We start from the raw sequence: 134,877 nt of genomic DNA, 5'->3' as shown, positions 1-134,877 counted from the left end.
GAAGGCAAGAAGTGAGGGGAACCTTACCTGAATACAAGACTGAAGATGGGGGCGTAAAGTTGGAGTATCGTCGTTTCTGCAGAACAGAAGGGAAAGTCCCGATTATAAGGACTGGATACTGGAGTGACCCCAACATCTTCAGAGATTCTGTGCCATTCTCAGCCACCACCTTGGACAGCAGGGGGCTAACGAGCTATCGCCAGTTCCCAGTCACTCCATATAGCCCTGCCCTGCTGGATCCATCCCTTTCCCTCTTTTCAGAGCTTTTCAGGAAGCATCTGAGCTGCCAGTCTCAGGTCAGCTGGATGATGCCACAAGGGTGCGCATGAGGCAGCCACGTTGTGGCCTAGAGGACCCCTTCAACCAGAGGACCCTTAAATACCTGCTGCTGGGTAAGGACTGAGCCCGGGAAAGGGAGGGAGACAAAAGGGTGGCATGGCTCTGGCGTAGGGGTGGCGTCGGGACAGTGTCAGCTCAGTGTTGATGGATGCTCGCCTGGTAGTTACCTGATCATCACTTGCCTGGAGGGGTTGTTACATAGCTTTGTTGAGTGAGTCCCCAGACTCAGGGGAGTCCGCTGGGGTTGGCAGAAGGATCTGTGTTTCTAATCTCTTTTCTGGTCTGATAACTAGGTCGCTGGAGAAAGAAGCACCTGAAATTCCGCATCTTGAACCTGCCCTCCACCCTCCCAGCCCACACAGCCCGGGAAGCCCTGCTTCAAGCCTTCCAATACTGGAGCGATGTGACCCCCCTGACCTTCCAGGAGGTGCATGCTGGCTGGGCTGACATCCGCCTCTCCTTCCATGGTCGCCAAAGCCTGTACTGCTCCAAAGACTTTGATGGGCCTGGTAGGCACCAGCTGTGGGCTCCCACCTTACGGACCTAAGATTACCTCTGTCCCCTTGAGCCAGTGACTCTGGAATCTTAATGTTCAGTCTGTGCCCTATGCCTGACTGTACCTACACTCTCTAACCACCTGCTAACATTCCCTTGGGGAGCAGTTGGTCACCTCCTGGGCCTTACCAAGCCTCCCCTTTGAAGTTCATGCCTTCTTCCTTGGTTTACATCCCCTCCTGAAGGCACACCTCAAAGAGGACTGGACCAGAGAGGAGAGAGTGGCTGCGAGGTAAAGGGACAGAGTGATGGGCACCCCTGAGAGAACTTGGATGATGATAGAGGAATCTGAAAGGAGAGAGAGAGGCATCCAAGAGACAGTGAATATAGATGGGGGAATTTTAAGGGAATGGAGTAATTGGAGTTTATAACAGGCAGGGGATGTTCCAGCCTAGGAGACTCTGACCTCCCTCCTGTCACTTTGCCTTTGTCCAGGGAGGGTCCTGGCCCATGCTGACATCCCAGAGCTGGGCAGCGTCCACTTTGACGAAGACGAGCTCTGGACTGAGAGGACCTACCGGGGGGTGAACCTGCGCATCATTGCAGCACATGAACTGGGCCACGCCCTGGGGCTTGGGCACTCCCGATATACCCAGGCCCTCATGGCCCCTGTCTACGCTGGCTACCGGCCCCACTTCAAGCTGCACCCAGATGATGTGGCAGGGATCCAGGCTCTCTATGGTCAGTTCTTTCCCCTAGTGATCATGAGGGTCATTCTGACAAGCATCTCTTCAGGCTTGAAGAGACAAGTCTGATCTCCGTGGAGAGAAATGGCTTGGTTTCTTTCTCTTCCTCCTGCCCAGCTATTCAGGCTTCTTCATTTTCAGGAGCTGTTTTCCTGACACTTCCATATCTAATCTTCCTTCCAGTCCTCTCTCCCCACACACCCACTCTTGGGGATGAAGAATGAACATTCCAGCAAACCTCCTTCCCCCTTTCAAAACTAAAACACGTCTCCTGCTGGTGTCAATATGATCGCGCCTCCCATGAAGGGACACTCTCCAGAATTCCCTTCTCCTCTCTCTCTATGGGGCCTCTGAGCAGAATTTACAGAAGAGTGGGGAGGCCAGGCGCTCCGAGTTCTCTTCCTGAGCAGCATTACGTTACCTTACAGGCAAGAAGAGCCCAGGGATAGGGGATGAGGAAGAAGAGATGGAGACCTCCACTGTACCCCAAGTGCCCACAGAACCCAGTCCCATGCCAGACCCCTGCAGTGGAGAAGTGGATGCCATGATGCTGGGTGAGGCTTTCCTCTCCAGGCTGTAGGCAGGCAGTGCAGGCAGCCTGCTGACCTTGAGACCTGGACAAATAGGAGTGACATGGGACCTTAGAATGATCAATAGAAGTTAGACATCAGGCATCGGTTAGTGGCCATGGAGGAAGGCATGTGGCATGGGGAGGGAGGGTTCACAGCCAAATTAAAGGTGGGCCAGGCAGGCATTTATCTCGGTTGCCACCTTATAAGGGCCACTAAAACACATCTGGAAATAAAGATGGACAAAAGAAATATTAACTTGAATGTCTATTACAGAAGGTCTTATATACCTGCATCGAAGGACAACTTGGAAGCCACTTGGGTTGGAAGCTGGGGTCCCCAAAGGGGAGCAGATATCTGCAGGGCCTTTGTTTTGTTGAGTGGACCAGAGCTGAATTGCTCTGAACAATAAAGGGGAACACTGGGTCCTCCTTCTCTGCCCTAAATCTTCTCCTTGAATTAAAGTTGAATGAAGCTTTGAGGAATCAGCCTGCCTGAGATAGCCACAAGTCTTTATTTGATCCCTGTCTTTTTGACTTGTTGACACCCCTTTGCTCTCAGGGCCCCGTGGGAAGACCTATGCCTTCAAGGGGAATTATGTGTGGACTGTGACGGATTCAGGGCTGGGTCCCTTGTTCCAAGTGTCTGCCCTTTGGGAGGGGCTCCCAGGAAACCTGGATGCTGCTGTCTACTCTCCTCGAACACAATGGATTCACTTCTTTAAGGGTAAGGGGACTAGTTTACGGTGTGTTACCTGAGGAGGGCCTGCCATCAAAGAAGCCATAAAAGAGAGGGAGAGATGAGAAGTTTCTGACAGGGTGGAATGGAGGAACCGAAAGCTATCACCTGAGGACAGAGGTGACTTGTTCTTTCCTTACATGCTCTCAGGAAACAAGGTATGGCGCTACATTAATTTCAGGATGTCTCCTGGCTTCCCCAAGATTCTGAGTGGAGTAGAACCCAACCTGGATGCAGCTCTTTACTGGCCTCGCAACAAAAAGGTGTTCCTCTTTAAGGTATAAAGCTCAAAGCAAGGGCAAATCCCGTCTTATTAGGGGCGGGTCACCTTGCACCGAGAAGCAGACTTGCTCTTGAAGGGAGACCTTCCTCGGCTGCTGCAGCCTGGGGGGTGGACCTCTGGGGGTCCCTAAGCTTTCTTCTCATCCTCCTCTTCTCCCTATCTACCCCACACTCAGGGTTCCGGGTACTGGCAGTGGGACGAGCTGGCCCGAAATGACTTGAGCCGCTACCCCAAACCAATCAAGGGGTTATTTACGGGAGTGCCAGACCAGCCCTCAGCTGCTATTAGTTGGCGAGATGGCCGTGTCTACTTCTTCAAGGACAAACAGTACTGGGGCCTCAACTGGCAGCTTCGAGTAGAGAAAGGCTATCCTAGAGATATTGCCTACAACTGGATGCACTGTCGTCCCCACACCCCAGACACGACTCCATCAGGTGGGGATACCAGTCCCTCAGCCAGAGGCACTGACCATTGAGCCACAGGAACAACTTTGGATACCACTTCCTTGACCATAGATACCTTCTTGAACACTGACCCCTCACCCGGAGACACAATCTTGGACATCACCCCCTCAGCCCCAGGCTCTACCACCCTTTCATTTCCTGGTAATGTCACCCTCCAGAGGCCCTAGACCTGAATCACAGGCCTGCTCACTAGACTGCAGGCAGTGTGGCAGGGGCGTGAACCATAGACCTCAGGCCTAGAAATGTCCTAGCTCTAGCCACCACTCCTCTGTGCTCTTCCCACTCCTGGGCAGTGACTCCCTAGCTCTGGGTCAGCCCCCAACTCCATTTACTTCTTCCCCGTCCTCGAGACACTTCTGACTGAGTTATCTACTCTCTGGAGGACAGAGGGAAGGCATCAACCAGGCCATTAGCTCACAGCAGGCAACAGCTGGGAAGCCGGATGCCTGGGTCCTGTTCTCCCTAGATAAAGTGCAAGAAAATAGCATGGCCAGTAAAACGAGCAGGGGCTTTGGAATCCTTGAGAATCACATTTACTTGCTTATGACTTTGGGCAAGTTAATTAACCTCGTTGAGGCTCAGATTTCTCATTTGCAAAATGTTAATAGCAATTCTGCACAGTTGTTGCATTAAATGAAATACTACATGTGAGGTGCCTGGCACATTTGTGCTTAATAAAGCTAATTCCATGTTCAAAAGAGAGGACTGAACAGCTCTTCCTCTGGCTGTGTGTGTGTAGTTGTGTGTACAGTAGTCCAATGTGACAGAGGTACCCTTATCAGGGCTTTAGGGGACAGAGGACTTGTCAGTCTGGCTAACTTTGTTTTGAGGTGCAAAGAAAGTAACAAGCAGCAACAGTAGAGACCAGACTCCCTGGTTCAGTGTTCAACGCCATTTTATTCACATGCTCCCACATTCTTCCTCCCTCCCATCATAGCCTTGCTGCCCAGAGGAGGGATAGAGCTTCTTTCCTGCTGTCTAGGGAATCAGGGAACAGACTTTGGGCAGGAGAATCAGAGTGGGGAGAGTTAGAATGGTTAGTGGCTGGGGCAAAGTTCTGGTTGAGGAGGAGATATGTATCACTCCCAATGCGAAGCAGAGAAGGCACTTGTCTCTCACACAGCCCCAAAGACCAGGCTCCTTTGGGCAAAAGGGCTAGACTCTGGCATGCAGGTCAATGCTCTCTCCTTGGAGGAAGAAGCCAGTTTTTGGGGGAGGCGGGTGCTGAGCCAGGCACTGCCCCATGGTCTTCTTCATGTTAAGGAAAGAGAAGCACCATGGAGGACAGGACCCCCAACTGAGGTAGGAGAAGGGGCCTTGGGCCTATAAGGTCCGGGCGAAAGGCTGGCCAGGAACCCAACTACCCCCTAATGAGGGGCCTGGGGATTAAAAGGGTCCTGGCGCTCCTCTGTGCCCTTCTCCCCCCAAAAAAGCTATTAAGTGCTTTAGGAGGCTTCCCGATTTTCTATAGGTCCTACAAAAAACAAAACCCCTTATTTTACCATTATGAGGCACACTGAGGTGGGCATATAAAAGGCTATTTGGGTAAGGGCCTCCTAGGTTTGGAGGAAATTAGAGAGAGTGCTACTTTGGGACCAGGGCACCTCTGTTATTGGCCAGAGGTAGGTATTCATACTTCCATTCTTCTCCTTTCCCCACAGGATTCCTCTCTGTCTGTCCCTGAAACATATCCCTACAGGGCTGGTCTGGGTTAGAGCACAGATTCTAACCCCGATCCAAGAGGTGGGGAAGTTTGTGTGTGGGTCCTGTGGGCTCAGGCCCTGCCCACCTAGTATTCCCAGGCCCTTGCTAGGGGTGGGGGCATCAGTGGAGGTTTAGGCTCAGGTCTGGGTGGAACCAGAAGGTGTGGTGAGGGGTACAGTGGAACCACAGTCAGAATCCAGGTCCAGGACAGTGTAGGGGGCTGTTGCCTGGGTGCCTGGTCCTAGTTGGCGCTCTCGAAGGCTCTGGAGATAACTCTGGAGGGGCACGGGGCAGAGAGGGCAGAGGAAAGGGCCTGGGTCAGAGCCCCCTCCCACCCTGACCATCCCCATGTGCCCTCTACCCCATCCCCCAGACTACCCTTCCCCTCTTACTCACTGGAGCCAGACTGTCAGCAGGGCTCCGGGCATTGTGGGGGAGCTGGCGCCGGTAGCTGCCCTCACAGAGCCCCACCCCAGGGGAGGTTCGGTGCCACTTGGCCTCTTGTTGACGGATCCGAAGGAGTTGGAGATGCCTTCGCTGGTGGCTCAAGACCACTGCTTGGGAGGGGGCGAGAGAGACTTAGGGAGGCCTCTTTAGATCTGCATCCTACCCCCCAAACACACTCACACTCTGGAGAAACCCACTTGATCTCTCTGTTCCGGCTCTCTCAAGGCTCAGAGCCCCACCAGTTATTCTAAAAGAAACTCTTCTTTGGAATCCTTCTACTCTTTCCTCCCGGACTTCTCTGAGATCTTCCTTTCCTTCGATAACAGTTCCTGATAACTCTTCCCTGCTCCCTCTGACAATTTCTCTTCTCATTCTTACTCAGACCTTGGGCTCCTCCAACTCTAACTTTCTTTCAATGCCCTGCCCCATCCACCGTAGACACCTCCGCCCTCCTCCCTCAAGTGTATTTTCTCCCTTCTCCTCCTCAAGTCTGGGAACTGGGGACATCACAAGGCACAGGTTAGCTGCTTCTGTCCCATGGCACTAACTCACCATTGGCGTGGGCTCCATGTTCCTCATCCATGAGCTTCCACTGGGCCAGGGCCCCAAGGGCCCCGAGGGCTGGCCAGGTCCCCAGCAAGACCCAGCTATACCAGCAGAGAGGAGGCAAGGCTGGAAGTGCCTGCAAGCGTTGGCCTAGCCGACGGCCCAGTGCCAGCCCCTCCAGGAAGTAGTCAGCACAGGCCACCAGCACTGCAGCACCCAGCAGGGCTGTGCCCAGAACTGTGAATGGACGTGGCCATCGAAGCGTGAGCAGGGCTCCCAGCAATGCCAGCCCCACCAGCCCCCCGGCCGGCACCCAGGCTGAAGGTGGCTGGTAGATGGGCTCAGTGCCTAGAAGGACCCCGGCACCCAGGGTTAGGCCTAGCAGGAGACCAGTCAGGAAGAGCCCAACACTGCGAACCAGCATGGTGACCAGGCCGCAGAGGAGTCCGATGCCTAGCGCAATGCCCGCGCTCACCTCCAGGCTCAGCTGTGTCTCTAGCACTCGTTCCTTGTGGCACAGCAGGAAGATCACCAGAGCTCCTGACAGCAGGCCCGAGAGAAACATCACTGCCTTGAAGCAGCGGTAGCCTGGGAAGGGAGGCAGGAGGCACTGAGAGACGGAAGGGGGTGTCTATTGGGATAGCTCTGATGAATTAGAAGGGAGAGGAATGGCTAACCAGAGGAGCAGAAGACAGGAGCAGCACACCCAGGGACCTCAAGGCAAGGGCAGAAAGGAATCATCTCAGGGAAGGCAGAGACTTTTCAGGAACTGTGAGGGGACGGGAGGGAAACTCAGGAGGTAAGATGGATGCATTGAGGGGAGCAAGTATAGAAAGAAGGTTTAGTCCTTCCAGAGACGGTAGATGGGAAGAAATCAGCATGGGCTGATTCAGGGTTATTGGGGAAGGGTAAAGAAACCATAAGCATAGAGGATACTTTGGGAATGGAGTTTTGAGGTAGGAGGGAGGGGGAAGGCAAGTTGATAGTTGTTGGGGTATGGGGTGTGGTGGTGGTGGAGAGGGGTGGGGGGGGTGTCAGAGATGGAGGGCATGGGTGTGGGAGACGGACAAGAAGAGCTGGCAAGAGCAGCATGGCTCACACTGAAGGTAGACATTCCCTGATAGAGGAGCAGAGGTGGCCCAGGAGCAATGGAGAAAGTTGGCATCATCCTTGAGGGTGACAGTCTTGGGCAGCTGCCCCCTGGAACCCTGGCCCTGCTCTCACCGAAGCAGCAGTAGATGATTCCAAAGCAGCAGCAAAGAGCACACACCAGGGCAGGTGCCAACTCAGGATTGTCCTGGGGTTCCAAGACACATCTTGGGTCTGGAGGCTCTGGGAGTTGTTGATTAAAGGACCTGGGGTCAGAGGTCATGGCCAGGGGCAGCAAGCCTTCCTCCATGGCAGAAGAGAAGATGGTCACAGAGTGGGAGGTCAGTGTCAGCTCCTCTCACCCATCCATGAATGTCTTGAGGGGGTTGGAAACCTGCAAGAGGGTAGGGAGCCGGAACTCAGGTGCCCATGTATCCGAAGGACTCTGTACCGCTATTCCTTTTGAAGAAGGGCCAATTTCAGGAGGGAGCATGGCCCTGGCAGGGTAACTGAAGAAATCTACAGGATTGGATTGAGGGGAGCCAGCTGTCTCTTTATCATCCTCTGAAACAAGGACACTAAGTAACAGTTAAACGAAAATCTAAGGTAATGAGCTTTTGTCTGCCTCCCAGCTTTCCAGGGAGGAGTTGGAAAGTCCTAGGTCTGTGGAGGGAGGGGCCCAGGGGAACTAGTGGAACTAGGGGCTAAAGGCCCAGCAGGCTATTCCAGCTGAAAAGAAAGCTTGCCCCATCTGCTGCTGGGACTCAATACTGCTCCACTGGACTGGGAAGGGTGGGGTCAATGGAGAGGGGAGAAGGAGGAGAAAGAGGAGGGAATGAGTCACAGTGGGGTCTCTCAACAACTGCTCCAACCCCAGGGAAGGCGGAGAGGAAAAAAACCAGACACCAAAAGAGTTTGGGACAAAGACTCAAGTAGAGACAGTCACCCACACTTTGTCAGGGTTTTGAAGCTTCGGCTTCATGCAGAGATGGAGTTGCTGGGGGAAGGGGCATACAGCCACAGTCCAGCTCCCATGGCCCCTCACGAACTAAGCGGGCACCTTGCCCACAGACATCTCACATCCTGGTAGCCTTTTGCTCCTCCCCTCAGGACACTGGTGGGATTTTTCCACCCCTCCCTTTCCCCAGGGGTGTCAGGGCTCCCAGTGGGATTTGAATTCAGTTCCTGAAAGGAGGAGAAGACCAAGGAGGGGCTGGCATTGGGGCACTGTGGGAGTCGGGTATGGTGGATGCAGGCACCTTCCTTCAGCTGTCTTCTTTTGGACATCAAGGTCCTAACAGGCTGGAGGGTTGGCTTGGGAAATCCCTGGGGCTCCTCTCCTCAATCCGCTTGGAAGTCTGGGGACCCTAAACAAGGAGAGGTTGGGGTGGGGGTGTTAACTACTCACCACCCTGCCAGGGCTGAGGAGAGGACGGGGTAGAAGTGTTTCCCTAGACCCCCAGCTGCATCCCTGCCCGGAGGTCCTAGACGATGGGGCGGCTGTCGGGCGTGGGCACCCCCAGGGCCACTCTGTTCGTGGCCCACTAAACTCCTGCAACTTGTAGCCCAAGCCCCGTGAGCTAAATGCAACCAGATTGGGGGGTGGAGGAAGGGGACAGGGTGTGTGTGTGTGTGTGGGGGGGGGGGTGACATCACGGGGCGGGCCCCTCCAACTCTTTCCCCTGTGTGTGGGGGGGACCCAGTTTGCCTACAGTTCTAGCCTGGGACGAGAGACTCCTCCAACCATAGCAGGGAAGGGTCTTGGGGGCACTGCAAGAGGTTTCGGGGAAAGATCTCTGAATACTTGGGCGATGACTCGACAATCGAAGCTCTCAAAGCCCCAACTGGGGTCCCTGCGCACCCCTAGCTCCGGCTTGGTTTCTTCCACTTCCCAGAGAATTGGAGTATTGTCTTCTGGAGAATCTGGTGGTCGGGATCGGGGACCCGGGGAAGGGGCTCTTGCTGGTGTAGGGGCGCCGGCGAGGGGTTCATGGGTGGAAAAATTTGCTGAGCAAGACGGGGTCTGGAGGGGGGACTAACAAAAGAGGGGTGTGTCGAGGAGGGGACCGACAGAGAAGGAACCCAAGCCTGGTCCGCGTGGGGGCGGGGGCGCGTGTAGACGTCGACTGAGCAGCTCGGTATGCAAATGAGATGCAAAGCAGCATGCAGATAAGTGCAGTGTTTTTTGGCATTTCTCTCCGGTCTTGAGCCCAGCGGAACTAGGCTCCCAGTCCCCAAGCCCTGCTCCGTGACGGGGCCTGGTAGCTGCGTCCAGAGGGGCAGATCTAGGCCGTGGGAGCTGCAGTTATACGGGGCAGTTCGCCAGCTGGGTCAGGCGTGGGAAGGCAGAGGGTTGCTAGGAAAGGAGGCGCAGCGCAGAAGGGCCAGGGCGGGGGCTGGCCCGAGGCGTCCTCCCCTCCGCCCCACCTCCGCATGATACAAAAGGACCTCTGTCTTCGCTACAGCCAGCCGGGAAGGGATCAGGGCAGTGGCTCCTCTACGCTCCCTGGTTCTGTCTGCAAGGGAAACAACACTGTGGCTCGGTGGCTGTCCTCTATCTTCCAGTGTCGGCAAAACCCAAGAATACAGCCAGAGGAAGCCTGAGAATCTGCCCCTAGTCCGCAGGCGCTGCTGCAGCACCCACTTGCTTCGCTTCCAGCGGTGCAGCTCGCGGTGCACCTCGCACGAGCGGAGGCCTGCGGCAGAGGGCCCTTTAAGGGGCGGGGCCAGTGCTTCTCCAGGACCGCCTCCTCTGATTTGACTCAGCGCCGGCTGATCGGGCTCGCGCCTCCGCCAACCGCTTTTTCTTTTTCTTCCCGTCTCTTCCCTGGTGACCCCGGAAGTGGAAGTATGCGTAGCTCGGCGGCCGCGGCGGGGACGGAAGACGGAAGCAGAGCGTGAGCGGGAGGCGGAGCCGGGGGAGCTGCTCTCGTAGCTCCCCCTGGCCCTAGGCCCAGCTGCTCGAGGGGGAGGAGTTACCGCCGCTTTTCGGTAAGTTACCTTCACCCCCTCTACCCAGCCCGAGGGTTCCCGGGTTGTCTCTCTCGGGCAACCCCCCCCAAGCTCCGCCCCCAGGTTTTCTTAAAGGGCCGCACGGTCCCCACCCTTTTCTGGCAGCGTGCGGCCCCCCTTTCCGGCCGTCTTTGCCTTTTTCCCAAGAGTGACCCCAGGACCACACCCTTTGCGGTACCTCTCTCTTGCCCTGATTCAGGATTATAGCTTTCTGGGGAAAGAAGAGTAAGGGGGTTTGGGGTGGGGGAGGGAAGGATCGGGGTTGTGGTTAATGTAGTATTGTCTCATTGCTAGCGGTAATGAATGCCCCAAAAGAACTTGGGAAAACAAGGGAGATGGGTGCATTAAATATATTCTCAATCTAAGATTATTTATTCCTTCTCTTGATCATCCCCACCTTGCTACCTTTGTTACAGGCATCAGAACTTACCATGATGGCTGTGACCTAAAATCCTCAGGAAGCCCCGGGGTTATGGCCCAGAAGTACCCCGGAGAAAGAGGGTTGTGTGGAGCCCACCACAGTGGTGGTGCCTCCCTCAGGACTTTAGGACCCTCTGTGGACCCTGAAATACTTTCATTCTCAGGACTCAGGGACTCAGCGGAGCCTGCTCCTAATGGTACCCGCTGCCTCACAGAGCACTCTAGTCCTAAGTACACACAGCCCCCAAACCCAGCCCACTGGTCGGATCCAAGCCATGGCCCCCCAAGGGGTCCAGGACCCCCTAAGGATGGTGAAGACCCTGATCAGAGTGAGGCATCTTCAGAAGAAGAGTCAGGAGTGGACCAGGAACTCTCAAGAGAGAATGAGGCTGGGTACCAGGCAGATGGGAACCCTTCTTTTCTTTCCATTCCATCTGCTTGCAACTGCCAGGGAACCCCTGGAATCTCTGAAGGGCCTTACTCTGAGGGAGGAGAGAGTTCTTCTAGCAACTTTTGCCACCAGTGTACCTCTCCAGCTTTGGGGGAAGATGAAGAGTTGGAAGAGGAATACGATGATGAAGAACCTCTTAAGTTCCCCAGTGATTTTTCACGTGTGTCCAGTGGAAAGAAACCTCCACCCCGGAGACAGCGGCACCGTGTTCAGGCCAAGGAGGATACTCGGGAGGGTGGTCGCAGAGATCCCAGGTCCCCTGGTCGACATCGGCTGGGCCGGAAACGAAGTCAGGCAGATAAGCGCAGAGGCTTGGGATTGTGGGGAGCAGAGGAACTGTGTCAGCTTGGGCAGGCAGGCTTCTGGTGGCTGATTGAACTGCTGGTATTGGTGGGAGAGTATGTAGAAAGTTGTGGCCATCTCATCTATGCATGCAGGCAGCTGAAAGGCAGTGATCTGGACCTTTTTCGAGTCTGGGTGGGAGTCTGGGCAAGGCGGCTGGGGGGCTGGGCCCAGGTGATGTTCCAATTTCTGAGCCAGGGGTTTTGCTGTGGGGCAGGGCTGCTCACCCGTTTTCTTAGGCTACTGGGTGCTTTGCTGCTCCTGGCTCTGGCCCTCTTGTTGGGCTGTCTACAGTTGGGCTGGCGGTTTCTGGTGGGATTGGGTGACCGGTTAGGCTGGAGGGGTAAAGCCACCTGGCTCTTCTCTTGGCTGGATTCTCCCACCTTGCAACATTGCCTGGTTCTGCTGAGAGACAGCAGGCCATGGCAGCAGCTGGTGAGAATAGTTCAATGGGGTTGGCTGGAGTTGCCTTGGGTCAAGCAGAGGACTAACAGGCAGGGGAATGCACCTGTAGCTAGTGGGCGCTACTGCCAGCCTGAAGAGGAAGTGGCTCGACTCTTGACTATGGCTGGGGTTCCTGAGGATGAGCTAAACCCTTTCCATGTGTTGGGGGTTGAAACCACAGCATCAGATGTTGAACTGAAGAAGGCCTATAGGCAGCTGGCAGTAATGGTGAGTACCTTTCCTCTCTGTTTCCTGTTCATCTTTTGTTCCCATATTTTATTTTCTCTTGCAGTTTTAGAGAGAGAATAATACAGGGAAGGCAGAGTAGAAAGTCAACCTGAGGCTGAAGAGTAACTTTAATTCTTAAGAGTCATAAAGACTTTCCCCCATGTACTATGGAATCTGACTTTCCCTTCATTTTAAGTTTAGTCATGAAATTCTTTTTCTTAATGAAAAGAAATGAACCTGGTATGTCAGGTGGTGTTGGACTCACTCACCCTGGAATATCCAGGTGAAGTCCCTCTGACTAGGGTGGAGAAGAGGCCTAGTCAGAAAGCCTGTCACTTCCTCCCCTCTGAATAAATGAGGGTGTTTTGAACACGGGGAAATCCATCTATCTGTCCCGGGGAGGCAAGTGTGGACCTAGTGTGGGAAGGTTCAGGGAGCGTATGTGATTATTCCAGGATCAGGTGAAAGAAAACAAGCTGTCTCAAGACCAGCAACCCAGAGTGGGAAAGGGAAGGAAAGTGGAACAGAGATTATAGAGAGGCATATCCATGTGTATGTCACATGGTTGCTTTTATTGATAAGAGGGGTACAGGTGGGAGTTGTGACACACCATATGATTGAGGGAAATGGTTTAATACAAGCATGCAATCACATTGCTACTAGAAGTAGATATTAGGTTGCTATTTTTATATATGATTGTTACTGCTATTCCTGTACAAGTAAAACTATATTACGAATATAAGTTCTGTGTATAAATTACATTGGAGGCCTATTTGACTGAGTGTTTGGAACTGGAATGGTAAAATATCACAGTGTGCAAATTACCTGAACGGTAATTTACCAAATGGTATCATTTGGTAATGATACCAAAGAGGAATGAGCAACCAAAGTTTCCATTAACCATTCAAGGCACACTAAAGTACCAGGCCTGTAACTTATCAGAGGACTAATTAATGAATTTGGTGGGAAATGCATGCCCCTTGGTGGGTAGCATGGGATATTCTTAGAGTGGGGAACAACTGCTTACACTCAAATGGTTACTAATAGTAGAGCTTTTCTCACTTTCATGTCTTTTAGCACACATCCTCTCGTAGGGAATATCATTCTTACAAGAATTCTCATTTTCAACTTACTTTCTTGGAGTAGAGATGTATTTAAGTTCCCCATTCCTCAACACACCTGCCCCACACCCCAAAGTTCTCCCTTGTTCTGGGCCAGAGTATCCGTGGGCTGCTTCTTTTTTTTTTGTGAGGAAGATTAGCCCTGAGCTAACTGCTGCCAATCCTCCTCTTTTTGCTGAGGAAGACTGGCCCTGAGCTAACATCCGTGCCCATCTTCCTCTACTTTATATGTGGGACACCTACCGCAGCATGGCTTGCCAAGCGGTGCCATGTCCACAACCTGGGATGCGAACTGGCGAACCCCGGGCCGCCGGAGCGGAACCTGTGCACTTAACTGCTGTGCCACCAGGCTGGCCCCTGTGGGCTTCTTTTGTAGAACTTCTCACTGCCCTTATTAGGCGCTACAGTGACCATGACTAAAAGGCTGTTCTATAAGCTTGGGAATGTGGGAGATTTAACAGCATTTTGTTTATCTGGCATCGGTCAGGAGACTAGCTTTATCTTTGCATTTTTGGGGAATGAGGATATTATTTGTCTTGGAGACAGGCTGAAAACTGGATAAAAAGCATGTGAGGATCATAATATGCTATTTCATTTATTTCTGGGACAGAAAGGCCAACTATTGTGGGAAGTTTTGAGTAGATATGAGAATTTTCTAGTTAGAAAAGATTGAGTTTGAGGATGTAATATCTTTGGAACTCTTACTTCATGGCTGACAAAGTTAACATCTGAGGGCTTAGGATGCATGTGCCAGGTAGGGCGACCAACCATCCGCATTTGCCTGGGATTGAGGGGTTTCCTGAGACGTGAACTTTCAGTGCTAAAACTGGGACAATCCGAGGTACACTGGAATGGTGGATCACCTTAGTGCCAGATTCTGTGCTATATACTTCACATATATTCTCATTTAATACTCCCAACAATCCATGATATATAAAATATTTTAGGTCATACAGCTAATAAGTAACAGACCTGGGACTTGAACCCAGAGCAATTAATCATTAAGCTATACTGACTCTCTAAAAGGATGGTCAAAGAGAAACCTTTGATATGAGGTTATTTTGACCCAAGATGGGGAGAGGGTTAGAATGGATTTGTCATGAAATCTTTCTCTTGGTAGGTTCATCCTGACAAAAATCGTCATCCCCGGGCTGAGGAGGCCTTCAAGGTTTTGCGGGCAGCTTGGGACATTGTCAGTAACCCTGAAAGGCGGAAGGAATATGAAATGTAAGTTGGAGATGTGAAATTGTCAGGTGGGGTAAATGAAGAAGCTTCAATAGCAGATTCCCTCGAATTGAGGATGGAGGCTCTCTGACGTGGAGAGAACTGAGGTTGCTTGTCTTTCTAGCTGACCAGGGGCCTCAGGAGGCCAATAGCTCTGTCTCCCTTTGTCCCTCGCTCAATACCCTTTGACTTACAAAGCCTTTCTTCTCTCAGGAAACGAATGGCAGAGAATGAGCTGAGCCGGTCAGTGAATGAGTTTCTGTCCAAGCTGCAAGATGACCTCAAAGAGGCAATGAATACTATGATGTGCAGCCGATGCCAGGGAAAGCATAGGTATGACACAGGACAGGAATGGTATAGCCACAGCTTAGAGATTGGGTAGCCAAACACCTTCCTTGTGAGTATTATTGGTAGTTATGGGATACACATGGTGAATAAAAAGACCCTGAGGTTTCTACTTTTGCTATATTGTCAGTAGATTTGGGATTTGAATTAGCAGTAAAAAAAAAAAAAAAAAAAGATATTTTTAGCTTTAAGATAGAAGGTTGAGGGCAGAGTGTACATAGGCATATGTAACAATTGAGTGGAGATAATTTTAGATGTTTCATCCATATTTGTCAGTAATGATGAGACTCTGGTAATGCCCTGGGCTTGACAATTAAGAACTGTCCTTTTTTTGGGTTGCAGGAGGTTTGAAATGGACCGGGAACCTAAGAGTGCCAGATACTGTGCTGAGTGTAATAAGCTGCATCCTGCTGAGGAAGGAGACTTTTGGGCAGAGTCAAGCATGTTGGGCCTCAAGATCACCTACTTTGCGCTGATGGATGGAAAAGTGTATGACATCACAGGTAAGCTTCTGTCCTCTAGAAATATGGACTCATAAATGCTCAAAACTGTGATGTTTTGGCTGATTATTTCTCATGCTTGCAGAGTGGGCTGGATGCCAGCGTGTGGGAATCTCCCCAGATACTCACAAAGTTCCCTATCACATCTCCTTTGGTTCTCGGATTCCAGGCACCAGTGGGCGGCAGAGGTAGGTGGTATTTCTTTCAATAATCTATCTACTATTCTAGCTCTGAATATGGTTTCAGGTGACATGCTGTTTAGGACACCTAGGTGTCTTACTCTCTAAGAATTTTGGCAACTAACTCAGTAGATCTTTAACTTAGGTATAAATAGGTAACATAGGTAACCAAGTGACCCTTAATATCTCTTGCCTCATTGTTCTTTCTGTTTTCCTCTCAGAGCCACCCCAGATGCCCCTCCTGCTGACCTTCAGGATTTCTTAAGCCGGATCTTTCAAGTACCCCCCGGCCAGATGTCTAATGGGAACTTCTTTGCAGCTCCTCAGCCTGGCCCTGGGGCCACTGCAGCCGCCAAGCCCAACAGCACAGTACCCAAGGGAGAAGCCAAACCGAAGCGGCGGAAGAAAGTGAGGAGGCCCTTCCAACGTTGACACCCCTTCTCTTCTTTCCTCAAATCAATGTCAGGGAGTCAAAAGGGCTGTGTACAGCACAGGATGGAGTTTGATTTGTTTATTTTTAAATATTTAAAAAAGGGAAAATTGTAAGCTCAAATTGTTCACTCAGTACTTGTAGGAAGCCCCGGAACCACTCTCCCTCCTCCACCAGCACCCAGGAACTGAATCTTGTCTTCTGACAATACCAAAGAAATAGGGGGTGGCCAGAGCAAAGAACCGAGGGCCTGGACCTGGGCTGGACAGTATCCCCCATAGTAGTGTGGGAAATTTCCCTGGGGTCTGTATGCCTTTGTCTTGTCTTTTGCTTCTAGAGCAGATGACACTTTCCCCCTCTTTTTAAACTATCTTATTTCTTGACCCATTTCAGAAGGGAGTCCCTTCCTTTACCCCAGTATACTAGTTAAAAGACAGAACAAGAAAGCACGTAGCCCTAATTTTAGGAGATATTTAGAGTTCAGGGAGTGGGAACTCTGAATTTTTCCTCTGACTTTCACCATTGTGGGTAATCACCCAACTTCATGCTTGTTGCTGCAGGGATGGCCAAACTAGTAATTTTTAAAAAGCGACTCATGCCCTCTGCCCTTGGGTGAGGGGGATGGATAAAGGGGCTCCCAGCAGCACCCTTATGATCCAAGGGTTTGTATTTTTTTAAGTTTGTTCATATTTGTATGTACATATATATTTAAAGCCAGGGGATTATCTTTCTATAAATATATAACTGGCAACCTGTATCTTCCCTCTCTTCTTTGCCCATATAGCTTGAGCCCTTTTTCTCATTTGAGTATCCTTTCCCTACTAAGTGTTAGCTGAGAGTGAAGGCCACCTCCTACTGGACCAAGGGAGAGGGGGTAAAAAAAAAAATACCTTAAACAAGTTTTGTACAGTAAGTCACTGTTCCATCTTTCTTCCCCAGTCTTATGAGGACATCTTCCTACCCTTCTGCTGACCAAATTGTAGCCATATCTGAAAAAAAATGATCTTTATTATAAGGAAAATACACAGCAAAATAGAGCTGGAAGGTGGTGGGGGTGGAAGCTATGGAAAAACTTAATCACCAAACAAGCTGCCCAAACATGGCTTCCTGCTGCAGATGAGAATGATTTGGCTCTTACCTCACCTGTCTTTCCTGATTCAAAGAAACCTGTTCCTAGCAGGGCTGGGCCCAGGGAGCTGCTTTATTCTAATCTTTTCTCTTCCTGGGAGTTTGTGAAAGGTTGTATAGTTCTCAGGCTTTCGAGATAGAGAAGACAGCATGGAGAAGGGAAGGATGTTGTAGCCCTTTGTTCCCAACGTCGTCCCCAGCCCCATCCCTCAGTATTTGTTGATGCCAAAGAGACGAACCCCGTGGAACTGGGGCAACTTAGGCAGCAGTACGCTGAGCAATGAGGCTGTGTTGATGAGGAAGTGAACAGCATCATACTTGGTGTAGAAGCTGGCCAGGAGGTAGCTGTGGAGAGAAGAAATATGTTGAGTGAAGTTGGCCTTCCCTATCCATATTCATGCCTTTCCAGTGACTTTTTCTATTTTAAATGACCAGTTTTACTGCGTGTAGTCCTAGGATATCTGAAATATTCCAGCTCCAGTAACAGTATTTACTTTGGGGTTGGGGAGATGATCAGATAGCACCTTTAACTGGAGATTTATAAGTTAGTTTGTGTGTTTTTTAACTGTTAATGACATGGGCAAATGACAGCTGAAGCAGTTTCAGCCTGTATGAGCGTGCTCTTTGCTTCCACTCCCCACAGTCAGTTTTCACAGATTTACATCAGTTCTACCTTTATTCACTTCTTTTGGAAGTGTAAAATTACTTGGTTTTACTTGGCATTTTATCTTTTCTTAGGCCCTTCTGCATTCCCCTACCACCACGGAAGCAGCAAGGAATGCATACCACAGTATCTTCAAAGGGTCTGAGTAGTCTGCTTTTCTAAAGCTTCCCTGTGGGCCTTTATACCTGGCTCTTGGAGCATCTCCCATATCTCCCCCTGGACTCACAGTATAATAGGAGAGATGCTGAGGAATTTGCGGGAAGAGGTAAACTGGAGCCCGTAGTCCATCTGTTCCCAGTATGTCAGTAGCCGAGCCTTTCCTTGGTCAGGGGTTTCAAAGGGTGTCCCTTTCACCGTATGTAGGAAGACATACATAGCCTGGGAGGAGGGAAGGGGGCAGAAGGTAGTCCTTCAGCCAAAGAATTATGCTAAGATCCCAAAAGGAAGACATAAATCCCCAAGTAATTGACAGTTTTATTGTTTTTGGTTGGGAAAGGCCTAGGGTGGGTATAAGGGCATGGTTTAGTGCTCACCAAGTTATGGATGACGTTGGTCAGGGTCCAGACAACAGGAATGCTGAAGAAAGGGATGCTGAGTAGAACCACATGCAGCAGTCCTACCAAGATGGTGTACGCCAGCCAGATGCCCCGGCTATTCATCACTCGAGTGTTGGGGTTTACTTCGCTGTGTGCCACCCCCACATTCATCCTACCACAGTGGGGGTTCAGGCAGGAGTCCAACTCAGTTTCCTCTCACCCCCTCTTTGAGTTTGTTCCCGAAACTGTCTTCTGAATGACCAAAATCCCTTGAACTCTATTGGAATGAAAGAACTCCCCCATCATGCACAAAGGAAAAACTGAAGACTTGGGGAAAAAACTTAAACGGCAAGAGTCCTCTCTGCATTTTAGAGAGACAATGGTAACTTTTACTCTGATCTTTACACTTCAACTGTAACTTGAAGGAAAAGCCTAAGCTTGGGGCACCTGCTTCAAGGAGCAAAAGAAACAGAAGTATCTCACTTTACTTTCCTGAAAAAGTTAATAAGGAATCATGAGAGGTTACATACACCCAGAATTGCAGAAGAGGGTCATAGGACACAATCAAGGAACCACTGAGGAGGGGCGCAGGGATAAAGCTACTTCTAATCCCCACCTTTTCCTCTGGGGCTTGCCCCTCCTGTGTCATCCCCTTGGCATGTAAGCAAGCAGCCAGCGTCCCAATTCCTTCTGTCGAGAAAGCCTGGGCGCTGCAAGAATTTGACCAAGGCTTTTGGATAGGAAGGGACCTGAGCTCAGTGTCGCGAGAGATGGAGCCCTAGCCCCGACTCCAGCGGCGGCTCTGGTCGTCCGAACTTGGCCCTTTAAAATCGTGCTAGCTCTAAAGTTGATGATGCCTAGTTAGGAAGCCGCTCTCGCCCGCCCCTCTCTACCTAAAATTCCCTAAACCCTAGTGCTGAACCCGCCCCGTACACCTCCCAGCTTCCCTCTCTCGTTCGTCGGCTCCCCTCAGGGGTCTCTTCAGCGCCTCTCTCGGTATTTAGTTCGCCGCCGCTCCTCGCCCCCGCCCCCTGTGCCTCCCATCGTTTTTCTCGGCGCCCCTTTCCAGCCTCCCGGCAGCCCCTACCTGCCAGGTACAGAAGCCCTTCCAGCCTGGGGCGCGGCGCTCGCTTTCACACCTGTGGTCTCCAGGAAGCAGCCGCCCTTGTCTATCTGCGCTGTCCCGATTGGTGGAGCAGAATCAGCGCTGCCGCCACCCATTGGCTGGCGGTCTCCGATGGAGACGCACAATTGGCCGCCACTTCCGTCGTTCGGAAGGTGCAGAACCCGCCCTTCTCTCTGTCCCACCTTCTGAGAGAGGTGGGGAGAGCTGCTTAGAGGAGTGAGAGCGACGCCAGCTGTTGGCTAATGGGGAGAGTTGATGGCCTGAGGTGGGAGTAAGAGTGGCAGCGATTGGTCGGCCGTGGCTGGCCGCGCCCCGGCGGGAGCTCCTGGAGGCGGAGGCAGCGGTGGGGGCCCGGCGGAGTGGAGGGGTAACAAGATGGCGGCGGAGACGGTGGAGCTCCACAAGCTGAAGGTAGCGGGAAGGGGGAAGGGCTGGGCTGGGCTCTCCGGGGACGGAATTCCGCCGGTGGCTTGCGCCTTTTCCTCCGTGTTCTCTTTCCGGGCTTTCTCACTGCGTTTTCCGGCTCCCGCCGTAGTTCTTTTATTTTGTGCCTCCCATTTTTCCCATCCGCCTTCCCTAATTCCCCATTTCTCCTCACGGCAGTGTCTTGTTATTCCGGCTCCTTTCTTCGTGTCGTCCGTCACCTTTCCCCACCGGGTGGTGCAAGTGCCTTCAACCTGTTATCCTCCGTCCTCGTTTCTCGTCGGAGCTGCATTACGTCAGTGGTCCCCTCCTCTTTGCCCCACGCCGGACCCAGCGCCCCATTTTCTTCCCCGGCTTGATGCTTTCCTGTCTGCTGTCCGAAGCTGGGATTCCCGTTAGCACACGATGGCACCTTTGTGTTTTCTATCTCTGTGAGTCTCAAACGTGATCCAGAAAATGCTTCCGCTCCTTTTTTCAGGCGGGGTTGCGCCCCCGGGGCGAACTTTGAAACCTGAGGAGAGGCCTCGGAAGATAGGCCTCCGCGTGGAAGCCTGGGTTTCGGAGCCCTTAGAGTTAGGAGAGGCACGCATCCCGCCGACGGCAGAGTTTTTCTCTCACGCGGTTCTCCGTCCGCCGGCCTCCCCCGCCGCGCCCCCTGCCAGACAGACAACTCGCCCAGAGCTGGGATAGTTTGGAAAAACATTGCCAAGGTTAGGGTTCTCTCTGTCCCGTTTCATTTCGCGCACGGACCCTGCATCTGTTGGTGTCTCCACTGGGTGACACTCTTAACCACAGAAGCCGTTGTAAGTTGTGTCTTTTGAGAATCTTGGTAGCTTTCTCACATTTAGATACTTATTCTCCTGGAAGAGAAAACTAGTTTCTTTTAGGGTGAATTAAGAGAATATCTTGATTAGTTGTTTATTTGTGGTTTCACAAGTAGTTTTCCCATCGCATGTTTTGGTCATGTTTTGGTCACATCGTTCTGGCGACCTTGGACAAACCAGGCTGTTTTAGCCTAATCCGAAAACTGATCCTTTGGAGCTTGATGAGCTTAAAAAAAAACGTGTAGGGAGAGATCCTTTTAGTCACTTATTGGTTGACACCAATTAGCCTTTCTGTGAAAGCTGATAGATTTCTTACTCTTGGATTCTAAATTATGCTAGTGGGTTTTTGTGTTATCTTGGAGTTCCTGTTAAGTTAGTTGTACTGAAATGTGTAGATTACATCAGTAGTCTCTTAATATCACAATAAGTAAAAAAACCTGAGCAGTCACCTCCATTATATGTATGGTACTTACATAAATTATGTACTGCCATCTTGTTGTCTATTTTATAAAAGATATACATAAAAGGAATTTTTGAATGAATAAGGAAATATGAGTAGAAGATCTAATGTTTTCTTCCAATTAATCCCATTTTTGAAACTCCTGAGGTAAGTCACCAGTCTTGTGACTTACATTTATGGATTTTGTGTTGGTTTGTGGAGTTCCTCCTTCCATGAAATCTGCATTTGTCAGGTCTGTATTTGTTTTTATGTGTGTGTGTGTGAGGAAGATTGGCCCTGAGCTAACATTGGTTGCCAATCTTCCTCTTTTTTTTTCCCTCCTCAAAGTCCCCCAGTACACAGTTCCATATCCTAGTTGTAAGTCCTTCTAGTTCTATATGGGAGGCCCCCACAGCATGGCTTGATGAGCAGTGCTAGGTCTGTGCCCAGGATTGGAACTGGCCAACACCCCTGGCCGCCACAGTGCAGCGTGCAAGCTTAACCACTTAGCCATGGGGCCGGCCCCTTAAATTTGATTTTGATTGGATAATGTCCCTTGACCTGATTTCAGGTGTTATAGACTGAGAGAGCATGAGGCACTCCTGACAGCCTGAAGAGGATTCACTCTTTTAATCACTTTTGCTTGTCTTTGCTTTTTCTCTAGAGCACTTCTTAACCTTTTGGAGGTCACAGATATCTTTGAAACTCTCATGAAAGGTATGGACCCTCTCCCCAGAAAAAGGCCTTTACACATACTTTGCATGTGATTTGAGGGGCTTCATAAAACTACCTTGTAACTCTGAGGCGTCCGTAGACCTCTGGTTAAGAACCCATGCCTTTAATTTTGACTTTTAGGACAGTTAACGTTTAGTTCCACTGTTGATCTTGATGGAGTGATCCTGAGTTTGGGGTTGACTTAGGGTTTTATCTTTTTTTAAAAAAAGTCTTTCCATTCTTACAAAGAGAATTGGCATTAGTAGGGTTCTCAGAGGAAAGGAACAAACTTTGAAGTAGGAAGGAAAAATATCGTCTATTTGAATTGATACATAAGTCCACATCAACTGCAAATTTCTGATGATTCTGTAGAAATGCAGTTATTCTAACACAGTTGGAAAGAGACTGAATTGTGGGTGAAGATGCCTTGAACTGTAATAGTGCCAGATCTCCAGTCAATGGTGCCAAAAGGGACTACTGCAGAGGAGAGAGCCACAGGGGTGTACTAGTGTCACACTGTTGAGAACAGTGAGACATTTGTAATATCGAAGCATAAAGTGCGTATATGTAAGTGGTTGAAGATCAGAAAGGAAAGTGGGCGAACTGTGTGACTATAAAGAGAGATTGGAGTGATATTGAAAAGGGGCTTCTAAGTTGTGTAAGGCATTCAGTGTTTGTCATGTAGGCAGGAGGTGGGGCGCCTTTGGAAATCTGAAAGGGGGAGCTGACATGATCAGTTTTTGTTCTTCTGGCCGTGCAGAGGATGGGGTCTGGAGAGGGAGAGATTTCACCAGTTAGATTTTTATTGTAGTGGTCACTCCCCTGCTTAAAACCTTTTAGTTATATCCCTGCCAATCTCTTCAGCTTAGTTTCTCACAGTCCAACCACAGTGGCTTTATTTTATTTCGTTCCTTAGAATGGCTGTGTTCATTAATTGCTGACACTTAGATAGCATTTACTATGTGGCAAGCACTGGTCAAAGCTATTTACATACATTAACTGATTTAATTCTCACAGTAACCCTATAAGATGGCTCTATTATCCCCATTTCAAAATGAGAAAAACAGAATCTCAGAGAGATTAACTGAGTAACTTGCTCTAAGTAGCACAGCTAAGGGGTGGCTCGGATCTGGGCAGTCTGTCTCCAGAATTCATTTTCTTAATTGCTATGTACTACTGCCTCTCCTTACTTCAGAATCCAGAACTTTTAACACGTGCTTTTAGCTACAGTGCTCCTCCTACCTCCATCTTCCACACCTTTGTCTACCTAACTACTAGTTGCCCTTCAGGTATCAGTCAAACATCACGTACCCAAGAAACCCTTCAGTGGGATAGGTTCTCCCTATCTACGCACATGGTCAGAGCACTTTTATAGGACTCTGTATTTTTTTAGTCAGTTAAACATTATGTATATAATTAGTGATTACCTTGTTTCCCTACTAGATTGTAAGTTTCATGTGGTCAGGAACTCTTTGTTTTGCTTATGATTGTTTCCCTGTATGTAAGATAATGCTTGACACGCAATGAGTACTTAATAGTTATTTGTCAAGTGAATAAACTTAGTAAGACCTGAAATAATATAGTGGTTGTTAGAATGAGAATGAATTTGAAAGAAATTTGGGATATAGAATTGTAAGTATTTATAGATCAGTTGGATGTGGGAGGAATAAAAGATGACTGCAAGATTTAAGTAGTGATACCTTTGGTCTAGGTTGGGAGGAAGAGGAGAAGCCAGTTTTGTGCAGGAGAGAAGATTAAGTTCAGTTTTGGGCTTAAGTGTCTTTGAGACAGGCTCTTGGAGATATGTAGTAGTCAGTTGGAAATGTGGGTTTCCTGCTCAAGAGCTGAGAGCTAATAATAAAGGTTTGAGACTTTTTAAAAAAATATTTATGGAATGCTTACCATGTGCCAGCTACCATAGGTGCTGGGGATACAGCAGTGAACAAAGCAGACAAAATTCTTACTGTCATGGAGCTTATACTTTACTGGGGGAAGGCACAATAAGTAAATAAGCTTTATAGTATGTCAAATAGTGGTAAGGTCTATGGCGAAAAAGAGGAAGGGGGATAGGGAGTACAGTGGGAAGAAGGACATTGTAATTTTAAATAGAGTGACTAGGGAAAGCCTCATCGAGAAGGTGATGTTTAAGCAAAGACGTTAAGGAGGTGAAGGAGTGAGCCTTGTGCAAAGTGTTATAGGAGGACTTTATAGGTGATCATTAGGACTCCGGCTTTTACCCTTGATGAGAGAGGAAACCAGTGATGGATTTTTGAATAGAAGAATGACATGTTCTGACTTAAATTTTCACACTTGACTACTTTGTGGGGGGGGGGGGTGGCGCATGAGAGCAGTGTCAGCACCTTGGTATTTAAGATTGGGCTTAGAGAGACCTGAGCTGGCATATTGGCTCTACTATTTTCTAGCTGTGGATTTTTTTAAGCAAATTATTGAATCTCTTTAGCCCTCATCTTCTTAATTTATAAAATGGTGGTATAATACCAACCACATAAGCTTGTTGTAAGGATTAAATGAGTTGTAAGGAAAGTACTTCCAAGTACTTAGCCCTTTGCCTGGCATGTATTAGTACATGAAAATGAATTTGAGTTCCTATTGTATGAAATGTTATAAAGAGTTAAAACGTCTCTGCTCTCAAATGAGTTTACTGACCAGATCGAGAGATAACAGATGAATCAAAATTCAAGATTAGTAAACTAGAAGAAATCATAAGGCAATGACTGATTAATGTCAAATGTATTCTGTGGTCAACTGATCTGTCTTTTCTCTGTAGGTTGGATGGGTAGAATAGAAAATGCCTTATTGATACTGAAAAATAAGATTTTTAGAATTAATTTTTGAATAGGTAATTCATGCACAAGTTCACAGTTCTAAAGGTACCAAAGGGTGTATGGTAAAAAGTTTCCCTCCTACACTTCTCCTCAACAAGCTGCTGCTTCCCAGATTCAACCAGTAACAGATAAGTATCAATTTATCTATTTCTTGTCTAGGCATCTTGTGTATATACATCATATGAGGTGGAGTATATGTGTGCATGTGCGTATTATTTTTTACATTAATGTTAGTATTCTGTATACAATGTTCTATAATTTAGTTTTTTTAAATAGCCTTATGGAGATATAATTCACACAATGTACCTTGCTTTTTTTAAATATGTTCTTTTAGGGGGCTGGCCCCGTGGCTGAGTGGTAAAGTTTGTGCATTCCGCTTTGGCGGCCCGGGGTTTCGCCAGTTCAGATCCTGGGTGCAGACCTAGCACTGCTCATCAAGCCATGCTGAGGCGGCGTCCCACACAGCACAACCAGAAGGATCTACAACTAGACTATACAACTATGTACTGGGTGGCTTTGGGGAGAAGAAGAAGAAGGAAAAAAAAAATTAAAAAACAGACTTTAAAATCAATCAATCACTTAATCAATATGTTCTTTTAAAATATTTTAAAGTCAAATGCATATAAAAAGGGGTAAAATTTGATATTATAAGTTAGTTCTTATTTCAGGCTTTGAAAGGTTTTTGTTCTATTAACGTAATTGTACCGAAATGAAATGTGGGAAAAGAAATGACTTCATTTTCAGCTATTTTTTGTTTTTACTCATCTATTTCCCTTTTGAAGTAATGTTCAAGTATATGAGCAGAACCCACAATATAATACCTGAAGTAGTACAACAATATATAAAAACTGTGTGTGACATTCTCATTTGACCAGAGAGGGGATGTGTAGGTACTGAGAAGACTGCTGAATGAGCCAGAGCCCTGAGGTTAGGGACTGGAGCCTGTGGGGGCTGAGATTTCAGTGACCAGAGGCAATGGCTAGGTCAGTGGTCAGCAGTGATGGGTGCTCTCCACACTAAACAACCAATTGTACCAGTCAGTCAGCTCCAAGTCTAGATCAGACCATACTAGATCAGCATCCTATGCAAAAACTGTCACTGGCTGTCCATTTTCCTGTTATCTGGAAATTTTTGTAAACTTTTGCCTATATCTAGGCACAATTTTGGAGAAGGGAGGAACAACTCTATTAGAGTTGAACTTTGAATTGCCTGAATATTTACCAAAAGATGTTGCTTAAACCCAAGGGATCGGGGCGGGGGGGGGGGGGGTGGAGGAATGGAAGCTTCTGAGGGAAGATTAGGAATTACAGGAAATAAAGCAGCTATAGTGCTTTGTAAAGAAACAACCAACACCCTCCAAACCCCCCCCCCCCCACATATATACATATACACATACTACAAATGATATGTTTAAAATGTTAGGTGATCTCTAAGTACTGGGGTTAGAAAAGACTTATTTTCCTCTATATTTTTCAGAATTTTTAAACTATTCTACAGTGAACATAATACTTTTATAACAAACCAAGAGAAGTTTTTAAAGTGTAACTGAAATCAAAAGACTTGTTCTCCAGGAAGCTGAAAGAAAATAAAGTGCCAACGTGGGAAAGATTGAGATTCTTACTTAAGAAATAGACCTTAGGATCACTTAGAGTCTAGATTCTAGATTACTACTATTCAAGGTATGGTCTGCAGGCATGTGCTGGTCCATGAACCATCTGTTTGTTACTGGTTAGCGATGAGATAAGTAAAAAAAATTGAGTAAGCTTTTAGAAACCTATAGCAGTTTGACATCACTGCTTCATCCAAGTGCATCATCATTTTTCTAGTGACTGGTTTTTATTTTTTTTTTTTACAAAAGCATCAGTCCATGACCTGGTTGGAATATTGTAAAAAGTCAGCAACCCTGTCAGCCTACCTCTTTAAAGTTTATTGATTTGTGAAATTCAGAAATATGAGAAGAAATGATTCTGTCTAATCTTGTGTCTAATCCTTGATGCAGTGTCAGTATCTAACACTTATAAAGTGCTGACTAGCTGCCAAGTACTATTCTAAATGCTTTACAAATATTTGCTGGCTTAATCTTCATAACAATGCTATGCTATAGGTGCTGTTGCATTATCCCCATTTCAAGGGAAACTGAGGCACAGAGAGGTTAAGTTACTCACCCAAAGTTACACAGCTGTAAATGGTTAAGCTGGAATTTGAACCCAGGTAGTCTGACTTAAGAGGCCATGTTATGCTGTGCAGCCACTCCATACTTTTAGTGGGTTTACTTAGCATGTTTCTCAGTAGAGGGTGCTGTTGGCTTGTTGAGCAGGACACTTCTCCACACAGTATCCCTTCCTGCCTGCCCCACTCACTCAATGCCCCATCTGCCCAATCATTGTGGAGGAAGAAAAGCTCTCCTCTCCATTTCCAAATCCTCCCTTGATTGAAAACCTTCTAGAGATGCCCAGCATATTCCCTTAAAAGTTGTAAAGTTCTTTCTTCTATAGGAATATGCTTTCTAACTTCTACTGGGTGGTCTTAGATCTGTACTTCAAAACTGGTATTCTTTCAGGCCAAACATCTACTTGTGTATTGGTCTGCATATAGGATTTCTGGAGCATTTTTTTCCCTGCCTCTTTTCCTTGGATCAGCATGTCGTTATGCTTCTTAAAATAAGAATCTAATAGAGCCCAGTAAGACTATTACATCATTTAATATAGATTCTATTTTTCAGTTACCCATAAACTAGAATTACTTTGGTGGCAAATCATACTGTTAGCCCTCTTTGTACTTGTAATCATCAAAAACCCTGAGGTCTTTATCCTTTGAGTTACTCTTGAGCCACATCTTCTCATCTGGTTTTTGAATAATTTGTTTTGAATATAAGTGTAGAACTTTATACATACACTTTATTCTTTCTGAATTGAATCTTCATTTTGGCTCATTGTTCTCCCTGAAGAGCATCGCTGCCCCCCTCCCCATTAGTTCTGTCAGTAATCTATCAATTCTTCCTCCTTGTATTATCTGCAAAGTTGATAAACATCTCTGTTATATCTTTAGTCAAATTGCTGGTTTAAAAGTCTTCAATAGGGAGCCAGCCCAGTGGTGTAGTGGTTAAGTGCGCAATAAGTGTGCATGTTGCGCTGCGGCAGCCCCGGGGTTCACCAGTTCAGATCATGAGTGCACACCTTTGCACTGCTTGTCAAGCCATGCTGTAGCGGGTGTCCCACATATAAAGTAGAGGAAGATGGGCACAGACGTTAGCTCAGGGCCAGTCTTCCTTAGCAAAAGGAGGAGGATTGGCAGCAGATGTTAGCTCAGGGCTAATCTTCCTCAAAAAAAGAAAGAAAGAAAATCTTCAAGAGAACTCTCTGGCATGCCATTAGATGTTTTTTTTTCCATTTTGACATAGATCCTTTCATTGATTCACTGTTGACATTAAGCTAGCCAACACATCACCTGATTCTAGGTCAGACTTGTTTGCACGTATATGGTAGATTGTAGTAAAGGATCTGGGAAAATAGATATTAAGAAGAATCTTCTTTTAGATAATTGGAATTTCTACTTAAAGATTCATTCTTTGCTTATACCAGCTGGTAAAGTAATTTTTCAGGAGAAGAAAAAAACCCTTTTTTCCCCTCAGAAATATCTAAAGAATTGTAATAATAAATAGTTGCATGAATAAATCAGAATTTTACTAAAATAGGATGTTTGTTTTTCACTATCTGTTAGAACAGTCCTCTTGCATATTGAATATCGTTAGGGGGCAGTGGACCATCTTTGAGGACCTAGAGGTTTGGTGGGATTAAGAGTAGTTTGGGATTGAACTTTCTTTTCTTTTTCTTCCTTGGGAGAACTATCTCTTATTTTCCCCCACAAGGTTCATTCTGTTAACTGAAGAAAAGCTTTATTCTTTTTTCTCAGCTTGCCGAACTAAAGCAGGAGTGTCTTGCTCGTGGTTTGGAGACCAAGGGAATAAAACAAGATCTCATCAACAGGCTCCAGGCATATCTTGAAGAGCATGGTGAGTGCTTTGTGGAGGCAAAGAGCGATGTGAGTGAGGGGATTAATTTTTAGGCTCTGCCAGATGAAATATTCTTTTCCTTTAGGTTGTTGGTGATGTAAGCTCCTAATTAACTGTACCAAGAAAACTCTTGGTCATCCGAAACAGTGGTTATAATGCAAAGAAATACTCTGTCCCCTTTACTTTAAGACACAATTTCATTTCAAGAAATTAGTTAAAAGGAAGTATGATAAAACAGCTATCATTAAACTGAAAATTGGAAGATTTGAATTCTAATTCTTCCTCTTATGCCAGAAATTTACTAGGTAACTTTCGACAGTCACTGTTTACATGGCTAAGTGTCTGTTCTGATCTATGAAATGAGACAAGTGTCTCCACCCTTGAAATCCATAAACCTGGGTAATCTCTGGTCTCTCCTAGCTTAGACAGTCTTTAATTTTGCCTTTTTAAAAAGAAAACAAGCACAACTTCATTTGAGGCATACTATCATCCCAGGTTGTACAGGTCCCCTCTCTAAATTTTTATTTGTTTATTCCCTATTATTCCCATTCTTTCCACCCCGACTCCCTCAGGCAACCATTGTAATGTGATATACATTTTTTGTCTTTGTCCTTGTAAACCATATAGTGTTGTTTCATGTACAGTATTTTTATATACTTGTCAATGAGGCAATAGCCTTATTTTATTTCTCACTTTTTTCTCTAAGTACTATGTTGGGTTTTTTGTTTTGGGTTTTTTGTTTTGGGTTTTTGAGGAAGATTAGCCCTGAGCTAACATCGACTGCTAATCCTCCTCTTTTTGCTGAGGAAGATTGGCCCTGAGCCAACATTTGTGCCCATCTTCCTCTCTTTTATATATGGGATGTCTACCACAGCGTGACTTGATAAGCAGTGCGTAGGTCCACACTTGGGATCCGACCCAGCGAACCCAGGGCAGCCGAAGCCGAACGTGCGAATAACTGCTGTGCCACCGTGCTGGCCCACAATCTGTTTTTAAAGATGTATTCGTGTGGCCTGTGGCTGTGTGGTTATCTAGTTTATTGATTCCAATTTCTGCATAATATTTTATGATACATGGACTCTACCACATTTAATTAATTCACTCAGTGACAGACACCTATATTGCCTCCTGAATTACTTTTTTCATGTTCCCTTCTATTCCTATGTGAGTCTTTCTGGGGTATATGCCCAGGAATGGGATTTCTAATTAACATCTATTCATAAATGTATACTTACTGTGACTAAGCATTGCCAAATTGTTTTCCAGAATTGCCCTATAACTTATACATTCGTCATCAGTATGTGAGGGTTCTTGTATCTCCTCCACAAACCTGAACTTGGCATTATCCTATCAAGTGGCTTAATTTTTGCCAATCTGTTAGTTTCAGTTTACATTCCTCTAATTATTAAAAAGTTTAAACATTTCTTATATTCATGGTTCTTTGGGTTTCTCCTTTGCCCATTTTTCTCTTGGGGTTCCCATCATTTGCTTGTTAGATTGCAGGCATTTCTTTTATATTCTATGTTATGTTCTTTTATATTCTAGTAACTATTCCCTTATTGGTTTCAGACACAGGTATCATCTTTGTCATTTTTCTCTTTTTCCATGTTGTCCTTCCTTAGTTTTGAAAAATCTGCAATACTTTGCATATTTCTTTGGCTTCTGGGTTTTTTTAGAAATCCTTAACCACCACTAAATCTTAAAGATACTCTCCCACATTGCTTTTTTTAATGTTATAGTTCGACCTCATCACATTCAGTTCTTCAGTCCAACTGGAGTTCAACTTTGCATTCATGTTAGGTAGAGAATATGCTTTTATCTTCTCCATATGGAGCAAATTTTATGAACATCAGTTCTCCCTTCATGATTGAATTTTACTTTGGGAAAGCACACTGATGATAATTTTAGCCTAAGTACAGTGATCACGATGGTGTTGTAGCAGGGCTTGACCTGAATATTTTAATATTCTTTAGCTGAAGAGGAGGCAAATGAAGAAGATGTACTGGGAGATGAAACAGAGGTGAGTTGGAGAGAGTAAGATTTGTCATTGGCCTGGCAATGTGCCGCTACCTTGGCCACATTACTTAACATCAGTCGTTAGAGGGCTAAATGCTAACTTGTTAGGGGAGTATAGAGGGGGAATGAAGGTTCTGAAAGACCCGATTCATTTTGGAGTTCTCAAATAATTCTTGATGGGTGTTTACTCTTGATTTATGTTAACCATCTTGTTTCATTGGTTTTAGGAAGAAGAACCAAAGCCCATAGAACTGCCTGTCAAAGAGGAAGAACCCCCTGAAAAAACTGTTGATGTGTAACTATCCCTTTTTTAAAAAATTTTTTTATTGAGGTTATGATAGTTTACAACCTTGAGAAATTTCAGTTGTACGTTATTGTTTGTCAGTCGTGTTGTAGGTATACCACTTCACCCTTTGTGCCCTCCCCTACGCCCCCTTTCCCCTGGTAGCCACTCATCTGTTCTCTTTGTCTACATGTTTAGCTTCCACATATGAGTGGAGTCATACAGAGACTGTCTTTCTCTATCTGGCTTATTTCACTTAACATAATACCCTCAAGCTCCATCCATGTTGTTGTTAATGGGATGATTTTATCCTTTTTTATGGCTGAGTAGTATTCCATTGTATATATATACCACATCTTCTTTATCCAGTCATCAGTTGATGGGCACTTAGGTTGCTTCCACGTCTTGGCTATTGTAAATAATGCTGCAGTGAACATAGGGGTGCATGAGACTTTTGGAATTGCTGATTTCAAGTTCTTTGGATAGATACCCAGTAGTGGGATGGCTGGGTCATATGGTATTTCTTTTTTTAATTTTTTGAGAAATCTCCATACTGTTTTCCATAGTGGCTGCACCAGTTTGCATTCCTACCAGCAGTGTATGAGGCTTCCTTTTTCTCCACAACCTCTCCAACATTTGTGTAACTATCCCTTTTTAAAATTTTTTATTTTTTCTGCTTTTTCTCCCCAAATCCCTGCCAGTACGTAGTTGTATATTTTAGTTGTGGGTCCTTCTAGTTGTGGTAACAACTATTCCTTTTTTATAATCTGAATAGAGAGCAGACAGTTCTAGGCTTTTGGGGGGTTTAATGTTTCACTCCGTTTACCTCTTAATACATTCCCATTGGGTTTTTCATTTCCCATTAGATCATACATTTTCAAAAGTGTCTACTTCATTCCAAGTACATGGTTGTAGTGAAGCAAAGTAGTTTGTCTCTGGGTTAGTAATAGATAATTAGGACCAGGAGACTTCAAGCACAAAGTTTCATTCTTCTAGCCTTGGTTGTGCCACCATAAGTAGATGAGTGTCTGTCTGTATAGAGAATCATACAGATTCTCAGGAGGAGGGTGCTAGCAAAGGTTATGTCTCTCTCGGGTATCACTGTATTCTCTATTCCTTTTTGATTTACAGTGGAGGAGGAGAGGACAAAGTACAAGAGTGGAAACTAGATCTTGATTTATTTAAACCGTCCTGCAAGGTTGATCATAAACATCTTTTATTTGGGGTTTTTCCACAAATGTCTGGCTGTCTTGTACTTCAGCACATTAAGAACAGTGTAGTCCTTTTTAGCATTTTTGTTCCTCATAGCTGTATTAATGTACTTAGTTATAAAAGACAATATATGTACTGGTAAAAAGTGAAACAGTACATACAGGAGTATATAAATTGAGAATTTAATTCCCCTTTGTCCACCCCCATCTGATTTCCCAGAGGTTTTCAATATACTCTTTTGGACTATTTTATATGATGTGTGTGTTTATGTGTATATAGATATATACGTCCACGCACTATTCATATTGTTGGTTTCTTGTGTTTTTTCATATCTGGAGATCTTTCTATATCATCATATAATAATGTCCTTATTTAACTGTTACTTATGTACTAGGCAAAGTTCTAAGTGTTTTGCGTGTATTCTCATTTAATCCTCACCTCACCCCTATGAAATAAGAAGAATTATCCCAGTAAGTGGTGGGTCTCTTTTTAGATTGTTATCATGGGAAATCGCATGTATATACAGAAGTTATGAGATGATAGACCTCCATCTACCCATCACCCAGATTTGATAGTTATCAAATTAGAACCTCACTCTTTCTAGCAGCTAATAGTACTTTATTCTATGGATGAACAATAATTTCACCAGTCTCCTGTTGATGGACATTTAGATTCTTCATAATAGCAAAAACTACAGTGCTGTATGTCCTTATGCAAATGTTTTTATACTTATGCGGGTTTGTCCATAAGATAAATTCCTAGTAATGGATTTGATACATTACAGGGGATATGCATGTAATGTTTCATTAGATTTTGTCAAATATTGCTGCTTTCTAAAGCTCTTTAGTTATCTTCGTCATAGGAGGTTTACATGCTTTGAGAAAATGGCTTATGGGATAACTTTAAAATAAAGATGTTTTGGGGAATTCTGGGGCAAGAAGGAAGATCAGATAAATACAGTGATAATTGGCTTGTGTGGGTTAAAATTAATGAAGTTTGAAAATGTGTAGAAGTTCATTATCCTTAGAATTTATAAAATCTGTAATTCTCTTGGTTAAAGGACTTTAATTTTATTAATGAATTTCTAAACAAGGAAATTGAAAGTGTGTGGGGGTGGTGATTCTGCTTTTTAGAGGGATAGTTAGTAGTTAGACTCAAGTATATACAGAGATTCTGGGTCCTTATAGTTTGGAGAATGTTTTGCATGTGACTATGGATAGGAGAGAAATTTCTCATTACTCCCAGAATGTGTTACTTATTAGTTGAGCTTAATTGTGCCTGAGGGAGTTGGAACATAACAGAAGGAAACTTCCTCTCTGGGGTTCCGTTTCTGCCCTGAGGTTTACTGCAATGATGGTGCTTCAGGATGGGAATGTGGAGGAAATTATTAACCTGAGGTTGGTAGAGAGGACTGCTTTCTTAATGGCATTGGACTTCAGTTAAAACATTGGACTTCAGTTAAAACATTAAACTTCAGTGACCCTTTCTGCTAGAACAAGACAAGAGAGGGTTGGGGAAGGAAGGATGACCTGGAAGTGGGAAGAATTCAGAAATTTCTTTAAAAGTCAGAATATTCGGGGCTAGTTTAGGTCCTTTGAATATTCAAAAGGAGATCCTCTTGCTTAATCTTTGGCTTGATGTTCTCCAAAAATATACCTCTGTTTAGAGTTTGATTTTTTTTTTTTTTTTTTCAAATTTTCCCCAGCCAAGGCAGTTAAATATTGTAAGTCTTAGTTACGGTCAGCAGGGGGCACCCATTGCTTATCTGTCAGTCCAAGGACCTCCAACAAAAGGATGGAGGAGAGAAGTAAGTTCCTGTTCCAGAATTGCTTCCTCTGAAAATGCCATTAAACCATTACTACCTTTCAGGGCATCAAATGGGAAAAGTGTCCGGGATATTGGAACAAAAGCCGCCCATGTCTCTAAATGAGGGACCTTAATGAGACTGGTTATGACCCACAGTTTTATGGGAGCTGTTTGGTGGAGGGTTAATGCCCTTCCATTTATTCTGGGTACTTCCGAACTTTGCCTCCCGCCACTATGGTCCCCCCTCTTTTGTTTTCCCTTAAACCTTTTGACTAGTAACTTACCATGTTTTCCTAATTCAAACTTTCCTTAGCCTTTTTTCTTCCTATGCCCTTCGGCATTTTTATTTGTCCCACTTTGACTATTCCAGCTGGAGCTACAGTCCCCATGGGAGAAGTAAGAGATTTGTAAAAGAAGAAAACCAGAGCTGTAGAGCACTCATTAGTTGTTGTTGTGATGAAAGTTGAGAGCTGGTATTTAAATGAGGGTTGGAGGAATAGTCATTAGTCCAGAAATAAATTTAAAGTTCCTAAAAGTAAATGAAATGGTTTCTGGTGTCCTTTGAGTATTTCCCTTCAGCCCCAATATATTTAACCAGACGTCTTTCCTGATTACTTTCTTATGCTTTGGCAAAGTAAGTTAGTCTATTTGAACTTTTATCAATAGATGACACTTCAGGGAACTGAAGTTCTAATGGGCTTCATGTGTTTTTGGACTAAGGGGTGAGACAGGGAGATGGGACAGAGGACATGATTCAGGTGAATTCTTATAGAATTTGAAGCTTTTAGTTCAGAATATTAGTTTTCTGATTTTTAAAATCTCTTTTCTAGGGCAGCAGAGAAGAAAGTGGTAAAAATTACATCTGAAATACCGCAGACTGAGGTAGGTATTCTACTCCACAGTAGAAGAGCAATCTCTACATGTATCTCTCTGTTTCTTGCTCTTTATTTCTGTCTGTACCATCACTTTAAAAATTAACTCATAGGCAGAAAATTAGTATTGACAGATTTTGGTCACAAAAATCTTTTGACACTTTTTTTTTTGTTTAGCATTTTTTTTTTAATTAAGATTATGATAGTTTACAACCTGGTGAAATTTCAGTTGTACATTATTATTAGTCATGCTGTGGGTACACCACTTCACCCTTTGTGCCCTTTTTGACATATTTTTCCACCAGTTATATTTGGGAAAATGTTTGGGCTGGCATAGTCACCTTTGAAGCCCTAGTCTTTTTGTGTATAGTATTATGTCTTCATGGTAACTTTCTAAGATGCTTACAAACTAAAGTTAAGAGTTTGGGAGGATTGTACCTTGAAAGAGATGAAAAGTAACAAGGGGGGATGTCACTCTTAAGTTACTTCTCAGTAGCTGGTGAAATTAAAATTTCACTGGATTTTGTCTCGTGATCTCAGAAACTAGGTTCCAGTTGAGATCTGTGTTCTTTTCAAGTAGAGATGGTATAGGACAATGCTGCCTCATTTCTGACTAAAAGAGTACCACTAGTGTTGGAACCAAGCTGTTCCTTTGATCCCTTTTCAAAGGTCAACCAAACACAGCTTTTGTCTTCTTGGCTTCGTGCAGAATGTGGGTTTTATTTTATTCCTTTCCTTTTGTTTTTGAGGACATGAATGTAATAATAGTCTTTTTGTGTTTGCTTTCTGGAAAGGGTTGTTGAGTTAAGCCCTAGGATGGATACAAACTGATATCCTCTAGGATTGTCAGTATTCTCAATTTAGACCTTAAGAAATTACTCCTGATGTTCTAAAGATACACACCTCAAACAAATTTTCCTTTAAAAGAAGGAAACCAGAAATTGAATTTTTCTCTTCCCCTTCTTTTGTCCGTTATCACTTAGAGAATGCAGAAGAGAGCTGAACGATTCAATGTACCTGTGAGCTTGGAGAGTAAGAAAGCTGCCCGGGCAGCTAGGTGAGTGTCCCCAGCCTTTTAGACCTGAGATAGTGATAGTATGAGGGTATGGGGATGTGATCCTAGATTTTAACTATAATTGTTGATTTTAAATAGAATAGAGGCCTTGCTGAAAAGAAACACTCCGTTGGCTCTATTCAGAATGTCTCTGCTAATTTAGATGTCGTAGCTATGGATTGGGTTTTATTATGAAGCAGGGTTTTTGTAATAGGTAAAAGTCAGGAATTAACTGCTACTCCCAGTTCTGATAAGGCTTCCTTTTAGCTTATTCTCTGGACTCTTGGTGAGAAAAAGAGTAAACTCAACCTCTTTCATGGAGTTGTTAGAATTAGCTAATGATTGCAAGGCCTGAGATCACAAGCAAGAAGTGCCATATGTACACTTGACACGGAGACAGACAACCAGGAGTGTGAACAACTTCCTAAAATTTAGCTTGTTTTTCTTTCTACAGATTTGGGATTTCTTCAGTTCCATCAAAAGGTAAGAATACAGATTCTTCAGAGAAAGTTATCTTTATATTCTTACTTTTCTGTCACAACAGTTTTCATTTCTCCAAATTAAGGTAAACTTGTTAGCTCTAGAAGCCTTTTAGAGGTTATAACATTCACCTCTTTGCTTTACGTAAAATGATACTTAAGCCTTCCTGGGCAATTTAGAGAAGGTACTGAAGTTAATGAGAATAAGAGGAAGTGCCCACGTTTGTTTTCCTTTTCTTGGATGTCTTCAGAGAATTTTCTAGTGCCTTGCTTACTTATTCTGGTGTCTCAAATTAGCATGTAATTGTTCTGTACCTGTTCAGTGTTATACTGCCTAGTGTGAGTGGTAAAAGAGAAGCCAGAGAATCTTTTACCTCAACAATCTTACTTTTAGGAATTTACAAGGAAATAATCTTGGATATGCTTAAAGACTTAGCCACAAGGATTATCACAGGGTTATTTATAATCAATAACTGGAAACAATGTAATATACAATAGAGATTTGGTTAAATAAATGTGTACCAGAGTATAGTAGAAGACCATGCAGATGTTAAAAATGATTTTGAAGAATATTTGTGAGAAAGATATTAAGTGGGAAAAACATAAAATTATATTAGCAGTATGGTCCTATTTTAGTAACAAAAATGTATGGATGGGGAAAAAAGATTAGAAGGATATATACTAAATTGTTGATACTCATTTTCTCTGGTTGGTGGAATTTTAAGCGACTTTTTGCTTGTCTAAGTTTTTTAAATTTCTACAGTAAATATGCATTTTTGTAATAAATTAGGGAAAAAGGTGATTATTTATAAAAAGAACATAGATACTCCATATTCTCAGAGACTTAAAATTTAAATGTAGTCTCTTAATCCAGTCTAGTCTTCCTAGTGACCTATCAGTAGTTTCAAGTGTGTTAAGAAAATGTCCTCCAAAGATCTTGTAGTGTTTTGCTGTGCTTTTTAAAAGACCAGCAAAATTCTGGCCACTAACACTACGTGTTTTAGAGACAAGATATTTTCTGACTTTTACTTATATCAAGAGAGATATATTAGGATTGATGATGATACAAAATTAATTAAAGATTAGATGGTGCTGTTTGAGGAAAGACAAAATTTAAAATTAATACTTTGAAAAGGAAACCTGGTCAGTAGAATATTGTATAGATAACATTTGCTGTATTCATATAATTCTGAGATCCTAGAACTTCAGAGTAGCTCTAGAAAGTATAGAATTTGACGACATTTAAAAGGGAGAAGAGTCATCCCTCAGTTTCCTGGGGGATTGGTTCCAGGAACCCCTGTGAATACCAAAATTCCTGGATGCTCAAGTCCCTTATGTAAAATGGCATAGTCTGAACAATGAATATATGTGGCCCTCCGTGGCCCTCCATATCTGTGAATAGGAAACTCATGGATATGGAGGGCCAATTGTATTGTTTTATGAGTGAGAACATAAAAACTCCTAACAGTTCTAGCACATAGGTTGTGATAACTCATTTTGATAGTAGCTCTGCTCTTTTGCCTAGATGTGATGTCTGTCTGTCGCTCCTTTTTTTTTTTTTTTTTTTTTTGAAGGAAGATTAGCCCTGAGCTAACTACTGCCAATTGTCCTCTTTTTGCTGAGGAAGGCTGGCCCTGGGCTAACATCCATGCCCATCTTCCTCTACTTTATACGTGGAACACCTACCACAGCATGGCTTGCCAAGCAGTGCTACGTTGGTGCCCAGGATTCGAATCAGCGAAACCCTGGGCTGCTACAGTGGAGCGTGCAAACTTAACCACTTGGCCATGGGGCCAGCCCGCTCCCTTTCTTTTTTTCAACAGCTTTATTGAGATATAATTCATATACTGTACAATTCATCCATTTAAAGTATAAAATTCAGTGGTTTTTGTTTTAATATATTCATGGGGGTGTGCAACCATCATCACAGTCTAAATTTAGGACCTATTCGTTACCCCAAAAAGAAACCCTATACCCATTAGCAGTTATTTTCCATTCCCTTCCCCTTCCCCCGCAAGCAACCACTAATTTTTTTCTCTATATATAAATTTGCCTTCATATAAATGAAATCATACACTATGTGGTCTTTTGTGACTGGCTTCGTTTACTTAGCATACTATATTCAGGGTTCATCCATGTTGTAGCATGTATTTTCATTTCTTTTTACTGTTGGATGATACAATATTCTATTGTGTAGATGTACCACATGTTATCTGTCCCTTTGTCAGTTGGTGGACATTTGGGGTTTTTTCACTTTTTGGCTATTATGGATAATGCTACTGTGAACATTCATACACAATATTTTTGTGTGGATGTATGTTTTCATTTCTCTTGGATATATACCTAGGAGTGGAGTGAAATTGCTATAGTAATTATATGACTACCATTATATGGTAACTCTCTGTTTAACTTTTTTCTTTTTCTTTTTTTTTAAGTTTTTTTAGAGGGTATTCCTTAACAGATTTAAAAGGCACAGCTCATATATACCAAAGACAGCTGTTAAATAAAGTACTCTTTAAATCTTGTTCAAAGGAAGACTTTACTCTGTGTTTAACTTTTTGAGGAACTGCCAAACTATTTTCCAAAGTGGCTGCACCATTTTATGTTCCATCAGCAGTGAATGCAGACATGATCTCTAGATGCAGTCTCTGCCTTTTCTTTCTCATCATCTGAGAAAGGACATTTGTCCTATATACTATTTCTGTGCTGTCTAATTTGATTTGAAGACTGTCAACTTCCTCTGTTACTTTTAAAAATATTAAATAAAACTTTTTTTATTTGCTTCTTTAGGCCTGTCATCTGACACCAAGCCTATGGTAAGAAATATTTTTTTATATCCTTGAGAGCCAAATCTTAACTCTGTATGGTTAGTTTTAAAGTTAGAGACTCCTCCTCCCCAGATCAGAGGAAACTCTGAGATCATATGAGTTTGGTCACTGTCTTCAGTACACTGTTTTATGTCCTGAATAAAAAGAATTATTCGAGGTACTGAGAAGTCAGGAAAATTGCTGCATATTCAAAGTCGCTATAGACATCTTCCTACCACTCCTCTTGAAAAAATGCATAGACTTTGTTAGCTGCAGGACAATCCATATAACTCTTTGTTTTATGGTATTAGAGGCCTTGTCCACTGGCTTTGGATAATGTCTAATTCCTAATTATCACAAAAGAATTTGTGGGAGCAACTTACGAGCTCTATTTGTGGATATGGGTCTTTTTCAACACTACCTGTTAAATATAATATCAAGAGAATAAAGACTAGTAGAATAAGACACCTTCTGGACCATTGTGACTAATTGGCATGTTCAGAAAATGGAAACAAATGTGGTGAAATATGGTCAGCTTTATGAAATCCTGCCCTTCAAGTTACAGTTCATATTGTAAGTGAAGGTGAAATATTAGTAGTAGTGGTAGTAACAATGAAAGTGTCCCAAATAATTGTATGATAATAAGTCTTATATATCAAGGCTTCCTAGAAAAAGGAAGGGAGAAAATTGAGTTGGGTACTGCTGGTACATATGTCTTGTGAAGAAAGGAGAGCGGCAGTGATAGTTTCTCTTTGGTAGGAGATAGAGTTAAGAACTATTTAGACTATATATAGGAATTAATGATTTTGAGCTGTGAATGATGGACTTGTTTGGAGGTGATGATTTAGACATTTGTTTGCTTTTTCAAGTGGTGTTTGGCCTACTTTGATCTTAAGCCCTCGTGATGCTCTTGCCACCTTTGATGAATGAAGGAGGCAGGGCTGAATCTTTCACTGCATTCCAGAAGAGGCCTTTAATAATTAGCGGCATGGATGGATGCTGCCTAGTTTCCTAATTTGGCACATAGGGTATCTTTGATGTTATAGGCTTATTTGAACTCTTAGCTTTGGACCATAGTTTCTATCTCGACCATATTATCTGTTTTGGTTTTTTCTAATATGAGTCTTTTTTTCCGCTTGTGTTTTTATAGGTTAACCTGGATAAGCTAAAGGAAAGAGCTCAAAGATTTGGTTTGAATGTCTCTTCAATCTCCAGAAAGGTAAGATACTGTTTTTGCAACATTAGAGCAGCTTGGGGGCTACATAGGCTGGAACTGACTGTCCTGAGTATATAGCTGGCTACTCAGCACTTCATTTCACACAGTCCTTTGACTATCACCTCCTCTCACTGACTATTGATTATACTACAGGAATTGTTTCACAAAGCTAATTGTTTTTTTCTGCAGATTGTTTTCATAGCTTCCACCCAGGCTGTTAGAGCATGATCTTTTTTTTTTTTTGAGGAAGATTAGCCCTGAGCCAACATCCATGCCCATCTTCCTCTACTTTATATGTGGGACGCCTACCACAGCATGGCATGCCAAGCGGTGCCATGTCTGCACCCGGGATCTGAACCTATGAACCCCGGGCTGCCGAAGCAGAACGTGTGCACTTAACCGCTGCACCACTGGGCCAGCCCAAGAGCATGATCTGTATTTCTCTTGCTTAAGATGTTGAATTCAGTGACGTTAAAACTTGTTACATCTGCTTTAACTTCTGATATAGGCATAATAGAAATTAAATAATCAGGAGAAGACGGTCCTGTCTTTAGGTCAAGGGTACCTGGAAACAAAGTTTGGAAGAACAAAAATGAGAAAGTTATTTCATTCTTTCTGTGTCTCTCCTAACTGATACTGTTTAGTTTATTAAGCAAGATGGCTTTGGTGACACCATACTCTGTGGGCTGATCAGCTCTACAGGGCATTGTTATGTTTGGAGTTTTGCTATGCATGTTGGAGAAAATGCTAAGGATTCTCCTGTTTGCCTAGAGCAGATAGTTTCATAATTTTTCTTCTGTGAGATTGAGATCATGTTTCTGGGTTGTTGAAGTGGTGGCAGGGTTAAGGGAAGACTATTTCAAACTGGAAAAACTGATCATTTAAAAAAAATCATTTCCCACTTGAATATGGAAACATTTAGCTTTCTGGAAATCCATTGGAAAAAACTGAACTGACTGGTTGTTTTTGCTCAGGAAAGAAACCTGAGCTCTAAAAAGTAACCACTTGTTGTGCCCCTATGGGACTGATAACCTTGCACACAACTATGCTCCACCTTCTTTCCCTTTAGGTTCCTTTTTTTTTCCCTGAGAAAGATTTGCCCTGAGCTAACATCTGTTGCCAATCCTCCTCTTTTTATTTTATTTTTTGCTTTAGGAGGATTAGCCCTGAGCTAACATCTGTGCCAATCTTCCTCTATTTTTTTTTTTTTTTGTATGTGGGACACCCCCACAGCGTAGTTGGTGAGTGGAGTAAGTCCATGGCGGGGATCCAAGCCTGCTAACCCTTGCCACTGAAGCGGAGCACGTGGAACTTTATTTTATTTTATTTTTTTTTGAGGAAGTTGAGCCCTGAGCTAACTACTGCCAATCCTCCTCTTTTTGCTGAGGCAGACTGGCCCTGAGCTAACATATGTGCCCATCTTCCTCCACTTTATACGTGGGACGCCTACCACAGCATGGCGTGCCAAGTGGTGCCATGTCTGCAGTCTGGGATCCGAACTGGCGAACCCCCAGCCGCTGAGAAGTGGAACTTGCGAACTTAACTGCTGTACCACGGGGCTGGCCCGCACGTGAAACTTTAAACACCCGGCCACAGGACAGGGCCCTAGGTTACCTTTTTTTTTTTTAAGATTGGCACCTGAGCTAACAACTTGCCAATCTTTTTTTTCGCTCTCCCCAAAGCCCCTCAGTACATAGTTGTATATTCTAGTTGTGAGTTCCTCTGGTTGTGCTGTGTGGGATGCCATCTCAGCATGGTCTGATGAGCAGTGCCAGGTCCCCGCCCAGGATCCGAATCGATGAAACCCTGGGCCGCTGAAGTGGAGTGCGCGAACTTAACCACTCTGCCACGGCGCCAGACCCTATGTTAGCATTTTTGATGTTTACCAGAAATATAACATCAAGTCTGTGTCCCAGCTTGATGCTGAGACCATAGTTGTTCAATAGGAGTATTTACTGGTTTATGTGAAATTTTAGAAAAATTAGGAGTTGAGAGGTAGGCAGAGTGTGTGATTCTTAAACCGTATTTCACATAATTGGGAAGAATTATTATAAACCAAAAGTCATTTGTGTTTTGCTAGATGGCCAAGGGGAAGGGTGCCTTGGATCTGTGGCCTTGGTTCTCATCTATCTCCTTTTGTATATGAGGACTAGGTGTCTGAGAATGTCAGCTATAATAACTTCACTCCTCTAGGGAATTGTATGTATTTGTTTGTTCCATCAAAATTAACAAAATTGAACACCATAATCTCCTCCCTAGCTCGTATGGACACATTCCTGAGGAGAATTTGTCCCTCACTATGTACTGTCCACCTGAGTTTTTTTGAGAGCATTTCATTACAGGGATATCAGCCTTTTCTCTCCCTGCTCTCGAATCTTTCTCCATATTTGACTTGTTTTCATTTTTAATCCACAGGAGGCTGAGTAAAACGTGAAGAGATACATTTATTAACTTTGTGACTGAGCAAATTACTAAACTTCTTTGGTCCCCATCTATAAAACAACACCATGTTTGTGAAGAATAAATAATTGTATATTTGAAATTACCTAACAGGGACACTTTGACCCTCAATAAATATGTTAGTTTTCTTCCTTCTTGAGTTAGAGTTCTGTTGACTAGCTGGCTTTGTGACTTTAATTGAGTCAATTAACTTCTGTGTTTTAGTTCATCATTGATAAGATTTCAGTTCACATTTTAAATCTCTGAAGGGTTGTAATCAGATAATGGTAATTGGCAGAACTCTGTGAGCTCTGTTCTCTGATACCAATTCATTGTCATAATATGTTCTAGAGTAGTGTTTCTCAAATTCTATGGCAAAAGACTAGTTCCTAAAATTTTCTGATTCATTGCAGAGGGGTACTTTCGTAAAATATAATAAGAGTGTCACATCGGTGTTAAATTACTTGAAATTTTAGATGTCCTCTGAGTATAGGTTCCATTTACATTGATCATAAATCCTGATTTTCAGAATCATCCTAATTTCAACAGTTTGCTCTGATTTGCCCCATAAACCATTAAAATGTCACAGAAATGCTGACATTTTGCTGTCTAGACCACACTAATAGAACTTTCTGTGATGATTCTAAAGAATATCTAAATTCTAAATATTAGAATTTAGAATTAGAATATTCTAAAGAATATTGTTCTATTGAATAATCTCTATTATCGAATACAATAGTCAAAAGCCACCTGTGGTTATTGATCACTTGAAATGTAGCTATGTGGCTAAGGAACTGAATTTTTAATTAATTTAAATTTAAATAGCCATATGTGTATTGGATAACTCGAGTCTAGCTTTTGTCTCCCTCACAGCTTTCACACTTGAGAGTAGCATAGAAATCCTTTGTCAGACCACATATTTGGACCACTGTTTCTGTAGTCTAGAACTTTTTACTACTTGTAGAATACAAATAGTTTCAGAGTGAATCTGTGAAAGGACAGAAATTGAGGAAAGGGAGTAAGAGATAAGAAAAGGAAATGTTCTTTTTTTTCCCAAGTAACTTTTTTTTTCTGGAATTTGGTGCTCTAGACCCAAATCTTGAAATTACAACTGGCTGCTACATTCTCAGTAAGAGTTGCCTGGCTCAGAGTCTTGTGTTTAACTGTCCTCTGTCTACCAGAGATGATTTGCTACCTAGTATTTGGTTGGCCAAGGTTAGTGACATGATTAAGTTTGTATTTATGGAACAGCCAGATCAGCACACTTCTGTCTCTCTCATCCTATGATCCTGGGTTCCAATACAGCTTCCTCCTATATAATTTGGTTGCCTGTCTTTAAGTTTTACAATTATCTAGGCACAGATCTCATTCAGTTACATATGGTGCAAATAGTGGAGGTTAGTAGGTAGCGTGGAGTTACGTCTTCTTAATTCTAGTATCCTAAAAAGGGCAATGAGAAACCTACTTCCTGTCATCTCTGTTGTACAAGGTTTGTGTTTGCTTGATCCAGCTTAAAGCCCTGATTGCTTGCTGATTTATCTTTGGTAGATTCCACTACAGACCAGTGTATATGATAAACAGAGAAAGTGTGTGAGAGGAAGTGAGCCATGGATCATTAATGTTTATGACTGATTAATTTTTTTAACTGTCACAATCTGATCATTTCCTCTTCATATTTTAGATTTATATTAATATGAGCATATTACAAATAGGAACATACCAAATTTCTGCTGTTCTTCCTAAGCTGACTTTTGCATGACTGCTCATATATTTCAGTTTTCAGCTCCACTAGTATACTATACACATTGGGCAGTATACAGAAACTTAAAGAAATCTGGCATCCCTCCCCCGCTCAATCATCTTCCCCCTTTCCCCTTGCCCAAGAAGGACTTGTCCGTTCATGTTTCCAGCTCAAGTCTTAGTGAATAGAATCTTGTTGGTTTAGGATAATGGGAAGTGACAGGGCAAAGAATGGCACTGGCATTTATAGACATTTTTTACACGAGAGGCTGTAAATTGTCCCCTGCAACTCTTTGGACTTTTTGAGGATAGAATGGCATGCCTTTTCTCATATAAACCTAATGGTGACTGTGGGCTGAGAAACCTCCCACCCCCTCAAACAAAACAAAACCCAGATAAATAACCTCTGCCTGGTTGGTTCTGATTGATCACCAGCTAGGTTTTCAGTCTTGTGCTTGACTGGTCGTTTTTTTTCTGTGTCAAGTTAGTTTTTCATGCCTCCCAAGAGAAGTAGTATTTGAGTCAGTCCTGTTGGCGAAGGACAGGACTTGGCCTGGCACGTAGGAAACTCATCTCTGAAAGGAATGAGAGACGGATAGAGGCACTAGATAGGAAACCAGCTCAGTTAATATGTGATGGCCATAGGACATTAGTTTTGGTAAAAAACTAAGTCTGGGCTTAGAATTGTAGTGTTAACTAATGTAGCTTATTTGGGTGAGCTTCCCCCCCACCCTCAGTGTTGGCACATCTGGGAAAGTGAAACTTGGTATTTCAGGAAGTTACAGGAAATCCAGCTAGGTTAAGTATTGGAAAAAAAAAAAAAAAAAGGCCTAGGCACTAAGCAGAAAACTGGGTGTGGTTTATACTCTTCTCCCTCCCTGAGAATGTGAGGGGCATGTGTTACTGCTTCTCGAGTCTTGATTAGTAGTAGAAAATACAGGCATTTGTATTGCTATTGACCTTAGTACATCTTCCTAACTTCTCTACTAGAATATTGCTGGGTTTTCCCTACTTGTAGCTTTTCATATAAGTAACTGTCATCATGAGTTGTTTTAAAGCCTGTAACCCCTGAAGGCTACTTTTCCAAGGTTTGTAATTTTTGACAGTTTTCTTCCCTGATGGTTGTGGTCTGTGTTACAGTGTCAGACTATAAAAAGGTTGAAAACAAACTAAATATTCCTCCACTGACCATCTTCTTGTTGTTGAGCCTGATAGCTAGAAGATTCTTGGGTCGCTGCAGTGATTAGTTTCGTGAGCCTTTTGTATAATTATATATTTTTCCTTGCCGTTGATTGGGGATGAACCACTTCAGAGTGAGAGAGATATTGGACTTGCCTTGTTTTTGAGGAGCTTGTTAATGAATGTGTTGAGATAGCAGAAAGGAAGCTGAGACAAAATGTCAAGTCCAAGCACAGCAGGACACCAATGTCTCTTAGCATACAAATTTTGTTATGGCTAACTGATGGCAGGCTGGTCTCCATTCACTCTATTCTGGAAAGCCTGTTGATTCTATCTAGATTCCCTTCCACCATCTGAAATAAATGAAGAAATATTTGTTTGTTCCTCCCCTTCAGTAGTGAGTTTTGGTATAGAGGTTAACTGTTAGAATGTGGAGAGAAGGAAGTTCATGCTGTGGATTTAGAAGTTGGTCACCAGCCTTCTCAGAGGGTCTGTAATTGGGATTTGTTAGAGAGTTTAGGTATGTGTATACAAACCTTTTCCAAAGGAAGAACTGTGGGGCCATGCATAGGACATTGCCAACATGGAACTGTAAGAACCTGAGGAACCATAAGGAGTTTGTTAGAATATTTTTTTAAGGGGTAGTGGTAGAAGATATAGACCTCAGGATAAGTTGGAAAGGTAGCCTGCTGAGTAGATTTGGGTTCTTTTCCATCCAAATATACTCAAGTAGCAGTACCTAGGCCAAGTGCAGCACTTAATCTCTATGCCCCTTTCTCATGGGGTCCCATGAGACCAAGAAAAATGCAGATAGTAGGATTATACATGGAAAAACTTCAGTGTAGATCCTCTTAGTCATTGTATTTCATTGATCGAGGGCTTTCGGGGGAATTTCCCTTCCCTTCATCCTAGATTGTCATTTTTCCCAAAAATGCTTCTTCCACTTGAAAAATTATATTCTTTTAACTTACATTAACCAACAAGAAAAGAAGATAAGAATGGGTTATATATGTAGTAGACAGAGATAGCAATTGAGCATGGCTATCAAAGAGTATGAATTTCAGGAAAAGCCAAGACCCAACCCCACATAGTCTTCACCATTTCTTGGAGCATTTTAGGGCCCAACCAAAATTTAACCATTCCTTTAAATCCCTTTCTAATTCATAATAATTTGAAAGTAAATATTTGGCATTTTTTTCTTCTGCCTCTCCCCTTCCAAGATAAAACACATATACTGCTGTTTCTACACCCGCCCGTTGGAACAAACATTGAGGGAGTGGTGAAGGAGCTGTTTAAAGAGGAAACAATAGGGGAAACTCTCTGACCTCAGTTTATCCCCTCATCTGGTTCTTCATTTGTCCCTGCTGAGGAACAGAACTTGTCTTTTGTCTGTAACACAAATACATCTTCACCTCCCTCCCTTCCCACTTTCCCCCCACCCGCTCTTCTCACTCCCTTCTATTATGGTTCCAATCAATGATGTCATTATGTTTGCCATTCAACTGCTGTTGAACCACTTGGCTATAGGAATTTGGAAGAGCAAAGAGGCAGAATGGAATTTTTCTCTCTCCTGCCCATGGCTCTTGAAAATCTATTCTAATTTTAACTAGAGAAATAGGAGTCAGGGTTTTTTTGCTCAACTTCTTCTGCCCTCCCACTACACCCTAACCCTCAAACATAGACTTTTTACCTAGCTATATATGAGGAAAAAATTGGATAAGAAATGTTAGGAATATAAATTGAACACTTTAAGAAGAAAGGCTTTAAACATTTGGGGAAGCAAGATGAAATTTTTGATGCTATGTCAGCATTTATGCTGGTGTTTTGCCCTGTTGACTATAAATTGGATCTTTGAGAAGTTTCTGATAGTTATACTTCCCTGAAGTGTATGATTAAGACCACTAGGATCTTATACCTTTTCATTTTATTTTTCTATCTCTGATTTCATTCAGTGAGTTTGAATCCAAAGAACTAGAGGTAAGAAAGTTTGTAGTAAGGGAAAACTCACTCTCTTTTCTGTCTCCCCTGCTCGGTACCCCACCCCCACTAATGTCTGTGCATTCCTTCCTCTAACATGTCAGAACTGATGACTTTGATAAAAAACAAGTTTTATACCTCTCTGTGGTCCCCGTGTAGTCTTTGCCCCAAGAGTAAACACAGCTTGGAAAAGGAGGGGAATGCTGGATTCTGTTGAGTCTGTTTTACTTTTAAATACCTTCAGTTTTTGCCAGCCAAGTTCTTGGGGTGGGACCATTCTCTGAGTATCAGTTTAAAAAAAAAGTGCTGTTCTTAGTACATGAGATAAATAATTTTTAAAATCTACCTGTAAAACACATTATATCAGATTGTATGTCTAGTCGTATGTCTAATTTTGGGGTGACCAGTAGCTGCCCTGGCTTTTCTAAGCAGAGCAATTATCTGTCTGATCACTCCCAGATACTCTCCCTGGCTATGGTGAAATGTGAGCTAACCCTCTGAATCCCAAGTCTACTCAGTCTTCGCAATCTATATGGAAGGAAAAAGTGTGGGGTGTTTTTGGTTTTGGTGTGGTTTTTTTGGGGTGGTGGGTAGGAAATTTCGGTGTTCAAAGGCTCCTCATGATGTGAGAGTTGTAGCAGTATAGGAATGTTTGAGATGTATTTTACTACTACTTGAGAGGCTAACACTTGAGTAAATACTGTTCTTTGGGCTGATGTCGATAAGGGGAGGTAGCATTTTATTTTTAAAAGTACATATGGGTTCAAGTAAGGTTTAATGATTATATGATAGTTCATTTTCTTATGTACTCACCAAAATAGCCAAGTTGCTTTTCATGTCTGATAGCTGAAGCAGGTCAGATAAAATCCTATAGTATTTTGGAGATGGAGGTGGGGATGAGGTATAGGGGGATACTTGGTGCTTTGCAAACTAGCTAAGGCCCTATTTTTAATAAAATCTGAGGTCTCTTGTTAAGAGCTAGAAAATATTAACTCCTTTCCTCCCCTCTCTTTCCTTTGCTACTCTTTTCTCACGTTTTTAAAAATAGTATTTTAACCAAATCCTGCCTTCTCATCCCCAGAGCAGATTCTTAGGACAGAAATAGAAATATATTTTCAGGGTGTGCCACATTGGAGTTCATATCAAATATTGACCTTTTAAATCCCCAGCAGTGAAGATGTGTTATTGAGAGGGAGGTTATGTTTGAAATTCTTGGTGTCTGGATTTTAGAAAATATTTGTTGAGTGAGGAGTTTATTGAGGTATAGAGTAGAGGAGACGGTTATTGGATTTTTACTTCCATGCTCATGCTTAGGTATAAGATGATTGAGAAGGAAGAGCAACTGGAAATGAACAGTTATAAGATGAGGCCTTATGTGATGGACCTCTTTAGCACTCTAAATGAACAAGCAAAACACATGAGCCTTTAGACAAAACCTGTCTGTTCTTCACTTTACTAATATTCCCCCTCTTCATCTGTATCAGTTCTGTAGAAAAAAATACCTTTGTGTGCTTGAACCTATTGCCTCCGTCTTTCCCCCACATACCTGAGGGTGTTCCCTGGTCTTGTTTTGGCATGTCCTTCCTGTATTGAATTTGTTGGGTGAAAGAGTCTCTCTGTCCCTCTGTTTGAATTCTAGGAAGGCAGCAAGACAGGTGTGTTCCTTAGAGCCAGCTGTGATTCCTTCATAGCTTTCATTTGTTGTTCACATCCCTACAGCTGAGATACCCTGTTTGTAGGAAGCGCAAGCATTTTTGGAAGGCCCCTAATGCCTTTTGGAGGAAATTGGAGTGGAGTAGCAGCCTTATTTGGATTTGATGAGGAAAAAAATAGATAGATAGATAGATATTTTTTGGTTTATACTTTTCTCAAAGCTGTTTGCAGTTGTTCTCAACTATAGCTGCACATAAGCGTTGCTAGGGGACCCTTTTTAAAATAAAGCTCCCAGGCGGTTCCTTTTGAGATTCAGAGTTATTAGGTTGGGGTGAACCCAGAAATATGCAATTTAAAATATTACAGGTGAAAAGAATCTGTTTTCCTGATGCTCATTGTAAATTTCTCATTGCTCAGGTAACTGTTGTCCTTCATTCTTTATGTATTTTGGCTAAGATAGCTTTCACCTCCCCTCAAAAGTTTTTAGCTTCCCTCTGCTGACTTCTTGATGTTTCTGCCAACCTCTGCATCGCTTATCCTTAAAAGCAGCAGCTTCCTGGCTTTTAAGGGAAGGAGGTGGGGACTTTTAATAGAAACTTGGTTTCCGGGGGTCTCAAGTGTGAAGCCTTCATTTCCTCCACCTGCCTTGCTTTGTCCTACAATCGGCTAGAGCAAGACCGAAACGACCTCCTCTGGGGTTGGAGAGGAAGTGGGGGTTGGGGAAACAGCTTGATTTGGACAAGAGAAAGAAAAAGTGATGGGAGCTAGTAACTCAGAAGAGTGTTTGGTTCTGAGCTGTGTTTGGGAGCTTCAAATCCTCTAAGGATAAGAGGAGATACAGTTCCTGGTGGTCTCGCTTTCTGATGTAGCTTTAAAGTTCCTGGCACCTTTCTGGTACTAGAAAACTGATTCTAATTTCACTGTTGAAAGATTGTTGAGAAGAGGTAAGGTGGTTGTATCGGGAGGTGTCTTATGTGTATATGTGTGGGAGTGTGGAAGTATCTCTACTGTGTATGTGCTACGATGGTGTACCCTTTGCAGGTCCAGTCTTTGGCCGTTAAATATTGCTTCTTAGGCTCTGTGTGTTGGTTTTTAGGACCACCCCATATTCTGTGGTTTGGTTGGGATAAAGACTCAGGAATAAACATGTTCAGATGATGTTCAGAAACTGGGGCAGGGAGGTGACAGCTGTGTGTTTAAGCATTGAAGTGTTTCTGAGAGAAAAACCATCAGTTGCTGTCATTCACCCTGAGAGTATGAAATTGGAAGCCCACTTACCCTGGAGTGTTTCATAACCTTTACCTCTGGGAAGTCAAGGCCATGTCATTATTAATCTACCATCGCCTGAAAGCCCCCAGGCTCTGCTTTTCATCCTGCCATCAGTCACGTGGCAGTGAGAGTCAGGAAAGTGACCATAATGCTCCCTCTTTTCCTTTTTGCCTCACTATTACCTTACATTCCCTTGGAAAATCAGATTGGGCTGAGAACTGTTAACATCATAGTATGGTAATTCATTTACAAAAGGGGACAGGTATTTGTTATTTTTGTAAAATGTGACCATCTTAGCTCACTGTCATCCTCTCTTCTGTCGCTCCAAGGAAAAGACTTCTGAGAACTGTTAAAGTGGGGTAAATAAAGTGGCAGGGTTTAGGTCCTGATGGGAATATATATGAGACTCACATTGTACAGTGTTGGATGTGAACAATAGCTCAGTCTTTAAAACAGCTGTAGGAGATTGGCCAGCTCCAACTCACAGCAGTACCTGAGCTTCCCTGAAGTGCCCCTTTGTAACTTGTAAGGATATCGCTGACTGAATAGATTGGAATTTCTGCTTCTCATACATGGTGAAAGGAGGGATGATGAGTGAGTGAGCTTGTCGCACTGACCAGGAAAAATGCCTGGCTTGGTTCGTTGTTTTGGTCTCCTCTTAGAATAGTAAGGATATCTCTCATTTGAATTCAGTAAATACTCTTGCTTTGTGTTTTGGGAATTACTGAGTTCAAATTCCTTAAATAAGCTTGGGTTACATTTGGGTCACTGTTTTTGTTTCTCCTAGTTTCTCTTTATGATCCAGAGTGGCGCTCGTAATAAGATTGAAGAGGTGAATGCTTTTAACACACAGCCCATGGGGCGCTAATTAAATCAAAGCGGACTCCTTTTGGCAGAGCAAATAACCCTAGCACACTAAGCTTGGAGCAGTATTCTTTGTTGTATTCAGAATAAAACTGGTAAGTTTTGAAAAATATTCTTTTGAATTTGAATCTTGAAGATGCAAGTTGAGTTTGGAAGATGATAAAGCTAGAACTGCATTTTGGGTAAAGATCTTATCTTTGATACTACTCTTTGCTGTAAAAAAAGGCAGTCACTTTAGGAAGCACCTATGATATTCAGTCTACGAATTGTTGCAGCTGATCTTCCATTTGGGATTTAATTCCTGGCTATAGTGTATGTGCCATGGAAACCATTGACAAGAGCCCTTAATTTAAAATTTCTAGTTATAACCTGGTATCTCCTTCCCCTCTTTTTTTCTTTCTTGGGGCACTGATGTATTCTTTAATTAATCCTGTTGTATGTAGAGAGGAATAAGGTTTTTTTTTTTCCTTTCCTTTTCTTTTTCTTTCTTTTTGGCTTTGGAAGATTAGCCCTGAGCTAACACCTGTTGCCAGTCCTTTTTTTGATTGAGGAAGATTAGCCCTGAGCTAACATTCTTGTCATCTTCCTCCATTTTATCTGTGGGTTGCTGCCACAGCATGACTGACAAGTAGTGTAGGTCCACGCCTGGGATCTGAACCCGTGAACCTGGGCTGCTGAAGCAGACCACACTGAACACCATGGGACCAGCCCAGAGGGGAATGAGTTCTTAGGGGACCAGCAGCAACTCTGTAACTAAGTGCACTTCATCTCGTCTTCTAAGCTTCTACCTCAGGATCTAGGTCTTGGAGCTCTGTCTCTGGATCTCCTGTTTCTGTTTCACCTTCAGTGCTCTTGGCCTCTCCTTTCTAATAGAAATATTTTCAAAACCATTTGTCAGAGACAGGCCACACACATTTGGCTCCAAGCTTCATAGCAGTCAGTAGAAGGAGGAAAACACAGTTGTGCTGTTTACAGTGATTCACAAGGTTCAAAAGGTAAAAACTAGGGCTGGTTTTTTAGCCCATGCTCTCACTCAAGGTTTGGCCGAGTGGTTGGGTTTGCGCGCTCCGCTGCAGGCGGCCCAGTGTTTCGTTGGTTCGAATCCTGGGCGCGGACATGGCACTGCTCATCACACCACGCTGAGGCAGCGTCCCACATACCACAACAAAGAATATACTACTATGTACCGGGGGGGGGGGCTTTGGGGAGAAAAAGTAAAAAAATAAAATCTTTAAAAAAAAAAAAAGGTAAAAACTAACAAGTTGCTCAGCAAAAGCATAATTATTTTGGGTCTGGGGTCCAGAAAGAAAATTTCCCTATGGGTCCTCATAAAACAGTAATGTAGTGAACAATGGTATACATTTTTACAGTAACTCAATTGTGAATTCATAAGCCCCATGAGGTTAAGGATCTTTGTCTTATTCCTTTCTCTATTCTCACTGCCAGAATAGTGCCTGACCCAAAGTAGACACTCAGTGGTTATTTGAATGACTAGTGGATGAATGGATTAATTACATGGTTTCAGTGTTATTGAAAATGTTGATAGAAACTGATGTCATGTAATTCAGTGAAAGCAATTCCTCAAGGGCCTTGAGAGTACTTGGGATTGGTCTACAGTGAGAGATTGAATCCTTGCTCAGTTCCCTCAGATATTACCTTGTATAGATGTCTTTTTTTGTAGTCATTAATTATTAGGGATGATGAAATCAGTAATATCTGGCCGCATAAATTTTTTTAGGGTCCCAGAAAGAGAAGATGGTTAATAGTACCTGGCGGAGAAGAGTGGTTTGTCCTATTACTTTTCTGCCGCACTTTAACTGTAAATTTAGTCGTCTGTCCAAATGCTCATTTGTCTTGAGCTAAAGGGAATTTCCTTGTTGCCTTGGTAATGGGTCTGATTCTTACCAGCTTTAGGTGACTTCACTTCCAATGTAGAAGAAGAACGAATGCATCGTTAGCTTCAAAATTTTGTTGGTGGTCTTAGGCTTTGTTTCAAGTACCAGAAGGAATGTTGCAATAAAAATTATAGCTAATATTTATTGAATACCTATATGACAGTTCCTAGGTACTAAGCACTGTCACACATGTAATATATACCTTGGGGGAGCCTTGAATGTCTCAGTCTTTTCCCTCAGCAGGTATCATTTTCTTTACATTGCCTGAGGATTTTCCAAATATGAAAGGGAAAAAAGGAGAAAAGTGAATTTTGAAAAGTGGAAGATGTCTTCTGAAGGGCTCAGTTTGGAACTACCTTATTCCATGATAGAAAATGCAGTGATGGTGATTCATGGGGATATTTGGCTTTATTAAATATACTTCATGCTTTCTGTCCTGTGTTTTTTGTATGGGCTCTCTCCTCTTCCATACAGTTCTTTCTCATTTTATCAGTGCGCTTTAAAAAAGAAAAACAAGGCATGGAGATTATGTATGCTGAAATTATGGGCATCAGTCTGTTAGTTGGCTTGCTGTTGAAAGCTTGAGTGAGAGCATGGGCTAAGTGAAGTCTGCAGGTAATCTGAGCATCCGCTGCCTGTGTTTACTTAGTGAGGGCAGGTTTCTCCTCTGATTTGGAAGGCAAGTTGTGTGTTTTGAGGAGTTTTCACTTGATAGGAAATAAGGGCACTTCAGATTCCAACAGTGTCCTTCCCATACAGGAGCATGCATGGGAAGAAGAAAGATTTGTTAATGGCCGAAAGTTTGTGGGAAGGAAGTTGGGGAGGGATGAAGAAGGGAAGGTTTGCAAATGCATATAACACTGAGCTAGAGGGGTCAGTGCTGCCTGCAGATGCATAACCCCATTTGTGCACTTGAGCATGGCCTGAGGGAGCATTGGCCTGATGAATGCAGAGAGAGATGCGTTTTGATCGAGGTAATTTTCCTCAGATGGGTCTCACCATCCCATGAATCAAAACCTGTCAGCAAGGAGCTAAAGATGGAGTGAAGTTTATTGTACGTTTGTTTCCATGCGACACCGTCACGCTAGAAGGGTCAAGTGAGAGAGATCATTAGAACCGTGTTGATTTACTGGGCCTGTTGTGCACTTTCCCTGCAGGGCAAGGAGGAAAGAAGCTTTAGGAGAGGAGCTGAGGAGTGCTGGGTGGGGAGGGAAGGGCGGGCATGCACAAAATAAAACCCTCACTGGTCTCTGCGGGTGAGGGATGGGCAGGCTGTTTGCAGGGGGTGGGAGGTGGGGAGAATCTGTATTGTTTTTTTTCCCCTAGAGCCCCTGCTAGATTTGGAGCAGATGCTCTGCCTGGATCTCCAGGAGAGGCACCAGAGATCTAATTTAAAAAGGAAGCTTATGGGGACATCTCTGATACTAACCTTAGTGGCTAGAGAAGTATATCCCTTTCTCTTCTTTTCCTCTGTGTTCTTTCCTCACCTTTGAGGTCAGGAAATTTAGTTTAGAAGTCAAACTCCTCATTTTAGGATGTAGCAAAATAGAGAACCAGAGGAAAAGCTATCCCACATTCCACATGGGCATAGGCTTTGTGATGAGATTTGTGAAGGGAGTGGCCACAGTGTTTGTGCTGAGAGAATGGTTGGGTTTCAGGAATAGCATCTTCCTCTCTGTGATTTGAACTTGAAGTATGCCTGAGACACTGAATGGAATGAAAAAAAGTATGTAGTGATAGTTCAGCAAGATATGGTCTAGTCCTGCCTCTCCTCAGGAAGGAAATGGGATGCTCCTTTTATTCCTCCTAAAACTGTTTCTTGCTTGGCCTGGAGACTTAGTGAATTAGAGTTATTTCATCTAGAGTATTCTGTAGAGGTTCTCATTTTGAAGTCTCCATTTATGTTCCTTACTCACTTTTATCTTAGTGTGGTGGTAGACAAAGTGAAGAAAACTTTTCCTAGTGACTTTGGTAAGGAAAAATATAGTGAGGCCTGTGTTCATTGGAATCCCTCCTAATTCTTTTATTACAGTTTAACAGATGGAATAGCCAGTTGGCCAAAATTAGAAACAAATTCAATCGAGAAAATCTTTAGTGTAAGATTACTAACCGGAATCCTTTCCCTAGATCCCTATTGAGGTATAAAGCGGAGGTATATGGTTTGGTAGAAAGGGGTTGAGATCCTAGTATTGACCCAAGTTATTTGAGTGATGTGGAAGTGATTGAAGTAGTTCACGACTACTTTTAGCTAAGCGTCCTAGTTCTTCCCTTGGCAAAGTACTTCTTCCATTCTGCTACTGTTCTTCCAAAGAAATGCTTATGTGAGATACCTGAGGAGATGGTAAAGTTAGGAAAGTGGGTTCTTGAGTAAAATGTCCTGGGTTCCATTCCTGGCTCTGCCATTTACTATTTCTGAGACCATTTATGCTACTTTCAGCAAGTTACTTAATCTCGCTAAGCCTCAGTTTTCTTATTTATGAAATTAATTTAGTGATAGTACCTACTATGTTTAAGATTGTTATAAGAAATAAACGAGATACTGCATGTAAAGAATTTCATACAGTACTTGGCGCATAGTAAGCTTTCAAATGTTAGTGGCTATAATATTATCATCATTATTTTATGATTATTAAAGATAAGAATACTTGTTTTCTTGGAACCTGGCTCAACAGTTTATAGTAGTTTAGATTACATTATTTATGTGCCCACTGTGGATTTGCTGGTGGTTATGAAAAAGGCAGAAAAACTATGTAGGCAATATTCTGTTCTAGTAGTATACTATGAATAAGTGATAAGTTATGTGTAGGGGTTTTTCAATCCTTTATAGCCACCAGCCTTTCCTAGTTCCTTTCTTACTTACTGGAAGGCAGATGCAGCGAAGGGCAGAAAATGAACATGTTTCTCAATTTGAAGGAGCCAAAGTAAGACCAAGAAAGTTGTCCAGCCCACTGTGTTCAGAGAGCTGCACTAGTTAAACAAGTTGAACACAGAAAGCTGCATAGCGGCCCTGCTTTCAGCCCAAGAGGTGGCTCCTGTGGTTGTAGGAACAAAGGCAACTCCCTGGTTGGGGTTGAGAGTAGAAGGATTAAAAAATTCCTGTGTTTCTGTAGGTCTCTTGACTTTGATTGACTTTCCTTTTGACTCTGTGGTTTTTGAGGCATAGACTGCAGGAATATGAACTCCTTGGGTTTAAAAACAGTCCAGGGGCTGGCCTGGTGGCGCAGCGGTTAAGTTCACACGTTCTGCTTTTCGCTAGCCCGGGGTTTGCCGGTTCGGATCCTGGGTGCGGACATGACACCGCTTGGCAAAAGCCATGCTGTGGTAGGCGCCCCACATATAAAGTAGAGGAAGATGGTTGTGGATGTTAGCTCAGGGCCAGTCTTCCTCAGCAGAAAGAGGAGGATTGGCAGTAGTTAGCCCAGGGCTAATCTTCCTCAAAAAAGAAAAAAAAACAAAAACCAATCCAGCTCAGGAGCACCACACAAAATCTCACTCAAGTTTGTTTGAACTCTTTTGACCTGACTTTATGTTGGTTACCTTTTGTAAATAAAGTCAAAGAAACGGTCCTGGCCCATGGTGAGGGTGGTTATGTGTGCATGGAGTAGAGGGTCTCTTGAGCTATATGAGAGGCTAGGATCTTTGTTTAGATGTGCCAAGTTGTAGAATAATCTTTCTGGGAGGAAAAAAGACCCATGGAGCCCACCTGATTTTAGGTGTTTACTAATCCTAGAACTGGGCTTTTGATTACTGGTGACTGGGTATAGGGGGAACATGGACGAAGAGAAAATAACTGGTAAAGTGGGATAAAGTGGCAGGGTTTAGGTCTGATGGGAATATACGTGAGACTTTTACATTGAACAGTGTTGGGTGTGAACAGTAGCTTAGTCTTTAAAACAGCTATAGGAGAATGGCCACCTCCAACTCACAGTAAGCTGAAATACTCTCTCCAGTTAAGGACAGACATCATGAATCTCTTGGATGCTTGGAAAGGGTCCAGAGCTTCTCTCTCTTAGAGAGATGACTGCAGCTGTTTACTTAACTCACATTATTATTATTATTATTATTTGAGGAAGATTAGCCCTGAGCTAACTGCTGCCAATCCTCCCCGTTTTGCTGAGGAAGACTGGCCCTGAGCTAACATCCATGCCCATCATCCTCTACTTTATATGTGGGATGCCCACCACAGCATGGTGTGCTGAGCAGTGCCATGTCCGCACCTGGGATCTGAACCGGCAAACCCCAGGCTGCTGAATCGGAATGTGCGCACTTAACTGCCGTGCCTGACTCACCTTATTCTTTTTTTTTTTTTTTTTTTTTAAGATTTTTTTTTTAATTTTTTCCTCCCCAAAGCCCCCCGGTACATAGTTGTATATTCTTTGTTGTGGATCCTTCTAGTTGTGGCATGTGGGACGCTGCCTCAGCGTGGTTTGATGAGCAGTGTCATGTCCGCGCCCAGGATTCAAACCAACGAAACACTGGGCCGCCTGCAGCGGAGCGCGCGAACTTAACCGCTCGGCCACGGGGCCAGCCCCCTGACTCACCTTATTCTTATTTTAAAATCATTTCAGACTATTCAGAGCCTTCTGTAACTTTGCTTGGGTGTTCATAATGCTTGGCTTTCTTTCTAAGTTCTTCAGAAACACCTCTCTGGCCCCTTTCCCCTTCCTTTCCTTGGCAAGTAAATGAAACTTGTAAGTAATGTTCAGCTAGGAGTTTGGGTGCCTTCTACCAACCTGTTCTCTGCAGGTATTATTCACCAAAGCCTCAGTTTTCCTTATCTCTGAACTACAAAAATTTCTTCAGTACAGAAATTTGTTTTATGGGTATTTCTTACAGTTTTTTGTCGTGTGAGTATCGAGGCCTGACTTAAAATTAAGTTTTTAGGTATTCTGGGGACAACATGCTGTATGCTAGCTTATTCAGTTTCCTATCTGTTTTTTCTGTTTGTGTGAGCCTTAGTTCTTGGTACAAGGTTGGCTGGCATACTGTGACCAATAAATTATAATTTCATTCCCATTTTACCTTGTGAATGGAGGCTAGCTTGTTTCAACCCTTTTCTTTGTCCCTGAACAGTCTGAAGATGATGAGAAGCTGAAAAAGAGGAAGGAGCGATTTGGGATTGTTACAAGTTCAGCTGGAACAGGAACCACAGAGGATACAGAGGTAAAATATACCTAAAACGCTTCATAGAGCCCTTGAAGGGAAATGGGGGTAAATGACCTAAGTGGAGAAACACTTCTTTCCCTGGCCTACTTCTTAAGTGCCCAAATGACAAGATCTTTTGTCCTTTGCTTGATACCTGTTTTTTGAATAAAGTGGCCACACTGAATTCCATCAGTATACTTAATTCACTGTTAGAACTAACTGATTAGCTTAGTAAGAAAGAGCATAAGGTTTGGAATCAGATAAGCTTGGATTTGAAAAGTAGCTCTACCACTTAGTATTGCCATGTTACTTAGAAGTTATGGTACTTTTCTGAGCCTCAGTTTCATCATCTGGGAAGTGGAGATAATAATATCTACCTCTAAGTGATACTTTGAGCATGAAATGATTCTATGTGAAAAGGGATGAGTCTGTGTAAAATGCTTGACACAATGCCTGTCATAAGTATTCAGTAGGTAACAATGTCTCTGGTCATCTGCTAGGCATATTTCTTTGATCATTTAATGACGGCCTTGTCCAAACCAGACACAAGTATAGTTGTGCCTAACTCCCCTCTGGGATAGGACAGTGGACTCAAATGAGACTTCTTGTTCTTACCACTTTATTTACAAATAGTTTCTCAAAATGAGAGGGTGGCTTTTTTTCCCTATTTCCTGTAAGGCTTGTGTTCATCCATATCCCAGCTTCCCCTAGAGTAATTCGCATTCACTGAGACTCTGAGCATTGGCAGACTACTCAGACCGTTGGCAGACAATATTGGTTTGCTGATTTGAGAGTACCTGTAATGGAGACCGTGTGTCACCTGAAGTGTACATAAAGAACAGTTGAAATAGTGAGTATGTTTAGAATTATAGAAACTTCTTGGATGGTGAGGAATTTGGAATGTTCTTTCTTCCATTTAATCCAAATTTACTTCTTTCCATTTACCTCTGGAGATAGCCTCTGAAAACCTATTACTTCACACACTCTCAAAATCTTGTAAAGTCTCTTTATGAATAAATATCAGAGTCAGTCTTGTAAATAAACCCTGGAAATTTTAGAATCTGATCAGTTTACACTCTCCACTAGGAAAAAACTAGAAGAGTTTGTATTCTTTGTGCTACTAATTTAGAATAAAGCATTACCTGTTGGAAGTAAGTATCTGCTTACTTACTGACTTGTCAGGATGAGCTAGAAATAAACATAGGCTTGTTTTAATTCTAGTTAAAATTACTCCCTCTTTGCCAAGGAAACTTGTTAAATCAGGCATGCTCACTAAGTTGGAACATTTGGCCTCTCCAAGATAAGGCAGATGAGGATTTTGTTGGGTGGCAAGGAATAGTGGCTTTTTAAGGCAGGGTCAGTGTATGTGTATGTAAGGGAGTAGTAACTTCTGGGCCTGATGGAATTTACATGAACCAGATGACTTTTATTCAACTCCAAAGAATTGTGTCAGTAATCCAGGTGGAGTGGGCTGAGGTTGTATGCACTCATCTTTTCTTTTTATTCTGAATTAAACCTCCTGTGTGAATGGAATGAAAAAGTCTCTTCTTTGCTGGGGGCAGTGGTTGGAGTGAGGATAAAGGACTCAATGGTGTTTTGTGAGTCACTCCCAGAACAAAAAGGTCTTCCTCTCCCCCCTTCCCATTTTGTGCCCTCTCTCCAATGTTGCCTCCCTTCAGAGATCCGCGTTAGGGGCACCCCACTCCATTTATTCTGTTAGCATTGAAGGTTTATGTGCCTCTCTGTGGATTTGGAGGCCTATTAAAAGCTGCTGCTTGGGCTTGACTACCCAGAAGAGCATCCCGCTTACTTTCTCTATGAAATAGCATTGGTCAATGCTTTGTCCTCTGAAATCTCTCATCTTACCACTGACTAGAAGACTTTCCCCAGCCTGTTAAGAGTCTTTTGTTTCTAGACTAACTTGCGGTAGGGCTGAGTGGCCTTCTTTCCTTCAGGAATCTTTCCATTTTCTACCACTATTCTCCTCTTTCTCTTCCCCTCATCCCCCACTCCGCACAGTCTTCTTCCTTCCTCACCCTCCTTTCCTACCAAACTTCTCAGCTCTAACCGGATAACTAGAGAGATTCAGGAATGAAATCTCTGGCTGCCAAGCTAAAGCCTGGGCCTTCCCTCCTTCTTGGACCTTGTGACAGTCCATGTGAGTTTGGATTAAAGCAGCCAGGAACCCAGGCCACTGCTATCTTGTAATCTAATTTTTTTCTTCTTGCTTCTTCCTTACAGGCAAAGAAGAGGAAAAGAGCAGAGCGCTTTGGGATTGCCTGATGAAAAGCTCTTGATGCTTTCTGTTCTTCAGTGGTTTCCATCTCTCTGACTCCTCTTGGTCACATACATACCTAAATGCACAGTCATGTGCCTAGGTCCTGCCTGGCAGTGAGGGAGCATGTACCCCAGGTACATCCATGAACTCCAGCAGCAATTTGACATATTGCTGTTCAACTTCAAGGTTGTTATTGTTGTGTTGTTGTTTTTTTAATTATTATTTTGCTTGTTAATAAAAAAAATAGAAAAGAGAACAATGTGTTTTATTAGGTGCTCCTTTGAGTTCTTAGAGCCAGATTAGACCAGATAAGGGGAGCTTCAGGGGCAAATGTTACAGGGCATTAGCCATAATGCCTTTATCCTCTAGAAGAGAGAACAAGGAAAACGATTGAGTCTATCCCTTTAAGCCTATTTATTCCCTTCTCTCATACTCACAGGCATCCTTTACCTCTTTATCCTCCATGTAGAGGCCAAGTTTCACCCTGAATCTTTGCTTCAGAAAGTTGGCATGATCCACTGGGATAAAATAGGGAGAACACTGGGTTTTAGGAGGTGCAAAAGATAGATATATAAAGGCTAATGATCGCTGGTCTACTACGGAATGGAATCCAGAGTCCCTATTCTGCAGTCCAGAAGGGCCCTGTTTTTGAGATATGACCTGGTGTCATATTGTTTGGGTTCAGCTGAAGCCAATATGTGGGACCCTTTTGGTTATGCAGTTCAGGAAAGGAGATGGGCTGGGTACCCCTCAGAGCTAGAAGGAAGTGTAGAGATTCAAAGCATGACAGGATGTCAGAGGTGTTAAGCACTGATACCTAGATCATTGGGAACATAAACAATGGACTGGAGGCTTCTACTTTCTAATCAAGCCTTGTGCTAGTTTGTCTTCTGTTACACAAGTATACTATTGCAGTTTTAGTGGCAATGTTTCTTAGATGTTACTAAAATCCACTTTCCTTGCTGAGCCTCCTACTTAGAAAGGCTTGGCTCTCCCTAAGCAGGCTGCTTGTTTGCATCTGAAGTTTCACATAGATCTGAGACCTACTACTTAATCTTTTTGGATATATTAGTGTAGGGTTTCTCCTCTTAATCTTTATTTCTGGACATCTATATATAAGGTTGTTTTTTTAATAACAAAACTTAAGAGCCTGGCACCTTAAGACTTTGGTACCATGTCCAGATTCTGTGTTGCTGTGGTGTAATTTCTTGTTCCCATTTCTACTAAAACCTTCTGCCTGTTTTTGTGATTAATAGAAAGGTAATGGTTTGATCCCCTTGTAACAAGAATCTCTTTCCACAAAGTCTCTTTGGTCGCTGAGGAGGGCAGGGGCCTAAATTTAGGGACTTAAGGAAAACTGTGCCTTGGAGAGCAGATCCAAAGATTTCCCATTTGTTGTGATTTTGTGCCATTCTGAGACTGAGAAATGAACACAAGGGAAGGCTGGTTAAACTTTTCCTTCCCTCTGGCCTCTTCTGCCTGCCTCCCTTTTTTTTCCAGGCCCTGATCTGGAGGCTAGCTTTTCCTCTCTCTACACTGTCTCTATCTTTTTTTTTTTTTCCTTTGAGGAAGATTAGCCCTGAGCTAACATCTGCTGCCAGTCCTCCTCTTTTTGCTGAGGAAGACTGGTCCTGAGCTAACATCTGTGACCATCTTCCTCTGCTTTATATGTGGGACGCCTATCACAGCATGGCTTGCCAAGCGGTGCCATGTCCACCTCTGGGATCCGAACCGGCAAACCCCGGGCCGCCAAAGCGGAATGTGCTGTGCCACTGGGCTGGCCCTCTGTCTCTATCTGAAAACAGAACCAGAGAGAATTAGTTCTGTTTTGTAGTTTGAGAGAGATTATAGATTCAGTAAGGGTTTTCTACCCAAGTATGGTAAAAATAAGAAATAGGTAAAGGAGTAGAGCAGATGCTGATAATGGAGTTGGAGCACTGGGTCCTTCAAAAGTTTTCTTCACTCTGTCTCCTCATCCTCTGTAACCTTCCAGAAAGGTATTCAGCCTTCTCCCCAGGATTCTCTTCCCAAAGCCTAATCATTCTTTCCCCATTCCACTCACTTTACCCAAAACTTTGATAGAGTGGTTCTCAGTTTGTGTGCGTTTTTTACTAACCTGTTTCATCCCATTCCAGCAGCTGTTTTTATGTTGGTTAGAAGTCTTTCACCTCCAAGCCTGATCACCAAATCCTCCTCTTCCTGTCTCACCGTGGTCATTCCACACATACTTTTTTGAGCATGAATAGTTCAGTATGCCTGTGTCTTTTTTACTAATTCAGTCTTAAAATAGTAAGTCCCTTTAAAGGCAGAACAGGCACCCAGGCTTGCAATTCTTTATCTGGATCCAAGTACCCTTCCTTCCTATCCCCCAGTCTCCCTGGTGTAGCTAATCAGGATCCAGATGTGTTTAGTGACTAAAGTCTTTTCCCTGTCCTGAAGCTGTGACATTCTCTGCATACCTGGGAGCTCTTAATGAGGGAGTCTATAAAAGATATTGAGGGAACTAGCTTCCTCAGCTGTAAATCTGTACCTTTTTATGGTTCTTTAGGCGCATTGTCTTTTTCCACCATCACTCTAAACTGCCCTTCCCCCTGCCCCAATTTCTGGGAACTTCTGAAGAGATAAAGGCTAAAAGCTTCTGTGGGGGTGAGGCTATAGGGAGGAAGACATGAATAAGAGCAGGACTTCTGGGTGCTGCGTCCTGTCGCCATGTCTGACATGAGAAACGTGAGGGGGAAGGAAGGAACTTACAAGAATAAGGGAGAATAACTGTTTTTCCCTGTTCTCTTCCATGAGGGCCTCTGACAGGCAATGTCACTTGCCTCTGATTATTGGAATCCACAAAAATCTAACCTCCCTGTCTCTTGTTTTTCCCTCCAAAGGGATTGAAAAATAATGGCAAATTTTACACTTTTGCAGAGCCTTTGAGCCCAATGTGCTCACAGCTTTTTCTTCATTTATTGTCCTTTCTCAGTTGTCCCTGCCTTTAGTTTTTCCACCTCTCAGATCACTATTAATAGATTAGAATGGAATATTGTGTAGCAACTATTTAGGTATAATTCCTTGTTCTACCACACCAGCTCTACTGGCTCCAAGACCCAGGGCAAATTACTTGATCATTCTGTGACTCTTTCCAGACTGCACCAATAGCAGCCCTATTGTGAAGATTGCTCTGAGACTTGCCATTATCATATTAGGTACTTAGCACAATTTGCTTACCATAGTTTGCATGGTTATCCTTCAATAAATATTAGCTCTCAATTTTACTAGGTGATTTATAGTGAAAATATTTTCTTTCCCTGAGTAGGTTCCAGCTAGAGGGTAGGGGCTGAGTGGACCAGTTTGAGTGTGTGTATGTATGTGCACAGGACATATACAGGTGCATTTGTGGGTTCAGAGAGTGGGAAGAGGTAGGAGGGATCCCAGTTGCTCCTTTACCCCCAGCTCACTGAAAGGAAAGCTGACATTGTGGCCTGGGGCATTGACTTCCCTGCTTCTACCTCACTGCAGATTGGAAGCTATGAATGTCACTGTCTGCTGGTTGTTAGCTTAAGGCCCCTGACATCCAAAAAAATGGAGAAAGACAAGAGTATAGGATAGCTACTCATGCATTGGGTTGGAGGATGTTTGGGAATAAAAGTCATCTTGCAGTCTTATTGGTGTCCTCTCAACACAGGAAACAATGAGCAGTAGGGGGAGAAAACCTATTTTTAGCCCAGACCAAAAGCTAGGGGTAGGTATGAATAAAGCAGTTCCTTGGGAGGATACAGCATGTAGCACTTTTGTGCTCCCTCAACCTTGGTCTTATAGTTGGTCTGAGGTGGGGTCACTCCCCTGATGGAACTGACAGGACAGGGAAAGCATGGTGGCACACTGAACCTTCACTGGCTTCGTCCCCCATTTTGGATCAGGTTGATGTCACAGGAGCTTTCCTTTCTTTTTTAAAACATGAATTAGGCAAGATTCCTTTGCTGCCCCCAACTCTTATACCCTGAGAAGTGTGCTCTAGGTACATGGGAGAAATTTTTTCTGGTGGAATCAAAGAAAGAATATTTGAGATGCTTAACCACTCTCTTGGTACACTGGCAAGCTGAATAGCTGTGTTGGTTTGGTTTCTGGATTTAGTGAAACTTTGAGGAAACGTAGGATCAGGGAACTGCAGAATAGGATAGACATTAGCTGGATCATCTCAAGAGAACTTCTACATCTTCTATTCTGTGGAGGCTGGGAGAGAGTTTTTGTAACCTTTGAGACTGTTGTGGGTCAAGCTCTCAAGAGAAGAGTTGTTCTAGGTGTCCTCCCTTTCCCGTCCTCTGCTCGTCCTCTGGGCTGCATGTCCCGACCTTCATCCCAAATGCCCCTATTGTTTTTTTCCTTGCTCCAAACACCCCTATCTTCTTAGTCCTTGAGCACAAGGTTTCATCCTCTCAGATCCTCTTCTGTTCCTGGTGTCCCAGGTGTAAATGTGGCGCTTGATTAGGGAGAAGAGCTCATCACTGAATTCTAAACTCTTTGACTGCTTTTATTTTTCCTTTTTCAGGTTCAAGTGCTGGATTGTGTCATGTGACCATCCCAAAACTCAGAGCACCCTATGGCCATCTTTGCCCTCTGTCACATAACTTGAAACTGCCTGATGGCCTTTTTGCAATGGTTCCCTCCAGGAGGCCTTGATCTCAGTGAAGAAGTCCTTTCCCGGCATTCCAGTGCCCCTGGCAGCCCCATACTCCTCAGACACCCTTAACAAACAAAGGCAATCACACACACAGTGTAACAAATACACAAAGTAAATAATAATTACACTAATTATGATCGGAGGGGCACTGGCCAGGTCCACACACATTATAAGGTGGGAGATGGGGGGTGCTAGTTCCCACTAGGTCTCTAGGCTGTGTCCCCAAGCCTCTTTACCCCATGCCTCTTTGGGGTGAGTAGGACCAGGGTAATGAGACTTCAACTCATAGATTTATGTTCATAAGAGAAAGACCACCACCACCACCACCAAAGGTCTTTATTTGGTGGTATTAAAGGGGCATATTCTAGGTGTCCCCCAAGTCTAATGTCCCAGCTCTCTAGAATTTGGGGAAGTCACCTGAGGCCTATTACCTAACCCCCACCCTGTACCAAGATCAAGAGACATGAGCATTTGACCTTGGAGGAGGCATCTTCTGTTCTTCACTTCTCTGCTTCTCTCCTCCCACCAAGGAAATGTGAATGGTGTTGATGGTCAGGTGTATCTCGTTCTCCAAGATTGGGGCAGAAGGAAGGGTCAAGAACAGGGCCAGAGAGGAGAGGCTGGGGGTTAGCACAGCTGCTATATGGGAGGAGGCGAGTTGAAATGCTTAACAGCCCCTGCCCATTCCTGTACCGAAACACCTCATCTCACTTGTTCACTGTGGGAATGGGAATAAGATGCTAAAGCTCACCGTCACCTTCCCAAGGGTGGTCACATACCTTTGCCCCTTCCACTCGTTGGGCCAGGCGGGAGAGTCATGCTCTTGGGAAGAACAAGCCTTCCAGGTCAGCTCTCCAGCTTGGCCTTTACTTCAGTTCAGTACTGTTTGCATCAGACCCATAACTGCTGGCTCTACTTAGAGTGACAGTTTGCTGAAGGTTCTTTCCCCCTCCTCTCCTGACATCCTCTAGGCTCTTGCCTGGAACCAAGAGGTCTGGTGGTGAGGTATGGATAGGGTATGGATCAGGAGATTCTCAACTCCTTGGCTTCAGGCACTGTCCAGCTGGGAGGCAGAGGGGAACTTGTACTCTGAAGCCCGCGACTCCTCTAAGCCTCACATCTCTTCACCACTACTCTGGTGCCCTGGTTATCTGTCCCACAGCGAGAGGTATTTTATGTCCATAAAGTGCCCGTGGTAAGTGCTCAGAATTCATCTCTTGGCTGTGGCGGGTGCTGCTATTTCTCATTCCATCGAGGGGAAGAAACTGAGGCACAGTGAGTCCAGAGGAGGGTGGAACAGGATAGTGGGAGGAACGAATAGGCCCAGCTAATGACTTGGAGTGGCAACCCATCCCTGCCTGCTTCCTAGCCTTCCAAACCAGGGAGTCTCCATCCTTCCCATCCTCGGCTCTAACTGGCCTTGTCAGATGCTTCTCCCTACTGTTTTGTCCCCTCCCTGCTGCCAGGTACTACTAGATTCCAAAAATAAAAGATAAAAATAATTATAGACACTCTGCTCCCTTGTTCTCCCTGCTTCCACCCTGAGCTTTGGGGTTGGGGACTAAAATGTCCCCCTTCCAGAATCCCTTCCACCTTGGTCTGCTGGCTCTATTCCCTAGCCCAGAGCAGTGATTTGGATTCAAACGCCCTGTAACCTTCAGCCTCCTTTCTTGACGACTCCTAACCCTTCCCAGACCCAGGGACTCTGGGATTTCTATACTTTTCTTTTATTGACCTGAAGATAGAGGCTGGGAGCAGGGGCATTCCACAGGCTCTTTGGTCTCTCTCTTGGCTGGGGGGAATTTGGGCTTAAGCAGGCCATACCCTCTGGCTAAATAACTCAATACTATGAGAGTGGACCTGAGGGTTAGTTTAGTGGCTCTCATATAGATCCTGGATGTTGAGGGCTTTCCCCTCCAACCCCCCAGCTCCTAAACCCTAACCTCTTACAGTTTCTGTGACTGCTGGAATTCACTTCAACCCGTTTGGCTCAGGAAGGTTAAGTAGGGTGATTATGGATTAGAAACTTCCATGTGTCAGCCCTCTTGCCTTCTACTCCCATTCCCAACCCTGGAGGCTTTATACAAGTGCTTAAGAAGGTGGGTATTGAGGGAGAACAGGGTTTGGGGAATAAGGGGCAAATGGGGCACAGTGGGCGGGGGCCCTTCTATTTCAGTAAAGCCAAACACCAAAAAATGAAAAGTCACAATAAATAAATAAATAAAATTCCAAAATCCTTGCTTTTGCCCCTGCCCTCACTTCCCTTCCCCCAGCCAGTGCTGGAGGGAGAAAGGGAAGAAGCTACGAATGGACTTCTGACTTCTTCTCCTACTGAGAATGGTAGTCAGGGGATCTCCCCAAACCATACCAAACCCCTCACCTTGCCAGTGGAAGAAAGGAGGTTTGGTGTGGGTTTTTCTCTTGTTACTCCATTTCGGTCTCTTTCTCATTGTTTATCTCTGCCTAGTCTCTGTCTCTCCTGCCTCTCTATCCCTTTGCTTCCTCACCACTGCTCTTTTTGTTCCTCTGTCTCTATCCCTCTGCTCTACTTCTGTCTCTACGTCTCTCTGTCTTCTTGCCAAACCTTCTTACCTGCAAACCTCAAACACTCCCCACCTGACCATGCCCCCTCCTCTTCTCCCTTTCCCCCAAACACCTCACCCCTCAATCCCCACCTGCCTCCCTCTGTTGTATTGCACACTGCTTGGGCAGGGAACAAGGTGTGATGTTCGTGGGAAGAGGTGGAGGGAGCTCGAGGGCCTGGGGGTATGGGAGTCAGGGCTGGGGGTCTAGGGGTAGGGTCAGTGGGGGAGGCATCATCTGTCCCCCACCTTAGGAGCAGCCACAGCGATCCACAACCATGCCAGGGATCTTGCCGTAGATAATCTGCTGCTTGTCATTGAAGTAGAGCATGTTGATTGGGGACATCTTGGTGGGGGTACAGCAGGGCCCAGCAGAGCCTCTTGGATTAGCCTGTTGTACCAAGTGGGTGTGTGGATACTTTTGCATGAACATGTACTCGCACTGGCCGGAGCAGTAGTTGGCTTTGTAGCGTTTAGGCGCGATGATCCAGTCCCAGCCGAAAGCCTCAAAGTCCACTGTGAGGGGATAGCGGCAGCAGCGGGACTCACTTGAGTGCTCATCGCAGTCCAGGCCCAGGTTCCGCCGGGACCGTTTTGTGTTCTCTAGGACTCGAAGCTCCATGAAAGGATGCTGGGGGTGAGGGAGAGGAGAAAGAGATGTGATACAGCCATGAAGAGCTCCTATTCCGTTCCTTTCTCACCTGCCCCTCAACAGGGACATGAGAACAGAGACCATTGACTTCTCAGCTTTTCCGCTGCTCCCATCCCCAGCCCATATCTTCTACCCACTTTTCTTGCCAGCTAGACATTTCTCCTTCAACCCACCTTCCCTAATTCTACCTCTCCTGGCAACCCGACCCTCAGCAGTCTCTTGGCCCAAGGCCTCATCAACAGCCCATTTTGTGTTCCCATGGATCTCCTATTAACTCACACTTTCACCCCAAATCCAGTTTTCAGCTGTCGCCTGGCTTGGATCTTCAAAAAGTGATAGCTGCCACTCCCCGTCCCTCCCAAACTCCTCCTCTAGAATCAGCTCCTGGCCCCAGAGAAATAATGCTGGTCCCCACCCCCCTTCACATTCCTGGTCTACCTTTTCCAACATCCCACCTCCTCAGGGCCAGGTTACACATATCTGCCACCATCTCAGGCTCCCTGCTCACCAGCCCCTCAGCTCCTGGCCCCAGGGAGGTGACAGCCAGGTCTGTGCCACTGGGATCAAAGGCGTTGATCTCGATGCCCCAGTTGCTCTGTGGCTGGCGGAACCAGCTGTGTAACACTTGCTTGAAGTCGATGCTCTGCCAGTGGCCGGAGCGCGAGTGTAGCTCAATCTTCAGTGAGCGGATACGGATATGACGCCGGCCTCCACCCCCTCCTCCTGCAGTCCCTTCCCCAGTTAGGGGTTTCAGTCGCAAGATTTGCAGGTAGACTGTGGCTGGGCGGGGCACAGGCCGTAGATACACCCACAGCTGGGCCTTCAGTACCTTTGTGAACATCACCTTGGGACTGAAGTGGAAATGGCAACAGAGAGGGCTGCCATCTGTCTGCACCGCAGGGTCGGCTGATAAGAGAGAATGGGGCACAGCATCAGCAAAGGGTGTTTGTGGAGGGGGTCAGCAGCCTTGGGTGGCACTGGCAACTCGGACTCCTCAGCCTGAGTTTTCCAGTTCTTTACCCTTGTCCTGTGCCCATCTTGTTGACTTCCATGTCACTGGTACCCAGAACAGTGCCTCCTTTCTTTCCCTGTAGGATGATGGCTCTATCAGGCCTTATTGCTCTGCATCCATTCCCTAATCCATTTACCCTAATTCATAGGTTCCTCTCTACCAGATAACCTGCAAAGATAGTTATTAGGGAATTCTCCCTCCACCTGCAGCCTTCCCTTCCTCCAACTTTCCCCAGCATGTATGGCTCCAATTTTTTCTGAGCCTTTGATGTTCTTCATAGAAGCCAAACCTCATATTACACCTGCTGTCCTCAGGTCACCTGCTTCATTTCTGTTCTGTTTTGTCTGGTGGCCAGGTGCAGCCTGGCAAGCCCCCCCAAAACAGATGGCCTCAGAGAGTGGATAACCCAGGGTCTAGATAGGGAGCATGGGCTAAATTTATTCCATGAAGTAAACCAGAATGAAGATCTAGGCTTCTTGCATCATTCCCACTAGAAATAACACATCAGAAGAGTGGAACTACTCAAGGACTTCCTATGCATCTGACTCCCAGTCCCCCGACCCTGAGAACAAGTTTCCTCAGCTGCTTCCTCCTGCTCTTCACCATTACTGCCTCAGCTTTTGAGGAAGGGACAAACCACCTCCATGTTTCCTCCCACTTGCCCAAAGCATCAGAAATAATATTCAACACACCAGATTGACTCTAATCAGTCTTCTTTTCTCCCCTGAGCTTCCTTTGGTTTCTCAGTCCAGTGCCAGTAAGTCTTTGCAAAGGTTTAACATACCAACTTTACATTTTGGCCCATTTCCCCTTGTTCTGGACCATAAATTGACCCTTCTTGGGTCTAAAAGATGATTCTCAATATCTGCCTCTGCTTCCATTTCAGCTCTACTCAATTCCCCTTTCTAATCTCTTAAATCAGTTGGGAAGGCCCTAAATCATGCTTCCATTGGACAGGAATATCCATTCTCACTATAAATAGACTGAGAGGAAGAATCAGGAATGAGCCTCCAGAGCCATGTACGTATGATCAGGAAGTTGAAGCCCTTATGTATCATGCCCAGGTCTGCAGAACTCAGAGGACTTAGCATCTGTGGTCTCGCTTCAGCACTCCCCTACTCCTACCCTACCCCCACTCCCACCCCGGAAGAAGGAGGGTCCTCCAAGTGAGATGGGAGTGAAGTGCTTAATGATCTTCATATATTCAGGACTGGAGATACAAAGATCCTCTGCAGCTTCCTTTCCCTTGAGGTCCCAGGGCACTGGTAGTCCTCCCAGCTATCCTGCTGGAGCTGCAGTGATGGTGCAGTGGGGTAGGGTTTGGGGAGTGAGTGGAGATTCAGAGATTAGGAGAGTAGCTGGGGCAGGGGCACAATCCAAATAGCATACTCTGCCTAATTTCAGCATAGGGATTGTTTTATTTTCCTGCCCATTTTCACCATTAGGTACTAATCTCCATAAGGGTGGGCAGATACCAGGTCTGTTTTGCTCACCGTTGGAGCTTTAGCGCCTCCCGTAGATCACGCAGTGCTCGATAAAGGTGTGCTGGGTGAACTCCCTAAACTTCCAGTCTGAAATTTTACAGGCAATGCCTGAAAGTTCTTCCTGGCATCTAAATACTGGTCTTTGACTACAACTGAAGTGGGTTTAGTCACTACCTGACTCATCATTAGCCAGTATCTGATCTTACCCACCAAACTTCTCATTGATACAGGTAATCCTTGCTTCATGGGAGTGCTGAGCACTAAATAAAGAATGTGAAAATAGTAGTAACTTCTCAATAGATGTTGGTTTATTGTTTTCTAAGCTTAAACATACTCCCCTACCTAAGCTGACTCAAGGCTTAGAGATGGGGCACTGGGCACCTGGTGCCAGATGGCGCCCAGTGCCCCATCCCTCTAAGTCTTTCGTTCCCTCAGGCAGAGTCCCCTATCCCCACCCCAGGGGATCACGAGGCAGTTCTCCCCCACTGGATGCGGAGACAGTCGGTGGTACTACAAGGGGACAGGATGAAGAGGTATGGAGAAAGAAAAGGGAAAGGGGAAGAGACGAAGAGACTGGAGATGGTGAGGGATAGAAGAATAGAGAAGAGACTTAGGGATGAAGGTGGGGTAGAAGAGAGGCAGAGACAGGGAGGAGAGAAAGAAGAGAGAGGGGAAGATGATGATAGGAGGAGAAGAAATAAGTTTGGGAGTTGGAGAACACTGGAAGAGAAGGGAGGATGCAAAAGGAGGGAGGCAGCTAAGCCTAGTAGGGTAAAGAGAACGGATAGACGGATACAGAGGGAGGAACAAAGGAGAAGCAGGTAGAGCCTCAGAGGGAAATAAGGGGCTTGAGAGAGTCCCCAACACATACATAGGCCCAGCTCCCAAGGGGAGGGGAAGGAGCCACATCTGTGTTGGATTGATTGGGCTGGTGGCAGGCAGCAGGTCAGGTTTAGTAGGCGGCGCTGGTTGGGAGAGAGGTCACTGCACTATTTTCAGCAAAAGCCCAGCCCCCTCCCTGTTCACCCCCGCAACCCCCCCACCCCACCCCCTATACACACTCTCCTCACCCAGGCTGGAAGGCCTAGGGGCAGGAGGTTGGGCCAGGAGGGCAGGGGCCTCCTGGTGTAGGGAGGAGAGAGAAACTGAGGGGCTGGGCTTGGCTCCCAGAAGGGCAAGGGGGCTGGGTTCCCAGGAAGAAGGCTGGGGTGGGAGAGCCTGAGAGGGTGGAGGGAACTAGGGCAGGCACTGCAGCCTAGGAGAGGTGGGGGCTGGGGTCCAGGGTTGAGGGCTGGGGGAGGGGAGGGAGGGGGAGGGGAGCGGAGGCCATCTCTGCTGACAAACACCTCCCCCGATTAGCAGAGCACAAGTCTCTTATTAAAGCGGGTCCCTGGGGATTAGACTATAAAAGTCTCTTTTTCCTTTTCCCCTCTCTCCCTCCCCTCCCCTCCGCTCCCCCTCCCTCTCTTAAGAGCTCAGCTTGGCTCTTAAAGGGGACGTACAATACCTGGCTGGAGACCCAGTTCCCTAGTTATCCAAGTCCTGAGGAAGCATGAGGGCGCAAGTTAGGGTGGAACCCCACCTGCTGGTGTCCTTCCCCCTCCATCCCCCCAGCCTAACCTGCACTTCCTAATCCATGCTTGCAGAGTCTGTTCACTTCCTGCGTCCGCATAACCAGGGCTAACTCAGGACTCAGGCCCCTTGGTTAAAGAATGCCAGGGGTAGAAAGGGGCAAGGGGAAGCCCAAAGCTCCATCACCCATTCTGGAAATTCTCACGCACGCTACACCACGTAGACGAGAGTATTTTTTCCCTTTGTACCCTTCATCTTCTCCAGCAAACGCTTCTTCAGGAATTCCTCTACAACTCTGTTTCCTAGAATCCCCACCCCCACCCCTGCCCTCGGTCAGTCTTAGACTGACCCTAGCTTCTAGAAAGCAGAAGGGAGACTGAGGAACCCAAGACCAGATCCCAGGCCTTCATCCCTCACCCCCCAAGTTAGTTTCTTAGTCCTTTGAGTTCTCTTTTCTTTACAGCCCTCAGTATTGTGCAGTTAGGGTCTGCAGAAAAACTGGTGGCAGGATGAGGCCCTCAGCCTCCCAGAAGCACACCTGGGTTCCTGAGCCTCTCCCATGGGGGTGAGCCTCTAGGACTCCCCTCAGCCCCCAGCTTTTTATGACCCATCTGCCAATAAACCAGTCTCCCCCCTCTTCTGTTCAGAGCCATAAAACCAGACAGTTGGGGAGGGGGGACTTTGCCAAACCACTAGGGAATAAGAGAAGGCCTGGTTCCTGGAGTTGGAGGTTGGGGGGGGAGAAGACCTCAGTGGAGGAGGGGAAAAGGGAGTCATCTGACCCTAGGGAGAGCTGGGGGGTTGCAGGGGGCAGTGTTGGCCTGGATTTTCCAGGCCATAAAATTTCAAAGCAGCTCCAGTCTATTAACATGTTCATCTTCCGTTTGGCCGGGGGCTTGGATGCCTGGGTTCCCCCTCCCTCTCCATCTATTTCTTTCTTTTTCTCCCTAGATCTTCTCTCTCCTCAAGTCCCGTTGCGGGTAGGGGCGGGTGAATAAGGGATGGAACACTAAGGTTTGAGCAGTCGAACGGGTACCCTTAGTCCCTGAGCAATGGAGTTGAGTTCTCTGTGCTCGGTCAGTACTAAGAAGGCACAGCTTTTCCAGCCCCTTGGGAGACCGGGTGTCAGAAGGGCTCCGGGTGGAATGGGTGCCAGCTGGGCTGCCGGGAGAGATACAGGCTCTGGGATCTCGTTCCTGGGAGAGGGAGAGGAGCACCCAGTACTCTGCAGCAGGGTGGGCGCGTCGCGGGGCCCACGGTGGAAGGGTAGACAGTTGATGCCAGGGCTTTTGGGAGGTGGAGAGCGCTGCATCCCGGCAGGGACTGCGGGGGTCCCGAAGCCTCCTGATTCTGTTCTCCAGCACGGCCCTTCAGGATTGAGTTGCTGCCCCTTCCCTCTGCTGCAGGCGGCCCCCAGCTTCTCCAGACTCCCCCCAACACTGGTCTTTTTCGCACACCCGGGATAGGAGGCGGTATCTCGCAACCCCCTCCGCCCCACTACCTCCGGGGGACAGTGCGTGCACGCAACTCTGCAGCCCATCTCTGTCGCTCGAAAAACTTCTATGGAGCAGCCCCCGCCCCTCAATCCGTCAAGTTTTCGCAGAAAAGGCTTCCGGGCCGGAGCAGCCGGGAGCGCACCGCCTCGGAGCGGAGGCGCTGCGCTCACTTTCCCGGAGCCGGAGCCAGCACCCCACCGCTCGCGCCTTGCCGTCCACTTACTCTCCTGGGCCATGCTAATGACAGTCTCAGTGGTGGCGTGGTACTCGTCCTCCTCCAAGAAGTCCTCCGGCTGCAGCGCGTCGCCCTGGAAGTCGTGCAGGTCCAGGATCTGCTGCAGCGGCGGCGCCTTGGGCAGCAGCTGCTTCACCACCTCGCGGCTGATGTTGGGCGCCTCCTTGAGCCGCAGTTTGCTCAGGATCTGCGACTTGATGCTTTCCAGGCGCAGCTCGCGGCTGTGCTGCCGCCACACGCACACGGGGCAGCCGTCGGGCTCGGGCGCCACGGACGGGGCCGGCCGGCTCGAGCGCTCCCCCCCGGCCCCCGCCGCCGCCGCCGCCGCCGCCGCCGCCGCGGGGCCCTCGGCCGCCTCCCCCCGGGGCCGCAGCTCCAGGGCGAGGAGCAGGAAGCCCAGCAGCAGCGGGGCCGCGAGCACCATGCTGGAGGGGAGGGGAGGGAGGACTGGGGGGCGGGGACGCCGGAGTCCCGCGGGGAGGGGGCGGAGGGAGGAGGGAGGGAGGAGGAGGGGGTCCCGGCGGCGCGGGATTGGGGGCTGCCCGGCCGAGGGGGGGCCGGGGGGGCCGGGGGCGGCGGGCGCGCGGGCGGGGCGGGCGGGCGGCCGGGGCGGGCGGCTGGGGGGGCCCGAGCCCGGGCCAGGCCCTTTATAGCCCCGGCCCCCGTGTCGTAAGCGGCCGCGATTGGCTGCGGAGCCAACAAAAGAGGCAGCGCTGTCATCCGAGGCGAGAGAGGGAGCCGGAGAGAGCCGAGGAAAAGAGAGAGAGAGGGAGGGAGCGAGGGCCCAGAGAGAGATGGAGAGATAGAGATATTGGGGTGGGGGAGAGGGAGGAGAGACAGAGGAAGAAAGTCAGAGTTGGAGACACCAAAGAGAGACAAAGAGAAAAAGAGGGAAGAGACAGATCAGAGGCGCAGAGATAGGAAGAGCAGGAGGAAGAGGAGGAGAGAGACAAAGGGGAGATAAGAGAGAGTCAGAGAGGTGAAGACACAGACAGGACAGACTCAGCTAGAGACGCAGAGACAGAGAAGGAAAGAGACAGGCAGAACTAAGGGAGGAGTTGGAGTGGGGAGAGTCAGAGACAAAGATAAGGAGAGACGCGAGGGAGGAGAGGGGTATGGCTAGACAGGGGGAGGGATGGAGAGGTCAGGGGTGCATAGAAGATGGGAACAGGAGGAGGAACTGATGAGACACAGACCAGAACCCTGAGAAAGAGAGAGAAAAGGAGAGCAATCAAGAGAGGTGAGGGAAAGTGGCAGAAACTGGGGATACCAAGGGAGCCCCTGAGGAGGCAGACTTGGAGGGTCAGGGGAAGGCAGAGATGGGAAGACAGAGACTTGAGGGAAGGAGAGACAGCACAGCAAGGAGTCAGCCTTGGCAGGAGCATGGGGAACCAGAGGGTGAGGAGGTGAAGAATTTGAGCCCAGAGGAGCCCCAGCTACTAAAGGGGGCCCAAAGAAGATGTAAAGAAGCCGCAGAGGGGAGCACAAGGCTGGGCTCATCAGGGATGTCAGGAGAGGAGGATGGAAGGATTGGACACGGGGGTTAGCAAGGAAGACCAGGAGAGGACGAGGCCAGGGACAGTCTGAGAAGGTGAAGAGGTGGTGGGAAGCTCTGAGACCAGAGGAGGACTTAGAGTTGGGAAGAGTGTGAGCTTGAAATTGAGGCTTGGAAAGGATGAGAGAGCCAGCAGGCTGGAAAAGGCAGGAACTGAGGACCACTGGGTGAGGAGTGGGAGGAAGCAGGGCTGGAGACTAGTATGTTTGCAGAGCAGTCTGGACCTCTGCATTCCTGGCTATACTTTTGGATCTTCAGAGTCTTAGAAGTCTGAGAAGGAGCTTGTAGTTGCAGGGGTTAGGATGAGAGAGAGGTCTGCCTTCAGATGCCTGAGTTGGAGACAACAAGTTGCCAGGGGAGAAACCCAGATGTGGGACCAGCCCTAGTCTTCAGGTGTGACCCTGGGTACAGCCAGAGGGCAGGGAAGAAAAGTGCCAACATACTAAAATGCCTCTGAAGTGCTTGACTTCCTTTGCTTCTGGATACCTCTTCCCAGACCTCAGTTTCTCCAAGCCTATTTTTTGTCTAAATCCTTGGAGGATGAGAGACAAATAACCAATAGATTGAAAATGTTTGAGGGGATCAGATCTGTCCTGGCACACACAATGTTTATTGAATAAAAGGATGAACATTATTTGGCTTCTTAGGCGGAATAGAGGGACACTGGTTTCCTCTCTGGATTAGAGCCCAGTACAGTGTCTTAAAGTTGGCTTGATGGGGCTGGCCCGGTGGCGCAGCAGTTAAGTGCGCATGTTCTGCTTCAGGGGCCCGGGGTTTGCAGGTTCGGATCCCGGGTGCAGACATGGCACCGCTTGGAAGCCATGCTGTGGTAGGCATCCCACATATAAAATAGAGGAAGATGGGCATGGATGTTAGCTCAGGGCCAGTCTTCCTCAGCAAAAAGAGGAGAATTGGCAGCAGATGTTAGCTCAGGGCTAATCTTCCTCAAAAAAAAAAAAAAAAAAAAAGCTGGCTTGATGGAGCACGAGACATAAAGACGGAGTTGGGCTGGGGAACTGGAGTGGAATGAGGGAAGACACTGGGGGCCAGGTGTGAGGGAGAAAGATTGGGTTGGATTAGGAGGACCAAGCCAGGGAACTTTGAAGAGATGATCCATTTCCCTAGAGAACAGGAACTAAGACCACAGCAGAATGGGAAAAAAATTTAGACAGCTGATTCCCTCCCTTGCTTTGGTCCGAGACATGGGCATCTCAACATTTCTTCAAGTTTCTTTATCTATCAAATTAGGATCATACTGCCTACCCTCAAATGGTTATGAGGATTTCATAGTAGCCAGTCAGTAGTGGCCTTCATGGGCTCCTTCTTCATGATTCTTTTTCTTTCCTTTCTGATCTCCCAGAGCAGTGATTACCTTTACCATACATTCTCTGACGTCATTTCCTCAGCAAAATTGCAAATTTCTTGACAGCAGAGGGGGTGTCACCTTCTCCTTCCTCAGAAGAGGTGACCCAGCCTTCACCTCCTCACCTAACATGTATCTAGTGGTAGGTGTATGAGAGATTAAGATAGCAAAGATAAAGGAGACTCAGCCCCTTTCCTCAGGGAAGGTACAGACTAGACAAGACACTCGGTAAACAGGACCAGCCAAACTCCAGGCCAGATGCCTCCTTGATATCTCTATCCAGATGTCCCAAGGTACTTCAAACATCATAGGTTAAATAGGATAAATAGAGAACTCCTTCTCGCCCCGTAAAATGTGCCCCCACCCTGGTGTTGTTCATTTTAGTGAATGCAATTCAATTATCCGTGCCAGAAACCTGATGCAGCCACTGCCTTCTTTCTCTTGAGCATCTCTGAATCTTGGCACAAGTCCTTTCCTCTTCCTAGAACAATTTCCCCCTCTTACCTCCACTCCCCCAAACTTGTCTCTTGGCCAAATTTACTCTTTCCTCAGGTCTCGGTATAGATGAGACTTTAGACATGTCTTCCAGGAGTCCATTCCTGACTCCCAGGTCTTTAGTAGATGCTCCTCCCAGCCACAGCTGTGCCATTCTGTGTAATCACATAGCTTCTGGACTGGGCTGCCCAGGTTCAAGTCCCTTTTTTGGCTGGATGAACTTGGCTCCATGCCTCAGATTCCTCACCAGTAAGATGGGGATAACACTATTGTACCTATTTCATAAGGTTATGAGGATTAACTGCCTGATCCACAGTTCTAAATGAGTTAATTACTCATTACTATTACCCCAACTTATCACCCTCACGCTGTGAGGGAGACCCAAGGAAACAGGAACTTTTTTCACCCAAGAATTCCTTAGCTGCCTTCAATAAAGAATGAATGAATCCTGCTAACTGGATCTGGTCAGAGCCGGGTTGAAGAGAGAAAACTGTGTATTTGTGGCTACGAGGAGTTATGAATATCTGCCGAATACCAGAGAGCGAGAGTCGGCGACAACTTGTCAGACAGAAAGGATTTCCCCCTCCTGGCTTCTTACCCACGGGCTCCAGGGCTGCACTTAATCCAATGAGTGGGCAAGACTGCCATCTGGCGGTAGAATCTGGAATTTCCACTTGGAAGTGGGACTAAAACCACTTTGGTTTTTTATTTTGCATACTTTGCATATTTTCACTTTAGATTTCTAGTCCAAGAAGTTCTATATCATGATGCATTAAGCCTTGTTCCCCTCTCCAGCCCCTCCTAGATCTCGCCCCTTCCTTGAGTTCCCTCACGCTTGGTACCGTTGTGTTCTTCTGAGTTGCAGGAACTAACCCCTAAGAAGTCTCTTTCAGGAGCTTCAGACTTCCAGTTGCCCTAGACCTGACCCGAGGAGGGAGTTCTGCTGGCTTTACGGGAAAGGACTTGGGAGAGATCTGGACATTTAGATCTTTTCTCATCCCGATACAGGCTAACGAGGGTTTGGGGCCCCGCCCACTGTCCTGGTCTCCCTAGCAACTGTCTTCCAGCCAGGGGTGCCCCTCGCCAGGCGTTACCCAGGCAACCTTCAGGCCCGCCTCCTTCAAGGTCCTGACTGGTTGATCGCAAATGTGGGTCGGGGCCTAAGGGAGGCAATGAGGTTTGTAGGGTGTGTGCTACTGGGAGAGAAGCAGGGTGTGTCCCAGGGCAGGGGATGAGGTTTCAGGAGCTGCTGGAGGAAAGAGGTGCTAGTGTAGCCTCTGGTAGAGCGGCCCTTACATCCTAAGGAAGAGGAGCTGCAGGTCCTGGGAGGTCACCAGGGTCCCAGGCCAGAGACACCTGGGCCAGTCTCAGAGCTGCTGCCCCCAGAATGGGAACCACTGTAAGGAGGAGGGGCTGCTGCTATCCTGCACCCCAACAACACAGGCCACCTCCCACCTCCAAATGGCCTTGTCCATCAGAGCTGGGATCACTGGGCAGTAACTTAGAATCTCTAATCCCATCTCTTCTCGCTTTTTCCTCCTAAAGTCCCTATTTTTAGGGTCAGCAGACTCATTCCCTGACACTTCAGGTCTTTCCAAGGAGGGGAAGGGCTGGGTCACTGAGAAGCAGCTGAGGGGAGGGGGGCTTCACTACCAGCCTTCCCCCTCCCTTGTCCTCCCACTAGGAGCCTCTGGAAATGTAGCATAGGGAGGCTATTCTGGGCTGGGAGTGGTATGTTGGTGGACTGGACCCCTCCCAGGTCTCTGTCCACAAACCCTAAAGCCCCCAGGGAGGACATCATGGTGTAATTACCATCCTCTCCCACACCATGTTCTAAACCCTATAATTATCCTGCCCGGATCGCCTGGCAGCCCTGTTAACCTCTTTAACCCCAAGGCCCTCTAGAGAAGATGGAGGTCGAGAGGAGGGAGCTAAAGAGTTCATGTTTGGGTGGAGGCAGGATACACATGGGAAGCTCTGAGAATCGTTGGGAGTTACATGTTCCTTTGCTCATGGCCTCCCAGAGGAGCCCCCGCCCCCATAACCCCTTATCCTCTGAAGGTAGGCCCAGCCCCCAACTCCTCGGGTGCACCCTCTTTCCTACCTTCACTCTTGGTCCCCCCAGGCCTCCCCACCCCTTCCTGTCTTTCTCACCTATTGCTCCCTCTCCAGGCCCGTGGTGGGGTCCTCCTGGGGACAGCGGCCAAGGCTGGCCCCATTGCCCAGCTCTGCTGGCAATCTGCACCACTATTCCAGATGCTGGTCAAAGAAAAGGAGGGGTCTGAGTGCAAAGTCTGCTTTTCCAGGGACTTCAAAATGCTGGTGGAGGGGCTGGCCCCCTGGCTGAGTAGTTCAGTTCCTGTGCTCCGCTGTGGCGGCCCAGGGTTTCGCCGGCTCGGATCCTGGGCCCGGACATGGCACCGCTCATCAGGCCATGCTGAGGTGGCATCCCACATGCCACAACTAGAAGGACCCACAACCAAGAATATACAACTATGTACTGGGGGGCTTTGGGGAGAAAAAGGAAATAAATAAAATCTTAAAAAAAAAATGCTGGTGGATGTGCTGACTCAGGAAGTGACAAAGCATGATCTAGACTGCCAGGTGAGGGGAGCTGGTGGGAAGCAGAGGGCAGCTGGAGGCAGGAATGTTCAGAGGGAATCCAATCTCCGGGAGAGAACACAGGGCAGTGAAGGTCAAGGTTGTTGCTGGATGAGGGATATATGTGTGTGTGTGTAGCAATGGTGTGGGTGTGTGGGTGACCAAAAGGTCTGGCTGGGGTCTGGGAATGGGAACCAGAAATTACAGATGTGAGGGTAAGACAAATTGGTCTGGGCTCTGCCTGAGGGTGCCAGCGACCCCCACACATTCAAACTCTGCCTTGTGTCTTCACCCCTCGTTCCCTGAGGTGCAAGACCACATCCATGGGGAGGAGCCCCACAGTTGAGAACAGCCTCGGCGAATGCCCCTAAGGGCTTCAGAGCCCTGCTGCATCCCCCTGGCCTGTGCCAGGTGGCCTCCAGCATTCCGGGCTCCTCTTTGTCATAGCCCTCACCACACTGTATCACAGGTTGTGATCACCTTGAAGGCAGGCCGTGTCTTACTTACCTCCATATAGTCCCAATGCCTGGCATGTTTAGGCTTTCAATAAATGGAAGGATGGATGAATGAATGAATGAATGAATGAATGAATTCTTCCTCAGCCCACCCCTGCCTCTCAGCCCCAAGGAACAGAAACCTGAGTTCACCACCCTGCGACAGCATTGCCTCTTTCTCGTTTCTCCCCTGTTCATGTCTGTTCCATCGCAGGAGAAACCTTAGGTGTGCGGGTCTGTGACTCTCAGGTGGAGACCACTGCACTTCTGAGCCGGTCCTGGACCAGAACCACACAGTAGCTGAGCTCTGGGCCCAGGCGGTGCCCGAGGAGGCCACTCACCAGCTGGGCATCGGGATTGACCCTGCTGGTAATAGTGACACTGGCTGGGAGGAGGCTGGGACAGGAGTAAGGCAAGGGTAGGGAGAACGAAGGGCCAGAAGTCAGGGGCTGGGGGCCCAAAGAGTGGAGAAAGGAATGGTAAGAATGGAGGCAGAGCCCTGAGGATGGAGCCTGGCAGTGGGGGGCGGGGTGAGGTGGAGTTGGAACAGAGATGGGCCTTGGGGCTTGAACTGGAGCTCTGGGCCAAGGCCAAAGTGGGTAGGAAGGGCCAAGGGAGGCTGGGTTGTCCCTCCCAACCCTTTCCTTGGCCACCCCAAGTGGGTTGGAGTCCAGATATTTCTCAAAGTGAAATCATTTTAATTCCCATGAGTCTAAAAACAGGGTATGATAAAGCCTTTATCATCTTAAGGTAACAAATCTGATCCTCTTCATTTCTTCTCTGAGCCTCACAACCACCCCGTGGGGTTAGGAAGGGAGCAGTTTTCCTCCTGCCTAATTGGGCAGAAGCTGAGGCTCAAGAAGGGTGAGAGTTTAGCCAAAGTCGCCCCACCTATGTGTCCTCTCACACCAGTGCTTCTGACCTCAGGGCGCTTGTTGCTGGTGGTGGGCATGGCACACCCAGCCCTGGAGTTGGTGTGTCAGGATCCTGGGTCTCACCTGCAGGTTGTCCCTGAGTCAGTGGCTTCATCTCTCTGAGCCTCCCTTTCCTTGAAGGGAGGATATAAGGTGACTTTGGCAATGATGATGTTCTCCTGAGCATCACGGTGCCATGACCTACTCTTGCCCAGACAGCTGGGGGAGTCAAAGTTGGCCACCACAGTGACTGGAGACCCTTCTCGATGCCCCAGACTCCACCAGCCAGTGGATGTCTAACTCCCCTGTTCTGATGTGACCCTGCAGTCTGGGCACGGTCATCAAACACCCAAGCCTCCCTCATGTCCAGAGCTGGGGCCTCTGGATTTAAATCTCAGGCCCCCAATTCAGACCCAAGTTCCTTGACCTTAAGTTCCAGCCACCACCCTTCCTATCCTCTCCAGTGAAGAGATGGCCTTGATGCTGACCGCCCTTTGTTTCTCTCTCCCATCCCCGTCTCCTCCTCTTCCTCTCCCACGCCTCTCCCTCACGTCTGTTTTTCCCTATTATCTCGCGCAGCCTCTCCATGTCTCCCACCCTCCTCCATTTCCTCCTGTCTCTCCTCACCTGTCAACTCTCCTCTTCCCTCCTCTCCTTCCTCGTGTCTCCCGACTCCTTTCCCATGCTCCCCCGCCCCTACTGGCAGGTGGCAGTTCTGAGTTCACAGGTGCCTCTCCTATGAGGGCAACTCCGCCTCATCTCTGAGCCAGCCCCCTCCCAGTGGCCCTGCTGAGTGGGGACAAAAGGTATCTGTGTGGCAAGCACTGGACTCCCTGTGTGCATCTGGGCTTCAGGAGGCTTCGCGCACTGGCTACAAGCTGCTGTGCTTTGCACTGAGTCTAGCCGATGCCTATGTCTTCTCAATGGCACTACCTTCACTTGGGACACCTGTGGCCCCCGTGCCCTGCTGCTGGCCTGGCTGGAGGTGTGGTGGAGCTGGAGGCAGCCTGGCTCCGCTGTGTGGGGAAGGGCAAGGGTGCTTACCCCAGCTCACCTACCACCAACCAGTGTCAGGCACCCAAGGGACAGCGGCCTGAGCTAATTGGATGGCTGGGTGGCATGTCTAGATGCCAGGCACTTGGAGCAGGTGCCAGAGGCTCTGAAGGACATGACGTGAAGGGCCAGATTTGAGGTCAGCAGCCTCCCCACTCAGAGGCCCCTGCCTGGAGCCCAGCAGGCACACAGAGCTCTATGTCAACTTTCCAGGCTGGGGGAGTGGGCTATTCAAAAGAATAAAAAAAAGGACAAAAAAACCAAAAATTTTTTTAAAAAATTGTGTTAAAATAGACATGACATAACATTTTCCATTTTACCCATTTTTAAGTGTGCAGTTCAGCGGCACTAAGCACGTTCACATTGTTGTGCAACCATGACCACCACCTATCTCCAGAAATTTTTCATCTTCCTAAGCTGAAGCTGCACCCCCAGTGAACACTACCTCCCCGTTCCTCCCTCCCCCAGCCCCTGGCACCCACCATTCTACTCTTGCTCTCTACAGATTTGACTAGGAATGGGTCTTTCTTGCCCACCCCCCTTCCAACTCCACACAGGCTTGTTCTCTGGGAGCTCCCTGCCCCTGTCCTTCCCCACCTTCCCTGGTCCCTTCTCTCTCTCCCATGGCTTCACCAGGCTGCCGCCACCACTCTGCTGCACCTGCCACGGTTTGCGCTCTGCCCCTTCCCCTGGGTTCCTCTCGGAGGACCCCATTCTCCTGACCTTCCCCTCAGCTCTGCTCCTGCTCACGTGGATGTCTTTACCTCCTGGGGCCCCGCAGGTGCTCTGGATTCTGCCCTGACACTGCTCTGGAGAGGGCCACTCCATCCAATGGCTTTCTCTTGCTTCTCACCCAAATTGGCCTGTCTATACTATCTGACGCTTCTGGCCACTGTCCCTTCCTCCTGTCATGAAGTTCTCTCTTCTCTCCGTCTCTGAGAGAGAAGCGAAAAAGCTCAGGCTTTGGAGCTCCAGAGATCGGGGTTCAAATCCTAACACTGCCCTTCCCTGGCTTGAACTCTGGGCATGTCTCTCCCTGTCTCCAAGCCTGTTCCCTTATCCCTAAAACAGGACAAGTTATGTGGACCTCACAGGGCGGTCGTGGGGATTAAATGAGTAACCGGGATAAGCGCCCAGCAGTGTGCCGGCAGAGCACAGGGGTCAGCAACTGCCTTTCCCTCTTGGCTCCTCTGCTGGCTGCTAACCCTCCCCATGGACCTTAAATGGAAGGCTGTCTCCCTCTCTGTTCTCTTCTCTCGTTCTGGCTCTCTCATCTATGGATTTAGAGGTCACTTGTTACCTCTTTTCTAACTACTCTTCTCTCCTGAGTGTCACGTCCCCGATTCCTGGTGGGACGTCTCCATCTGGATGCCCCTTGGGTGACCACCACCCCTTCCCCTGACGCCTGGGTTGAGAAGCTCTGAGTCATCTTGGACTCTCCCTACTTCCTCTCCTCCTCTGACAGGTAAGCAGACACCCGGTCCTGCCATGTGCCTCGGAAATGCTGTTCGGATTCCCTCCTCTCTGCGGTTCTGGCCTTCGTCGGCTCTTCCTTCGACTGTTGCAATGATGTCCCAGCTATCTTCCAGGCCAGCTAACATTCATTCCTCCTCATTTCAGTATAGCCAGTTCCAAGACGGTTCATCCTCTCAGTTATGTCGCACACTCCCCGTCGCCTTAGAATATTTCCAACACAGCCTTCCAGCTTCTCAACAGTTCTATCACCTACACTGTCTTCTTTTTGCTTCCTCTATTGTTTTGTAAAGTGTCCCAAAGCGGTTACAGATATGACATTCCACCCTTAAATATTTTAGTATACATCTTTAAAGAACAGTGTACTCTTCCTATATAATCAGACTATCATCATAGCCAATAAAATTACTTTCTCATGTCAAATTCTCAGTCCATTTTCAAATTTCCCCAGTTGTTCCCAAAATGTCTTTCACAGTTGGTTTGTTCAAAGACCAAGCATTATACTTGGTTGTTACGCGTCTAAAGTTTCTCAGTCTTGACTTCAGACCACCTTCCTCCTGTCGTCTTTCACAACATCCTTCCCTTTGGCTTCGCTTTGAGCCCTTTGAACCAGCCAACCCCAAGCTACAGGGACTTTTTAAACTACTCCTTTTTTATACTTGGCCCTTTCCTTGTCCCTGGAACTGACAGGTGCCCCTTCATTCTCTAAGGTCACCTCAGAAATCACCACCCACCTCTGTGAAATTCGTTCTTTTTCTTTTCCCTCCCTCTGAGCTGGTCCAGCTGCCAGCAGGGGGTCCGCCTCTGTTCACAGGGTGGGCTTGGTTCTGCCTGCTGGCAGAGGGCAGGGCCACTGTCTTCCTCGCCTTGCTGGTCCCATGCCTAGCACATGCCGGGCATCTAGTGGCAGCACAATAGAGAAACTGATGAATACTCCTTTCTTCAGCATCTTCGCTCCTCCTCCAGTCTGCCTGCTGTGGTAACTCGGCAGTAAGGTCCAGAACGGGCTTGATGTGTCTTGCTGGAAGGTTGTAATCCTGGAAACTGGTTCTCAGCCCAGCTCAGATCTCCTTTCTTTTGCTCTTACAGTTTCTTTCCTTCTTTGTGTACACACACCAAGACTCAGAAAGTGGTTCTTGAGGCGGGACCATAAGAACCTAAGGGGCGGGGCCCTGGCTGGGGGCGGGGGCTGTTTCTGTCCCTGGCTTGTTCACACAGCTCCTTCTGGGGACCACCATGGCACACAAGGGAGAGAAGCAGCTTGAGGACGCCACCTCCCCTTCCAGCCCTCACTTGGCTTTGCCCATTGGAATGAGAAAGGCTGTCAGCTAGGATGGCAGGGACAAATCCAGGGGATATATGCCATGCCCACCTTAGTGTCCTCCCCGATGCCCGCACCAGGACGGGCTGATCCAGGACTGGTCGGAACACGGACCTTGTGAATCCTCCCCCGGAGGGAGGGACCGGATTCTCAAGCGTCGCGATTTGACTGGGTAGGATGGCCCCGGAGAAGGGCTTCCTCCCCTTCTCCGCCCACTACTCAGGAGCCCTAGAAAATAGAGAAGGCACTAACAGAGGGGGAACAAGAACCCCCACTCTAGAATGTTGGGGGACTCCCAGGACGTGAGGTCAGCGACTTTCTGGAAGTGTTTATTCTGGCCCCACCCGATCCCAGGGAGCCAACGGCGCCCTCTGCTGACTGGGGGATGGGAGTGGGGGCTTGAACTGAGATGGAGCCACAGGCAGGGAGTGGGCTCTGGGTGGGAGATGAGGAGGCCTCTGCTCGACCATCTTGTCACCTTGCCTCAGCTGTGCCGCCCGGCCCGGGCACTCAGAGGGTAGCTCTGGGCCGCTGACCCCTCCTTTGGCTCCCACGCGTCTCCTCCGCTTCCCTGACCCAGAGGGCACGAGCGGCGCTTCGTCCCGCCCTCCTGCCCCGGAGCGGGCTGGGGGCGCCAGTAGGGCCCAGGCGCCGTGAGGTCCGGTCCCGGGGACCCTCCCTGTCCGGGTTTGGGCGCTGTCCTCCAGGTAGGGGCCACGTGGCCCTGGCCGGGCGGGGGGCTCGGCCCTCCCCTCTCTGTCCGGGTGACTCAGGCCGCAGCTGTTCCCGCGTCACATGAGGGAGGCTGCCGGCCACTGGGCTGGGGAGGCGGCGGGGGAGGGGGCTGGAGGCCGGGGCGGGGCCGCGGGCGAGCGAGCGGGGCGGGAGCGGGGCCCGCCGCTAGAGAGCCCCGGACCGCGGCGCGAGAGGAGCGAGCCTCGGGGAGCCCAGGTGAGGCGCGGGCCTGGCCGACTCGGCGAGGGGGGCACCCGGGCCTCCGGAGACCCGCCCGCGCTCCGGCCGCTCCCGGGGTCCTCGCGACTTTGCAACTTTGAAAAGTTCCAGAGCCCGGGCGTGCGGGCGGGGTGGGGCGGCGGCCGGCCTTCTTTGGGGGTGGTCCGAGCCCGGGGAGAGGTGGCCCGGGGCCGGGCTGGGGCTGAGGACCGGTTTCCGGGGCTGGTTGGTGGGGAGGGGGTGTTAGACGCCGGGGGATTGGCGGCCGAGGGTGGGCGTCAGGCTGGGCCCCACCGGCGCCATCCGATCGGTCCCTGGCCCGCTAGGCTGCGGGGCGGGGTCCGGGCTTCGCGGCGGCCGCCCCCACCCCTCTCCGGCCGGGAAGAGGGGGCTGGGAGACGTGGATCCGACCGCGGGTTTCCGGGTGGGAGGGGCCGGAATGGGGGCCGGGCAGGGAAGGCCTCGAGGGCCGGCGGGGAGCCCGGAAACTGAGGTGCCCCCTCGGCCGGCTCTAATCCCCCTGCCCTTCCCTTGGCGCAGGCCCGGCAGCCATGGCGGTGGAAGGAGGAATGAAATGTGTCAAGTTCATGCTCTACGTTCTTCTGCTGGCCTTTTGCGTGAGTGGGCAGGGGCCCTGTCCGGGCGCGCTGGCGGGGTGCAGGGAGACCTGGCTGCGGAGTGCTGAGGGCTGAGGGACCAAGAATGAAGGCAGCTGGAGACCAGATGTGGAAGGAAAGCCCGGCAACGGGCTGAAGACTGCACGGCCACCCCCTCCCTCCAGCTTTCAGGGGCCTCTGAGGCTGGTTTGGACCAGAATGGCCAGTCTGGGAGCGCAGCGCCTTCCCCCAAGCCCCTTCTGGCCCTTCCTGTTTGGTGACCCAACCTCGTGTGATGTGGGCAGTGGGGCAACCAGCCAACGGCCTGATGCTATCTCCGCGGGGCTTCTCTCCGCTCCCCATTCTCCTCTCTCCATTCTCCCCCGCCCACCCCTCATTCCTCTCCATTCCCTCCTTCATCCCTCTTCACCCTTCCCAGCTGCTAGCGGGTGGGGAAGCGCTCTGCCCACCTCAATTTGCTCCTGCCCTGGGCTCCTGGCTTGAGAGGCTGCTGTTTGTCTGGGGGGAGCACCCCACTCTTGCCCACTTTTTTCTACTTCCTTCTCCTCGCTGGTCTAGCTGGCCTGAGGAACCCTAGTCTCAGCTCATGAGGATGGGGTGGGCATCGGAGGATAGTGAGAGGGTATTTTTGGGAGCCCTGGAGGGAGCACTACTCTTGGTTGGGAACATATGCCCTGGGATCAAGGCTTTCTGGGAACTTCTCTTTTTGTACTTGCTCAAACTGTGCAGCAGGGATGGGTCATCCTCCCCCTCCCCACCCCCGCAGTCAAAAGTTTCCTGGAAGTGTGAGAATCTGTTTCTCTCTGATGGCGTTAAGTCTGTGTCCTGGGTGCACCCGCTGCCCTCCACCGTGGAGGGCTGATGGGTTGTGGGTCTAGGCCTAACCCTGACCTGCCCTCCCCGCAGGCCTGCGCAGTGGGTCTGATTGCTGTGGGTGTAGCAACCCAGGTGGTCCTGAGTCAGACCATCATCCCGGGAGCCACCACTGGCTCCCTCGTGCCCGTGGTCATCATCGCAGTGGGTGCCTTCCTCTTCCTGGTGGCCTTTGTGGGCTGCTGTGGGGCCTGCAAGGAGAACTACTGTCTTATGATCACGGTGAGTGGGCTGTGGAGCCGGTGTGGGTGCCTGGGACTACTGGAAGGGCAATTCTATGGAGGGGACGCACGAGGGTGGCTGGGAAAAACCTTTGTCGGTGTTCCAGAGACTGGTGGGCCACAGCAGGCCCCTCTCACCCAGACTCCAAACCTGACCCCCACCCTTTGCTCCTGCAGTTTGCCGTCTTCCTGTCTCTTATCACGCTGGTGGAGGTGGCCGCAGCCATAGCTGGCTATGTCTTTAGAGACAGGGTAAGCGGGGCCTGAGGGGAGGGCCCTGCCTCAGGCCTGGCTGCTCTGGGTCCCAGGTGCCCAGAATTCCGACCTGAACAATGCTCCTCCCTGCTCCCAGGTAATGTCAGAATTTAGTAAGGACTTCAAGCAGCAGATGCAAAATTATCCAAAAGACAACCACACTGCTTTGATCCTGGACAGGATGCAGGAAAAAGTGAGTGGGGCTGCTGGGAGCAGAGGTGGCCAGGGAGGAAGCGTCTCCTCCCCAAACTGAGGGTGGACGCTCACCGAACAGCCCTCTTCCGTCTCTGTCCTCTCCCCCAGTTCCACTGCTGCGGCGCAACTAACTATACTGACTGGGAGACCATCCCTCTCCCGGTCAAGGGCCAAGTCCCTGACTCCTGCTGCGTCAATGTCACTCAGGGCTGCGGGACTAAGTTCACCGAGAAGGACATCTATACCAAGGTAGGGAGGAGGCTGAGACCGCAGGAGATTTGCAGAACCTGGCGAGAGGGACCAGGGTTGGAGGTGGAGAGGGCTGGGGCTCTGGAAGTTGGGGGTTGGGGATGGGGAGGGCACCAGGGTGTGCTAGGGGTGGGGTAAAAGGTACAGAGGGCAGTGGGTGGCAAGTTTCTGATGGTGTTCTTGCCTTTTGTGCCTGCCACCCTTCAGGGCTGTGTGGAGAAGATTGGGGGCTGGCTGAGGAAAAATGTGCTGGTGGTGGCTGCAGCAGCCCTGGGCATTGCCTTTGTGGAGGTGAGAGGCACCCTTGGGACTCAGGCCAGGGCATCTGGGCAGGAGGGGCAGCAAGGAGGAGGGTGCTGAGCAGGAGGTGCTGGCCTGGGGAGGGGAGCCCTGGCTGTGTTTGGGGTCTCTTGGGTGGGTCCGGGGTCCCTCATCCCTCTGACTGTTGTCCACCCGCCTCTCTGTCTCCTAGGTCCTGGGAATTGTCTTTGCCTGCTGCCTTGTGAAGAGTATCCGAAGTGGCTATGAGGTGATGTAGGGGGTCTGGTCTCTTCAGCCCCCTCATCTAGGAGAATGGGGCAGTGTACTCCAGGTTTTTCAATTAAACGGATTATTTTTCCAGACCAAAAAGAGAGAGAGTCTCACTTTGTCTTAAAGAGTGATACTTCCTCCCTTCTCTCTCCTCATCCACGTTCCTGTCCTCTGGGACCTTGTTCTAATTGCGCCTCTGGGAAAGGCAGGCCTGTTTTGGGGGGTATTGGGAAAGGAGTGTAGTGGAAGCAGCGACCTGGAGGAGGCCGTGGCCCACTGCCCTCCCTGTCTTCTAGTTGTGTGCTGCCAGGCTCAGTGCTGAAGCGTTCATGAAGCTCTCTCCTGCATAAGTCAAAGGGATTCCCCACGAAGGTCCTACCTGGGAGAGGCCTGCCCACGTCTACCATGGACATCTTCTCCCTGGTCCTTTGCCCACTTTAAGGGCCTAGAAACTCCCTCCCCCACCAAGGGGGCCTGGCTCCTTTCAGGGTGGTGACCTGTGTGGCCAGTGTCCATCCTTCTTGAGTTTGATAGGAGAATTTAGTGGATACGGCCTTTCTTCCATGGAAACCACCCAGCCTGGCCCTTACCACTTTTCACCACTTCCCTTGCACCCTCAAGAAAAACAGATAATGGCCATTTCCACTCCAGACACTGAATTGTGACCTTATTCCACGTAGAAAAGGAAAGTCCAACAGTGCCTTCTGGTGGCCATTCCTCCAGGTGCAGCTTCAAAGATCATCTACAGATGCGACAGTCCCCCTGCAACCCCCAGTGGGTGCTAGTTGTTTTGCAGGCACTAAACAGGCCACAGACCTTGGGCAGTAAGTGAGCAGACAGTAGTTAGCACTTAAATGGGGTCAGTTTCCCACTGAGCACTTTCATTTCTGCCCACCTATGGTGTTTTTTAAAACAATTTACATTTATTGAATGCCCATTTTGTGCCAGGCACCAGGCAGTACCAGGGTGGGGACAGACATAAATCAGAGTCTGCCCTGGAAGAAAAATGTCTTGCTGGAGGGCAGGACTCAGTAGATGGCATGGGCAGGCTTGGGAAGGACCCAGGTGAGCATGGCATCCACCAGGCTGGCTGGCAGGTAGGAAGCTGGCAGCCAGAGCAGCTTGGCGTCCCAGCCTGGGCTGTAGCGGGTCCTGGGGTGACGAGCAGTCAGGGCATGCTCCAGGCACTTGCTCACCTTGGTCAGGTCCGGGTCACAGAGCAGGTTCATGATGCGCTGCTGCACCTTCAGGTCTGCAGCCCAGTGGGTGGTTATAATCAGTGTCCCTGTCCCACTCCAGCCCACCTCAGGCCCTGTCTTTTGGGTCCTGGGGCTGGTGGCCCAGCGGATGTGAGAAGGATCCTTAGTCCCCTCCCTAAGTTGGAGAGTGGGCAGGTCCCATATGGCCTGCTTTCCTGTGGCATCCCATCACCTGGCCCCTCCCGCCTCCTCCCGCGAGTGATGCGCGACTGGCCCTTCTGGCTCTCGTTTCCCTTCATTCGTCCCTACGTGGGCCCAGCTACTCACACTTGGTGAGGAAGGCCTCCCCATAGTGGGCCTGTGTGGCTGGAGGGAGCCGTGCCCAGCAGGCCTGCAGGGCGTTCTCCAGACTCTTCAGGTTTGTCACAGGGGTTTGGAAGAAACCAGGCTCCACGATGGAGACTCGGACCCCAAAAGGAGCCACGTCCCGCCTGGAGTAGGGGCAGAGGGAGGCTTCTGGGTTCTTGCCCTTATAGGGAGGGGACCTTCAGGAACCTGGGGGCGGGGGGCTGAGATGGCGAAGTTATCAGAGACCACGGACAGGGGTCCTGATGGTGAGAGAGATCCCTGCTACCGTGGAGTGGAGGGGGAAGTGGGACAGAGGGAGGAAGGTATTTTTGAGGTTTCTTTTCCTTTATATTCTATGAGCTAGAGCAGGGAGGGCAAACTTCTTAAAGGAAAAGAGTAAATACTTTAGGCATTGCAGACCTAAAAATTAATGAGGTTATGTAGGTACTTATATAACCATTTACAATGTAACTACTTAAAAATGTCAAAACCATTATTAGCTGTGGGTGGCTGGCTAGATCTGGCCTGAGAACCAGTTTACCAACTCCTGACCTAGGAGAACCCTATTCCCTAGCTCCCCAAACACGGTTTACTTCTGAGTGCTGGATATGAAGGACTTGGTATTTGCTAGGGGGGAGAGTGGGGATACCTCCAGCCGCCCCAGCACAGATGCAGAAATCCAAGTATAAAGCATGTGTTCCATGATGCCGACTGGAAAATGAAAGGACTGAGGGACAGGGGTGAAAGTAGGGATGGAAATTATTTGCTGAGTGATGGTGACGAAGGCAGGCTTCCTTTAGAATGTGGGCTCAGCCTGTGGGACTGGGACTCCTGCTCGAAACTCAGGCCCTGCTCCTGTGTCGTTCTCGTGCTGCTGTGTGCTCTCACGGGGCTTTGAAGATTAGCACGTTATCGTCTAAAGGTGAGGGCAGGAGAAGATATGGAGCAGGCTCCACAGGCGAGCCGGCCTGGGGGCAGTCCCAGCACTTGCACTAACTGGTCTTGTGGTCTTGGGTAAGTCGTGTTACTCTAAGGGTACTAACACCTATCCTTATCTCTAAGGGTATTCATACCTGTCCATATTGGGTTGTTGGGAGAATTAAATGAGAAAATGGTACGTAAAGGTACTGACTCATCGGAACTAACAGTTGTTAATAATGACAGCAGCCTTTTTTGGGGCATTCTCCCTGTGCGAGGCAGTACTGTTGGGGCGTTCCATGTACCTCATTTCGCTCCCAACACCCCAAGGCAGTTCTCCTCACCCCAACTGAACAGATGAGGAATAAACTGGGGTGAAGAGAAGTAACCTATTACGGTCACAAAGCTCGCATGAGTGCCGGCTGGGATCTTAGCCCAGGTTGAGCCGTGACTGTCTCCTCTCAAGGATTCCACTGCCGCTGTGTTATAATCATCTCTGCAGGGCAGATACCAACTGGTTCGGCGAGTGCGCGGTCCTTGGGCTGGGAGGCCCGGCCCTGCGCCCTCACCTCAGGCTGTCCGAGAAAGCCTCCAGGCCAAACTTGGAGACACAGTAGCCCCCACCATTGGCTGCTAGGCGACCCAGGACACTAGTGACATTGATCACCCGGCCCCGGGCCTGCTGCAGCAGGGGCAGCAGGGCAAGTGTGACCCCGATGGGACCCAGTGTGTTCACATTCAGCACCCGGTGGAAATCATCCCGTGTCAGCCACGGTGTGGGTCCGATGATACCAGCCACACCAGCATTATTCACCAGACCAAAAAGCCCTGTGGGGAGATGAGACAGATGCAAGGGTAGGTAAGGCAGTCCAACGGCCCCTTTCCTTCCTGGGAGGATCTGAGCACTGCTCCCTCCTCGCGGAGTCCCTCTAGCTTCCCATGGCCCCTGCGAGGGAACACCCTACACCACGTTCCTGGCGGCCCCAGCCGTACTCACCTGCTTCCCCAACATGTGTCTCCACCCACTTGGCTGCCCGCTGGACACTCTGGGGATCAGTGACATCCAGCAGAGTGGTGTGGAGGCGGGAGGAGGCCACCCGCTGGAGGTCCTCTGCCCCTGAGGGGGTCAGGCAGCTGGCCAGGACTCGGAAGCCTCTCTGGTCCAGTCTCAGTGCCAGAAGCCGCCCGAAGCCTGAGTCACAACCCGTGATGAAGACGAAGGCATCGCTGGCGGGCAGGCTCTGCTGGTCCCTGAGCAGCCACAGCGCCACCCAGAGCAAGGTTCCCAGCAGCAGAGGCAGCCACATGCCTGGAGCCCAAGTGACCTGCAGGTGGCAGCTGAGGCCGGGTAGGAAGACTTGTCTAGTTTACTCTGGCCCTCAAGCCTTTGCCCCTAAAACCCCCACTGGTTGGAAGTCTCAAGTCCCAGCAGATTGAGAAATTATCTGCTTGGCAGACAACTGGCAAACCGTGGCTCATCTAAGCAAAGCAAAGATGTGGTGGACCCTCTATTTGTGGCTAACTTAACAAAAACCAGATCAGCCAGGTCCCGTGTGCAGACCTGCTGCACGGGAGCTGAGGGGTCCTGTTTGGCATCTTCGCTCCTGTGAAACCAGGGACACCTCACTCTAACTGTCAGCTGGGCTTTGTTTTTGGAAACATATGGGGCAAAGAGCCCTGCACTTTAATCCTGGTGGCCCCCAACCTACTGTGATGCTGAGCATTTCAGTGCATCTCTAAACCTATTTTCCCATCTACCAAGTGGGGCTAACACCCACCATACCCACCTGGGAGTTGTGGAGGACCAAAGGGGATAATGTGTGAGGAAGCACGTTACCAGCTTAAAGCTCTGAGTTATCAAATACCTGTAATACCTGCTAGTCTTCTAGCACCCCGAGCTGCCCGTCCCCTGCTTACCTCCTCTAGGGAAAGCTGGCAGCTTCCACAAGGCCTGAAACTTCTTTTGCTCCGTTTGAGACTTTGCTCCCAGTCTTCCAGGCTCCCACACTAGCTACAGCTAAGGCCAAAGTCTGCAGTGTGGGGACTGGACGTCCGAAGTATTAAGTGTATGTGGGGTGGAGTGGGGGAGGGCCTGGGGGAGGAGCCAAGGGATCTTGGGGCTGGGACTGGGCCCAGGCCGGCAAGCCCAGGCCCTCTGCTTGGCTTTTTCCAGCCGCGGGTCCCGACCACCTCTGTCACAGACTCCCAGGAGGAGGGGGTCTGTCAAGGATGGCAGCTGCCCCCCTCTGTTGGTGACCTCAAACCTGTCATTCCTCCCCCTTCTCAGCCCTGAAGTGCCCCCACGCCTGAGTTAATCTCCCACCTGGTCCAGACTCATGACACTGCTTAGCACCAGGCTGGCAGAGGCCACGAGCACGGGCAGAGGCAGAAAGCCAGAGCTGGGACCAGGCCTGCTCCCTGCCTTATTTCTCCTCTGCAGGAAACTGAAGGCCTGAGTTAGGAAGCTTGGGACAGGGCCCACTGACCTCTGGGGAGGTGTGGGAAACTCCCACCTCTGCTTCCCCACCAGGCACCTGCACCAGGCCCGAGGAGGAAAAGCAAGTTGGGATGGTAGGAGGAAGCTGGTTCCACCCTCTACCCAAAAGTGCCTGTCCCTTAGGGAAACAGCCTTTGAACCTTCCAGCCCCACCCCCATGCTGAGGTAGTGGCTCCTTGAAATGAACCACAGAGAGATGGAGGATTGTGTTTTATTCATGGTCTGTGAGCCTCCCTCCTGCCCCATGGGGAGGCAGGAGGAGTGGCAAAGATGGGGAGGGCAGAGGGGCTAGGAAGGGGCAGACTGCAGCTGCCCCTTGTAGACGTATTCCAGTGCAGTGGCGATGGTGCGCATGTCCAGCTCGATGCTCCGAGCCCAGTTCTCCACATCCCCGATTTCCTGGGAGGAGGATGGGGTGGGAGCCCGGGAATCAGGGTGGGGAAAGCGTGGCTCCGGGGCGCTAATGGCATCACTTTCCAGCCATCCACTCGAAAGGGTTTAGCTTGGACCCACCAACTGCTTTGACCTCTTTCTTTAGTTTCTCTGACACTGGGGCCATAGACGGGATTTCCGGTACCATCCCCACTTCCTCCTTAACCACAGACCCGAGGTAGCCAATGGGAGCTCAGGATGGGGCTGGTGATATGGGGAGTGTGGCCCACCTTGAGTGCTTGGTTGAAGTTCTCCACCATCCCAATCCATTGCCCTGTCTGCTTGGCAAACTGGGCAGCCTGGACCTGTAGGGTCTTCACCTCATGGTCCAGCTTTCTCTGGTTCATGTAGGCCTGGGCCACACTAGAGATTGGAGGAGGGTGGAGGTCAACTGGTGGGGAGTGGCCTCTAGGACTAATATCCCAACGCAAGAGTAGGAGGCCAGCCAGGAGTCAGGCTGAGAAAAGCTCGTGATTTTGTCTATTCTTGGATGTGATGCAAATGACGACCAGTACATGCAAGTGAACCCCGTTCCTTCCTCCCACGCCCCAGGACAGCCTAGCTGGGAGCTAAATAGAAACATACCATCTCCAACCCCCAAAGGAGTTCCTGGAGCTGGGTGGGAGGGGAGGGGTAACCTGGGAGGATATCCCTGAGGAAGAAGCTGGGTGGGAAAAGGGGGCGTGGGGAAGCTGGGAAAATCAAGCAGCAGGGAAACATCTGGCAGCGATTGGAATCCTAGGGATCTGTGCAAGAAGTTGGGAAGGGAAATTGGGTCCCTCCCTGAATCTGGGGTGGGATGGGAGAGCAACCCCCCTCCTCAGGAACTCAGGGTCAAAAGAGGATCTCCCAGGGGCTACTCACTGGCTCTCGGTCTCTCTCCCAACCCTTCTCCTTTCGCCCACACAGAGGAATGAACACACACACACACACTCTCTCTCGCCCCCTTCCTTCAGCTCTAGGCAACAGTTTTCTTTTCTCCCCAGTCAAGGTTGGCTGCAGTTACCATCCCTGCCATGAGGTTGGTGTCCCCAACCCTCTGCCCACTCCCTCCCACCCCCAGTCCCCACAGAAATTGTGCAATAATTGTTCTTCTGTATTGGCTGGTGAATCTTTCATTCCTCACCCTAAAGCTCTAGGTCTGCTGAGAGACTCCACATCCGGTGTCCCCACCCACTGGAATCTGTGGGGGCTGGAGGGGTAAGGGGTTGGAGGGGGGGTTGAGAGAGTGGGAAGGACACCTGACAGGGGCTGGGATAGACAGGGCCTTTGTTTTCCTTTCCGGAGAATGAGAGGAGCTGTGGGCAGCAACACAAAACTCTTTCTAATCTGGCTTTGGCTTAGCTGCCCTCTAAGCCGAAAGTGGGGTGGCCTCTAGCAAAGGAAGAGAAGAGGGAGAGGCCTGGGCCAGCCCCACAGCAGAGCCCAGGAGGCGCCACTGTGGGAGGGAGGAAAGGGGGCAGACAGCTGGGCCATGGGAGGAGGGGTGTACGGGCTGAGACAGTAATAGCAGGGGCTCCCAATGCTTCGAGAGAGTCCCCTGGGGGGTCCTAAAATCTCAGTTTTTCCTGTTGACCCCCTACATTCTATTATTCACCCGAGTGAAGGGAGAGGCGTGGAGAGGAGGGAGATCAGAAGCTCCAGCCACAGGCTCCTCTGCCCCTAATCTTCCCCAAAGCTGAGTAACGAAGATGAGAGCCCCTTGGGTGACTCAGTCTCTGGATTCACAACCAGGCTATTCTACTCGCTCTGCGGCGGAGGGCATCACACTGACTCTTTTCTTCTATTACTCGGCCGAGCAAGTCATCATCTGGCCACTCTTCTGGGTCACTCGGGGTCAAGAGACAACAGTCTCTGCTCCTCCCCAAGTCCTTGGTTGTTACTGGCACTCTCATTTAGGGCTGGAGTAGGGGGGGTGGTCTCTGGAGACCCAGAGGAAGGGAAGAGGCAGCCTGACTCTGCTGTAGCTCCTGGCAGAGGTTCTGCCCTCACCCTCACCAGCTGTGCCACCTCTTTCCTGCCAGCTGCTCCCCGGGCCTGCCAGAGGGTGGGAGGTGGAGAAGGAGAGGGTGGTCAAGGAGGGTGCTCTCCCTCCCGCTGAAGTGACAGCTGGGCTTGGAGGGGTGAAGGGAGGTGGGCAGATGGCATCAAGTTGGGAGCACCAGGGAAGTTACCGTGGGGAGGGGGAGGGGAATCTGGCTGCCTCCCCGACCACTGCAGCTGCTCCTCCCTGCGCAATGTTAGCAGCTGGGGCTGACCAAGCCGCTCTCCATAAAGTTAAGCTGGGTGGGGGGAGGCTGGGGGATGAGTGGAACATCTCATCGCCTCAAGAGCAGTCTGAGGGCTAGACCTCGCGGTGCCTAAACTTGAGCGGGGTGGGGAGGGGTGCTGGCGTTGATGGGAAGAGGCTCCTACCCCACATTGAGGTGATCCACCAAGGCTTCTGTCAGGCAGGTCGCTGCAGTGATAGCCTCTCGCCTCCTCTTCTCTGGGGGGAGGGGAGAAAAGGGACTGGAGTGGAGACTTGGTTTTCTGAGGGGTGATGAAGGTTCCCACCCATTCGTTACCATTCTGGTAGCTGCGGGACCATCTCAACTCATCTCAGAGGGCCAGAGCTGAAAAGGGTTTTGCGAAACATAAAGCAAGCCCTTTCCTTTGAGAGGTGAGGACACCGGGGCCCTGTGAGGGGAGGCTCCTTGCCCGGGGACGCTAGCGACTCAGTGGCAGCCCAACTCCAGACTCCCAGGCATTCTTTTCCCACGGTCGTGGCCCAAGGATTGGTAACTCCGGGGTCCCCGGGCCGGATTCAGGAAATCAAGGCGACCCCCGTTTCGGTGGTTTCAGGCCTCCAAGAATCCCATCTCTATCCGGTCCCCAACACCCTCCTCCCTTCAGGAGCGTCCCTTCCCTCCAAGACGCGAAGCTCCCTGGACCAATGGGCTCATCGTCCCACGAGCAGGGGCGGGACTAGGACGCCTGACACCGAGGGTCGGGGCGTTGCCGAGGGGGACACGATTGCTGTCAAAGGGTCCAGAGCCCGCTCGCCAGGGAATGGAATTTCCAAAAGGCTCCCCCACGCCCGTGCCCGGTCCCTGGATCCGGCGCGTTACTCGAGGTCCAGGCTCCGGCGGCGGCTAGGCCGCGGCAGCGGCGAAGACGGCGGACGGGACGTTCGGCTCACCCTGCAGCTCCTTGCGTTCGTTCTGCTTGGCCTGGTGCTCCTTCAGCAGCCGGGACAGCATGGTCGCGGCGGGCTGGGGGCCGGGCCACTCGGCCCTCCCGCTCCGGAGCCGGACCGCTCGCTTCGGCTCCTGCTGGGCCCGAGTCACGTGACCGCGGTGTCACGTGAGGCCGGGTCCGCCCCTTTTCTGAGACGCTGGGCGGTAGGGAGTGGCCGCGGAGGGAATAGCAGAGGGGTGGGGGCGGGCGAGCGCTGGTCTTTCTGGGGGTTCTTTTTGGTGAGCGTTGGCAGGACTTTCTTTGGTGCCCACGTTGCAGAGCCGGGTTTGACATCTCGGGATCTCAGGCTCCCAAAGGGTTGGTGTTGCCAGGCTGTTCATCACCGCGCGGTCGGTGCGGGACCAGAGGCTTCCTGGACTCATTGAAATTCTTTTCCTTCCCTCGCCTTTCTCTCCTGGCAGCTCTGGCCGGTTCCGAGTTGATCTCAGCTGCCTCCTTCTGGGAGGGAAAGCCTTCCTCTCTTTTCCAGCCCTCTCTCTTCTCGCCGCCCGCCGAGGTCCCTCGGCTCTGGGTGATCATTGTAGAGAAGAAGCATTTTAGGCGCTTCGAGCAGCCTGCTAGGAGCTTTGCTAATTTGACTGACTGTGTGTGGTAAATGTACAATTCCCTCTCTGTCCTTTTGTGGTCAGGGAATGCGAACCCATTTCAGTCTTACCAGAAGAGTAAGTGCTGCTGCCAAAGTAAAAGGTAAATTATATAACCCCTCTCTGCACGAAAGAAGAGTGCTTCTGGGATTAACTCCAACAAGAAAAAATGACAAACATCATCAACATATTTTTGCTATTACGACAGTCTCTCTGGGGCACCATGTACTAACATGCTGGGTGACTTTGGGCAAGTTGCTTACCCACTCTGGATTTTGGTTTCCTCCTTAGGAAAACAAGGAGATTGGATTAAATCAGTGGTTCTCAACCCTGGCTAAATATTAGCATTACATGGGGAAGTTTTAAAAAATGCCTTGGCCACAGACTAATTAGATCTCTGAGGGGTGGAGCCAGGCATAAGTATTTTTCAAAAAGTTGTCCAGGTGAATCTAATGAGCACACAAGGTTGAGGACCGCTAGACTAAACCAGATCTAAGGCTATTTCCAACTTTGGCATTCTCTCATTTTGTGATTCACTTACATACGTCTGTGTGCAGGAAGAGGAGAAATGGGTGCTGGTTGAGTTAAAATAAAACATTCTTGAATTTTCTGAGAAAGAGTTGAAGATTTCCGATTGATTGATTCATTCAGCTCTTTGCAGAATAGCATCGTAAATCCTGGGAGATGTGCAACCATCAAAGGAGTAGTTGGCAGCATAAAGCAGAACATTAAGTGCCAAAATAAAACTTCTGAATAAAAGTGTTGGATACTGCGTACGTATGTGTCTATGCTTATATGTGCATTATAACTTCTTTTCCCAACATTTCCTGAGTCCTTACCATGGGTCAAGCACTTTACCTGTATTAGTTCTTTTAATCCCTAGAATTATCCTCTGAAGTATTACTGTTGTCATCCCCAATCTGTAGATGAAGATCTGAGGTACAGAGCAGTTAGGTGATAGAGCTCCGAAGTGGTGGAGCTGGGTACAAAGCCAGGCCATCTGGCTCCAGAGCCTGAGTGTAGCCACTGTGCTGTGTGGCAGAGACCGTGGGAGAGACCTCAGGAGAGGAGCCCTGTCTCTTGCCACTGTGCCCTTCTAGCTTGTGGGGCATCAGTTGATGGGAATCCTGGCAGGGGAGGAGTATTTGGGAAGAGACTCCGCTCCATAGAGCGGCTGATCAATAGAAGCGGGAAGAGTGACACCATCACAGGGCAGCCTGGCCCAGTCCTCCCCCCGGCCCTGGCTCCAGCTTCCAACTGCAGTGAGCAAGCAAAATAGAGGCAGATTGGAAGATGCCCGGTGCCCCACTCTCAGAGCTCTGGGACCTGGCAGAGGAGGGCAGGGTTGGAAGGGGTGCCAGAGGATAGTGACTTGAAGGACAGGAAACAGAGGGCAGGGGCTAATGAGAGGGCTTGGTGTTGGGGATTTCTGCGGTGAGTCTGTGAATGTTAAGATCAGGCTGATTCAGGGAGACTGCCAGGCCCATCCTGTGTTACCCTCACCCCCTTGGCACAGCCGCCTGACATTTTCACAATCAGTACAGAGACTGCCAGCATGTTACAGACATCAGTGCCGACCTCCTCTCCCACACACTGGCTGTTCCTTTGCCCTAGAGCTGGGCAGAGGACATGGGTACCAGTATCTGGCAATGCCAACTGATCTCTCCAGGGCCATCCTCCATCTGCTCTTTCTCTGGGCCCGTGTTGCTCACTGTCTAACCTCAGTTTCTGCTGTGGTTGAAGCTCAGCTCCACCTGCCTTTGGTAGAGACAGACACAGCAGCATGCATATCTGGAGAATGACTCTTAACATTTGAAACCTCTTTCTGCCCATCTCTCCTTACAATTCCCCCCCTAGATTATTCTTCTTTTGCACGAATGCAGTTCCATGCTCCTTTTCTCCACTCATTTCCCTGTTCTTTTGAGGTCTCTTTCAGAGTTAGCTTTAATTACCAAGCTCCAAATTGACTGGCTGGGCTGAATATCAGGGCCGGAAGCTGCTGAGCTGTTAGAGGTTGGGTGAGGACTGAGGGAGGACGTGGAGTGAGTGGAGAAGTCTTCTCACACTGGGAAATCTGGCTGGGCTTCAAGAGGGGGGCCGTTGGTGGTGTGGCCAAGTTCCAAATGTTGGCCTGAAGCCAGCGCTCAAAGAAAAGGGGCCCTCAAGACAGTCTAGACGGCTGCCTGTGGGATGTGACCTCCCAGTCCTTCTCCCCAAGATGCAAAGGTTTCCCTTGGGTCCTCGAAGACCAGAGCAGTCAAGTCATTTCCCCACCGACTCCCCTCAGTCACATCTATATTCTTTCTTTCCCAGCCACTCCCATAGTTTGCGCTTTGGCTCCAGCCAGAACTCAGAGGCGGGCAGAAGGATTCCAGTGCTGCAGAGGTGGATGGGCTGAGAAGGTTCTCGGGTTGTGTGTGTAGGGGACGAGGAGGCTGACCCTGGGACGTACACTCCAAGGCTCTGCTGCCAGATGAGGTGGAGGGAGAAGTTAACCCTGCAGTGTATGTCCTGGAGGTGTTTGCTTGTAAGGTAGAGACAGCAGCTGGAAAATGTGTCAGCTGGGAGAGCTGAAAAATAGAGCTCCCCGATGGAGGGGAAGAAGGCTGTTGGAGGGAGAAGGGGCTGGAGAAAGGGCCGAAGTCTTTGCTGGGTTTGGACATTTATCAATTTTTAAAATGTTTTGAAATTATTTTGAAATAGCTGTAGACTCAAAGGAAGTTGCAAAAATAGTTCATGAAGTACTGTGTACCCTTCACCCAGCTTCTCCCAGCGGTGACATCTTATAGAACTGTAGCACAATATCCAAACCAGGAAGACAGGGGCTGGCCCTATGACATAGTGGTTAAGTTCATGCACTCCATTTCGGTGGCCCGGGATTTGCCAGGCCATGGGATCCCAGGCATGGACCTACACACTGCTCATCAAGCCATGCTGTGGTAGCGTCCCACATACAAAATAGAGGAAGATTGGCACAGATGTTAGCTCAGCGACAATCTTCCTCAAGCAAAAAGAGGAAGATTGGCAACACATGTTAGCTCAGGGCCAATCTTCCTCACAATCATCCCGTCACGCCCCGCCCCCCAAACCAGGAAGATGACAGAGGTACAGTACTGTTAACTAGCATACAGGCCTTATTCAATTTTCACCATTTGTTTCACATGGATTCATTTCTGTGTGTGTGTGTGTGTGTGTATGTGTGTGCTTGTGCACACAGTTCTATGCAATTTTATCTCACGTATAGATTCAAATAACCACCACCAAAATCAAACACAGAGCTCTTCATCACCATAAAGGAATTCCCTGTGCTGTCCTTTTACATTCAGACCCTCCACCCCCTCCCCTGGCAATCACTAATCTGCTCTTTATCTCTATTGTTTTGTCACTTTGAGAATGTTATATGAGTGGAATCGGATAATATCAGTTTTGGCTTTAATTTAACAAATTCCCAAACTCTTGACTCAAATACAGGAAGTTCTCTGGCAGGTCGTTCATTCTGATGATGAGCGTGCTCCACTCTCTGGATCACTTTAGCTTCCTCCTTCCCTCCTTCACCTACAATGTTGCTCCCCACCCCAACAACCTGGTCTCACTTCTCCTTTAGGGGAAATCTACAAGTCTAAATTTACTAGGCTGCTCTAGGGCTCGCGCATGTTCCCTGCCCCCCCTTGCCCCACTATTTATAGCCAGGCTAATTTTGGGCAGCCTCTCTCTCCTTTCCTGCTCCTTTCTCCTGTGGCGGGTGAGGTGACTTCTCAAAAATTTGGGCAGAGGAGGTCAGGAGCAGATTCTTGGCATCTGATTTCAGCCTCAGATTTAGCAGGAGCCAGTGGCGTGGAGATGGAGAGAGGCAGAAGCTGCAGGTGCAGAGAGGAAGGCAGCTGGGGCTCTAAAGGCATTTTGACTCTGGTTGGAGGTCCGGGCTGAGAGTCAGCAGTCCCCGCTTCAATCCCGTTTTCCTGTTCTGCATTCTCCTATCAGCTCTTCTCTATTGCCTGGGGCTGGGAGGTAGAAAAAGGCTGGAGAAGGCATATCTCCGGGAGAATAGAAGTAGGATCCCGGTGCCAGCGTGCTGGCAGCACATGTATTTCTTTGATTGCATCTGGTTAGAGGTGTGCTAGGCCCCCAGAGGGGATGTCCACTGGTGTAGTGTTGCAAAAATGGAGGCCCAAACTTTCAAATGTACAGGAACTTAGCCAGGGCGAGGACGGTCCCAGGGTCAGCAGAGAGAGAGCCTACCTGTTTGTCTGTTTTTAAAAGTATAATCCTGGACAAAGAAGTAAGAGAGACAAAGGGAACATGAGAAGAGGAATTAGGTAGGATACTGTTTGGCTTTTAAGAAAGGGAGGGAGAAGAGAGAGAATCTTTTTTTTTTTTTTGTATTGGCACCTGAGCTAACAACTGTTGCCAATCTTTTTTGTTTTTCCCCTGCTTTTTCTCCCAAATCCCCCCAGTACATAGTTGTATATTTTAGTTGTGGGTCCTTCTAGCTGTGGCTAGTTGTGGCATATGGGACGCCACCCCAGCATGGCCTGGTGAGCATGCCATGTCCCCACCCAGGATCCAAACCAGCAAAACCCTGGGCCACCGAAGTGGAGCATGTGAACTTAACCACTCGGCCACCGGGCCGGCCCCAAAGAGAATCTTAATATGATGGTGTTTGAGGAGCAGAGACAACATTAGAAACATTGAGAAATAGTCTGAAAGAAAGACTTCAAGGGACAGAGACAAGAAGGGGGACAAAAATAGAGTTTGGGATGAGACAAAACCAGAGAGTGAGAGAGAGAAGGGAAAGATGGACCCATGGATACACACAAGACCAACACCCAACAAGAAAGAGAACTTGGAAGAGGAGGTGGGAGCACGGGAGGTTCCAGTTGTGCCAAATTATTTCCTATCTCTCCTCCTGGCCCCATTTCTGGATTGGAGTTATAAATAGCGGAGAGTTGGAAAATATCCCCACTCCCTTTGTTTCTGTCTCAGTCTAGGGGCAAGGGAGAGGACGAGGGACAGGCCCGTGGGTCCCTGTGGAGATCCCTGCGAAGCCGAAGCCGCAGCCGCACCCAGACCCGGCCCTGCCGGCCCAGGGCTCTGCCCCTCCCCCTCCCCTTCGGCGGCTGGGAAATGCACAGCCGTGGGAAGGGCCGGGGACCTGGAGACATCATTCCCATCCCTTTGCCTCTTGGGTCCAATCTCTTTGTCTCTGCCCTTCGGTGACACTCCACTTTTCTCCCAGCTTAGCCTCGTTTTCCTGTGTCACCTTCAGTCTTTTTCTTGTTCTCTCCCTTCACTCCATCCCTTGTTGACCAAAACTCTTGCCTTTCCTTCTCCATCGCTTTTCTCTTTCAGTTTTCCTTCGACCTGCCTCCTCTGTTCCCCTGAATGGCGACCACGTGGCAGCACAGCCTTGTCACTGCCGGGCTCTGGGGGTTGGGATGGGATGGGGTGGGAAGTGGTTTGATTCCAGCAGCCTGAGGGGTGTTGTATGTGACCGCATGGGGAGAAGGGAGCACCAAGGGACCGCGGGGACCCAGGCCGAGACCCCTCCCCTTTCATCTCCTTTCTTCCTGTCTGCGTGTGTCTGTTACCAGACTGTCCTTTAGCCTCATCCACTTGTCATCTCTCTCTCTCTTTTCTCTTTTTTGGCCCCTTTCTGTCTGCACGTCTCTCTCCCTCCCCATTCCGACTTGCGGGCTTGGGCAAGAGTTGGGGCCGGGGGGGGGGGCGGGGAAGGGGAGGAGGGTGCAGACGGGAGCTAGGGGGAGCAAGGCCGGTTCCCACCCGGAGCCGCTGGCCCGGGCGTCCCAGTGCGACGCCGGTGGCCTCCACCTGCCGGGAGCGCGGGGCGGGGCGGGGCGGGGCGGGGCGGGGCGGGGCGGCCCCGGGGGCGGAGGCGGGAACCCGAGCTGACGCCCGGCCTCGGCTGCGGCAGTCGTCCTAGCAGGCGCTGGGGCGGCGGAGCGGCGGCGGCGCGGTGGCGAGGCGAGAGATGGGGAGACCCCTGAAACACCTGGAAGACAGCGAGACTCGAGACCACAGACCCGCCTGGGGAGACCTGGGGCTCCCGGCGCGAGCGAATTTCCTTGCGCTCGTGGGGAGCGCTCGAGGGGTTCGCCCCATGGCCGGGACTTCGGGCCGCGATCCTTGGGGGGCCCTCGGGATTTGTTACCTTCTTGGCTCCCTACTCGCCGGACTGCTTTCCCCAAGGGCTGTCGCCTTCAATCTGGACGTGATGGGCGCCCTGCTCAAGGAGGGCGAGCCGGATAGCCTCTTTGGCTTCTCCGTGGCTTTGCACCGTCAGTTGCAGCCCCGACCCCAGAGCTGGTGAGTCACCGCAGCCGCCCAGAGTCCCCCATGCCCGAGCCACAGATCCCCCGACTCCAACCCTCTCTCTCAGTCTTCTAACCCCACCAAGACTCAGGCTGTCCACAGATATCCCGCACCCCAACCTTGCCTCCTCTGTCTTGGGTCTGGAGGCACACCCTCAGGCCCTGAGACCCAGGGTCTTGCTCTGGGGATGAGCTGGAGAGCAAGGTCCTTGTCTGGGCAGGGAACTGTCTCCTTTTGCTTTTCCCCCAACTTGTATCCTTGCTGCAGTCCCAGGGTCTGTGGCTCTACTCCTTCAGAGGGCTGAATTCCCTCAGGGAGGGCCACTGGGCATTTTGTCTCTGCTTGGGGCAGGAGGAGAGGGAGAAGACAGAGAGGTTGAAGGTGCCAAGAGAGGGATGGAGGGTAGACTCCAGAAATAACTTCCTGCCAGAGCATTGCCATGGCGTGGGATGAGGGCAGCAGGACACTGGAGGCCAGGAGACACCCACCATTCTTGTGGCTCAGACCACGGGGAGGTTGGGAGAGGACCTGGGAGGGTCTGGCAACCTGCACTAGGTGATCTGGTGATAGAGAGTGAAAAACAGAGAGAACAGAGCCCCCAAAAGTTTTAGCAGCAGCAATAGCAGCATCCACTGCCACAGTAGCCACGAGAGAGATCCAGGAAGGATGCTGGCTGGGCTGTTCCGCTTCCTCCTCCTCAGGAAATTTCTAGCTCCAGGGATCTCAGCAGTGGGGGACGGCAGGGAGGAGTGAGGGGCAGAAGATAATTCTAGTTATTTTCTAATCAGTTCAGGACCCATGGGAGAGGGACACACGTGTGTGGGGCCTGTGACTGTCATGCTTCCTGTACTATTAGCTCCAGCTACATGTGTGGTTTTAAAAAGAGAGACAAGGGGAAGGAAGCTTCCCACCCCCTCTTTCCAGGGGGCTTCTCTCTCCTAGACCAGAGCCTAAGCTACACTAAGTGTCCATTACTGGGATCAATGCCGTCCATGGGGACTGTCTTCTCCTGCTACTGCTGGCCTGGGGGCAGAGGGTAGGGATGGAGCTCATTTCTCTTTCCGCACTCAGGAAGGAGGGGCTAGCTCTAATCTTTCTTCTTCCATTATTCCTGTCATCAGGGAGCAGGGTCAGTGGTCCCCCAAACTTTGGGAGAGAGAGAAAGCAACTGACTTCATCTCTTCTTCAGCCTTCTTTCCGCTTCCTCCCTCATCTCTGTCTCACTCCCTCCCTCCTTCCACCATCTGCCAGACTTCCAGGGCTGGAGACCTTTTTAGGACATGCTGAACTCTCTGAGCTATTTCCAGGCAAATTCTAGGTTATTTTTAATAGCTTGGCCTCTTGTGATTTCCCCCTCTTCTCTGATGGTGGCCCCTGATTCTGTCTCCCAGAGCCAAGCTGGGGGCATTCCCAGAGGGGCCTCACTGCCTAACCAGCTTTTGCTGCAGCAGAGGGCGCTCTGCTGCCTGGTGGCATGTGGGAGACCAGGTACCTTGCTGAGTCCCCAGCTTTCGAGCTGCACGTCGCCTTTCCCGGCACTCCCTGATCAAAAGACCTCACCTGTTTTGATGTCTTTCAATCTTGCCCTCGGATGAGACTTTGAAGTCTAACCTTCTTTGATCTGTGGTTTCAGCCTCATTTACATTCTTCCACTATCAAATGGAGATAAACAATAGTTTATCTACCATACTAAGTTGTTGTGGGGATTAAGAGTTCTTAATACAGTGTAGGTAAAACCTTTAGAATTGCACGAGGCACATAGCAAGTGCTAGCACGTGTTAGTACTATTATTCCTGCATTGCGATCCACAGAGCTGGAGAATAGATTTAGGTACTTACAGCAGCGAGCCTGGGTCCGAAGGCTTGGCTAGAACACCCTCAGGCCGAGCCAGCCTTCAGGCCGAGCACCCTCCCCAGAGGGCCACCCAGACTGAGAGTCAGAGAGGCTGGACTTGGGTCAGAGCCCTGGAGTGCGTGGAGAATCGAGAGGTGCAGGGGTGGTGGACTCCTCCTTCGCCTCCACTTAGCCAGGCTCCCAGGGAGTCCCTCTGCCTCCAGCTGCCAACAGGTTTTTGCTTTTCTCTCTGCTGTGGCTGCAGCTGTGGCTACTGTTCTGTCCAGAGGCGTGGGGTGGCTGGGGATGGTGGGATGAAGCCAGCAAAGAGTGTGGCTGGGGCAGAGGTGGAGGAACTGGAGAGGCTGTGTGTGGGAGCTCTGGTTCTAGGAGGGCGGGCTGGTCTGTTCTCCACCAAGAATGGGGCTGGGTGGATCTCTGCGCTCAGCTTCTTTCCTCCATATGGATGCCTCCCCTCCTCCTTACGCTCTACTCTTGACCTCCAGGGGAGATGTGAGCATCGAATGCCGACTGTTAGCTTCTCCCTGTGCTTAGCTATGCACTGACCAGCTGAGGCACTGGGTGTCTCTGTGAGTCCACATAAAGTGTGGGTTCAGCAAAGGCATCCGGATGCCTCCTATGGGGCAAGCGCAAAGATGAGTAAGACAGCCCTAGTCCTCTGAGAGGTGGCCATCTCTGTATTTGGAGGTGGGGGCACTGTGGACTTGTCTGAATGTTGGCCATGTCACCTGGTTTCTCTTCTGCTTGGGGTACCCTTTCCTCCCCTTCCTCCTCTTCCTTTTCTGGAGTGTTATTGGTGTTCTGGAGATGGCCAGTCATTGAGTGTGGTGGAAAAGGCGTGGCTACTGGAGTCAGGCAGTGTAGATTCAAATCCCAGCATTCCACTTAGGTCTCTGAGTGATTTTCCTCCTCTGAAAGCCAAGAAAAGGGGCCTTGCAGAGGATCGTTGTGAAGATTAAGTGAGATAATGCATGCACCTTGCCTAGCCTGGTGCCTGGCCATAGGTAGAGAGTGATAAACATTCGTTCCTCTCATCCTGGCATCCAGCCTGGGGCCTGACCCAGAGCAGGTGCTGAATCAATGTGACTTCCCTGTGTCACCAGTGCCTGAGACAGGCTCGGGAGCTGATAGGTTCTCAGTGAGCATTGTTAACGAATGGTGTTGAATGTATGCCCTCTTCCCTGCCCCTCCCACCCCCACCTCTTGACACTGGCTCTGATGCGGGATGACAGCTGCTACTAGACTCCGAGGAGTTGTGGGAAGCGAGAATGGCTCTGTGCCCTCCCCTCCTCCTGCCCCATCAGAACTGGCGCAGTGCCCCACAGATGCCTGTCTGCAATTCTGCCCCCCACAGCCTGGGGCCTCGCTCCCTAGCGAGGGAGAGGGAGGAAGGGAGAAGCCTTGAGGGTTGCCCTGCTGCCGCTTTTGGGTTTCCTTCTTTGAAGAGAGAATCCTCGTAGCCGGCTGGGCGCCGATCACCTCACCTCACCCCTCCTTCACTCCTGGCCTGGGGTTCAGCCCCAGGGGAGCCGGAAGCCTCCATTCCCAGCACATTCCTCCCCCGGGGAAGAAGCCTTGGCTGTGATCATGGAAAATTGTCCTGCCAAGAAAGTTGTAGCTGGGAAAGTATCTGAGGGGGAGGTAGGAGAGAAGACTGGGTGGGGGCAGGGAAGGGAAGATCATGGCTGTGGGGAGGACAAGGAAGGATGGGGATTCAGGATGTGGGGTAAGATTGGAGACAGGGGCCGGTCTGGTGGTTTAGTGGTTAAGTTCGTGCACTCTGCTTCAGTGGCCTGGGGTTCACAGGTTCAGATCCTGGGCAAGGACCTACACGTTGATAAGCTATACTACAGCTCATCAAGCCATGTTGTGGCGGCGTCACACATACAAAAAACTACAGGGAGATTGGCATAGATGTTAGCTGAGGGACAATCTTCCTCACCAAAAAAAAAAAGAGATTGGAGACAGAATGAGAAACTTTCACCCACCTCCATGGCAGCTGGACTGACGATAGAGTCCTGGGCTGGCAGGGTTGCTGGGGTCTTTGCTGGGTCCCTGATGTAGGGGTGGGGGAAGCTGGCCCATATCTAGCCTCTTGCTTAGCCTCCAAAGCTGGTCTCTGGGCCACCTCATGGTGCCAGTCTGGGCCCCTGTTACTTTTGCTCCCAGCATTCCTGGCATTTTTGGGGGGGTTTCAAGTGGACTAGGGTTGAGGAGGAGAGCAGAGCTTGGGGATGGGGCCAAGGGGCAAGGGGAAGGCCTGGGCAGGAACAGGTGCTGGGAACAGGTGGTTCTTTCAAACCAGCGGTGCTGGCCAGGCTGCTTGGGTTGGCATGTTTGTGTGTGTGGGTATGTTTGTGTGTGTGTCTCTACTGTGCCTGTTTGTCCCTCATCCAGATAGTGTGTGCGTATGTAACGTGATGATTGCATGGCCGAGTGTACTCATTGCCCTTCCAGGCCTTGGAAAAACTGACTCTTGGCCCTTCTCCTTAGTCCTTCCGCAGTGTGCTGGGTACTGAGGGCTGGGCCTGGGCAACTCTGGGGAGATGGAGAGCTCTGGCCCCTAACTCCTCCTCTGCCCCATTGTGCAGGCTGCTGGTGGGTGCTCCCCAGGCCCTGGCTCTGCCTGGACAGCAGGCGAATCGCACCGGAGGCCTCTTCGCTTGTCCCCTGAGCCTGGAGGAAACTGACTGCTACAGAGTGGACATCGACCGGGGAGGTGCGGGCCCTGCGGGGTGGAGTGGGGAGCCCACGAGGAGGGGAGGAGAGGACTTGGCCTCCTTCCCTTCCCTAATTCCCAGTGTCCTGCCTCCAGCTGATGTGCAGAAGGAGAGCAAGGAGAACCAGTGGTTGGGAGTCAGTGTTCGGAGCCAGGGTCCCGGGGGCAAGATTGTTGTAAGTACTGCTTCTTGTGACTATAGGCAAGGATGGTGTGGGTGTGTGTGCACACGCCTGAGTGTATGGCATGTATGTATATGCATGGATGTACTTACAGAACACAGGTTGGGCATATGGTCTGATGGTCTGATTCCTAGGACCTCAGGGAGATGTAGAAAAGTGTAAGACATGGTTCCTGTCCTTATAAATTTGAAACCATCTCACCATTCATCCATCTAGCCATTTGTCAACTCCTGCTGAGAATCTTTTAAGCATCAGGCATTGTGCTCGTTACTGAGAGAGGACATGTACAGACGGGGACAGTTCTCAAATAACCTACTGCGTGTTATGGAGATTCTCATTCTCTTCTTCTGTGTCTGGTCCTCTCGGTATCATCACTAACGTGCACAAATGCACAATTAATAATACAAGTCACTACAGGGCAGAATATGGCTAATATTAGATGAGTGGTATAGTCCCCAGTGTGTAAAAGTCTGAAGACTCCTGCAGGTGGGGGAGACTTGAGCCAGGCTTTCAAGAATGAGCAATACCTGGAGAGTGGAGAGGGAGGAAGTCCTTTGCAGATGAGGTGATGGCACTTACAAAGGTCTAGCGACAGGATCAAACTTGGCGTATTGGGGCCATGATCAAGGATCAAGGCGTGATTATATGGCGTGATCAAGGAAGCACGAGTTCCCTGTGCTGGCTTAGTCGTGCCTGTGGGTGCCCAGGCAGAATGTGGAACAAGGACTTCTTCCTGCCAGGGCAAGGAAGTGGGTGCAGATGGGATAGTGGGTTATGTACATACCTGCCCAACACTGGACTGGGTGGTGGCACTCAAGTGATGCTTGCAAAGGTGTGTGTGTGTGTGTGTGCGTGCACACAAATCAGTGTCTGCCAAATATCTGCATGTGGGCAGCGTAGCTCAGGCAGGTCCCTGGCACACAGTGGGAGACCCCTCACCCCTTCCTCCCATAGACCTGTGCACACCGATACGAGGCGCGGCAGCGAGTGGACCAGATGCTGGAGACGAGGGACGTGATCGGTCGCTGCTTTGTGCTGAGCCAGGACCTGGCCATCCGTGACGAGTTGGATGGTGGGGAGTGGAAGTTCTGTGAGGGGCGCCCTCAGGGCCACGAACAGTTTGGGTTCTGCCAGCAGGGCACGGCCGCTGCCTTCTCCCCCGACAGCCACTACCTCCTCTTTGGGGCCCCAGGAACCTATAACTGGAAGGGTGAGTCACTTCTTGGGAAGGGGAGAAGGCAGCCAAAATGTCCTCTTACCTCAGAGACGGGATGGGGGCAGCACGTGGCCAAGCATGCCCAGTGTTCACTGCCGGCTAACTCCGGGCACTGCCACACCTTCACCCCCATCATGCTGGAGCACACGGAGGGGGGTGTCCCCACTCCTTTGAATGGCCGAGTGTTCCTCAACACGCTGGCATGAGCCCCCACACGCACGGCTGGGCCTGCCTGCCCGGCAGGGGCCTGCATGCTCCGACACGGCAGTCTATACCTCATCACCCCCATTCCCATCTCTGCACACTGCCGCTGGCTGAGCTGACACCCGGTGAGTGTGGTGCTGAGTCTGGGGGACCCCAGGAAGCTTGGGATGGGGAGGGGGTGGATATAAGGCTGGAAAGGAGAGGAGGTCCCTGTGTGCCTTCCTAACTCAGTGTCCGGCCTGAGGGGTGCTCCTTGCTCCTCTCCCTGGCACTAACAGGTCTGTCCTTGCAGGCACCGCCAGGGTGGAGCTCTGTGCCCAGGGCTCAGCGGACCTGGCGCACCTGGACGACGGGCCCTACGAGGCGGGGGGTGAGAAGGAACAGGACCCCCGCCTCATCCCGGTCCCTGCCAACAGCTACTTTGGTAGGGACCCCTCCCGGCCTGGAGCTGCTCTAACCCTCTGCTCCTCTCTCCTGCCCTCCCTCTCCATGCTCCCCTCCTTCTGTCTCCGTCTCTGTCTCTCTCTGTCTTTCTGTCTCTGGTTCTTGTCTCTCTGGTCTCTTTGTCTCTCTCATTTTCTTTCTCCACCTCTTCCTCTCTTACCTTCTTCTTCTTGCCTTTCTGTCTGGCTCTGTCTCCCCACCCCGTGGTCCCTCCTCTGGATGTCCCTTCCCTGGTGTCTCCCCCCTCCCCGCCCCCCGCAGGGTTGCTCTTTGTGACCAACATTGATAGCTCAGACCCTGACCAGCTGGTGTATAAAACTTTGGACCCTGCTGACCGGCTTCCAGGACCAGCCGGAGACTTGGCCCTGAATAGCTACTTAGGTTTGTAAGCTCCCACCCATGTCCTTCTGGGCCCTGGGGGCTTGACCTGGCCTCCCCTCCTCTCCTTCCCTCTGTTCCCCAAACACACAGCCAGGGAAACACGTCGGCCCCAAAATACAGAGAAGAGCTGGGCCTAGTGATCAGGCCCCAGAAGAAGAGGCCCCAAGGGTGGTAGCCTAGGGGGCTGTGAATGGGGGTCTCTGTGGAGGAAGAACCAGGTGGGGTGAAGGGGACAGGGCTGAGACTGTACTGGGAAGGAAGGAGGCTAGACCTCTAGGGGGACTTTCTCTGAGGAATGGATGGTGGGCACGTGCGGGAGAAAGGTCTAGCCATGTTGGTAAGTCCCTCTCATTGTCTCATCTGCATCCCTCTGCAGAAGAGGAGGAAACAAGGCCTGGGAGAAGTTTGGGTGTATCAAGCTCCTCCCCAGTCCTCCTTGTCTCCCCCCATCCATGTGAAGACTTCCTCTCCCTGCCAGGATGGTGGGAGTGGGGGCAAAGAAGGTGCAGTGGATGGACCAGGGCCTCCTGGGTGTGCAGCGGGGAGAGCTGTTCCCTGGGCATCGTGTGGGGGTGCCACGCCCAGCTCCTGCCAGTGCACGCAGCCTCCTGTCCAGTCGTCTGGGCTTCTCGGCCGTTGTCCTTCTCTTCCTCCCCCGTCCCTGAGGCTGACCTCATTGCACTTCTTGTGCCAAGCTCCAGTCTCTGGCAGTGGGAGGGCTGCCAGGCCTCTGGAGGGGGAGGAAGCTCCACCCAGCTGTAGTGGTTACAACTGGGAGGGCACCTGGACCTGTGAGGAGGGGCGGTGGGGAGGAGCTGGACACACGCTGGCTCCACGGTCTTCCAGGGAGTGCTCACTGGTAAGTCACCCCCTCCCAGGTTTCTCCATCGACTCAGGGAAGGGTCTGGTGCGTGCAGAGGAGCTGAGCTTTGTGGCAGGGGCCCCCCGTGCCAACCACACGGGTGCTGTGGTCATTCTGCGCAAAGACAGCGCTAGTCGCCTGGTGCCTGAAGTTACGCTGTTTGGGGAGCGCCTGACCTCCGGCTTTGGCTACTCACTGGCTGTGGCTGACCTCAACAATGATGGGTGAGAGTGGGAGAGGGGAGAGTGGGACAAGGCTGGGTCCTGGGGATGCGAGGGGCCTCTGACATTTCCCCCTGACTCCCCCGGCTGGGGAGGACCCCGCGCTGACTGTCCCCCTCTCTCCATAGCTGGACAGACCTAGTAGTGGGTGCCCCGTACTTCTTTGAGCGCCAAGAAGAGCTGGGGGGTGCTGTGTACGTGTACCTGAACCAGGGGGGTCACTGGGCTGAGGTCAGCCCTCTCCGGCTCTGCGGCTCCCCTGACTCCATGTTCGGGATCAGCCTGGCTGTCCTGGGCGACCTCAACCAAGATGGCTTCCCAGGTGTGGCTTGGAGCTGGAAAGGCTCAGGGGAGGGAGGGGCCAGGGGCAGGATGGGGGACAAGCCTCAGAGGTCAACGGGGATTCTTCTGAGCGCTCAGGGAGAGAAGCACCCTGGACTCACATCCATTTACCAGCTTTGTGACCTTGGTCAAGTTACTTAACCATTCTGAGCTGGTGGTATCTGCAGAGTGGCTGAGAGGATTAAAAATGATGTATATAAGGTGCCCAGGATTTAGTCGCCTCTCAATAAACTAGAAAACATATGACATGGAACTGAGTGACTGAGGGAAAGTTGGGGTCTGGACCTTGTCACCCCCCAGTCTGATCGCCTTTTTCCCATGCCCGCAGACATCGCCGTGGGGGCTCCCTTTGATGGGCATGGGAAAGTCTTTATCTACCATGGGAGCAGCCTGGGGGTTGTCGTCAAACCTTCCCAGGTGAGGGGAGTGGTTGGGGTGAGGGAATGGGTTGGGTGGGATAAGGGGGCCTGGCAGCAGAGGCCGGGGCAGGCAGAGGCCTGGGGCTGATGGGCTGCGGGGAACTGACGGTCTGGTCCTGCAGGTGCTGGAGGGCGAGGCTGTGGGCATAAAGAGCTTCGGATACTCTCTGTCGGGCGGCCTGGACGTGGATGGGAACCATTACCCTGACCTGCTGGTGGGCTCCCTGGCCGACACGGCCGTGCTCTTCAGGTGAGCCCACCCGCTCCTCCCTGAGGCCCTGAGCCCCACTCTAGTGCCAAATCTGAGGCTGAAGAGTCTGCCCACCTCCCCTCTTTCCTAGCCTCATGTTCATGTTTCTTGTGCCCTCAACTCCCCACTCCCCAGGGCCAGACCTGTCCTCCATGTCTCCCACGAGGTCTTCATTGCTCCACGAACCATCGACCTAGAACAGCCCAACTGTGCTGGTGGCCACTCAGTCTGGTGAGGCGGGATCCAGGGGGAGGGCGGGGGAGCCTCTGGAGTCCAGTTTTCCCCGGTTCCCCCTTTCTCTGTATAGTTTGAGGCTGGGGCTGAGGCTGGGGAAGGGGGGGCAGGGTGGGGGTGGGGCCCTGGCCCATGAGCCTTGTGACTCAGGAGCTGCCCTTTGCCCCCACAGTGTGGACCTCAGAGTCTGTTTCAGCTACATTGCAGCACCCAGCAGCTACAGCCCTATTGTGGGTGAGTGAGGTCCCCCTCCCACCTCCCACCCCGGTGGGTTTCAGGATGGGTCACTCCGAGGTGGAGAGAAGGCCACCCTGGGGACAGGCTCAGACTGGAGCAGGTCCCCAGCTCACTGGCTCCTCTCCTCTCCCCGCATGCCACAGCCCTGGATTACGTGTTAGATGGGGACACAGACCGCAGGCTCCGGGGCCAGGTCCCCCGTGTGACCTTCCTGAGCCGTGGCCCGGATGATCCCAAGCACCAGGCCTCGGGCACCGTGTGGCTGAAACACCAGCATGACCGAGTCTGTGGAGACACCCTGTTCCAGCTACAGGTGGACACTGACCCCTTGGCCCCTGAGGGTCGCTGTCCTTGCATGGTCTCTTTTTCTTGCTTCCTCTTCGCTTCTTCCCTAACATATCACACCTCATTCTAAAATCTCAACTTTTGGGAGCCTCCCTTACGGGCTGACCTCCTCCTTGTCTGCTGCCTTCTTGTGTCTCCTGTCAGGTTCTGTAATCCCTGGAGATGGAGGTGGCAGGTTCCCTTGTCACATCTGGTCCCCAAGCCCTTAATCTTGGGTCTCTTCCTTTCCTCACCCTAGTCGCTGTCCCTCCTCCTTGCTCAGTGCTCCACCTCTCCTTTTGTTCTTTTTTTTTTTTTAAAGATTGGCACCTGAGCTAACAACTGTTGCCAATCTTTTTTTTTTCTGCTTTATCTCCCCAAATCCCCCCAGTACATAGTTGCACATCTTAGTTGTGGGTCCTTCTAGTTGTGATCTGTGGGACGCCTCCTCAACGTGTCCCGATAAGTGGTGCCATGTCCGCGCCCAGGATCCGAACCCACAAAACCCCGGGCCGCCGCAGCAGAGCGCGTGAACTTAACCACTTGGCTACGGGGCTGGTCCCTCCACCTCTCCTTTGACTCCCTGAGCTTCTCGCCAAGTTTCAGGATCTGTCCTATGTCTGGCTGGGGCTTTGGGCAGGGCTAGGGCCTGGGGAGTGTTCTAGTGTCCATGTGTATCTTTTCTGTTTCCAGGAGAATGTCAAAGACAAGCTTCGGGCCATTGTGGTGACCCTGTCCTATAGTCTCCAGACCCCTCGGCTCCGGCGACAGGCTCTTGACCAGGGGCTGCCCCCAGTGGCCCCCATCCTCAGTGCCCACCAGCCCAGCTCCCAGCGGGCAGAGGTGAGCGTGGGCTCTGGTTGAGCCCGGGCAAAGGAGCTGGGAGGGCAGTGATGGTGGCTCTCCCAGTGACATTCACTCCTAGCTTGCAAAGCTCTTTCACATGTTGCCCCTATAGTTCCTTAGGTCTCCAGATGCTGTAACAAGTAGACCCCAAATGTCAAATGGTCCAAACGATGAGTATTCCTAGCCAGAGGGGATGGTGCTCCTCCATTCCAGCGGTCATTCAGGGGTCCAGGCTGATGGGGGTCTGTCATATTCAGATGTGGCCTCCAAGGTCCTAGGTTCTCTCCATCTCTGTCAGCTGGAAGGGAGAGTATGAAGCTCCTTGCACGGTTCCCATGGCTAGCTGGAAGTGGTGCCCTCCACTTCTTTCACATTCTAAACCTGGAACTCAGTTACATGCAAGGAAGGCTGGGGAAATGGGGTCTCACTGTGGACTAACCTGCTAGTCTCTACCACTGCCTAGTAACATTCTCATCGTTTTACTGATGAGGACACATCTCAGAGAGGTTAAGTGACCAGCTCAATATCACACAGCTAGTAAGCAGCAGATCTGAGAGATAAACCCAGGTTGTTTAATCCTGTGATACTCTACCCCACCATACACTTTGGCGACATGTTCGCCCCCTAGGAAGGACCCTCAAATCTCTCCCCAGATCCACTTCCTGAAGCAAGGCTGTGGTGAAGACAAGATCTGCCAGAGCAATCTGCAGCTGGTCCACGCCCGCTTCTGTGCCCGGGTCAGCGACACGGAGTTCCAACCTCTGCCCATGTGAGGAGGAGCAAGGGAGCAGGTGGGGTGGGAAGGCAAGAGTTCAGGCGGTGGAAGGAAGCCCCTCGGGAGGGCCAGGCAGAGTGGGGCTGAGCCTGCAGAGGGAAGGCGAGAGGCTGGGGAGGACCTGCTGATAATGCAGAGGACTGCAGGTGAGGGTCAGTGATGGGGCCACGGCCTCCCCTGGCAGGGAGGAATAATCCTTCACAGTCCAGATCAAAACATACAGTTTACACATCTCACTGCTTAGTCTTCACAACCCCGGGAGGTAGGAATTATTATCAGTCCCACTTTATAGATGGAGGATAGAGACCTGGAGGGGTTAAGATTTCTGCCCAAGGTGAGTAAGTGATGGAGCTGGAACCAGAAGGGAGGTCCCCTGACTCCCAGGCAGGTTCTCTTGAGCGAGCATGGGAAGACCTGAGGCTTGGATATGTGTGTGTGAGGAGATTTGGGGGACCCGGGTGGGAGGAGAGCTCAGGGATGGCAGGTGGGCAGTGTGTGCTGGGGGAAGGTGTTCAGATCGTAGCGTGAGTGGGATCTGACCCTCCAGGGATGCGGATGGGACAACAGCCCTGTTTGCACTGAGTGGGCAGCCAGTCATCGGCCTAGAGCTGAAGGTCACCAACCTGCCCTCGGACCCAGCCCAGCCCCAGGCTGATGGGGATGATGCCCACGAAGCCCAGCTCCTTGTCACCCTCCCTGCCTCTCTGCACTACTCAGGAGTCCGGGCCCTGGACCCTGTGGTGAGGACCTGGAGCATGGTGGGGTGGGCTCTTGGGGGGCTTCGGGAACCCAAGCTGACCTCTTCTTCTTTCCATGCTCCAGGAGAAGCCGCTGTGCCTGTCCAATGAGAATGCCTCCCATGTCGAGTGTGAGCTGGGGAACCCCATGAAGAGGGGTGCCCAGGTTGGCACATCTGCCCTTATCCTCATCTGAGCAGCTCCCTAACCCCTGACCCCTCCTCAAGCCCCCAGCCTCCCCTGACTCGAATCTGCATCCACCCTTGGCCTAGGTCACTTTCTACCTCATCCTGAGCACCTCAGGGATCACCATTGAGACCACAGAGTTGGAGGTGGAGCTGCTGTTGGCCACGTGAGCCTGGGAGGGCCAGGGTAGGGTGAGGGTGGGGGTCGTTGGATTGATGTTCTCCTGGAGAGGGCTCTGCTGTCCTCACCTGACCACTTGGGGTGGTATCTGTGCCCACTGCCCATGCTTGCCCTGCCCACACGCCAGGATCAGTGAGCAGGAGCTGCATCCGGTCTCTGCCCGAGCCCGTGTCTTCATTGAGCTGCCGCTGTCCATCACAGGGTAAGCCTCGCCCTGTGGGCACCCCCCTGGAGGGGCGGGCAGTGCCACTCCCAAATGCAGGCTTAGCGCTGCCTCGTCGAGCCTGGCCCCCCGGCCCTCCTGGCCCTCATGCCCCTCCTGGCCCCCCTGCCCCTCCTGCCCCTCCTGCCCCTCCTGGCCCTCCCGCCCCTCCTGGCCCTCCTGACCCTCCCTGGACGTCCCGCCCCTTGGACCTCCTGCCCCTCCCGGCCCTCCCGGCCCTCCCGCCCCTCCCGGCCCTCCTGGCCCTCCCGCCCCTCCTGCCCCTCCTGCCCCTCCTGGCCCTCCCGCCCCTCCCGGCCCTCCCGGCCCTCCTGCCCTTCCTGGCCTTCCTGCCCCTCCTGCCCCTCCTGGCCCTCCTGCCCCTCCTGCCCCTCCTAGCCCTCCATCAGCCCTCTTTTGGCTCCTCCTTGCCAGGGTAGCCATTCCTCAGCAGCTCTTCTTCTCCGGTGTGGTGCGGGGTGAGAGCGCCATGCAGTCCGAGCGGGATGTCGGCAGCAAGGTCAAGTATGAGGTCACGGTAAGTGTCCTGGTATGTGGCCGCTCACGGTCTCCCTCCCTTCTTGGCACAGAGGAGAGGCTGAGACATGTCGCAAGTGCTAGGGCTCTTCTTCCTTACGGCAGACAGCGGGTTCAGGGCCTCCGCAGCTCCTGGCCATTGGCCGTGGGAAGGTGTGTGTGAGGGGCCTCAGTTGGCCAGTTTCTGGTCATCCCTGACTGGACATCTCACCTGCTGGTCTGGGGAGGCCATAAGGGCCCAGGCTTTTGTGCTGGGGACTTCAGCTGGGGGATGGGGACATAGGTGAGGGCTGAATCTCTCCCCAGCACTCTGCTCTTGCTTGGCTGGGGCCTCTCCACACCTCCCAGTGACGTCTCCAGGTTTTCCTGGGTTTGGGGTGGGCAGAGTGGTGCCTGGTTGGGTCTAGGATCCTGAGTCCTTGTTGAAACTATACTTCCTGAGGCTCTCCCCTCAGCCCTTGTCCCCTCCATCTCTGTGGATCCAGGGCCTGCTCAGAACCAAGCTCCCTCCCTTCACACTGCCTTGTGCCCACAGGTCTCCAACCAAGGCCAGTCGCTCAACACTCTGGGCTCTGCCTTCCTCAACATCATGTGGCCCCACGAGATTGCCAACGGGAAGTGGCTGCTGTACCCCATGCGGGTGGAGCTCGAGGGCGGGCAGGGGCCTGGGCAGAAGGGGCTCTGTTCCCCCAGGCCCAACATCCTCCATCTGGTGAGGCTCAGGCAGGGTGGGCAGGGGCTGCTGAAGCAGGGTGGAGGGCGTTAGACTCCCTGAGGCTGGGGGTGTGTGTGGGGTTGTGGGCCCAGAAGACAGCGGTGGGAGGAGATGCCATCTCAGGATTGCTGCGTTTGGAGGGACCCTCACTGGGCCCCCTCCCCACATCCAGGATGTGGACAGCAGGGATAGGCGGCGGCGGGAGCTGGAGCGGCCAGAGCAGCAAGAGCCTCGTGAGCCACCGGAGCCCAGTACGTCCTGGTGGCCAGTGTCCTCTGCAGAGAAGAAGAAAAACGTCACCCTGGTGAGGGCAGGGCCAGTGTGGGGCGGCCAGAATGGGGGTGGTGGGGTGACAGAGGACGCCGTAGGGAGGCATAGAGCTTCAGAGTGGTGGCTGTCCAGGGAGGCTGGCTTGTCAAGAGGTGTGATGGTCAGACACCTGGAGCTAGTTGAGAAGACATTCACATCACACCTGTGAAGCAGCCACAGGTCCCCCACACCCGCCAAGCGCTCACTCCATAGTGGACACTTGACCTGCAGCCTGTGAGATAGCCGCACAATCGATTCTCCTTATGTGTATGTTAAGATGACATTTTATAAGGGGTGGGATGGCGTTAGCCACCTTTGAGATCTGTTTGTTGTTCTTTTGAAGTCTTTCAGGACAAAAACCCAATTTGCATAAGGAAACCTGCTTGATTTTCACAACATCAAAAACACTAAGTTATTTGAAGTTCTAATAATTAAAATGACAGTATATTATATGTGATTCATTAAGTCTATTCCTTTTGAGCAGTTTGCCTCCTTTCTTTTCTTTTTTTTTGTGGTAAGGAAGATTGGCCCTGAGCTAACAGCTGTGCCAGTCTTCCCCCACTTTGTATGTGGGATGCTGCCACAGCATGGCTTGATGAGCAATGTATAGGTTCGTGCTGGGATCTGAACCCATGAAGCCCAGGGCCCCGGAAGTGGAGCACGTGAACTTAACCGCTATGCCACTGGGCCGGCCTCCTATAGTTTGCCTCCTTTTTTCTGCTTGTTTTACATAGTTTTGCTCTTTAAGTGGATTTATTGAGCAAATTAGCCCATACTCTATGCTGGTCCATTCTGGGATGGCCCTGGGAGTAAGAGTGTGGAGGGGACACAGGTTAGGGGGTATGTGGCCTGGTTGCCAGGAGGTGAATCCCAGGTGTGGAAGTGTGGGCGGTGGAGGTGAGGAGTCAGAGACTGTTTGCAGGGGAAGGTAAGCAGTTGGGCTGGCTCTGGTGTCATCTGTCACAGCCCGTCCCCCAGGGGCCCTCAGCTTCTCTGCTCCCCTGAGAGCGTGGCATGAAGCTGGGGGTAGCGTGCACTCGTGTAATTATGTGGATAGTCCTGCCTTCTCCGTGTGACTGATCCCCCCTGAAAGGCCTCCCTTTTAACCAAGAACTTTGAGACTGATTCTTTTACTTAACATTGCTTTCAGACAAATTGGCCAAGGATTCTTGAATTGCTCAGAAGTGGCAAAATAAAAGATCACTCAAAGAGTTCAAACACTCAAAGCCATTCTGTGTATGAAGTGTGATGACTAGAACACCATTTTTAGGCAAATGGGCTGCTAGGGGGGAGGGGTCACATGGATTTAGGTCAGGCCTGGAAGGAGCCTGAATGCCCTGGCGCTGCTCCAGCTCCTGGGGGCAGCCTCCTCCTTCTCCAGCAAGTTTGGGCTCAGCCTAGGAGTGTGGCTTTGATGAGTACGGACCTGGGTTCAAATATCTGCTCCACCGCTTACCAGCTTTGGGGCTACGTGACCTGAGGCAGGTTACCTGGCCTCTCTGAACTTTAATTCGCTGATTTGAGAAATGAGGATGATAATAATGTGCACCTTCTGAGGCACTTGTGAAGCTTAGATGAGGTAAGTACCTTGCAAATAGTAGGTGATCAATCAGTGGGACTGTCGTTAGGTAACATGAGCATCGAGTGGGGAGGCGACTGCCTGCTGCTGTCAAGTAAGAGACCTTCTCCCTGCTCCCCATGCGTTTCAAAGCCAAACTGCCCAGATTTGGGGTAGGCCACTATTTTGGACCACAGGGTTAGTTTGGGCGGACTTCCTGGAGGAGGGGAGTTTGAGGCCAGATAAGGAAAATGGGAAGACATATGAAGGGGAAAAGAGGGTCCAAGGGGTGGAGGCTCATGGAGGGATGGAGTGAAGGCCCTAGGCAGACTTTGTGTCTGTGTGGCTGCGTTTGTGAGGGTCTGGGCCCCAGGCAGGCCCAGTGGGTTGGGGACACGTGGCTCAGAGCCGTGCCTGTCCTGATCCCCAGGACTGCGCCCGGGGCACGGCCAACTGCGTGGTGTTCAGCTGCCCCCTCTACAGCTTCGACCGTGCGGCTGTGCTGCACGTCTGGGGCCGCCTCTGGAACAGCACCTTCCTGGAGGTGAGAGCACTGCTGGGGCCCCGGGCTGGGCGTCCTCCTCCCCAACTGCCCCTCCGGATGCCCTCTCCCCTCTTCCTCCTCCCTGTGCAGGTGCAGCACGCTCTTAAACCAAGACAGGCGGAAACCCCCTCTGTGTTGGGCACATTCCAATCACAATGTCGGGAGCTGGGGGAGGGAGGTGGCAGGGAGCATTTAGGAGCGGGGTCTCCTTCCCTGCTCCTTTAGGAGTACTCAGCTGTGAAGTCCCTGGAAGTGATCGTCCGAGCCAACATCACTGTGAAGTCCTCCATCAAGAACTTGCTGCTCAGAGACGCCTCCACAGTGGTGAGCTGCAGGGCTTGGCAGAGGCGGTGGGGGAACTCTTCTCTCCTGCCGCTCCAGCCCTTGTCCCCCTGACTCTCACTCCCCAGATCCCAGTGATGGTATACTTGGACCCGGTGGCTGTGGTGGCAGAAGGAGTCCCCTGGTGGGTCATCCTTTTGGCTGTCCTGGCCGGGCTGCTGGTGCTGGCGCTGCTGGTGCTGCTCTTGTGGAAGGTGAGGCTGGGGGAGGGTGGGGCCAGTGGGGGCTGGTTTCCCTGTCAGGCAGGTGGCCTTTCCTTCTGTGGTTCTGTCACCCACCCACTCACCCATTTATTCAGCAGATCTGCACTGAGCACGTACCTTGCATCTACCAGGGACTCTGTCAGGCCCTGGGCATTGCAGAGGAGTCAGATGCAGATCTGGTCTGCATGGATTTGATAGTCTGGTGGGGGTAGTGAGCCTTGTAGTCAAGGACAAGGCAGAAGGTACTGAGTCAAGAAAGTGCAGTGGGGGTTCAGAGGAGGGAAAGCTTGAGAGCTGGTGGCCCTGGGAAAGAAACTGGCCAACAGGGCCAACAGTGTGGAGAACTGCCTCCAGGGAACTGCCTGCAGGACTGAACTCAGGCCCTCCACATACCAGGCTCTGCATGGAGTCATTCTCATACACACACAGTGTAGACAGAATCACATTTGCATCTCGGCCTCCATGTAAAAGCACACATTTAACGCGTGTCAGTACAGGCCATCACAGCCATCACCAGAGGTCAAATCCTGAGCCAGATGCCACAGCTGGACCATGCGGAGCTATGCACATCCTTGGGGCTCTGTGGAGAATTTCACCATGACCTCCTTCCCGGACCAATCACAGACCAAACACACCCCTTCGTAGACATGAGTCATCAGTGGCCCAGGCCTCTGGAGCAGCATCCAAACTGTTGGAATCTGGCCAGGCCTAGGGGAGATTGATGCCTTTGTGAAACTGGCTCCAGGGGCCCTGCTCCCTGCTCCCATGGAAAAGGAACAGACCAGACATAAGGGCCTCCATCCTTCTCAATCTTCCCACCTTCCACATCTTTTGCTCCCCTCCTCCCTTGACATCCCAGTGTGGTTTCTTCCATCGGAGCAGCCAGAGCTCATCTTTCCCCACCAACTATTACCGGGCCCGTCTGGCTGTGCAGCCCTCAGCCATGGAAGTCGGGGGTCCAGGGACTGTGGGGTAATTGTGTGTGTGCATGTGTGTATGCGTGTGTGCAAATTTGTGTGTGCATATGTGGGTATGTATGTGTGTGAATGTCAGTAGAGCTCCCAGCATTCCAGGAACGTGCAGGGTGAAGAAATGAGATTGCATGAGGGTGGGGTGAGTCCCAGGACCAGGGGTGGGAGGCTACTGGAAGGGTGAGTATACATAGCTTGGGCCATGCACAGAGGGATGGTTGGGCTCATGGAGTATGAGCATGTGGGCATGCAGGGAGGTGCCATGCATGTCTTTCTATGGGCATGAGCTTGCAGAGACAAATGTGCCAGGAGATGCCACTCAGTCTGAGCATGTAGGAGTCTTGGTAATCCTGAGTGTGCATGTGCCAGGGGCACATTTCCACCTTGGTATGTAAGGGCCAGCATGTTCATGATTTAAGGAGAGGCTAGACCACCATATTCATGGATGAGAGGGCCCTGCCCTAAGGGGGATTCTGCCCAGTGTACACAGGGTGTACGCGTATGAGGCTTGAGAGGAATCATTTGGAGTATGCGGGGGTCTAGGAAGCCATGTTTTTCCTCAGATCTCATTTGTGTTCTCGAGGATGCTATTGAGTCTTTTAAAAAGCTTGGGTGGGTGGAAACCTTTGGGTCAGTGGTCCTGATGTTCCACCTTCAACCCCCTCTTTCAGGCATCAAAGGAGATGTCCTTGGTCCTGTACCTTGGGCCCCCTCCTGGTCTTTCTCTTGCTGTGAATGAGAACCCGGGGACCCAGCACTGATGGTGGCACCTGTGGGGCTGCTTACTGCACTAGATGCTGTCCAACCATCTCCTTTCTGCTGCAGTTGGTTCTCTCTGTCCCAGGCATGGTGGAGGCAAGCAGCTTTGCTGTGCTGGGCATCTGCTCCAGGGCTCTCAGCCCTGCAGGCTCCTCATGTCTGGCCTGGTGTCTTTACAGTTGGGATTCTTCAAGCGGGCGCGGTACCCCGAGGCCACCGTACCCCAGTACCACGCGGTGAAGATCCCTCGGGAAGACCGACAGCAGTTCAAGGAGGAGAAGACGGGCACCATCCTAAGGAATAACTGGGGCAGCCCCCGGCGGGAGAGCCCCGATGCACATCCCATCCTCGCTGCGGATGGGCACCCTGAGCTGGGCCCTGATGGGCATCCTGTGCCAGGAACTGCCTAGCTTCCTCTGTCCCAGTCTGGCTGTGGGTCCCCTCCACCCCTTCCCCAGAGATGGCTTCTTGGGATGGAGAGGGCAGAGCGGGTTGCTGGTGTCCCGTCAGGATTTGGCAAGATCCGTTTCCTCAGGGGCATAGACCTCGTCCCCCGTGAGGAGCACCCTGAAACTTCCCCTTAGAATGCTGTGAGATGAGAGGGGCACATCAGGGATGCGGTTAAGGGGTGGAGTGAGAAGGGCAGCCATGTCCTGACGCAAAGGTGGGGAGAAGGAACCCGTCTCCCTCCCTCTCCCATTCGCCCAGTGTAACCAGACCCCGAGGACTCGTCTCCCTGAAAGTGCCTTAGCCCAGAAGGTTGGGGAGGAGGCTGCATGGCTGACTCAGGAGCTCTTCCCTCTCTAGTGTCACCTCTCCTCTGACCTTAGTTTGCTGTATCAATCTAGTGGATTTTGTCTATTTATTAAAAACTATTTGAGGACAAAACCTCTGGCTTCTTAGCTGAGTCCTGCTCCTTCATGCTCAGGGTCTCCAGGACAGGCCTGATTCTCTTTGCACCCCCAGCTCAGGACAAAGGTGGGAGTGGGAGGGAGGGGGGTGCCTGGCAGGGATGCGTGTGTCATGACTTTCGTGACCGGTTCCTGGAGGCACATGGGTGTGGTCTCAGAAGGAGAGGAGGGGGACCGTTACCATGGGAACAAGGGAAAGGGATGGGGAGCTGTCCCAGAGGTGTGTGGGCAAGAATTGTTAAGGATACAACACAGTATAACTGTTTCCTCCCTGTGGTCAGGGTAGGAATAGAACTTTTTCACTGTGGACGGAAGGGTTGAAGTTAGATTCCCCCAGAGAGAGGTGGAGGAAGGAGGCGTGGGGGGAAGGGCAATGGCTTCTCTCTGGATCCCTGTCGGTAGAAGATAGACGTGGCCAGTAGGTGGGATTGTTCTGACTGGAGGCAGGACTTGGGGAAGAGTTATTTCACGGCCTTTCCCATGATGTGGGGCCCAACTGGTAGCCACTTGAGGGGAGGGGGTTGTCGTTCCATTTGGAGTTGAGAGAACCCGGTACTCTCCAGATCTTTCCAGGTCTCTCTGGTGAGGCAGCAGCCATCCGTGAAGTGTTTCCAGGTGGGCTCAAGCACTTGCTGCCACAGGAAGGCCCAGCTTCCACGCGGCTCAGCCACATGCTCCCAGAAAAAAAACACTCCTCCCTGGGAGAGAGGAGAGAGGAGAGAGTTAGTGTCACTCATCTGCTCCATTCTGCAACCTTCCTCTGACCTCACCTCCATCTGCTGACCAAGCCCGGTCAAACCTCTTGGTGAAGTGTGAATTGCTGGTCTGCGAATTTATGGAGCAAATCATTGGGTTCCTGACTTTTTCTGCAGCCCCTGGCTCCTACCCTCCCACTCAAAGCGCGTTTAGTTAAGACCCCCCTGTGAGTGAGTGGGGACGACTGGTGAGGGATCTTTAAGGATGGCCAGAAGGACAGCACAGCTGAGGACAGACAGATGGGGAGATGGAGAAACAGGAGCAGAGATCTCACTGCAGACAGAGACACTCGCCCTGAGCTCTCTCCCCAGGCCCAGATACATACATCTGGGACACACCTCAGCCAACTTCTCAGCCAGCTTCCTGGGGAACCCTTGAACCCGACTTCTGCCTACCGTGGGGGTGCTTCCAGCTCTCCTCTCTGTTCCCTCCCTGGGCCGTCTCATGCAGCCCTAGGATCAGAATTGACCAGCTACAAGCTGGTGACTTCCGAATCTTTGTTTCCAGGCTACACCTCTTGCTGACTTCCAGATGTGGACTTCCAGTTGCCTCAACAGCTTCTCTGCTGGCTGTCTCGGTAGCACCTCAGACCTAACAAGTCCAAAATAGGGTTTCTCCCATCTCAGCAAGTGGTACTTTCCTCTATCCTTCCCCACTCCCACCACAAGTTGCTCATGTCAGAAATCTGGAAACCATCCTGAACTCCTTTCTCTCCACACCCAGTTCAAATCTTATGGATTCTACTTTCCCTAATATCTCTATCCAGAACCCTCCTATTTTCCCTGCTCCCTGCACATCCTGCTTCATCCCTCAGATCTCAATTTAAACATCACTTCCATAGGTGTCCTCCTTCCCTCTCCCTCCACCGCAGCACCCCATCCTGCCCCATCGAGGCCCTGGTCACCAGCAGATGGAGTGGCGGGGGGTCTAATGTACTAGTGCACCCACCCCATGCTGGGTGCCCAGGACGCTGGGGTGGCTGATGCTCCATTTGCTTGTCCCACGCCCATGCCCTTCCCATTCTGCTCACCGGCCTCAGCACTCTGTAGACCTCCTGCAGGACCCTCCTTGGGCTCTGCACAGAGCACAGCACCAGGGTGATGACTACCACATCCATGGAGCTATCAGCCAGCTCTTTCATGTCCTCTCCGGGAGCCACCACAAACCGTTCGTATTCGAGATGTCTATTCTCAGCCATACTCTTGGTCAGGAACTTCTCAAAATTGGGGTTTGGGTCCAGGCAGGTGATCCTGCAGCCAGCTGGGTAGAACTTGAAGTTGGCACCAGTGCCGCAGCCCACCTCCAGCAGGGCCACCTTCCCCGAGGCCCCTGTAGGTACCTTTATCTGGCCAAAGAGCTCCCGTTTCTTGCTATCCATGACGCGGTTGCACTTGGGAGTCAGCACGGCCATCAGGTGGGGGAAGTACCTTTTGCACAGGGGCTGCCAGCAGCCCAGCAGAGCCATCAGATGCAGGGGCAGGGTGAGCAGCAGCAGCAGCAGCCGCAGGAGCTGGACCAGGGCGTCCATGGCTGACCAGCTCTGAGGGGTGCTTCCGGGGGCACTGGCCTTTTATCTCCGCCCAGCCATTGCAGACACGAGTCTCCCCGTCCTCTGGGATAGGACTTTGCTCCCTGTCTCCGGCTTGGAAATTTCCTCTCCGTCAGGGCAGAGGGTGTGTATGGAGTCCTCCAGAGGGTACAGGTCCCACAGCCCCATAGGCTCTTTAACAAATTTTACGTGGGGCGAAGGCACAGGTGGTGCCAGCGTGCCCTGAGTTCTGGGGCGCTCTGCTGACTTGAGGACAGTGGGATGTGCTGATGGTCTCAGAGAGAGCAGGAAGGGGGAGGGGTGAATGTCTCCAATCACCGCTTCGAGGGGGCCAACTGCTGGGGCCCAGCTGACTCATGGGGCGTATTCTGGCCTCATTCTGTCCTCAGGTTCTGTGGGCTGAAATCCTGCTTGGGTTCGCCTGGCACGCCCCCAGGGCTTTGTAAACTGCACCATGCTGTTGCCCCAGATGGAGGCCAAACAGAGCATTCAGCGGATTGGTGAGAAGAGGGGGAGGTGGCCGGCCAAAGAAAGGCATTTTCTCAACTGACCGGTGTTTAGTGTCAAATCCATGTAAGGCCCCAGAAATAGAAAAAAGAAGGGAGAAAAGGCAGAGTAGAGAAGAGTCAGGAGACCCAGGTTCTAGAGTTAGTTCTGCCATTAACTTGCTGTGTTCCTTTGGGCAAGTCTTTTTACTCTCTGGGCTCCGGTTTCTCATCTGTAAAATGGGGAGACGAGCAGAGACTGGATGGGCCTTACATGATTTCTAAGGTCTCCTCCTGCTCCCACCTTTGTGTGAACTAAAAAGAGTGGGATAAGACAGGGAGCAGGCGACCCTAGGTGTCCTTACAGCCCAGGACAATACTCCTGAGGCTTTGGGACCAGGCCAGAGGCTGCCACTGAGGCAGGGAAGTCTCAGAGCCCAGACTTTGGGGTCACAGGCATCTTAGCAGAAAGTCCTCAAATTACTAAGTGGTGACTTCTCTTTTGGCTGAAACTTCCCTCAGAGTCTTGGGGGAAGCTCCTCGAAGACAGTCCCGAAGGCTGCCCACCAACTGCGTAATGGTTAAAGGCAATTTTATTTAGAGAAAAGAAGATCAACAACTTGGCGTCATACAACAGGGAAATTACGAGAGTCTGAAATTTCACAAGGAGCCCTTCCTAGGGCCAATGATGGGCTCTGGCGGAGGACTGAGAGTAAACAAAGTCCCTGGGTGGGAGGGGTGCCTTGTCAAAGTCCACTGCCTCTGACCTGCCGGTCAAACCCACTGGCGGACCTGCCCCGGCAGTGGGGGCCTTAGAGGAAAGGTCTGGGGGCCACTCCTGAGTCAGGCAGGGATGCGCTATTTCAGGAAAGCGTCTTCTATGCAGAGCTGCCAGAGCCGGGCAGAGAGAGGTTTTGTGATCCTACAGTTGGACACATTCTTCTCTGGGCTTTGCTTCTGCTGTGACCATAAAGAGGCAGCGATTCTCCCCATAGAAAAGGGGTGGGAGCTCCCGTCCCTAGGAGGTCACAGACATGTGAACGAAGATTTGCAATCCCACCATAAAGAGGCGGAGATAGAAGCCTGTTCAGAAAACGGTGCGGGCACAGAGTGACTTTCTGGAGGAGTAGTGACGAGAGACAGGAGTAGCCAAGACAACTGGGGGACAAAAGAGGCACTTCAGAGCGGGGATAGGAAAGGAAGGGTGTTCCCCGCAGAGGAAAAGTCAGGCATACGGGGCAGACTTTGCCTGCGCCTTTCTGCGTCCACAGAGACGGAATGGAGTGAGCTGGAGAAGTGGTGGGAAGTGAGATCAAGAGTAGTCACTCCTTAGTGGTTTCTTTTTGTGTTTAAAAGAATCATTAAACAATTGTTTTGAAAAGATAATACATTCAAATGGTACAAACTTTAAAAGATACATACAGGATTATAGGGAAAATTGTGCCTTCCACCCCAGTCTCCCGACCGCTCAGATCCCCTCTCTGGAGGCACTAAGGATCATATCATGAATTTCTTGTGAACCCTTCTGCAGGTGGAGATGATCTGTGAATGAGCAGATAACACACATGCCACACATTTAGAGGCGTGTCCATATATGTGTGTACATATTCCTCTTTCTTTAAACAAGTGGTAGTACACATTCATTGTACTTACTCTTCTAGACTTTCCTTATTGGGTTTAGCAGACTGCCAAAGGGTTTTCCAAAGTAGCTATCCCAATTTACGCTTCCACCAGCAATATTTGGTATCATGTGTCTTTTATTTATTTATTCATTCATTCATATTGTTATAGACTCACAGATTTCCTATTTTATTCAGTGGGTTCTAACCTAATACCTTATTTATTTACTTACAGTTTTACTGAGGTATAATTATGTATAAGGATGTGTCCATATTTACAGTGTACAACTAGATGAAGTTTTTTTTTTTTTTTTTGGTGAGGAAGATTGGCCCTGGTCTAACAGCTGTTGCCAATCTTCCTTTTTTTTTTTCACTTGAGGAAAATTACCCCTGAATGAACATCCACTGCCAATCTTCCTCTATTTTGTATGTGGGATGCCATCACAGCATGGCTTGATGAGTGGTATGTAGGTCCATGTCTGGGATCTGAACCTGGGAACCCCAGGCCACCGAAGTGGAGCATGTGAAATTAACCACTACACCACCAGGCTGGTCCCTTGATGAATTTTGACGTATGTATACTCCTGTGAAGCCATCACCACAATCAAGATGATGAACGTGTCTATCAACCATGAAAGTCCCCTTGTGCCTCTTTGTAATCCATTCTTCCCTCTTCCTTCCTCAGCCTCGGGTAACCACTGCTCTGCTCTGTCACTATAGGTTAGTTTGCATTTTCTAGAATTTTATATAAATGAAATCCTACAGTATGTATTCTTTCTGTCTGGTGTATTTTACTCAGTGTGATTATTTGGAGATTCATCCATGTCGTTGCGTGTATCGAAAGTTCATTTTATTGCTGAGTAGTATTCCATTTCCTGGATATACCACAAATTATCCATTCAGCTGTTGACGGACATTTGTGTGGTTTCCAGTTTTTGTCTATTACAAATAAAGCTGCTACGAACATTTATGTACATATTTTTGTGTGGGTGGACATATGCTTTTATTTCCCTTGGGTAAATAGCTGGGTGTGGAATGGTTATTTCTTTAGTTAAAATGTGTAATTATTCTTTTATTTTGGCAGTGCCATTTAATATTTTTCCTTTTTTATTGAAGTAAAACACACGTAACATAAAACCTTGCCATCTTAACCATTTTTAAGTGTACAGTTCAGTGGAATTAAATACATTCAAATTGTTGTACGACCATCACTACCATCCATCCCCGTAACTATTTTCATCTTGTAAATCTGAAACTCTGTATCTATTAAACAATAACTCTCCATTCTCTCCTCTCCTCCTGGCAACACCATTATACTTTCTGTCTTTATGATTTTGACTACTCTAAGTACCTCATATAAGTGGAAAGTACAGTATTTGTCTTTTCGTGACTGGCCAATTTCACTTAGCATAATGTCCTCAAGGTTCATCCATGTTGTAGCATCATGAAGAATTTCTTCCTTTTTAAGGCTGAATAATATTTCCTTATGTATATACCACATTTTGCTTATCCATTGACCCATCAGTGGACACTTGGGTTGCTTCCACATTTTAGCCACTGTGAGCAATGCTGCTGTGAACACGGGAGTACAAATATCCCTTTGAGACCCTGATTTCAATTATTTTGGGTCTATACCCAGAAGTGGAATTTCTGGATCACATGGTAATTCTATTTTTAATATTTTGAGGCTCCACCGTACTGTTTTCCACAGGGGCTGTACCATTTTACATTTCCACCAATAGTGCACAAGGATTCCAGTTTCTCCACATCTTTGCCAACAATTCTTTTCTGTTTTCTTAAAGATTGGTCCTGAGCTAATAACATCTGTTGTCTATACATATGTATTTTCTTCTTCTCTACAACCCTCCCCAGTACATAGTTGTATATTCTAGTCGTAGGTCCCTCTAGTTCTGCTATGTGGGACACCGCCTCAGCATGGCTTGATGAGTGGTGCTAGGTCCATGCCCAGGATCCGAACTGGTGAAACCTTGGGCCTCTGAAGCAGAGCATGTGAACTTAACCACTCAGCCCCGGGGCTGGCCCCTTTTCTGTTTTCTTGATGGCAGCCATCCTAATGGGTGTGAGGTGATATCTCATTGTAATTTTTAAAAAGAATTATTTTATTGAGGTCATTGGCTTATAACATTGTGTAAATTTCAGGTGTACATTATTATATTTCAGTTTCTGTATAGAGTGAATCACGTTAACCACCAATAGTCTAGTTGTTATCTGTCACCACACTTATGTGCCCTTTACTTCTTTTGCCCTCCCCCCACCCCTTTCTCCTCTGGTAACCACTAATCTGTTCTCTTTATCTGTATGTTTGTTTGTTTATCTTCCAGATATGAGTGAAATCATATGGTATTTGTCTTTCTCTGACTTATTTTGCTTAGCAAGGTCCAACTATATTGTCACAAATGGCATGATTTTGTCTTTTTTATGGCTGAATTGTATTCCATTGTGTATATATATATATATATATATATATATATATATATATATATATATATATGTAGACCATGTCTTCTTTATCTATTCATCCATTGATGGGCACTTGGGGTACTTTCAAGTCTTGGCTATTGTGGATAATGCTGCAATGAACATGGGGTGCATAAGTCTTTTTGAATTATTGATTTCATGTTTTTTGGATAAATATCCAGTAGTGGAATAACTGGATCATATGGTATTTCTATTTTTAATTTTTTGAGAGTCCTTTATACTCTTCTCCATAGTGGCTGCACCAGTTTGCACTCCCACCAGCAGTGTATGAGGGTTGCCTTTTCTCCACATCCTCTCCAACGCTTGTTATTTCTTGTCTTGTTAATTATAGCTATTCTGACGGGTGTGAGGTGATAATCTCGTTGTAGTTTTGATTTGCATTTTCCTAATGATTAGTGATGTTGAGCATCTTTTCATGTACTTATTGGCCATTAGTGTATCTTCTCTGGAGAAATGTCTACTCAAGTCCTTTGCTTATTTTTGAATTGGATTGTTTGTTTCTTGTTGCTGAGTTTTAGGAGTTCTCCATGTATTCTGTATATTAATCCTGTATCAGATATATGATTTGCAAATATTTTCTCCAATTCTTTGGGTTGTCTTTTTACTCTGTGGATAGTGTCTTTTGATGCACAAAATTTAAAAATTTTCACAAAGTTTAATTTATCTATTTTTTCGTTTGTTACCTGCACCTTTGGTGTCATATCCAAGAAATCATCGCCAAATCCAATGTCATGAAGCTTTTGTCCTGTTTTCTTCTAAGAGCTTTATTGTTTTAGGATTTATATTTAATTTCTTGATCCATGTTGAGTTAGTTTTTTGTATGTGGTGTTAGGTAAGAGTCCAACTTCATTCTTTCGTGTGTGGAGATCCAGTTTTCCTAGCACTATTTGTTGAAAAGACTATTCTTTCCCCATTGAATATCTTGGCACCCTTGTCAAAAATCGTTTGACCTTATAGACAAGGCTTTATTTCTGGGCTCTCTATTCTATTCCATTGGTCTGTATGTCTGTCTTAATGTGAATACCACACTGTTTTGATTACTGTAGCTTTGTAGGAGGTTTTGAAATCAGGAAGACTGAGTCCTCCAGTTTTGTTCTTTTTCAAGATTGTTTTGGCCGTTTGGGGTCTCTTGAGATCCCATATGAATTTTAGGATGCATTATTCTGTTTCTGCAAAAAACCTCAATGGAGTTTTGGTAGGGATTGCATTGGATCTGTAGATCACTTTGGGTAATATTGACACTTTAGCAATATTAAATCTTCCAATCCGTGAACTCGGGATGTATTTCCATTTATTTATGTCTTCTTTAATTTCTTTTAGCAATGTTTTGTAATTTCATCATACAAGTCCTTCTTAGTATTTTATTCTTTTTGATGTTATCATAAATGGAATTGCTTTTATAATTTCCTTTTCAGGTTGTTCGTTGCTCAGATATAGAAATGTGACATTTTTGTGTGTTGACTTTGTATCCTGCTACTTCGCTGATTTCATTTATTAGTTCCAACAGATTTTTTTGTGAAATCTTTAGGGTTTTCTACTCATAAGAGCATATCATCTACAAATAGACAATTTCACTTCTTCTTTTCCAATTTCGATGCTTTTTATTTCTTTTCCTTTTTTTAAAAAGATTTTATTTTTCCTTTTTCTCCCAAAGCCCCCTGGTACATAGTTGTGTACTTTTAGTTGTGGGTCCTCCTAGTTGTGGCATGTGGGATGCTGCCTCAGCGTGGCTTGATGAGCAGTACAATGTCCGTGCCCAGGATTTGACCTAGCAAATCCCTGGGCCAATGAAGCAGAGCGCGTGAACTTAACCACTCCGCCACGGGGCCGGCCCCTCTTTGTCATTGTTAATTGCTCTGGCTAGAAACTCTAGTACTATGTTGACTAGAAGTGTTGAAAGGACATCCTTTTCTTCTTCCTTATCTTAGTGAAAAAGCTTTCAGTTTTTACCATCGAGTGTGATATTTGCTGTGGGCATTTTATTAGGGTTATATTGAACATATTTTAGGGAGAACTGACATATCTTTTTATCCAAGAATATGTTATGTCTTCCAAATTGTTCACATCTTCCTTTGTCCCCTCAGCAGTATTTCAAAAATATCTTCAAACCAAGATATCTCTAAGCATCTCTAAACATTCTTAAGTTTATTTCTAGTTATTTTACTTTTTTGGATTGATATAAAAGGAATCTGTTTTTCATTTATGTCTTCTAATTGGTTTCCATTTGCATATGTATATTATCACTTTGATTTCTGTATATTTGTTTTGTACCTAGTCATCTTACTAAATTCTCTTGTTGTTTATAATAATTGTTTTAATTTGATTCTTTGGCTTTTCCAGGCATAAAATGACCTGTGCAAATAATAATTTACCTCTTTCTTTGTAATTTATATAACTTCTGTTTCTTTCTCTTAACTAACTCCTTCAGAACAATGTTAAATAGTGGCATGGATACTAAATTTCTTTTCTTGTTTCTGAAATTAATAGGAATACTTCTAACATTTTCCAACAGGTTACACCTATTTTCTCTCAGCCTTTCACCCACCCTTTTATTGCTGGGGTTGAGAGTCTGCAAACTAACATTTATGTGGCTCCCTTGCTTGCTGGCTTCTTTGTGTGTTCTGCCAACAGTGAGCATTGGAGGGAGATCAGATTGTGGGAGGAAGAGGGCATCTTCCTGCTTCCAGCTGGACAGAGTGGTGGCTGTTGGCAGTGGTGGTTCTGTGGCACCAGTGGGGTCATTCCAGACTCCAACAGCCTGAGCCAAGGGCAGCACCTTTTCAGCAATTCTAGCTCTGCCCTCTTTGGGAGATTGAGAAATGTTGTGACAGTGCTGACAACAGGACAGCAGCAGGGGTTTGGGGGCTCCAGCCCAG

General features: G+C 49.0%; 11 protein-coding genes across 32 annotated transcripts in view; 5 read left to right on the top strand and 6 right to left on the bottom strand.

The window, feature by feature from the left end:
* The window catches only part of MMP19 (matrix metallopeptidase 19), a 5,596-nt gene extending 1,264 nt beyond the window's left edge, over positions 1 to 4,332 (top strand). For 2 of the 3 annotated variants that reach the window (XM_070619635.1, XM_070619636.1), the window contains 7 exons: positions 1 to 392; positions 633 to 848; positions 1,330 to 1,575; positions 2,009 to 2,134; positions 2,711 to 2,875; positions 3,038 to 3,165; positions 3,346 to 4,332. The exon at positions 1 to 392 is cut by the window's left edge and continues 225 nt beyond it. In XM_070619635.1, the coding sequence (XP_070475736.1) occupies positions 326 to 392; positions 633 to 848; positions 1,330 to 1,575; positions 2,009 to 2,134; positions 2,711 to 2,875; positions 3,038 to 3,165; positions 3,346 to 3,645 (1,248 nt within the window). In that variant the 5' untranslated portion in view covers positions 1 to 325 and the 3' untranslated portion in view covers positions 3,646 to 4,332. The remainder of the gene's footprint in view (positions 393 to 632; positions 849 to 1,329; positions 1,576 to 2,008; positions 2,135 to 2,710; positions 2,876 to 3,037; positions 3,166 to 3,345) is intronic. The other variant, XM_070619634.1, reaches the window with a different exon arrangement.
* A 179-nt stretch (positions 4,333 to 4,511) lies between these two features.
* Positions 4,512 to 9,402, bottom strand: LOC103560200 (transmembrane protein 198-like). 6 transcript variants are annotated; one of them, XM_008534187.2, is made up of 6 exons: positions 9,282 to 9,402; positions 8,680 to 8,787; positions 7,556 to 7,814; positions 6,338 to 6,919; positions 5,735 to 5,892; positions 4,512 to 5,613 (listed from the first exon to the last, which is right to left on the bottom strand). In XM_008534187.2, the coding sequence occupies exons 3-6, from the start codon at positions 7,728 to 7,730 to the stop codon at positions 5,476 to 5,478; spliced, it is 1,053 nt and encodes a 350-aa protein (XP_008532409.1). In that variant the 5' UTR covers positions 7,731 to 7,814; positions 8,680 to 8,787; positions 9,282 to 9,402; the 3' UTR covers positions 4,512 to 5,475. The 6 variants fall into 6 exon arrangements, with proteins under 6 accessions (XP_008532409.1, XP_070475730.1, XP_008532408.1 ...); XM_070619629.1 differs by lacking the exons at positions 8,680 to 8,787; positions 9,282 to 9,402 and adding an exon at positions 8,829 to 8,967 and having other exon boundaries at positions 5,735 to 5,895; XM_008534186.2 differs by lacking the exons at positions 8,680 to 8,787; positions 9,282 to 9,402 and adding an exon at positions 8,829 to 8,967.
* A 27-nt stretch (positions 9,403 to 9,429) lies between these two features.
* On the top strand, positions 9,430 to 16,873 carry DNAJC14 (DnaJ heat shock protein family (Hsp40) member C14). Its single transcript, XM_008534188.2, has 7 exons — positions 9,430 to 10,411; positions 10,849 to 12,317; positions 14,559 to 14,665; positions 14,876 to 14,995; positions 15,350 to 15,510; positions 15,593 to 15,695; positions 15,908 to 16,873. The coding sequence occupies exons 2-7, from the start codon at positions 10,905 to 10,907 to the stop codon at positions 16,116 to 16,118; spliced, it is 2,115 nt and encodes a 704-aa protein (XP_008532410.1). The 5' UTR covers positions 9,430 to 10,411; positions 10,849 to 10,904; the 3' UTR covers positions 16,119 to 16,873.
* A 233-nt stretch (positions 16,874 to 17,106) lies between these two features.
* ORMDL2 (ORMDL sphingolipid biosynthesis regulator 2) lies at positions 17,107 to 19,805 on the bottom strand. Of its 3 annotated transcripts, XM_008534192.2 has the most exons (5): positions 19,532 to 19,624; positions 19,061 to 19,154; positions 18,442 to 18,616; positions 18,135 to 18,286; positions 17,107 to 17,589 (listed from the first exon to the last, which is right to left on the bottom strand). In XM_008534192.2, the coding sequence occupies exons 3-5, from the start codon at positions 18,613 to 18,615 to the stop codon at positions 17,454 to 17,456; spliced, it is 462 nt and encodes a 153-aa protein (XP_008532414.1). In that variant the 5' UTR covers position 18,616; positions 19,061 to 19,154; positions 19,532 to 19,624; the 3' UTR covers positions 17,107 to 17,453. The 3 variants fall into 3 exon arrangements, with proteins under 3 accessions (XP_008532414.1, XP_008532411.1, XP_008532412.1); XM_008534189.2 differs by lacking the exon at positions 19,061 to 19,154 and having other exon boundaries at positions 19,532 to 19,805; XM_008534190.2 differs by lacking the exon at positions 19,061 to 19,154 and having other exon boundaries at positions 18,442 to 18,721; positions 19,532 to 19,614.
* A 41-nt stretch (positions 19,806 to 19,846) lies between these two features.
* On the top strand, positions 19,847 to 61,271 carry SARNP (SAP domain containing ribonucleoprotein). The gene is made up of 11 exons (XM_008534193.2): positions 19,847 to 19,981; positions 28,729 to 28,828; positions 30,802 to 30,848; positions 31,072 to 31,139; positions 34,976 to 35,027; positions 36,001 to 36,074; positions 36,526 to 36,554; positions 39,341 to 39,366; positions 40,508 to 40,576; positions 58,663 to 58,752; positions 60,976 to 61,271. Exons 1-11 carry the CDS (start codon positions 19,946 to 19,948, stop codon positions 61,015 to 61,017), a joined length of 633 nt encoding a protein of 210 aa, XP_008532415.1. The 5' UTR covers positions 19,847 to 19,945; the 3' UTR covers positions 61,018 to 61,271.
* A 4,238-nt stretch (positions 61,272 to 65,509) lies between these two features.
* On the bottom strand, positions 65,510 to 75,189 carry GDF11 (growth differentiation factor 11). The gene is made up of 3 exons (XM_008534207.2): positions 74,706 to 75,189; positions 69,427 to 69,824; positions 65,510 to 68,897 (listed from the first exon to the last, which is right to left on the bottom strand). The coding sequence occupies exons 1-3, from the start codon at positions 75,139 to 75,141 to the stop codon at positions 68,517 to 68,519; spliced, it is 1,215 nt and encodes a 404-aa protein (XP_008532429.2). The 5' UTR covers positions 75,142 to 75,189; the 3' UTR covers positions 65,510 to 68,516.
* A 10,702-nt stretch (positions 75,190 to 85,891) lies between these two features.
* Positions 85,892 to 89,980, top strand: CD63 (CD63 molecule). Of its 3 annotated transcripts, none has more exons than XM_070621573.1 (8): positions 85,892 to 86,293; positions 87,481 to 87,557; positions 88,464 to 88,652; positions 88,829 to 88,903; positions 89,004 to 89,099; positions 89,210 to 89,350; positions 89,558 to 89,641; positions 89,823 to 89,980. In XM_070621573.1, exons 2-8 carry the CDS (start codon positions 87,492 to 87,494, stop codon positions 89,886 to 89,888), a joined length of 717 nt encoding a protein of 238 aa, XP_070477674.1. In that variant the 5' UTR covers positions 85,892 to 86,293; positions 87,481 to 87,491; the 3' UTR covers positions 89,889 to 89,980. The 3 variants fall into 3 exon arrangements, with proteins under 3 accessions (XP_070477674.1, XP_070477673.1, XP_070477672.1); XM_070621572.1 differs by lacking the exon at positions 85,892 to 86,293 and adding an exon at positions 86,340 to 86,693; XM_070621571.1 differs by lacking the exon at positions 85,892 to 86,293 and adding an exon at positions 86,371 to 86,937.
* An 802-nt stretch (positions 89,981 to 90,782) lies between these two features.
* Positions 90,783 to 94,383, bottom strand: RDH5 (retinol dehydrogenase 5). Its single transcript, XM_008534195.2, has 5 exons — positions 94,264 to 94,383; positions 93,344 to 93,684; positions 92,916 to 93,174; positions 91,408 to 91,571; positions 90,783 to 91,133 (listed from the first exon to the last, which is right to left on the bottom strand). The coding sequence occupies exons 2-5, from the start codon at positions 93,651 to 93,653 to the stop codon at positions 90,910 to 90,912; spliced, it is 957 nt and encodes a 318-aa protein (XP_008532417.1). The 5' UTR covers positions 93,654 to 93,684; positions 94,264 to 94,383; the 3' UTR covers positions 90,783 to 90,909.
* Positions 94,384 to 95,040: 657 nt separating this feature from the next.
* BLOC1S1 (biogenesis of lysosomal organelles complex 1 subunit 1) lies at positions 95,041 to 99,869 on the bottom strand. 3 transcript variants are annotated; one of them, XM_008534197.2, is made up of 4 exons: positions 98,457 to 99,142; positions 97,691 to 97,763; positions 95,506 to 95,638; positions 95,041 to 95,242 (listed from the first exon to the last, which is right to left on the bottom strand). In XM_008534197.2, exons 1-4 carry the CDS (start codon positions 98,515 to 98,517, stop codon positions 95,132 to 95,134), a joined length of 378 nt encoding a protein of 125 aa, XP_008532419.1. In that variant the 5' UTR covers positions 98,518 to 99,142; the 3' UTR covers positions 95,041 to 95,131. The 3 variants fall into 3 exon arrangements, with proteins under 3 accessions (XP_008532419.1, XP_070477676.1, XP_070477675.1); XM_070621575.1 differs by having other exon boundaries at positions 97,691 to 97,890; positions 98,457 to 98,620; XM_070621574.1 differs by lacking the exon at positions 95,506 to 95,638 and having other exon boundaries at positions 98,457 to 99,869.
* Positions 99,870 to 104,966: 5,097 nt separating this feature from the next.
* On the top strand, positions 104,967 to 125,070 carry ITGA7 (integrin subunit alpha 7). Of its 9 annotated transcripts, XM_008534200.2 has the most exons (27): positions 104,972 to 105,423; positions 109,875 to 110,002; positions 110,099 to 110,178; positions 111,139 to 111,394; positions 111,897 to 112,028; positions 112,310 to 112,429; positions 113,308 to 113,515; positions 113,641 to 113,834; positions 114,183 to 114,271; positions 114,396 to 114,523; positions 114,659 to 114,754; positions 114,930 to 114,991; positions 115,138 to 115,307; positions 116,012 to 116,161; positions 116,818 to 116,933; positions 117,487 to 117,679; positions 117,762 to 117,842; positions 117,949 to 118,028; positions 118,170 to 118,244; positions 118,680 to 118,782; positions 119,317 to 119,493; positions 119,669 to 119,800; positions 121,794 to 121,907; positions 122,133 to 122,231; positions 122,318 to 122,443; positions 123,312 to 123,424; positions 124,362 to 125,070. In XM_008534200.2, the coding sequence occupies exons 1-27, from the start codon at positions 105,089 to 105,091 to the stop codon at positions 124,420 to 124,422; spliced, it is 3,618 nt and encodes a 1,205-aa protein (XP_008532422.1). In that variant the 5' UTR covers positions 104,972 to 105,088; the 3' UTR covers positions 124,423 to 125,070. The 9 variants fall into 9 exon arrangements, with proteins under 9 accessions (XP_070477668.1, XP_008532422.1, XP_070477667.1 ...); XM_070621567.1 differs by lacking the exon at positions 112,310 to 112,429 and having other exon boundaries at positions 104,967 to 105,423; XM_070621566.1 differs by lacking the exon at positions 111,897 to 112,028.
* TMT1B (thiol methyltransferase 1B) lies at positions 122,912 to 127,826 on the bottom strand. The gene is made up of 2 exons (XM_008534198.2): positions 126,880 to 127,826; positions 122,912 to 125,791 (listed from the first exon to the last, which is right to left on the bottom strand). The coding sequence occupies exons 1-2, from the start codon at positions 127,375 to 127,377 to the stop codon at positions 125,555 to 125,557; spliced, it is 735 nt and encodes a 244-aa protein (XP_008532420.1). The 5' UTR covers positions 127,378 to 127,826; the 3' UTR covers positions 122,912 to 125,554.
* Positions 127,827 to 134,877: the final 7,051 nt, after the last annotated feature.

This window comes from Equus przewalskii, chromosome 5 (assembly GCF_037783145.1).
Source record: "Equus przewalskii isolate Varuska chromosome 5, EquPr2, whole genome shotgun sequence".
Lineage (NCBI taxonomy): Eukaryota > Metazoa > Chordata > Mammalia > Perissodactyla > Equidae > Equus > Equus przewalskii.
Note: the sequence above shows the minus strand (reverse complement) of the source record. Positions and strands in the feature narration are given on the sequence as shown.

Bases quoted from the DNA above. Each gene is read 5' to 3' on its own strand.
- SARNP (XM_008534193.2), top strand. From the start codon at position 19,946: ATGGCGGCGGAGACGGTGGAGCTCCACAAGCTGAAG. The intron at 30,849-31,071 runs GTGAGTTGGAGA...CATTGGTTTTAG, and splicing joins TACTGGGAGATGAAACAGAG to GAAGAAGAACCAAAGCCCAT. The intron at 36,555-39,340 runs GTAAGAATACAG...TTGCTTCTTTAG, and splicing joins TTCTTCAGTTCCATCAAAAG to GCCTGTCATCTGACACCAAG.
- CD63 (XM_070621573.1), top strand. From the start codon at position 87,492: ATGGCGGTGGAAGGAGGAATGAAATGTGTCAAGTTCATGCTCTACGTT. The intron at 87,558-88,463 runs GTGAGTGGGCAG...CCCTCCCCGCAG, and splicing joins TTCTTCTGCTGGCCTTTTGC to GCCTGCGCAGTGGGTCTGAT. The intron at 88,653-88,828 runs GTGAGTGGGCTG...TTGCTCCTGCAG, and splicing joins ACTACTGTCTTATGATCACG to TTTGCCGTCTTCCTGTCTCT.
- LOC103560200 (XM_070619629.1), bottom strand. From the start codon at position 7,730: ATGGAGGAAGGCTTGCTGCCCCTGGCCATGACCTCTGACCCCAGGTCC. The intron at 5,896-6,337 runs GTGAGTTAGTGC...CCCCCTCCCAAG, and splicing joins ACATGGAGCCCACGCCAATG to CAGTGGTCTTGAGCCACCAG. The intron at 5,614-5,734 runs GTGAGTAAGAGG...GTGCCCCTCCAG, and splicing joins CTGCTGACAGTCTGGCTCCA to AGTTATCTCCAGAGCCTTCG.
- RDH5 (XM_008534195.2), bottom strand. From the start codon at position 93,653: ATGTGGCTGCCTCTGCTGCTGGGAACCTTGCTCTGGGTGGCGCTGTGG. The intron at 93,175-93,343 runs GTGAGTACGGCT...ATCTCCCCACAG, and splicing joins GACACATGTTGGGGAAGCAG to GGCTTTTTGGTCTGGTGAAT. The intron at 91,572-92,915 runs GTGAGGGCGCAG...CCCCTACTCCAG, and splicing joins GCTTTCTCGGACAGCCTGAG to GCGGGACGTGGCTCCTTTTG.
- ITGA7 (XM_008534199.2), top strand. From the start codon at position 105,089: ATGGGGAGACCCCTGAAACACCTGGAAGACAGCGAGACTCGAGACCAC. The intron at 113,835-114,182 runs GTGTGGCTTGGA...CCATGCCCGCAG, and splicing joins CAACCAAGATGGCTTCCCAG to ACATCGCCGTGGGGGCTCCC. The intron at 114,272-114,395 runs GTGAGGGGAGTG...CTGGTCCTGCAG, and splicing joins TTGTCGTCAAACCTTCCCAG to GTGCTGGAGGGCGAGGCTGT.
- BLOC1S1 (XM_070621574.1), bottom strand. From the start codon at position 98,788: ATGTCAAACCCGGCTCTGCAACGTGGGCACCAAAGAAAGTCCTGCCAA. The intron at 97,764-98,456 runs GTGAGCCGAACG...CCCTCCCCCCAG, and splicing joins CGAACGCAAGGAGCTGCAGG to AGAAGAGGAGGCGAGAGGCT. The intron at 95,243-97,690 runs GTAGGAGCCTCT...TCCTCCTCCCAG, and splicing joins GTGGATCACCTCAATGTGGG to GAAATCGGGGATGTGGAGAA.
- GDF11 (XM_008534207.2), bottom strand. From the start codon at position 75,141: ATGGTGCTCGCGGCCCCGCTGCTGCTGGGCTTCCTGCTCCTCGCCCTG. The intron at 69,825-74,705 runs GTAAGTGGACGG...CTCTCTTATCAG, and splicing joins CATTAGCATGGCCCAGGAGA to CCGACCCTGCGGTGCAGACA. The intron at 68,898-69,426 runs GTGAGCAGGGAG...CCTCACCCCCAG, and splicing joins GGCCAGGAGCTGAGGGGCTG to CATCCTTTCATGGAGCTTCG.
- ORMDL2 (XM_008534189.2), bottom strand. From the start codon at position 19,665: ATGGGTGGCGGCAGCGCTGATTCTGCTCCACCAATCGGGACAGCGCAG. The intron at 18,617-19,531 runs GTAGGGGCTGCC...CCACTGTGGTAG, and splicing joins AGGGCTTCTGTACCTGGCAG to GATGAATGTGGGGGTGGCAC. The intron at 18,287-18,441 runs GTGAGCACTAAA...CCCTCCTCCCAG, and splicing joins CCAACGTCATCCATAACTTG to GCTATGTATGTCTTCCTACA.
- TMT1B (XM_008534198.2), bottom strand. From the start codon at position 127,377: ATGGACGCCCTGGTCCAGCTCCTGCGGCTGCTGCTGCTGCTGCTCACC. The intron at 125,792-126,879 runs GTGAGCAGAATG...CCTCTCTCCCAG, and splicing joins TCTACAGAGTGCTGAGGCCG to GGAGGAGTGTTTTTTTTCTG.
- DNAJC14 (XM_008534188.2), top strand. From the start codon at position 10,905: ATGGCCCAGAAGTACCCCGGAGAAAGAGGGTTGTGTGGAGCCCACCAC. The intron at 14,666-14,875 runs GTAAGTTGGAGA...TTCTTCTCTCAG, and splicing joins AGGCGGAAGGAATATGAAAT to GAAACGAATGGCAGAGAATG. The intron at 15,511-15,592 runs GTAAGCTTCTGT...TCATGCTTGCAG, and splicing joins AAAAGTGTATGACATCACAG to AGTGGGCTGGATGCCAGCGT.